This window comes from Myotis daubentonii, chromosome 16 (assembly GCF_963259705.1).
Source record: "Myotis daubentonii chromosome 16, mMyoDau2.1, whole genome shotgun sequence".
Classification (NCBI taxonomy): domain Eukaryota; kingdom Metazoa; phylum Chordata; class Mammalia; order Chiroptera; family Vespertilionidae; genus Myotis; species Myotis daubentonii.
The window spans coordinates 27,743,829-27,882,082 of record NC_081855.1 but is presented as its reverse complement, the minus strand read 5'-3'; the positions used below and the strand labels follow the sequence as shown (position 1 = coordinate 27,882,082).

At 47.1% G+C, this 138,254-nt stretch overlaps 1 pseudogene; it reads left to right on the top strand.

The window, feature by feature from the left end:
- Positions 1-17,594: 17,594 nt before the first annotated feature.
- On the top strand, positions 17,595-96,532 carry LOC132219294 (phosphatidylinositol 3-kinase regulatory subunit beta-like; annotated as a pseudogene).
- The last annotated feature ends 41,722 nt before the right edge of the window (positions 96,533-138,254 follow it).

Here is a 138,254-nt window from a genome sequence, read left to right as displayed (position 1 = left end):
TGAAATGCAGCATGACCAACCTTCAGCTCCTCATCTATCCTTCTCAACATCTTCCTCTTAAGTTTCTCACCTCGGTGAATGCACCACCATCCATCCAACTGCCCAGATCAGAAACCCAGATGTCATACTTGATTTCCTCCTCTGTCCATCCCCAAGCCTTGTTGATCCAAACTCTAAGTTTCTCAAACCTATTTAACTTTCTCCCACTATATCACTCTCTGTCATGTTCTCAAGACTCCTATCATCTGGAATCCTGCTACAGTCTCCATCTGTTCTCCACTCCCACCCCCTCATCCATTCCCCATGCTGCTGCCAAGTGAGAACGCCTCACTAGTCTTCTCTAGGACCTCATAGGGATCCCCTTGGCCTTCAGAACAATGTTCAAACCCCGCAGTGGTCTGTAGAACTGCTGTCAAGCACAGGGGTGGGGGCAGTAAGGATGATGCGTAGGGACCTAGGTTTGAATATCAACTTAGGTTTGAATATCAACTCTGCAATGTACCTGTTTCCTTATCTTTCCTATGGAGCGAATAGCAAGGGCACTGCAGATTTTTTTTTTTCCTGAAAACTGAATCAAATGACAGCAAACCTGCTCAACAAGGCCTGATGTGTAGTCACTTTGAATGGTAGTTCTTTTTTTTTCTTTTTCTTTTTTTTTAGTTTTATTGATTTTAGAGAGGGAGAAAGGAAAAGAGAGAGAGAGAAACATGGATGTGTTATTCCACTTATTTATGCTTTCATTGGTTGATTGTTGTATGTGCCTTGACCAGGGAATCAAACCCGAAACCTTGGTGCTCTAACCAACCAAGCTACCTGGCCAGGGCTGAATGGCAGTTGTTCTTAGATGGCAACATTCTAAGGTGTGTTTTCAGTGGGACTTTTAATGGTGTTACACAGGAAGTGCCATGGTGTCCGGATTTCTACCTACTGGGGGAACTGCATTTCATCATGGGCTCCAAGGTTGGAAGTGACTTTTCTGCCAAATGTAGTACATCATGCCCTCTCAATGCACAGCAGAGGCAAAATCATGGAACCGACCCATGGGACAACATGGTGGGCATCAGGAAGGACCCAGGTGACAACACTTAGATCAGCAACATCAAGTGCAGCAGGACCATCTAGCCACCCCAGGACTAAGGAGAGTAGCGGCAGCAAGGATTGCACATACTTAGTGTTTTGGAGAGTAGATATATCTAGAACAATCACTGTGAAAAAAATCAGTGAAGAATGACAGGCCAAAATCTCGGGATTTCCCATTATTGGTAGGCAAGGACCAAGACGAAACGTAAACGTCAGGTGAGACCGTGTGTCCCGAGAGCAGCCCTGCACACCTGTGGAGGAATCAGAGGACTCAACTGTTTTCCTCACCACGGGGGTCACAGCTTATTCTTATTCTTAAGACTTTTATCCCTTGTTTATCATCTGGTATCACAATCCACCGTATGGCTTACTGTCTATAATGATACCTAGTAAATGTGTATCTTTTTGATCACAGGAGTGTAAACTTCATCATGTTCAACAAATCCCCGTGTTTGCTTCATAAAGTCCAGAGCTTTAAAAACACCTCCTTTCTAGTTATTGTGGCTTGTGGATACCTAGATGGGAGCTCCTGTTAAGCAATCCCTTCTCTGGGATGCTCTTAGAGGAATCTCTGCTCTCCTGTTTTCTCTCTTGTACTTGCACATTTCATATGCTCTTTGAAGGAATCCAGTCACTTCTGGGCTGAGTTTGGGGAGAGAGAGACTTGTCTCCATAGGAGCTAAGAGGTAGAGGCCAATCTGAGAGCCACACAGCATGGTGACCAGGAGTCCCTACGCAGGCATCACTGGTGCGAGGAGGACAAGCAGAAGGCAGGGACAGCACTTACTGGTGACCCCTTCCTGCAGGGAATTCTCCCACAGAGGACGTGCTATTCCTTCCTGGTGCGTTATTCAGGGTTTTGCTTCATTTGTGGTTACCTGTGGGAGGCAGTGTCATGTGAAGGAAATGCACTGGGATCCGAAGCTGGGAGGTGCTGGCTGGGCTTTGGGGCTCCAGTCTTGGCTCTCGGGGATGACCTGGGCCATGTTACTACTCGGACCCCAACTTCCTCACTGATGCCTTGTTGAAAGGCTGCGGAGATGATGAAGGGAGCCAGCAGAGTAAGCCCTCAGCGCTGTCTTGGGTACAACAGGGGTGATTTCCTTCTTCTCCTACGCTCTTTCCTTCCATCCCAGACCAGGAGAGGGGGCTCTGAATGGTACTAGACAAGTCTGCTGGGCTTTCCCAAGGACTCAGTTCCTTCTTGCTTGAGCAGTATGTTTCCAGAGTCTTGAACTTTTTGAGATGGGGATTCTAGACGAGAACCCACAGTTCTGCCTCCACTCCCCATCCCCACCCCCACCACAGTGGACAGTAAGAAGCCCATCAGCATACAGAAGAATTTCTTGTACTTCAGTTCGGCAATGGTCCTGCTGAAATCTGCCCTTTTGGAGAGGGCTGGGGAGAAAGAGGTCCATTATGTAACATGGATTTGATGTTAGAATTTGCACATTGAGTTTCATTACCAGCCTCATAGAAAGCAGAAGAGCTTGGTGGAAAAGATTTAAAAATTTTTTTAACAAAGACAGACGAGTCAGGGGGTCTGACACATTCTCCATTCTGTGTTCTTAAGGACGAAGATAATGGAAGAGAAAGGTTCTATTTTTATGATTTGAAAGCACTTGCTTTTGGTCAGGAAAATAGCCAATCCGGATATTTAGTCCCTGTCAATATAGCTTGGGCCAGATCCTTCTCTTTTCTTTTCCTTTTTATTAATTGGGGGAGCTGAGAGGGTAGAGAGATGGGGAGGTCACATGAGACATACAATCTTGCCAACTCACAAAGGGATTAAGGAAACTGGGTCTCCTTCAGCAGAGGAAAAAGCAAACAGGCTTCAGCATCAAAGACCTCAATTCAATCTCACTTCCGCCCCTTACTATCTGTGTAATCCTGGGCAAGTCATTTAAGGGCTCTGCACCTCAGTTTTCTCATCTGTATAATGGGGGTAACAGTAACTACCTTGCATGTTAGGGTGATTAAAGGTGACACAGTTATGTAACAACACCGTGTCTGATACCTAGCAGTTACTAAAGATGAAGCAGATACATGAAGTCCACACCAAGAATGTGCAGAGCATCATGGTGCGGGTGGACCCATGAACCAGGGTCATGGTTTGATTCCCGGACAGGGCATATGTCCCAGTTTCAGGCTCGATCCCCAGTAGGGTGTGTGCAGGAGACAGCCAACTGATGTTTTTCTCACATCGATATTTCTATCTCTCTCTCTCCCTTTCTCTCTCTGAAATAATAAGAAGAACAATGTTGCTCTCCAGCAGTACACTGGGAATAGAACCCAGGGAGGGAGGACCCACAGGGCTGCACACTGTAGGGATCATTCTGAGATTTGTTCAGAGTAAAGATGGAGAGAACCAGGTAAGTAGAAAATACATCTTGTAGTTACTTCTATACATTTTCCAGTTTCATATCAAAACGCTTGGCGGTACCTTAAAGTATATGAATGCAATAAAATAGGAAATTCTATAAAAACTTAAAAGGTTGGGAGAGCATATATTGTAATTACTTTGGCTGACATGGTTATTCAGTTTAAACACTGATTTTGGAGCTTTCTGCTAGCAGGCCGAGAGGAAGAAAGGATGGATTCAATGATTCTCATCATCTGAGATAGCACACGATCCCACTGTTTAAGGGAGGAAACATTACCTTGGTATTTCATTTCCAAAGGAATTCATAAATCCCTAAGGCACTTATAACCATGCACCTCAGACATCACACACAGAGTTAAGTGAGGAACGTCTTAGGGTCTCACCGTGACCCTCCTGCAGTGTGTCCGTTTGACCCCTGCCGAGGGAAGCCAAGGGAGGGAACAAACCATGGCTTTGATATCTAATAGACTTGGGTTTGAATCCTGGTTCAATCACTTTGTAATCGTGTGACCTTGTGAATCCACTTACCCATCCCAACCCGCCCCCAGCCGAATTTTCCCCTTTTGCAATATGGAGCTCCTTACATCCCCCTCCCCCTCCCATGGTATCCTAGTGAGCACTGAGTGGGCAGACAGGTGTATGATACCCAGCTTGGAGTCTGGCACAGAGTAGGTGCTTCATAAACTAGATCAGTTTCTTTCCTCTGTAACCTGAGGTGTGTGTGTGTGTGTGTGTGTGTGTGTGTGTCTGTCTGTCTGTCTGGGGGTGTCTAAGCTCATGAGCTAACTCATTCCCAAGCCTTACTGTGTTATGATTCTTAATCCTCCACTTGGCACCACAGAGATGGTTCTAAAATACAGACCTCAATATGTCTCTCCCTGCTGCACCCTCTCCAGTGTGTCTCAGCTGTCTGCAAAACAGAGTGCAGATGCCTCTGCTGGGCGTTCAGAACTCTTCACCCTGGGGCCTCTGTGTCTTCAGATACCGCTCTCCAATCAGTCCTCTAAATCCCAGGCCTCTTAAACTATTGACCTGTCCCGGAGTTCTATGCCTTTGTACAAGCTTCTCCCTGCGCCTGAAGCATCCTTCCCGCCCCCTCCCCCTCCGCCCCCCTCCTGGCCAGCATGGCACACAAGCTCATCCATTCTCCAAGATCGTTCAAGTAGCGCCTTTTCGGTCAGGCCATCGATTGCTGCCCAGTTAGTGTCTCCGCCTCTGGATGCCCCTGCTGACTCCTTCACATTCTCTTGCAACATTCTCTTTCATTCTTTAGCCAGACAGTGGGCTCTTTGAGGTGGGGGATGGTGCCTTTCTTCTAGGCAGGCCAGCATCCCCGTTAGTGCCTAACTTGGGGCCAGTGTCTACTGCTAGTGGTACCTCCCTGTACCTGTACACAACCCGACTGCACCTCTGTGACGCTGACCACCGCACTGGCTCATGTGGTACCTTTCCCTGCTGGATGTGGAATCTTTGAAAGCAAGAACCTTTCCTCCTTCAGTTTGGCATCTTTCATGCCTGCCACCTGCCCATGGTGGGGCTGCCGTGCCTTTGGCTTATTCAAGGAGCGGTGATTTTCAGATTTTCATAAAGAAGGTTTTAATGGTAAAATTCAAATCTCACCACTGAAGCATGTTGAGTAAATAAATGCAAAGCACCTCGTTCCTGCCTGATGCCTCCGGTCCCACTCTCCGATGTAACTACAAACTGTTAACCAGTTAGTACATGTCCTTTTAGATGCATTTCAAGCACAAATACTCAAACACCCATAAAACATTCCCACAGTGGTTTTGTATTATTCCTTTAAAAATGCTATTGCTGCCTACAGTCTGTTAGGTGTTCCGTCATTCGGTAATATATCACGCAGCCTTTGCATGCCTGGCTTGTGCACCTGATATATCTCTAAATGAAGAAAGCCCCTTTCAACACCCATGATGGGGAGACCATTAAGACCAAAGCTTGATATTCTAAGAAAGCTTTTCTTCCACCCTACTTAGTCTATTAGCCCCAGTGAACTAGAAATTAAAGATTTATGTTCCTAATTATTATTATTTCTTAAATAAAAATTTAAGGGCAAAGCTTGGCTGGAAACAGACAGGGTAATTGTGTTTACCGATCATCACCCCACCCGAGCAGCAATGCATGGCGTAAAAACTCCAGTAATTAGAACAATAAGCCCAGGTTAATTAAAATAGTGGGCCACACCGGGCCAGGAATAAAGCCCACGCTGGAGAGTTTCCAGGCCCGCATTCGTGTTGCAGGCATTTCCTTCACCCTGGGAGCTGGTGCTGACAAGGTGCGAGCTGGGTGCTCGTCAGCGCTGGCCTGTGGTGGATCGCGCCCTGCGCATCGCTCTCCTCTGGCTCCGGGACCAGCGTCAGAGAGCTGGGTCCGCCGCTGGGAGAACAATGCTGCTGTTGTTTAGGCCTAATCTTGGGCCCCATTCTTGTGTTATTATCATCCATGCCACTTCCTTTAATGGTTACAGGCTGGCAGGCGGGCTAATTAAAGCAATTAATCAAGCCCTGAGAAGTTTGAATGCTGTCTGGAGTTTCTTCTGCCTTTGTCCTCCATCCAGGGCGGGGCCTGGTGCCCTTGGAACACTGCGGTCCCCACGCCCGGTTGGAGGGCTAGGGTTGCTTGACTCGTGCCTCCTGCCGCAATGAAGGAGTCCTCTAGGCTGAGGGGAGACCTTCAAGGGCACTCCTCTAAAATGCTCTTCTGGGCAGAACCTGCCCCAGGTTGGGTGAGCCGTCCTTCCGTCACTCTTCATTGAACACAATGCATTTGTCAATTTTCCAATATATCTCTCTGAGCTCCACGAGGGCAGGCCTGTGGGGTTTTTTTTGTTTGTTTTGTATTTGCAGAGCTTTCCAAGGCCTGCCTGCATATAGGGGGCACCCAGTCAAAATCCCTTCACCCCCTCAACGGTTCCTTTCCACCCAATGACTTTCGATTTAGGAGAATCAATGCAACTGATATTTATGGAGGCCCCCCCCCTACCCCCCTTTGGGCCAGGGACTGCTGTGGACACTGTGAGGAATCCGAGATAAAGACGACATGGCTCTTACTTGCGAAGGGTTGACAAGCTGGTGGGGGGATGAAACACATGCACAACAGCGGTCAAACATGAGTCCCACTGTGAAAGTCAAAGAAGGTACCACCAGCTCTGGAAGACAGAGAAGAACACTGCTGTCTAGGGAGATTATGAAGGGCTTCATGGAGGAGGTGGCATTTTGGCCAGGTGATTTTTATGAAAGTGATTTTGATGTATAAAGATGTATGAGAGAGAGAGAGAGAGAGAGAGAGAGAGAGAGAGAGAGAGAGAGAGAGAGAGAGAGAGAGAGAGAGAGAGGAGAGAGAGAGAGAGAGATTGATTGATTGATTGTAGGTGGGACAAGAAGAGACTGAGATGCTTCCAGGGTTAAAACCTCCAGCATTCGCAAAGGCACGAATTTGTCCGAGTCTCACATTCATCACAGAGAAGACTTTGTTGGGCTGCAGCTGGCAGCCCAGGAAGCGCTGGGGTCAGGATGGCCCTCTGCTGCATGATGGGGCAGGTGAGTTTGGAAACCAGCCTCTCCCTGCTGCCTTCTCTTTCCCTTTGAGGGCACGCCCCTCCCCTTTCCTCCCCATTTCCAGACATGTGCTCTGGACCTTCCTGCCCTTTCTTCCCTTCCTTAACAACGCCCAGCCTCAGGGAGAGAGCCACAGTCCCTGCCCCACGGGGGTGCGGGTTCTAGGCTGCCCATTACCACTGAGTCTGCTTTAGCCCGGGATGGGTTTCACCTGCTGCAGAGCTGCGAGGAGGACTTGGTACCAAAATAAGGTCCTACCGTGCACTAGGCTTTCTCCCACTCCAGAGAACTGAGGAGGAGGGGAGAGCTCCCCTCCCTGCTGCCCGCCTCACTTGGCCTACACATCACCATCGCAAATTCAAGCTGTTTTCTAGGGGAGCAGCTTCCTCCCTTCTGCCCATGGAGCACCTGGTTTTACTTCTCATTACTTTAATTAATGGAGTCAATAAATAGAGCAGGATGCCTTGCTAGGATAGAACTGCTTTCATTTTCTGTCTCGGCTCTAATGAGGGTCCCTTTGATCATCACTAGGAAGGTAAGGCCCCCGAGGCTCCTTGGGGGCCAGGTTAGAGGCACCAGAGTGGCTTCCTCTCCCTCGGGAGGGTAGTGAGATACTGGGCTGAGCAGGAAGGGGACATAATAAGGCCCTTTTTGTTTTGAAGTTTAAAAGAGAAAAAGATATTCACTTTAGAGGGTGGGGGTGGTGCTGATCGTCAGGGAAGGAAAGTGGATGGTGACCAGGAACACATCTGGGCAACCAGAAATTTGGAGAAAGACTGTGGGAAGGACTGAAAGGGCTGACTCTTAAGAACTACAATTCTGTGCATCTGGTCAGGTGGTTTGGATTTGCTCAGCACCCACAAAATGGCTTTTCCTCCTTCAAGGGCCCCCAGTGTCTCACTTGGGGGTGGGGGATGAACAGCTGCCCGGGATTATCTGCTTGGCTGCCAGGGACCAGCTGATCACGGTCACACCACGGGACATACAGATGTGGTCAGGGGCCAGTCCAGGGGTCCCCTGTGTTAATGTGGACTCTGACCGTCCCCTTTCTCTGTCTATGGAAATACTGAGATTTGGAAAAATTTCAAGGGGGAGGAGTTGAAAACAACCAACCAAACTAGGAACCCAAGCAAGATAATTCCTTTATGACCTGGAATGTCACCAACCCCGGGGCTTCCCCAGCAGTTCACAGAGCTGTAAAAAGCAGGCCTGAGGCCCAGCTGGTGTGGCTCAGTGGTTGAGTGTCGACCTATGAACCAGGAGGTCACAATTCAATTCCCAGTTAGAGCGCATGTCCAGGTTGCGGGCTTGATACCCAGTAGCGGGCATGCAGGAGGCAACTGATCAATGATTCTCTGTCGTCATTGATGTTTCTAACTCTTTCTCCCTCTTTCTTCCTCTCTGAAAGCAATTATTTTATATATATATGTATTCCCCAAAGGCAGGCCTGAGTGGGCACAGGGTGGCTTCTGAGAGTCATCACACACCTCCCAGCCCTGCGTCTGCGAAAGCCTTGTGATGGAACCAGAAGTGGAACATCTTCCAGATACTCCCTCCTTCAGCAGGTTCTCCATAAAATCCCCTCATAAATCGTGAGTCTGCTTTCTTCCAAAGGGGGAGCTCTGTGGCTGTGTTTTTGTAAATGTGAGTTGGTGGAGACATTCATTATTTCACTTGGTGGGTTTACAGCAGCAAGTCATTCAAGCTTTCAAAGGTCTCACTTTTATGGGGACAGCTCTTGGTGTGTCATGATCATTACAAGCCTCGAGATGCCCCGAGTAGTAAAGGCCTTTCCAGATCATGCAACCCCCCACTGTACCCTTACCTTACAGAGGAGGAGCTGAGACCCAGGGAAGGTAATGGACTTGCCCAAAGTCAGGGAGCCAGCAGGAGACAGCGTGGGCCCTGGGCCAGACCAGGATGGACCTGAGCTGGGCAGTCACCCTGTGTGAGAGTTTTGTAGTTGCAAACACATCACTGTATGAACTCATTCTGGGCTTAAAGTTGGCTAGGTTCCGGAAGTAATTCCCTTTTGCATGTGGAACCCATGTCATGATGTATCTGTCCTCTGACCTCCCAATACCCATTTTCTTCCTCCTTTCTCTTCTCGGCGATGTGTCCCGCACATGTGAAAACCTTCTGCTGCTGCCGCCCCACGGGCGTTCATGGCCCTCTGCTGGTGCCCACGGCACTCTTGGACTGTTTTGTTAGTGGATCTCATGAAGGTCCTGTCATCCGTGCTCTACCTGAACTCTTTAGAGGCAGGGTCAGAGCTTGTATTTCTGTGTCCCTGCACCTAGCATACAGTAGGCATAAAGGTGGTTGAATGAATACAGGTGCCGTGGTTTCTTGGGTCTAAGTGTGGTCCTTTACATTTAATATATTATTATTATTTTTTAATTAAATTGATTGGGGTGACATTGGTCAACATGAGCATACAGGTTTTAGATGTAGGTTTCTATGTAACAAGATCTGTGTATTGCATCATGTACTCACTACCCCAAGTCAAATCTTCTCCTGCCACCATATAGTAGTACCCCTTCTCCCCGCCCCCCCTTCCCTCTGGCAACCACCACATTGCTGTTTGTGTTCACGAGTTTCAGTTTTATATCCCACATATGAGTGAAATCATATGGTTCTTAGCTTTTAATGACTGACTTATTTCACTTATTGTTGGAACATACACACAATGGGATACTACTCAGCCATAAGAAAGGATGAAGCAGCGCCTTTTGCACCAACATGGATGGACCTTGAGAATGTTATGTTAAATAGATGCAGGATTAGGTTTGATCACACAGCTAAGAAAACTTCATCTTTTGAGTTCTCAGCGCATCAGCGATGAAGGGGGCCATTTTACAAATGTGGAACCTGAGGCCCAGAAAGGGAGTTGCCTAATGCAAGGATGCACAGCATTTCCGTGTCAGAACTAAAATGAAAACCAGGCCTCTGTGAAAAGACAAAGCCTGCTCACTGTTCCTGTGCCGTGGTTTAAAAGGTTTGTTAAGTTGCATTAAACACACACACACACACACACACACACACATCTTTCTCTAAAATTCCCTTGGGCATAAGAAAAGATTAAAGATTGTGTTTCTAGCATTTCTTCTTCTTATTGTGATTTTGTTTCTTTCTAACAAAAACCATTTTGCTCCTTGCTAGAGGTAAGAGCAGAAACGGCCATTTCTCAGTCTTCAGGGGAATCAATTCATAATTACTCTCCATCACATTTTTGGTGGGAATGAGTCCTTCTTTCTCGGGGAGAAGATATCTACTGAACTTTCATTACACATTTTCTTTTCACTGAGTTTACAGCCCTCTTGATGGGAAGCGTGGTGGCAGTTTAAGTAGAGCATTGAAAATGTGCTGTTCCCCTCCACGCCAGCAGCAGATGGTGGACACCAGGCTTCCCACCGTGTCTCACGGTGCTGGAAGCTAAGCAATAGGAGGAAGGGTGGTGGCCGTTTGGGGTCTGTCTGTCCAGGACCTCATGGCTTCCTTTCTGCTGTCTGGAGCCCAGGAAGGACCACCTTGGATCCATACTCTGCTTTCCACTCTAAGAGTGACGTAAGCCCAACCGGCATGGCTCAGTGGTTGAGCGTCGACTTATGAACCAGGAGGTCAGGGTTCAATTCCCCATCAGGACACATGCCTGGGTTGCATGCTCAATCCCCAATAGGGGGTGTGCAGGAGGCAGCTGATCAATGATTCTCTCTCATCATTGATGTTTTCTCTCTCTCTCTCTCTCTCTCTCTCTCTCTCTCTCTCTCTCTCCCCTCTCTTCCTCTTTGAAATCAATAAAAATATATTAAAAAAGAAGAGTGACATAACAGGAGAGGGCTAGACCCAGAATTAGCCAACAGCAAGGGCCCTCTCTGTGAATCTGCTCCCAAGGATTTGGGGGTGGAGGAGGTGAGTTGGTCTTTATTGCCATCGCTGCAACCCTGGCTTCTGAACTTCAGTTCTTAGGAGATCAGAGTTGGAGCCAGGCTGAAAGTGGGACAAAGTCAGCTCTGTGTGGGTGTGAGAAATGAGTCTGAACCACCTCACTCTGCCTCCTGCATGACAAGGGGAAAGCCAGTGGGAGGTATGATCCAAATGTTGCCAAAATCCAGCCAGAGTGAGAGCCCTGTCTGCCCAGCCAGCCCTGCTCTTGTGGTTTTCAAGAAGAGCCTGCCCACCCTGGCTGAGTAGCTCAGTTGGTTAGAGCACTGTCCTGATACACCAAGGTTGAGGGTTTGATCCCTAGTCAAGGCACACACAAGAATCAACCAATGAATGCATAAATAAGGTGAACAACAAATCAACGTTTCTCTCTCTCTCTCTCTCTCTCTCTCTCTCTCTCTCTCTCTCTCTCTCTCCCCCCCCCTCTCCCCTCCCCTTCCTCTCTCTCTAAAATCAGTAAAATCAGTCAATAATATTTTTAAAGAGTCTTCCCTTAAGCAACTAGAGGTGTTGACTTGTAATTCATGCTTTTCGTATCAAGCTTCTGTTAAACGCCTGCTGTATGCTCAATTAGTCCACTGGAGTAATATAAGAGAAGTCTTGACCCCTGCCTTCAATGAACTTACCGATTAGGAGGAAAATCCATTCATTCATTCATTCATTCATTCATTCATTCATTCATTCAATATTTTCTAAAGCCTACCTTGTGCTCTACACAATAACTATTAAGTACTGAAGGCAGAGGTAGTTGAAACACAATAGCTCTCATCAAGAATGCCACTGTCTGACGGACTGATGGAGGAGGTGGGTGCTTACAGAACGAGTGAGAGGGACTGGGAGAGCAGGAAGAACAGACTGTGTGGAAGCAAAAAGGAGGGGAGGGGGGCCCCTCACCTAGCCCAGGTGCAGGATAGAGGAGGTGATCATGAAAGAGAAACATGAAGGCTGAGCGAGAGTTAGTGAGGAAATAAGATGACGTGTGTACCCTGTACATTTAGGAGTCGAAGTCCTCCCCTATTAGAATTTAGGGGTTGGTTTAATCTTCATGAGAATAAAGGACTAACATATTTGATAGTAACGTAAATTACCATCTCTGCTGGTAATGTTCTAGGTCTTGCTTTGGGCCTTGGTAACGTGGAGGTGTTCCCTCTGTGAGAATTCAGTGAGTGGCACACTCATAAGAGTTCTTAGTCTTATATGGGTATTATCCTTCAATATGGGCTTGAAAGCCACGTGTAATCCAGGGCGAGACTGTAGGCCAGAGGCGGCCTGTATGGGCTGTGGGAAAGTAGAGTGCAGGAAAGGTCAGTGGTGAATTGGGTACTTCTGGGTCCCTCGAGGGAAAAGAGCACCAGAGCCTAAAAAACCTGCCTCACCTAAATCAAGCACTTCATCTTCCCTCCAAGGAGCCCATCCCATCAATGAGCCCCAGCTTCAGAAGGCAGAATGGGGCTGTGCACAGAGCAAAAGTTTTGCACCGGTTGAGTCTGTCCATCCATTTCCACATCAGGTGAATGGGTAACTATCTGGGGCCGTTGCTCTGACAGAGCTGCTGCTATGATTCTCTCCTAACCCCATCCATCGCAGGCCTGCTTGCCTCCGCAGGATGAAGAATGGGACAGGCCCAGACAAATTCCAGCAGTGGTTGTATTCTGACCCAGGGGGCTAGGAGGCGAGGGGTTGCCTGACCCACCTGGAGATGCTGGGCATTAAAATTAGAATATAAAACCCGAGTGCCTGGTGCATCCATAGGTAGCCTTCCATTGACATGTCACTGCTCTCTTTCAGCATTTCATGTTGCCCCTGACAACTGGCCACGCCACTCTAACCACCTTTATGTTCTTTCCCTCCCATTAAGATGGGAGCCCAAGCCCAGCCAGCATGGCTCAGTGGTGAGTGTTGACCTATGAACCAGGAAGTCATGGTTAGATTCCTGGTCAGGGTTGTGGGCTCCATCCCCAGTAGGGGGCATGCAGGAGGTAGCCGATCAGTGATTCTCTCTCATCATTGATGCTTTTATCTCTCCCTCTCCTTTCCTCTCTGAAATCAATAAAAATATATTTAAAAAAAAAAGACAGGAGCCCCGGGATCAGTGGTTCTAGCAGCCTTCTCACAGCACAAGGCCACTTCTCTCTGTTCTAAAGAAGAAAACCAAGGGACAGGCATGTGAAGCTGATGCTAATCATTCCCCTGGGCTCCCGACCTGCCTACTCTCCTCCTCACTCCAGTCACCATGCATGTCACAGAAAACTATCCTGGAAAGAGATGTGACATAACCTACTATTGTCCCCGACAGTCCGGTTTCCCAGCATGGCCCAGAACTACTGTGGAGAGAGAATAGGAGAGAGACTATGGGCTGCATGCATGGAGCACAGCACCTAACAGAAAGCAAGCACTCAGCTCTCATTGGACAAGAAGCTGCTCTTGAGTATACACTTCTTAACCCAAACAGCCCTGTTCCTTGAAGGAAAGGCAGTGCTCCCTGACCAGCTGCTAGAGTCAGACAGTGGCTGCGTCTTGCCAATTCTTCCTCCACAATCCCTCTCTCCGTGCTCCTTTCTTCCCCATCCCCAACACCACTCCGTCAGATCCCATTTCCTTTCGCCTGGCCTATCACAATAACTATCACTCATCTCCCAAGTGCTTGCCCACGCTGTGTTTTCTCATTGTCTGCATAATACACCTGGACCTCTTCATCAGCGGGCCGGGAATCTTTATACCAGTAATCGCATCAATCTCTTTCACAAACTCACCTCCCAGTGCTAGTCCACAGGGAGCTTTCTCTCCAACCAAAAAAGCCAGCTCATGGTCTCCCAAGGTCTGGCTCGCCATCCCTCTGCCACCCCTCTGACCACATTGTTCCTCATGCCAGGCACACCTCCCTCTCTCCTTTCCCCGTGCCTTTCATTTCTTTAGGCAAACACTTGTCTCACCTCCCTCATGAAGCCTCCTGATTCTTAAGGCAAGAATTTCTCCTATTGATTCTCAAAGTCTTACTGCATTTTCTCAGCCTTGAAGACTGGGGTGGCTTCTTATTCACGTGGTAGCCAGAATGCCCAGCACAGCTCCCTACACAGGGTATGATCAGGAGCTTTGAATAGTCCTATGTACACAGTGGTTATTTGGTATATATGCTTCAAGTCAGGGAAAACCCAAGAAAGGCATTCAGGTATCCTTTGTATAGTTAACCACAACACAAGTGGATTGTCTACCTACTGTGTGCACCTGCGATGCTGGGAATTCCAGAAATGAATGAGACCATTCTGTGCTGTCACGGAGCTGAGTGGATGGAAGACAGCAGGTCAATGGACACTCACCTGCAGTGTGACACATGCTCTGTGACACAGACAGGATTCTAAGCTCGTTCATGAGAAGAGCCATGCCCCCGACTCTAGACTGTGGCAAGGATGGGGGTGTCATGGGCAGAATTGTGTCTCCTGAGAAGATATGTTGAAATTCTAACCCCCGGCATCTGTTAATGTGACCATATTTGGACACAGTCTTTGCAGATGTAATGAAGCTCAGATGAAATCAGATGAAGTGAAATTAATTTTCAAAACACATTTTATCTAATCCAATACATAAAAATATCATTTCAACATGTAATCAGTATAAAAATAATGAGATACTTTACATTCTTTTGTGTGTGTGTGTGTGTGTGTGTGTGTGTATCAAGTCTGAGAAATCTGGTGTGTACTTCATCCGCATAGCACATCTCAGATTGAAATAGCCTCATCCAACTGCTGGATAACTCCATGTGGCCGTAATGGCTAATGTATTGGACTGTCCCTCTCTGAACCATTTTCTCTGGCCCTTGGTTCCTCTCCCAAGGTCTCAGATCCATACAGAAGCGATAGCAGTATCCCCAAGAGAGGCCTTCCCTCATTGAAGTTTTGTGGCCTTCTAGGTACCAATCTGTCTCATTACCTATACAGCATCTGTTCAATCTACAATAATCAATTTCTGCTCTCCCAAACGTCCAATGATCACCACCATAGCATTAGCTACTACCTCCTCCCTGTCACATAATGACCGTTTCTTTTTTGCAGGGAGGACATTTAAGATCTGGTCTCTTAGCAACTCTCACCTACTGACTCTTTCAGAAGAGAGTCAGCCTTGGGGATGGAACTTCACCTGGCTGGATGGTAGAAGGCCCGCCATCTTTTCGTCATCCTCCTCCCTTTGTATGTTTTTACAAAGTGAAATGTCTTGAGAATTAATTTGATGATATGGATCAGGAGAGAGAGAAAAATATCTATCCCCTTTACCAACTAGTTTCCCAAGGAAACAATCTGAAATATGGAGAAAGTTTCAGGCTTAGAGATGCTTATACTCTGAAATAACTGGGCACGATGTCCAATGCTAGCACAGTACTTCCAGTCTGCACCATGTCTAAAGAGTGAGCGATCATGCAGCTATTGAAAATAATATCAGAGTCCTGGCCAGGAGGCTCAGTTGGTTGGAGCGTCATCCTGTATATCAAATGGTTGTGGGTTCCATTCCTGTCAGGGCACATACCTAGGCTGTGGGTTCAATCCCTGATCAATGTTCTCTATCTCTTCGTTTCTTATTCTCAAAAGAGAGAGAGAGAGAGAGAGAGAGAGAGAGAGAGAGAGAGAGAGAGAGAGAGAGAGAGAATGAATAAAGTAATCCTTGGGTAAGGACTTTAGAAAAAGTTATTTTTAAAAAAGAAAATAATAAAATAATATCAGAGATTTAGCATAACGGGGCTTCTGGAGTTAAACTATGAAGGGGGAAAAGTTAGAATCAAATTTTCTATGCAGAATTATAAGTATGTAAAAATATCTCAACACAACAAAATGACAGAAAGAGAATCCACCAAGGAATTGTAAAGTAGTTATCTTTTGGTGGTAGGATGATGGGCAATTTTTTCCTTCCTTTTTTCTACTTATCTGTATCTTTTGAAATACAGTGAGTTCATATTTCTTTCATAATAAAATAGGTTTTATTACACCAAGTACACAAAGTTAAGGGGGAAAAAATAACTTTCAAAAGCAATTAAAAGTTTCTGCCGTGGCACAGTAGAAAATCATTTAGCTGTGCCTATGGGCTCTGGAGAGGGGAGTGAGGAGGGGGATTGTGGGTGTCGGGTGCCTCTCCTGCCAGAGAGATTTGCATTCTGCATGCTGATGCATCATTTCTGACACTTTGGGAAGTCTCTCCCTAGAGCCTTGGACTGGGGCTGCCCCTCAAACACAAAGCTGGTTTGTGAGCGAGCCCCTCTTTAGTGATGTTGACACAACAAACTCTTTCTTCAGCCTCGAGACACAAAATGGACACATTCAGCGCCCCCAGGAAGAGCCTGGACAAGGACGCTGCTCAGTGGCTTTAAGTCAAAAATGAAGTGTCTGAGAAGCACAACTCTTTTCCTAATCCCCTGGGCAGCAGAGTCCCTGTGCCTGGGCACTGAGTTTGAAACCCTGAGGCCGTTCTGAGTCCGCACATTCCAAAAGGGAGCCACATAAGCTTTGTTTATTCCAAAGTAAGCTTGGGGGAGGGAAGTTCACTGAGGCCTCTCAGGAGGAAGGTGTTTATGTACCCACTGCATGGATGATAACACTGAGGTGCAGAGAGGCTGGAGAAAGCCACAGAGTGAGCGGCACCTCCGGAATTCAAATTCAGGTCTACCTGGCTCCTAAGATCAGGCACTTCCCAACCTCCCTCTTCTCTTCTGCTCCGCTCTGCAGGGGCTATCGAGGAGGGGGGCACGCCCTGGAAGGTGGAAACTTGGCCCTTCAGTGGGCTCCTGGCTCTGACCAATCACATTTACCCATTCTTGGGTTCTCACAGTTTAAAGTAAAAATGACAGTTTAAAGTAAAGTAACAGACCTGTCCTCCAATGACCACAGCCCTATAGCCAGTCACAAACAGACCCCATTGGCAATCATCCCAGCTGTGTGTAATCCTAGAAGTTGAAAGGCAGTTTGACCAAAGAGGACATTCTTACACAAAGGGAGTATCTTGAGCCCTCAGAGCACCAGGGGAGACAGGGTGTATCATTTGTAGGGGGTATTTAGAATGCAGGCAACTGCCTCTTCTCCCCAGATGAGCAACCCAACCCCAGGCCGGGAGGGCTCGTGTGTCATCCTCTTCTGACAAGGACTGACAAAGGGTCCTCTGTATTCGGCAGGTGACGGGGGTCGTCTTCCCGCAGGCAAGCGCAAGACGAATGATGCTTTCAGCGGAAGATGGAGGAATAACTCAGGCAAGCCGCAAACATGCCGGCTGTCAGTGTGATTCACGGAGTAATTACGGAACAATACAGTGTAAACTATTAGGAGATAATAACAGTAAGTCAGGATTGACTCATTGCTTGGAAAACTTGGGGCTGACAAACCTGCCAATTATTTGCCAGTTCTCAAAGTCTGTAAAATGTGTAATGTGAGCCAAGCCTGGCAGCTGGATTTAAAGGACACAGATCTATTATCCCTTTTTACATTAAACTGTGAGAATCCAGCAATGGAAAAACATAAACGTAAGCAGTTAGGCTAATCCCAGTGCCAGCATCCAGGTAAAATAATTGCCAGGTGCCTAAAACCCCTACTTAGTTCCCTGAAAGCTGAAAATATAGCCAAGACATGAGGCCGAACATGCCTTATCCTAAGTACAAGAAAAACAAAAATAACAGTAATAACGAAGGCTACAATTACTGGAGCACCTACTATGTGCCAGGTAATTTTCACACATTCCATTCATGTGAATTCCCACAAATTAGCAGATGGGAAAGCTTAGTCTTATTTTTTGGGTTGAAGAATCTGGTTTAGCTAAAGTAAAGAATCTGGTTTAGCTAAAGTAAGTAGCGCAGACAATGTGACAGTAAGTGGGGAAGATGGGTTTCAAACCCAGATATGATGGGTTTCAAAGTCCAGGCGTTCAAGGTCCCAGGAGCTATCAGGGTGGGGTCAGTGAACCCCTCAGCCTGGTTGACAAGTGCCTCTACTCCTTAGGGGCTGCCAAGGGAATGTGGCATGCCCTGTGCTGCCACCAGGGTTAGTCAAGGGCATGGCAGAGCAGGTCCAAGCACAAGGAGGACCAGCCAAGGGGCTGTACCCACATTACATGAATGTGAGGGTGTCCAAAGTCAGAGTGTTTTTTTTTGTTTGTTTTGGGGTGTGCGTGTGTGTGTGTGTGTGTGTGTGTGTGTGTGTGTGTTTTATCCTTACCCGGGGATATTTTTCCTACCTCCACTTTTTGACCTTGTACAAACCCCAGGCTGGGATGGCTCCCCAGCTCCTGAAGGTAAGAGACACAACCCTCTGAGATCATTTTTGTTGCATCAAGAGGAGACAGGGCCAAATTTGGTAGCGGTGACACTAGAATGGCTACCTGATATTTTGCTGTAGGTCATCTGTTAGCAAAATCCGCTCCCTCCACATGCACACCCTGCATTTCATGGCTTTGATTCATTAACTCCAACTGCTGGAATTGCAGGTAACCCTCCGAGTTGCATCTTAAGCAGGCAAGGATGACTGCGTTAAAACTGGCCCCTCTAAAAAGGTTAATATTATAAATGCATCTTAAATGCCTAATGCATAACCAAATGCCACAAATACAGAAATGTCAGCAGCGTTAAAACTCGGAGAGCAAACTCCCCCTCCCCCCTCAAAACTGCTCACCTTTGTTCTCTGCTCTATTTATGAAGGTCTATGCTTCTAGGTCAGGCTGTACTGGGCTGTAGACACGCCTTCAGTTCCCCTTGCAACCAGTGGACCATGCCTGAGAGCTGGGGCGGGCCAGAAGAGAAAGGACCGAACTTCCCTTTCAGGGAATGGGGAGGATCATAGTCAGGGGTCGGTCTCCTTACTTGCCAGAGTATTGGGTTTCCTCAGATACAAAAGAGATGATGATAAATTTTCTTGCTCACATTACCTAGAAAGTTCAGAAAGTTCTTAATTAACTATGAATCCCACCATACATGTGGGACATGGCTATTTTTTCTAGGTCAGTGCTTGGTTCATAGTGGATGCTTAGTAAATGTTCACTGAATAAATGTTTCTTCTCTTTCTGTTCATCTTTCTACTTCCCAAGGTCTATAAGGCCTCAAGATTGGCTAATGTTAATTTAGACGAATGTTAAAATTTTAGGTATGACCTCCCCCCGGTGTACTTGTGTTTTCTGGAAGGTGATATGAGAGAGAAGCTTCCCTAAGATTTGAAGGAAAAAATGTCTAAGAATGGAATTTCAAGTATATTAATAGTCCAGAGAGGGAGGTATTCATGGTCCTCAAATTAGACTGCAGAGGAGGATTCTGCCTCATCAAACTAGTTCTGCATAGTGAGTGTGTGGGGGTGGGGGAGGTGGGCTGTGTGAGCAGGTACCTGTGTGTGAATGAATATGTGCAAGTGTGTATGCTTGGAGAAGCCAGGGCCAGGACCATGGAGTGTCATTTAAGGAGGCACTCATTCTCAGGTGCTGACCCTGCACTTGCACGACCTCAGAAGTGGGTGCCTCCTTAAACACATATTGTGTCTTGTGCCTCACCCTAGTCCAAGCCTTGTAAAATTCCTATCTGTGTAAGAAGAGCCAATGTCCTTGTCCTAAAGAGTCTTCCAAACCAAGGCTAGATGTCCTCAAATTTTGGGTTTTGGGGGACTCTGTAAGGTCATCCAATGCAGTGGCAATCAAATGTTAAAGTACACCAGAATTGCCTGGGAAGAGCTGGTTAGACTTGGAGATTCCCAGGCTCCACCCCCAAAATTAATGTTTAATATGCACACACATTCCCCATTTTAGGTAACTCAGATGTGAGTGGTCCAGGAGCACCCACTGAGAAACTTATTATTTGGGGGAACATGCAATTCATCAGCCAAACCAGGTCACTTTGAGAATGAAAGGAATTTGTAATAGTTTAAAACCGACGGTGGCGGACTCTGCCTGATTTTGTAGATAAAGTTTTATTGGAACACAGCCATGCCGGTTTGTCTGTGTTTCATCTAATGGCTGCTTTTAAATGACAAAGGCAGCTTTGAGGAGTTACAACAGAGACCGCATCACCTGCAAAGCCTAACATATTTACTATCTGATTCTTTAAAGAAACAGTTTCTAATGTCATAGTAATTGTTCAGCAAAACTGTACATGCCATAGGCTTGCACTGTGGGCATGCTCCCTTGCTCTTCTCTCATTTCTATGAGAGAATATGTCCTATCTAGCCTGCTGGTCCATGGGGAATGAAAGACATGTGGGTCAGGCCCAGACCCAACTCACTGTGTGAAGCCATGCCCACAGAGCCCACCAACCTCAGCCAGTCCACAGACCCAAGAGCAAGCATCACCGATGGCTGTTTGAAGGTCAAACAGCATTATGAGGATAACTGCCTGATACAGACACTATTAATAATTACTCCAGGTTTGCAGGAGTCATCTGCACATGGTGACCTTAACTATAGTTTAATAATTCCCCTTTCACTTAGAAGGAAGCTGAGGCCCTCAGGGGTTAGGGTTTGTCCAAGTAAGTTTTGGGCTGTGCCCAGATATTGGATTGCTTTGCCTTTTTCAATAGCAGGTGTGGATACACAGCCCTGAACCCTTATAGAGCGGTCCTTGGGCTCAGGGGGAGGCGGCTTAAGCTGGGGCCTTGCCCTGGCTTCTGGTGCCTCTTTGCTGCGGTGCTGAGTAGAGGCCTGCCTTAGGCTGCCATTTCTTGAAATGAATACCCATGTCTACTCCCGAACAAATAAATAGCAAGAAAAATGCAACCAGAGAGAAGTAGCAGCAAGAATAATTACATAGTAGGCACATATTTTGATTCAAACTTAATGTTGCTTAGCAGAAGAAAATGTGTTGTGAGTAAACGGAGATCAATTCATGCCACCGCCAAGTGGCAGGCGGCATTAGCAGAAGAGGGCCTTAAATCCAACAACTCCCTCCAACGTGCAGCAGGACGGGCCCTCCCCAGGGTTCCCTGTGAGGAAGTTAGCAGAATAGAGGGGCTGCCTGTGAACTCCTTACTCTGGGGCTAGGGCTTGAAACTGCAGAGTGGCTTTTTGTGGAGAAGTGTGTGCATGGGCTTGTTTGCACAGGCACATGCATGTGTGTGTATGTGTCTGTGTGTGCCTATGCATGTGTGTATGTGTTTATGGGCACCTTTGAACAAGTCTATGTATGAGCTTGTGTTTTGTAAGTGTGTGGTTCTTATGTGTTCACATGTACATACGTGTGTGTATGTGTGTTCCCTGTTGTCTGACCTTGTTGGGGTCCCTCTGCTTGCCGGCTGCCCTATACCTGTAGCTTGGCGCTCCTACTCTCCATGGACTGGTTAAATCTACCTCAGGACTTAAGTGATCACTAACCCTCAACTCAGCCTTTCCACCAGAAGTGCCACGTTTCTGGTTTGGGGGCTCGTCGGACACAGAGGTGATTGTCCGTGATGCAGCCCCGTCCCATCAGTTCTGCTTATCTGAGGTTGCAGAGCTTCTGGGCAGAGCTCAGATCCTCTCCACGCTCCCCCTCCTGAACCTGCTCACTAATCCCAGACTGAGTCTGCCCGGATGGCTTATACCCATGATGCTCTTCCACCATCCCCGTCTCGGGGACCAGGACAGAGCTGGGTGGGCTGGGCAGGACAGGGTCCTGGAGGTTGGTTGGGCCCAAGATGCTACTCAGAGAGACAAAAGTTCATCTATCCAAGGGGCCAAAATGTAGGCAAATAAGTGAGCCAAGGTCAGATTCAGAAGTAGCTTTAAGCAGCAGGACTGAGGGGTAACAGGGGGGTTGAGACTAGCCCTGGACCCATCTGTGAGCAATTCAAATTCAAGCAGCAAAGAGAGTAAGCAGGTGAGACAAAAGGCTGTGAATACCTGAGGGGTCAGAGTCTAGGATGGTTCCTGTGCAATGACCGAGGCCAGGTGGGCTACGAACACATCCAGCGCTGGACCATGCAGACCGTGAAGGGCCCTTCAACCAAGCAGCTTTCCCTGGATAGCCCACGGGTTCTTCAGCTGCTTATCGAATCCCTGTCCTCCTCCCCAAAACTCTCCAATGTCTCCTGTGTTTCTTAACAGATTCCACTGACTACTCCAAGAATTTGTTCAACTTGCCTGGACATTGAATTTCCTCCACACATTAGCTCCAGACATTACCAAGCCACTCCCTGACACTTGTCATCGACTGCCTCACCACATTACTGATTTCTGCATGTGTCCAAATCCTCTCTCTCAAGCCAGACTGAGAGCTTCCCTGGCAGAAGACGGTGCCTGCTGTTTCCCTCTCTCTCTGTGCTGTACACTTGTATGTACTCAAGCCGTCTCTTCTGTCTGGTGGATCGACGAGGCTGTCACTCTCATAACGCCTTTTGTACAGGACAGGCATTTGTCCTCAGCTGTGTTTCCTTCCTCTGCATCCTCTAGTGTCCAAATTCAGTGCCCACCTCTTTCCACGGCCCATGAGCTCAGCACTGCTTCGTTCTCAAGCCAACTGAGGCCCCTCCCCTCATCAGCACCAGCTCCACTATCCCCAGATGTGCACATCCAGATGTGACCAGATCTGTCCTCTGTGTAAAAGTCATGGATGGATCCCTATGGAGTCCTCTGAAGAGCCACTGTGCCTTGGTGCACACTTTCCTCTCTATATCTGGACTGCCCTTTACCCTTCTCTGTTTTGCAAATATTCATTACTCAAGGCTTGGATTAGCCATCACCTCCTCTGTGAAGCCTCCCCTGATTCCTCCGGGCTGACTTTCATGTTCCAGCCTCCGTCTGCCCATGGGGACTTGTTCATACCTCATGATGGCACTTAGCACTTTATGATATCAAAATCAGGTTAGATGTCCAACTTCCCCACCAGACAATTAGTTCTCCAAGGGCAGGGACCATGTTGCAATAATCTTTGTAGCTTCCCATCACTCATTTCCCAGTGCCACATCCATAGTGGGTTCTCAGCAAAGCTTTTAAATGACTCCCTTGACCAGTTGCTAGAGAAGAAGGAAGGCCCCTGAGGCAGGTAAAGCAGGACGAGAGAGAAGCAGGTGCCGGCTATCAGGTGATGATGAGAGGCAGGAATGTGCAGCATTGGACAATGAGGACTATTTCTGTAGTAGCATCAGGCACACGCTGGCCATCGGCTGAGTCACTATTACCTGGCAGGCAGGTAGCACCAGGAAGGTCTGGACCAGATAACAGGCTCCTGGGAGCAGCTGTAGTTGGGAGAGAGCCTGATCAGAACTGAATCAGAATCCTGATCTGGCCACTTACCACCACATGATCCTGAGCCAAGATTTTGATCTTCCTGGGCCTCAGTTTCTTTGTCTATAAGTTGGGGATAGAAATCCCTGTTTCATAGGGTTGGGCTGAAGGTTAAATAAGGTAATATGTTTACACAGTGATCACAGGGCTTCCTTGACTATCGACCACTCTGTGGTCTTGCTTCCCACCTAACCCTATTCACACATGCTACTTAAAAGAATGTATTTATTTATGTCTGTTTGGTGAGTAGACTGGAAATTCTTTGAGAACAGAGACCAAGTCTCAGCTCTGTATTCTTGGTACCTGCACATATGGGTGCCAACATGCACTTGAATAAATGAGTGAAATGAAATGAATGAATAAGTATGAATTCTTAGTTGGGTGAGTCATGCCTCTATATATGCAGCAAAACATTATTTCATTAGGGCTGAGGACAGCAGCTTGAATTAGAAAACCACAAGATTTAAATATATATATATATATATATATATATATATATATGGATTTCAGAGAGGAAGGAAGAGGGAGAGAGAGAGAGAAACATCAATAATGAGAGAGAATTATTGATCGGCTGCCTTCTGCACACTCCAGACTGGGGATCGAGCCTGCAACCCGGGTTTTTACCCTGATCGGGAATTGAACCCTGACCTCCTGGTTCATAGGTTGATGTTCAACCACTGAGCCACGCCAGCTGGGCCACAAGAAGACTTTTAAAACCTAACAAAAAAGTTTAAAAAAGAACTTTCCAATTAATAAACCACCAGAACTTCTGCCTACGTGTTCCCGACAGAGGTTTTGCCAGGGAGACTGAATAGATGAGGCTCATTTGTAATTAGTGAGTGTCCATTTGTATTCCAGAGCAGTAAGGTTCTCAAGTTCCGAAAAAGAATCTGTTCCCTGGAGAAGGCGAAACATTATCCTTGCAATCTTGGAGATTGGCAATTTTTTTCTTGGTAACCTTTTTTTTTTTTCTTACTGTGCATTCCTTCAACAAATATTTATTAAGCTCTTATTCTGTGCCGGGTCCTATTTTAGGCACTGAGAATACAGCAGTCAGTGAGGTAAGGGGCCCTGTTCGCATATATATTATGATCTAGTGAGGGGAGATGGTCAATAACTAAGTGAATAAAAGAAATAGGAATGGTAAATATGGAACAGAGATTTAAAGCAGGGTTATGTGCTCAGAGGCAATTGGGTGATGACTTTTGATTGGACAGCTATAGGCACCTTTTAAGAAAAAATTTTTTTTATTGATTTCAGAGAGAGGAAGGGAGAGGAAGAGAGAGAGAGAAACATCCATGATGAGAGAGTATCACTGACTGGCTGCCTCCTGCATGCCCCCTAATGGGGATTGAGCCCACAACCCAGGCATATGCCCTTGACTGGAATCAAACCTGGGACCCTTTAGTCCACAGGCTGACGCTCTATCCACTGAACCAAACCAGCTGGGGCTAGGCACCTTTTTTTTTAAAAGGAAGTTTTGCTGAGAAGAAGAACAGAGAGGTAGAGCAGTGGCTAAAGGATGAAATGGGAGCTGGTGTGCTGCGGGTAAAAGATTTGGGAACTATTTTACATATTAAGGGAAATGATGTTAGTGGAAGGGAAAAGTGGGGGGGGGGGTGCAAAGGAGGTGGATTAAAGAGAGATGAATGGGACCCAGAGCCCAAGAGGAGGAGTGGCCTTTGAAAGTGGGGTAGCTCATCAGGGACACTTCATCTATAGAAACACGAGGAAAGACAAAGAAGAGGGGTTCTGAGCAGCATCCTTTTCAGAATGGAAATTAGTTGCATCTAAAATTGCATTCAAGCATGAGATAAGGACAGGGACCTTACCTTGGCTATTGTGCATGAATGTGTGTGTGAGTATTTGGGGGGGGGGTGGTGTAGGAGTTTTGAGTAGAGAGTAGAAGGTGTGAAACAACTGTTTGAAAAGCAGGCACATGAACTTGGAGAGTGTGGTAGGATTGCTAGGCAATGCCGAGTGACAGTTTGAGATTTCTGGCCATGGGTTTAAAGTTGGACCAGTCATCCTATGAATGTGTGTTTTTCATTCGTAACGCTGAGCAGGTGAAGGGTCATATCCAGTCACCCTCAGGGCTTGCCCTGGGAGGTAAAAAGAGACTGAGGAGGCAAAGGAATGAAAGGTGTTTGGTAGATTATAATGACAAAGAATGTGATGGAAGAAAGGTCAGGAGGGTCCTGAGCACCTGAGGGGATGACTGGGGCATGGAGAGAAGGGGAAGGGGTCATTTGTTTAGCAGCCTCAATGAGGTCACAGAATTTCTAGGGTCAGAGCACAGCTGTGGGTGAGCCAATAGGATAATAAGTCATCGGAGGGGATACTTACAGTCAAGATTCTCAAAGTGAGGCAGCCATGGGTGATAATGAGGTCAAGATCATGACTATGGAGCTGGGTAGCTAAATCAGTGTGGGTGAAAAATGGATTATTGCAAATGAGGTCAAGAAACAGAAAGGACAAGGTGCTGGATGAGCTGCCCATGGGGGTTCTGCAGTCACTGTGAGTGATGACAGAAATGATAGGACACAGAGAGGCAGGTGAACGGGGGCTGAGTGTGGCAGGGGCAACAAGGAGGGCTAGCAGGTGCTAAAGACTGCACTGACCTCCAAGGAAGTGTGTGTGTGTGTGTGTGTGTGTGTGTGTGTGTGTGTGTGTGTGAGTTGAACATCTATATGGTTAGAAGGCAGTACTTGAGAGCAAGAAGAAGAGCTACCCCACTTTCAGCCCTTACGTGCAGGTAGAGGTACAAGTGAAAGTGTGGAAATGGGCTACAGTTAGGGTGAGAAGGTGAAGAGCATGTTCAGAGAAGGGCTGCAGTTGTCTGGGTGTCTTCTGCCCATAGATTGTGAGCTCTGGAGGGCACCACACAAGGGTGGGGAGGGCTGGGAAACAGGGTGAGATTAGAAGATATACAGCGCAGTGTGGGGAGAAGGTTCTGTGAGGAGGACACCGACTTTAAAAATCAGAAGAGAAGGCAATGTGAGCCTTCATTTATGTGAGCCTTCATTCTCCTATGACAATAGGTACAGATGGACGAAAGCTGCTGCCTTTAGCAGACCGTGGACTCCCCAGTCCTCACCACTCCCAGTGTGGTCCGTGGACCAGCAGCATGAGCATTACCTGGAGCTTGTTAGAAGTGCCCACCCTGAGGCTCCACACGAGACCCACCCAATCAGAATCTTCAACAGGATCCCAGATGCTTCATTTGCATATCACAGACTGAGAAGCACCAATCTGGTCCCACCCCCAGTTCTGGCCCAGCCTGTTTCTCTTGTTTACCTCAGTAGCCTGGCCTGAGGACACATGACATGCCTGCTCTAGATCTAGGTCATTCTAACACAAGGTACCACCTAAACCAGCTCCCTGACCACCACTGTGAAACCTCAGGAGAGGAGAGTCCAGCTTGAACCCACCTCTTCCCAGGAGACCATTAGGCCAATTCTACCAGGCTCACTTTGTAAAGTTGTCCCATTTAAAAATATTAATAATCAATTTTGTAAAACACTGGTGGGTCAAACCAAACCTTGGATTAAGGCACATCAACGTGTGCTACCTGATGGAGAGGAATTGGGGCAGGATGGGGGTGGGGGAGCACTGGACTGGAGTCAGGTATTCAGGGTCAGAGAATGGGCTCTTCCCCGGTCACTATGGGTTGCCACTCTGTCCCCGCCGGGCTGTGCTCTCTCACCTCTACAAAAAGTTGTCCTTTCCGCTCCCCTCATCCAGAACGCCCTCCAGCTGCCCCCGCCCCACCTCCCCATCCATCCTCCCGCTGCGAAAGTGGTTTAGGTGATGGAGCGCCGGGAAGTCTCCGTTTTCTTTGTGAAATGCCATGAAATATTGACATATTTAATTCTATCACTCAGGCCTGAAACCATTTTTCTCGCAGGAAATATGGCCGTATTATATGTACGCAGGCCTCTGCAACTCGGGAAAAGAATAATCACACATAAAATATTTGGAGGAAAACACAGTCCTGGTTTCCCATTAGCATTTATTTCCACTTGTTCATTCTCTGTGTCACCTACAGCACTCACTAGCAGGCGAGTGGTAGCAGGCACCCTAAGTTTAACAACAGTTTATTTTACTTTATTTATGTATTTTAATCCTCACCTGAGGATATGTTTATAGTGATTTTTAGAGAGAGAGGAAGAGATAGATAGACAGAAAGAAAGAAAGAAAGAAAGAAAGAAAGAAAGAAAGAAAGACAGACAGACAGACAGACAGAAAGAAAGAAAGAAAGAAAGAAAGAAAGAAAGAAAGAAAGAAAGAAAGAAAGAAAGAAAGATGGATGGAGAAAGAAACATCGATTGGTTACCTCCTATATGTGCCTCAACCGGAGAGTAAACCCGCAACCCAGGTATGTGCCTTGACCAGGAATGGAATCCACAGCCTTTTAGTGCATGGGACAATGCTCCAACCAATTAAGCCACCCGGCCAGGGCTAGCAGTTTATAAAAAAAACTCTTGCCCTGGCCAGTGTGGCTCAGTTGGTTGGCCAACATCCCGTGCACTGAGAGGTTGCTGGTTCCATTCCTGGCCAGGGCACATGCTCAGATATTGGGCTTCATCCCCAGTGGGGGAGGGGGTGTGTGTTCAGGAGGCAACTGATCAATGTTTCTCTCTCCCTTCCTTTTCTCTAAAATAACCCAAAAAAGCAACAATAAAAAAACCTTAAAAATAAAAACCACTCAATACAGAGAACATTCTATCCATTAAGGCAATGTGTTCTTGGAACGGAAATGTCTGTTGCTGTACTTTAGTGGGGAAAGCTGTCCACCGAGCAGGATGTAGTGTTCCAAGTGAGAGTGGGCTGCGAGTTTGCTCAATCCCATTCATTCTTCAAAGCCTAGGGGAAGACCCCCTTCTACTGTGTCTCCTTGAGTGCTGCCTGCCCCTCTTCATCACCCTCATCGCTGGGGTGCTGCGTCCAAAACCTACAGCCAACTCCCAGTGCCGAATGGGTCTGTCCTGCTGCCTAGTCATAAGCTCATGCGGCTGGGACTGTGACTTGAGCCTCTGCTGAGCCAGCAAAGAGCAGCCTCAAGAAAGAGTGAATCACTAACTTTTCTCTGCGTCTCAGGACCTTGGCAACCCCTCACCACCCATGAGTCACAGAAACGAAGAATCTGACACTATTATAGCTCCTCTCTGTAAAAAACTGCCCATCCATACAAGATTATGTTATGCCCAGATTTCAAGATCCCCCAAAGATCCACCAGGGAGCGCCTAGTCCGATGCAAAAGCATAGAGTCTTTATTCAAGCTGAGCTTGGTCCCTCTGCCTCCTTTACCCATGCAGCGATAGGATGCAAGAGAGCCCGGAGTCCCAAGAGAACAAAGAATTTATAGGGCTTGGGGGGGGTGTGAGGGCTCACTCAGACCACTGATTTGGCCGATTCTGGTTGGTTGAGTGAGGGCCAGGGGCTAGTGATGCAAGGGCAGGGTGCAGCTAGGGTCTGGTTACACAAAGACAGGGGGGTGGCTAGCATACTTTTGGCCTTGGGCTAGTTTCCCTCGCTTTCCCATTGGCTGAGATAAGGGCAGGCTGAGTAACTGATACATTCTGTGGCTTTTTCTTGGAGGAGGGGTTAGGGACACAGCTATCAGTCCCGTTCTGTCCTTTCAATTTCACCATAACATGGGGCGGGGGGTTGTTCTTCAAACTCCCCGATTCTCCCTTGCTCCTACTAGAAGGACTCTACTTCCCTTGTAGTGTTGAAAACAGCATAGACGTTGGTGCCAGAAAGCTGTGGGTTCAAATTTTGATCCCGTGACTTATTTACTATATGATCTGACAAGGTACTTGAGTCTTTAAGCCTCAGTATCTATATCAGGAAAATGAAACAAAGGCCCCATCACAGGGCCAGCCTGGGGGGAGTCCATGAATGATAGTCCCCCTCCCCTCCCCTCCCCTCTCTGCCTGCGTGCCCCTCCCACCTCCAAGGACCCATTGGCTATTGGCAACTGTTGGGTATTTGGACATCATGACTGGCCCCACTCCACAGGGAAAGGCCAGGAGGCTGAAGCTGGCCTTGCACACTCCCTCCCAAGTGCCTATCTCTTCTTAGGCTGCCATACTCAGCAATTTGGAAAAACCAAGGCCCAGGTCCAGCAGGTTTTGCACAGGTCTAATGATTTTCCATCCTCTCCTCATCAGCGTGTCCCTGTTTACACGGCCCCCAGCTGAGGTACAAAGCTCGCTTTTCTCCCCAGGGGATGCTTCCCCAAGCAACCTCCACCTCTCAGCCTCGCTCTGACATGTGTTGAAGGCTCATGCTTCCCCGCCTCCAAGCTCTCCCCTTGATTACAAAGTGTTTGATTGTGCAGCCTGTCGAAATGCATTCATAATGCAACTTTATTTCCCGGAGAAAATCTCCATGGGAAACCAACGTCTCAGGAGGGCTGGCATCCGGCATTTATGATGATCTTTGGACATTTTAGAATTTTTCCAAAAGGATCTTTACCCTTGCACGCAGCAGGGGGAAGGGGACTCTGGGGTGGCTTGGGTGCCGAGGGTGACTGAGGAAGTGGAGCGCCTGGGATTTGGACCCGCTCTTCATCAGCTGAGTGACCCTGTGACCAGAAGCAAGTTTGCAGATAATTGGGTCCTTAAAACAGTCTTCCTTCTGCCGTGTCTTTCTGGTGCCTCCTCCTTGGTCTCCTTAGGTCCTCCCTGTAGGCTTTGTCCTGGGCCCTCACCTCTTTTCTTTCCTTCCTGCATTAGCTCCTTCTCTTCCATGGCTCCCACTGCCTTTCCTCCAAGGGCAGCTCCTCAGTCTCTATCTGTAGCTGAAACGTCCAGCTTTATCCACCCAAACCTCCAACTTCACTTCCTTGCGGGCATCTTGCAAGTATGCACGCCCAGAACTGAGCACACAATCTTCCCTGCAGCCCACTCTTTTTCCTGGGTTACCCAGCCCCTAGAGTACTAGCCCCCACCTTGTTCTCAGGAACAATAGGCCAGACGTCTTGGAAATGTCAATCAGCCCCCTCCATCACTGTCTAACCCACACACACTGGACCAGAGGGTGAGATGCCTTGGTGTCTGCCCCCTGTGCTCCCGGCCATTGCCTGGCCCCAGGGAGGCCCTTCTTACCCCTGGCCTGGACCCTTCCAGAACCCCCCTCTCTAATCTCTTCCACCCACTGCAGCCAGCTTCCCCCATCGCCCACTCACACTAATGTGAGAACTTGGATGAGTAACAGGACTCTCCCTGCTTCCATAAAATGGGAAGATTTAGAGAAGATGATCTCATAAGACCCTTCTGACCCTGTCAGTGTTTGATTCAATTATTGCTTGTCTAACTCCACTGCTCAAAACCCTGCCATAGAGCCTCGCCTCTGGATTCTTTCCTCTTCTCCAAATCATCCTCCCAGCCACTTCCAGAGGGAACTTTCCAAGATGGGGGGAGACCTCCGGCGTCCTCCCTGACTGGTCGCTACCCATCTCCTTCGCTGGCCTTAGCCCCTCTCCGCGCGCTCTCAGTTCAGGTACATGGAATGTTCGGCAGTTCCTCTCACTACCAGGGGCTTTTCAGGGTTCCATGCTGTGTATTTTCTATCCTAGCTGTGGGAATTTCTTTTCTCCCTTCCTTTCCTACTCTTTCCCCCATTACCCTTTATCTTCTCATTCCTGGAGTCTGTCTGGTGAACTTATCCTTATTCTTCAAGGACCAGATCAAACCTCACTCTTCCTCCAAAGTTGAACTCCTGGCATTTACACATCTGCCCGCAACCCTTACACATCAGCCTCCCCACTGGATTCTGAGCAACTTAAAATTCCTGATATTGCATTCCCAGAGTTCAGCATGATGTTGACACAAAAGACAGGTTGAATAATTATATTGTGATTGAATGGCTCCCAAAATACATGAAATAACATCCATTATCCCTTTTCGGGCATTTAAGACTCTTTTCTTTCTAGACCTATCCACAGTTAGCCATTTCCTTTAAAGCATTTAAGCCAAATGCTTTAAAGGGTACCATTTACCCTTCCATAATCATGCCCTGAACATGCTCATCACCCTCCACCCCCTCTCATGTCTACTAATATGCCTTATCTCTCCTTTAAAGCTCAGCCAAATGCCACTTCTTGCTTTTCCTTATTCCCAAGCCAGGAGTGACCTTTTCTTCTAGGAGTCCATAAGTCGTTGAACCACTTTTTTATGATTCTTAGCAATTTGGGCCTTATCATAGAGTGATGTGGTCAATTTAATTTCCCTGTTAATTACTTGCTCTTCTGGACATTCTGACCAAGTCCAGGGTCTCCATCAAGGTTATACTCATCATGTGTATGATGGGAGAGTTCCAGACTATACCAGTGATAGCTCATGAGCATCTTTAAATCCATTCGTCTCCATCTCTCTATCTCATTTCTCTAGTGAAGACCACTCTATCTCTCACCTGAATCACAGTAAGAGCCTCCAACAAGTCTTCTTGGTATCATTGCAGCCAGTGTAAACTTTTATCTGTGCAAACCTGACCAAGTCACCCCCTGCTAAAAATCCTCAGTGACTTCCCATTGCTCTTGGGATAAAGCATCACACTCTCTACACTGTGAACCAAGGCACCATATCCCCAGCTTTCTCAGACCGCCTACCAGACCCCACAATCAGAGCTGAACTCTTCATTCCTCATGTGCACAGGGTTTGCAGTGAGCTTCACCACAATTTAATGAGGTGGGAAGGACAGGGTGGCTATTCTTATTTTTCAGATTAAGATGCTGAGGCCCAAGTTCCCATGGAAATAGTAGAGCTGGGTCTAAAAACCTAGGTCTCCTGTTGCCCGTTGCAACAGCTCACCAGGCTTACATTTGCACAGGCAAGTATTCAACAGTTCTTTCCTTTTAGTGTAGGAGCTGGGGACCACTAATTAGGCATCAAAGTCTATGTTCTTCTATTCCTCCTGGGCACCCAGCTAGACCACATCTCCAAGCCTTTTTCTAGTTGAGTAATCACCCATTTCTTCCCAGTGAAATGGAATGGCAATGATGCACAGCTCTGGCCCATGTTAACATCCCCTCCCACATACTGGGAGCCTAATGCTTGATCTCCCCCTGCTTATGAATGTCAACTTCCAGGGTGACTTTGGAACTCATGAGAATCTGGGGTCCTGAATGTGTGTGTGCAGCAGTGTCATCCACAGGTTGAATAACTACTCAGAACTCCATGTAATGAACTTATGTTGTATTAAACCACTACAATTCTGGAGTCCATTTGTTTTGGCTGTCTAACCTGCCTTCCTTAACATGGTTAGTTTTTTCATAGCATGATCTGAGGACTGCTTGCAGCAGAATCCTTGCTTTCTAAAATTGCAGGTTTCTATGGCTCACCCCGTCCCTATTGAAATGGGTTCCTGGGCTGCAGAGCCTGGCAATCTGTGTGTTAGAGATGGTCCCAGCTGGTTCTTACACACACTAAAGTTTGACAACCGTAGTCCAGATCTGAATTGGCAAGCTGTGGTCCAGGGCTGAATGTGACCACCACCTGTTCTTATACAGCCCATGTGCTGAGACTGGGTTTTATATGTCTAAATGGTTAAATGAATCAAAAGGAGAATAATAGAATGATATGTTGTGACATGTGAAAAGCTGTATTGGAGCACAGCTTTGGTCATTTGTTTACAGACTTCCTTTGGCTGTTCTTGTGCTCCTGTGGCAGATGATAGTTGCAACAGGGACCATGTGGCTGGCAGAGTCTAAAATATTTACTATCTGGTCCTTTACAGGAAAAGCTTGCTGATGCATGTTCCAGTTCCTAAAACTCCCCTTTCCAAGGGGCCTCCTGATGAATGGTCATGTGTAGCGATGGCATCATGACCTATGGACTTAGAGTCCTTGTGACATAGACAAATGGGAATGAATGTTATCACTCACTCATTCATTTCTTCATTCTTTTAGTAAACATTTATTGGATGCTGGGCCTTGAGTTGCAAAAGAGAGCATGATAGGTGAATAATACATAAGCTTGACAATTATGCGTTTCTCATTATGAAACTCATTATTAAATAAAAGGCTAAACACTAACTAATCTCTAATTACTGTATAACAGTGTTACATATTATTGCAGAGGGATTTTTGCAAAAGGCATTAACAGAAAAGGTTCGCACTAGGAGATAACTGGACATATTAAAGGTCCTTAATTTTACAGGAACAGAAAATAACAAAGACTAAACTGGAAGCAATTGCAGGCACAGGGTCAGGGAACTCTATTTTTTGCAACTTAGAACATCACCAGCCAGCAGGAGAGGCAGAAATGTCTCAGTGGACAACACCCAAGGTCACCAGAGGAAGAGTAGAGAGTTGGGCACTCCAGGAGGCCACATGGGGGAGAGAGTTGTGATTGGATATATTTGAAGAGCATGGCTCTGACCTGAAAGCTTGATGGCAAAGGGGAACAGGTAGGCCAGCCAGAGAAGACCAAATAGAATTCATTTGATGCTAAGGACAGAGAAAGGGGCAAAGCTAATTCCAATATAATCTGAACAGAAATTAAGGTCTGACGGTCTAGCCTGGGGTTGGAGTACAGGCAAGTTGGAAGGGGTTTCTAAGTAGCATGGATTCTTGGTATCAGGTAGGGTCCAGATTTTAGGTCAAGGAAGTACATCCTTGACCTAAATGAAGTGATTTCCTGAAGCAGAATCCCATTTTAGGAGAAAAAGTCAGATGAAAACAAAGCAATACGGAGAGCCCTGGGGAGAACCAAGATGGCGGCATAGGTAAACGCCGGAGTTTGCTGCTTTGAACAACTACTTCAAAAGTGAAACCAAAAAACGGAAGGGACATCACCCAGAACCACAGGAACGCTGGCTGAGTGGAAGTCCTACAACTAGGAGGAAAGAGAAACGCATACGGACACTCAGAGGAGGCGCAGTGCTGAAGTCAAATTCTGAGGTGCGGAGTGCGCGGAGCGGGCTGGCGGCGGAGGGCGCGGTTGTTGTTTTCAATCGGGAGGGAGTCGCAGACTCTGAGCTCCAGATCCGGGCGAGTCTTTAGGGACCCAGACTCAAACGGGAGAAGCGGGACTGTCTGGCTTCGGTCAGAGCGAGTGCAGCTTTCTCTCCGAGCTTTGCGGCGGGTGCTGGGACTCAGAGAGTCAGAGCCCCTTGGGACAGGACTGAGAGCCGCCATAACTGCTCTCTCTGGCCCACCCTGTTGATCCTGTGCGACCCGCCCCGCCCAAGCCCTGCACAGAGGCATTTGCCGGATAGCCTCAGGCAAAGGCTAGATTAGCACCTCCCTAGAGGACAGAAGTTCTCTCACTGCTGACACAGCTGATTCTCATAGCCACTTGGCCTGGAGGTCAAACCCTCCCTGGAATTAGCTACAACAATCAAGATTTATCTATAAGACTGCGAACAAAGACCACTAGGGGGTGCACCAAGGAAGCATAACAAAATGCGGAGACAAAGAAACAGGACAAAATTGTCAATGGAAGAAATAGAGTTCAGAACCACACTTTTAAGGTCTCTCAAGAACTGTTTAGAAGCTGCCGATAAACTTAATGAGATCTACACGAAAACTAATAAGACCCTCGATCTTATATTGGGGAACCAACTAGAAATTAAGCACACACAGACTGAAATAACGAATATTATACAGATGCCCGACAGCAGACCAGAGGAGCGCAAGAATCAAGTCAATGATTTGAAATGCGAGGAAGCAAAAAACATCCAACGGGAAAAGCAAAATGAAAAAAGAATCCAAAAATGCGAGGATAGTGTAAGGAGCCTCTGGGACAACTTCAAGCGTACCAACATCAGAATTATAGGGGTGCCAGAAGATGAGAGAGAGCAAGATATTGAAAACCTATTTGAAGAAATAATGACAGAAAACTTCCCCCACCTGGTGAAAGAAATGGACTTACAGGTCCAAGAAGCGCGGAGAACCCCAAACAAAAGGAATCCAAAGAGGACCACACCAAGACACATCATAATTAAAATGCCAAGAGCAAAAGATAAAGAGAGAATCTTAAAAACAGCAAGAGAAATAAACTCAGTTACCTACAAGGGAATACCCATACGACTGTCAGCTGATTTCTCAACACAAACTTTGCATGCCAGAAGGGAGTGGCAAGAAATATTCAAAGTGATGAATACCAAGAACCTACAACCAAGATTACTTTATCCAGCAAAGCTATCATTCAGAATTGAAGGTCAGATAAAGAGCTTCACAGATAAGGAAAAGCTAAAGGAGTTCATCACCACCAAACCAGGATTATATGAAATGCTGAAAGGTATCCTTTAAGAAGAGGAAGAGGAAGAAAAAGGTAAAGATACAAATTATGAACAACAAATATGCATCTATCAACAAGTGAATCTAAGAATCAAGTGAATAAATAATCTGATGAACAGAATAAACTGTTGATTATAATAGAATCAGGGACATAGAAAGGGAATGGACTGACTATTCTTGGGGGGGAAAGGGGTGTGGGAGATGTGGGAAGAGACTGGACAAAAATCGTGCACCTATGGATGAGGACAGTGGGTGGGGAGTGAGGGCGGAGGGTGGGGCGGGAACTGGGAGGAAGGGAGTTATGGGGGGGAAAAAAAAAGGAACAAATGTAATAATCTGAACAATAAAGATTTAATTAAAAAAAAAAAAGAAAACAAAGCAATAGTACCATGCCACCACCACTTATCTGGTCTAGAGTTCAGGGCCAAGCCCTAGTTTTGGTGGAGGCAGCCAAAAGTCAAGGGTAGAACCAGGGCAGAAGTCCAGACAAGCACTGAAGGACAAGTAGGGAGGATTAGGGCTCAAGAGGTACCCAGTACTTGATTCTCACCCATGAAGCAAAACTGCTCCCTTGAAGCTTGAGGTATAGCCAGGCATCTGAGAAAGTTCTGGCCCAAAAGATGTAAGAGAAATCATTGGAAGCACTGGTAGGAAAGCTCCTTGAAGGCAGCTGAGTTAAAGGGACTCTCTTTTTGCCCTGCCTTCCCTTCCTGCTGCCTCCCTGGACACAGATGTAATGGTGATGCTACAGCAGCCATCCTGGGCCATGAGGTGACTTGGATAATTGTTCAGCTAGGATAGTGTTGCTGAACAATAGGAGTCTGGGTCTCCAATGACCCTGGAGCAGCTACGCCAGGCTTTGGATTGTCTATCTCCAGATTTCTTTTATATTAGATGAAAATAACTTTCTATTTTGTTTAGGCCTGTTATTTGGGGCTTTCCATTATGTAATGCCAAACTTATTCCTAACTGATATTTCCATCCATCCAGTAGCAGGTCCCAATATGTGGTGTATGTGTCATTGACAGAAAAGACACTTTTATTAGATAATATTAACTCAAACAAGCAGGGTTCTATGATTATATGTTTACTTATTTACTTATTTTTAATCCTCACCTGAAGATATGTTCTGACCGGGAATCAAACCCACAACCTTTTGGTGTATGGAACAACATTCCAACCAACTGAGCCACCCGGCCAGGGCAATCTGTTTATTTTAATACATACTAGAGAAAACAGAGCCAGCACTTCAAATTTGTGATTTCATGGATATGACTCAGGTTGGTACTTACATTTAAAAAGTAAGTCAATTTAAATGATATGGCTGAATAAACAATAGCACAACCAGCCTGAAGCAATGGCAACAATCATGAAGATAGCAAGCGGGCCACAGGAAACGATGCTGACACTGGACTTGTCTTGTTTGGGCAATCCAGTGCTTCCCTTGCTCACAGCAGATGCTCAATAAATGTCTGTGGAATGAATGACGATGTGTACAACTGTCTCCCAGAAAGCGATGTACACAACTGTCTCCCAGAAAGGTCTCCAGCTTTTCCCAGCATGCCCTTTGCCTCCCCTATAGCCCACTATGCTGTCCCTGTCCACGGGAAGAAAGACCCTAAGCCCCATCCTGGTATGTTGTTTCCAATCTTCCGATCGGCAATTTCTCGTTTCGGAGCGCAAGGAGGCAACCTGCTCGGAGGGTTTTTATTTTTCAGGTTTTATTAAACAGGGCTCTTCGCCTCAGCCAATTTACAACTCTGTGCTGATCTCCTTCTCACACCGGCTCATTGGTTGGGCCCCGATTCATGTGGCTGAAATAAAAAGAAACTGCCTCCCCTACAGAAGATCTATGGCAGCTTGTTTCTCTTGAGCATAAGTGTATTTCTCACCTGTGGTCAGAGGAGCCCGAAGCAGAACTTGTCTCCTGGGGATGGGATTCCCTCACTTTCAAGCAGCTCAGCTCACCCCAGAACCTTTCAGCATAAACGCCCCATAGTCACCACGCTGCCCCGAGTCCTGGGTGTGCAGATCTCTCAGATGAGGCTCTGCTTGCCCAAAGACACCGGGACACCTTGTCCTCAGCTCTGAAGGCCTAGGAGGGAGGACCATGGTCTCCTGCTCATGGCCACTGCCCAAAGGCTGGGAGAAACATGTAGATAAGGAGGCCCACGCTTATGGGGACACATGGAACACTCCAGCTTACGGGGATACATGGAACACTCCAGCTTATGGGGACACATGGAACACTCAAGGAGGGGTGGTGACATGTTGGGTTCACATTGAGAGGAACCACACCATGATGGACACTGGGATGGGGAGGAAATGGGAAGCCCCCATGGGAATGGTGGGGTGGTGGAGAGAGAGGAATAGTGTAAAGGACAACGCAAATGCGAAGGCCTTGGGTGGGAGGGCTGAGGCCACTGGGAACCAGCTGGGGCAGGGTGAGGGATGAGGCTTGCACCAAGTGTCCCGAGGGTGAGAGGTGGGACTGTGGTTGGCGGTGTGATACGCAAATTGCTTTCTGCGTCTGCAACCTGAGGTTAGCTCTGTTGGCATACAGAGATGGGAGACACCAACAACTCCCTTCTAGAAATCTGGTTTCTGAAGTTGTGATCTGTCAGTATGGCCTCTGTTGGTGGTAATGCCCCGCTTTAGTAATACCAGCATCATATCTGAAGTAGGGCCAGGATGATGCCCCCATTTTACAGGTGAAGTAACTGCGGCTCAGAGCCTCACCCCAGGGCTTACTGATGAGGAACAGCAGCATCTAGTCCAGATGCCAGTCCCCAGGCCCAAGTCCAGGGCCCGGTCCCTCACCCCAGTGCCTCTGCAATCTGTGACTCACAAAGTAAGGCATTTGGAACAGATTCTGGAACATAAAAGGTGCTCGAAGGTGTCTGCTGATGAACTAATTGAGCTGTGACCTTGAGAAGGTCATTTTACTCCTCTTCTAACTCCTGCCCCTTTGGCTTTCCTCTGTGTGGCCGGCATCTCCAGAGGGTCCATGTCTACTTGAGTCTTGTCTTCTCCTTGACCTTCACTTTGCTTTGTGATCCCTCCAATTACTCTTCGTTCTCCCTTCACCTTCCAGACCAATTTCCTTAAGAGCAGATTTGGGTATTGGCTGCAGGTCTGCTATGTGTTCTACTCCACATGGTAGAACTAATTGGACATGGAAGCCGGGCATCCTTTCTGCCTGTATCTACCGGCTGAGAGCCAGGCTCTGTGGAGGAAGCAAGAGGAAGTAGGCACAGCTACCTGGGGGCACACGTGTAGTAATTCTCGACTTTGCATGGGCTTTGGCTCCCTTGGAGAATCTGATGAATGATCTAGCTTCACTTCCTTCAAAAGACACAAGTTCTCTTCCCACCAAAACTTGGCATGAAATTATAGGGATTCTGAAACTCACCGAGGTCTCTCTGTAAATGCTCTCGCAGGTGAGGAACCCGTGGTTAAGAAGTAGTGGTGACGGGGGCTACACATGAGCAAACAGGTTGTGGCACTATAACGCAATCAGGTGTGGAGAAGCAAGGCAGGAGCTGGAAGGGGGATGGCTGCTGCCCATCTGAAGCCAGGGAGGGCGGGGCCGTGGGGCAAGTGTGGCAGTGCTGGGCAATACAGCCTGGAGGGGAAGGCAGGAGTCCAACCTGGGCCAAGCAGGGACCCTGCCGGGGAGACAGCACTTGACCTCAGGAGTGTCCGTCCTTTCCCCCTGAAATGGCAATAATAACACTTTCCTCATCGGGCCTTGGAAGGCTGCAAAGACAATGGGTGGGGAGCCTTACTCCTGGGCGGTCTCCCTGGTCCCTCCTCTAGGGCAGGGACCTCACTTGTTACCACTACATCCCTGGTATCCAACACAGTGTCTGCATGTGAATAACAGTCACCGGAGTTGGCACTGTTTGAGCATCCTGGAATAAATAAAGTCAGGGAGCAAAGGAGGGAGGCAGAGAGGGAGGAAGTGGCTTGATGCTATCCCAAGGGGGTGACATATCAGCTTTGGAATTGCCCACCTTTTAGTCTTCCTAAAACTATCTGTGTGTAAATTGAAGTCTGATAGGAAAAAATCCTCTTCTCCTAATGACTTTGATAATAATTTCAGAGACTCTTTGCTTCCATTTCCTCTTGATTTAAAAGGGGCATTTGTCTAGTAGATTGGCCCCTAAAGCATTTTTCCCCATAAAGGAAGAAATGTTCAGAAAATCAGTTCTTAAATGCCCAGATAATGATGGGGGTTGGGGGGGGGGTGGTGGAGGGAGAGAAATAGGATTACTGGCAAACCTTTACATTTCAAAAGACTTTGTCATTTCCCAAGCAGAGACCCTTCACACATCCCCACATGACACTCTGAGGCAGGGGAGGAGCTGGAGAGCGCTGCCTCCAGGCTCCTGAATTGAATTATTGGCTCATTTCATGGTTTAGGAAAGCACAGCCTCGAAAGATTAAATGACCTGCCCAAGGTTACACCGCAAGTTCACTGTGGAGTAGAAAGCAGTGACCTTTCCGTTGCGGCTGCAAATGACTGTTAGGAAAAAGCGGTGGTTTTATAAGACCAGGTGGCTTATCATGTAAAAATCTCCCTTTCCAAGCTTTGCTGCGAGGATGGATGGCAGCAGCGGGACATGCCTGGGTTAAAACCCGAGCCCTGCATTCTAACCACTAATGCCTCTGTCCCCCAACCCACCCCTGCGCCCAGCCTGGCCGCCTGGGCTCCACTTGTAGGTCAGTCAGGCCCTGCACCTGGGGCTCAGTGCTGGGAAAAGAGGAAAACCCAGAGAAAAGTTGCCAAGGCAACAGGGGAGCAGTGCGGCTGCTCTGGAAGGCAATCTATGAGTCAGAGGGTTTGCCTGTTTGCTTCCTATCTGGGCCCTCCAGGCTTCTGGGTGTGCATGGGGGATGTAAATGCCATCCCCTCCCTGCGCTCACTCTTTCCTGGGGCGGCCCCCTGGGCTCTGAGCACCACTCGCTGTCATCCTCCCTTAGAGTGGCCAGAGACAGCCTAGGGCGCTGCTGGGGTTTTCATCTTCTTTCTTCTCTGGGTCATAAAAACATCACATTGCAGAGCCAGAAGGAGTCACAGGGATCTTTTTGGCCCAATACTCTGCTTTGACACATAGGGAAACTGAGGCCCAGGAAGGACAATTATTTATAAAAAAAAAAAAATACCACTCTGAATATGGTGTCCTAGTGTGTGTGGGCTACCACAACAAAATACCATAGTCTGAGTGGCTTAAACAACAGATATTTCTCAACGTTTTGGAGTCTGGGAAGTCCAAGATCCAGGTCCTGGCAGATTCAGTTCCTTGTGGGGGATGGGAGGAGGGGGGCTCTTCTCTGTGTGCAGGCGCCTGCCTTCTCTCTGCCCTCACAGGGCCCTTTCTCAGTGTCGGCAGGCAGAGAAGGTGTGAGCTCTCTGGGGTCTCTTCTTATAACTACACTAATCCCATCATGGGGCCCACCCTCATGATCTCATCTAACCCTATTTATCCCCCAAAGTCCCCATCTCCAAATGCCAACCCTCTGGGGCTTAGGGCTTCAATATATGAATTCTGGGGACACATACAACTGGTCCATAAAAGTGAGGAAGGACCAGAACTGGAACTCACAGTCCATACTGCTTCTGTGATGCAAGCCAGAGGGCTATGTAGAGGCCAGTTACCACAACTGGGTGACCTAGGCTAAGTCATTTCTCTCTGGGCCTCAGTTTCCCATTCTGATAAATGAGGGGTTGGTCTTAATGATCTGTGATCCTCTGCTTTATTTATTGAAATGACATAACCTTTTTGATGACTCAGAAATGGGTTGAAAAGAGATTCCCAAAACATACCCTATGTTCCCACTGACTTTTCTTGGCATCTACACAGAAGTCATGGCAGTTTTAAGGAGCAAATCAATGACTTAGCCATGAGAACTCCTTCACTATAATGTCCAAATCCTGCCCTCCTAACAAGTGTTCCTGCCTCCAGCCTAACTCCCGGTCAAACTTCTGGTTTTATCTTCCTAAAACCCACGCCTGACCAGGCCGCTCTCCTCCCCTCCTGGAATGGATATGAGGCCCGGCCTCAATGCAGCACCACACCGGCTCACCACTGTTCTGCTTCCATGTGACCAGGATGTTTCTGGACACATGGATGTCTCCGACTTCACACACACGGATTGCCCCACCCCTCCTTTGCACGCCTGTCCTAATTCCCACTCATTCTCCAAGATCCAGCATTTCCTGACACTCAGAAGTCCCTTGTGCTCTCTAGGTCCCCGTTGGAGCTCTTTCACACTGCATAATTATTGTTTGTTACCCGCCTCTTTCACTAGGACACAGGCTCCTCTGTGGGAAGCAGGTCTTGTTTTCTGTTGGTTCCCTCATGTCCCCTGTAGAGCCGGATGCAGAGCAGGTACTTAGCTGGTGCTTGTTGAGTGAATGAATAAATCTGACTTTACAAGGTTTGGTCCATTATGGAGTTCTGGCGAGCTGTCTAAACAACTTCCCAAGCTCAAGTCGTGAGTGTCTGTCACCCACTGTGTTTACCAGCCTGTCGATTCCTGTTACCAAGAGGCCATCTATGAGCTGTTTGCTGGCCTGAGAAGACCCTCCAATGAGTTTTTATTCTGGGGAAGTCATTTCTCCTTCCTGGCATTAGCTATAATGAGAGGTTTGGGCATGATAATCTCTGAAGAGCCTTTTATCTTTAATTGCCCATACTTCCAAGATATCCAATCAGTAGTCAACACATAGCAAATATAGCAGCTGAGGTTAAAATGGGAAGAAAAAAAATCCTACTGATTTATAGTTTAATTACAGCTGAACTTTGGGAACAAAGGCAGTGACATGGTAGGACTTGCCCAGAAGGGCCCAAACAACTGTCCAGCTGAGCAGGAAAGGGCAGGCAGATATGACAGGTCAAGTTCAGGTTGATAAGCTAAGGCAGTTTGGAGCAGACACATGGGACCTAGAGATCAAGGTAAATGACTAGGTTAGCAAGGCTTACCTAAGAGCAGAGGCTGTCTGCTTCCTGCTACTGACCCTCCTATGATGGTATGGGGAGTATTAATCAGTTAAGAGGTTAGCCCTGCTCTTGACTGATATCTGGACAACTTCGTCATTATTTCCCCTTGGAGGTAATTTTGTGAGTGTGAACTCCTTGACTTTATGTGAATTAAATTCCAAGTTTTAAGCTAATTTTCTGACTTTGTAACTCTGAAGAAAGACCAAACTCTTCAGTACGCCACCGAAGGCTCTTCACTCTCCCTTTTTCTTCTGCTGCATCTCCTTGCCCTCCCACCCCCTTCCTTACACTCTCCAGAAACTCTGAGCTCCTCTCTGTTCCTTGCAGGTACCAATCTTACTGAAGAAAAATACAAAACGCTTGCCGTGGTATCTGCACATGTCTGTCCCACCTCTCATATTCCCCTGGCCAACTCTTACTCATGGTTTAAAATTCAGCTCAGGTGTCACCTCCTCCAGGAAGCTCTCTTAGATACCACCTTCCTCAAAGCTAGATTATCTTCCTATTATATGCTCCCTTAGCTCCCAGTATTCACTCCTATAACAGCCACTAAACTGTTTGTTTCATTGCTTTCCCATTAGGAACATGAGTTCCTCAAGGGCAGGGACTCTTATCTGTTTATCTTCAAGGCCAACCACAGTGCAATAATCAATGAATATTTTTGGAGTGAATGAATGGATGACAAATACAAAATGGAATATACCTCTCAAGGTCCAACTATAGTGTTTCTATCAGCACAGGACAAGAATGGAATTGGGATTTAAGTCCTTGAGAACCTTGTACACTCTATTAATAAATAATGAGAAATATTTACCATTCGGATACTCTTGGTGGGAAATGCTGTGGGTGGCATATATGTTCATTTTCAGTGTTTTATGGACCAAACATTGCCAGTGCTCACGCAGTTTAGCAATCATTGTGCCTGTCCTGTGCACCAGGTGCTGTGGGGAATGCTAGGACTCAGCTGGACAAAGGGTCTCCACCAGGACCTTCTGAATTAGCATCTGTGCGTGGTAATGGGAAGTGTCTGTGCTCTCCTTCATGCTGGCATTTCCTCTGGGAACTGCATTCTTTGAGAGTTCAGTTGAGCAGGGAGGAGGCCAGAGGGTCAAAGGTGGTGTGTGGGGCAGGGCAGCTAAGATGTACAGAGGGTGAAAGTGTGTGATGTACAGAGGATTCTGGTGTGAGGATGACAGTCACTCCAGTGACAGGGCTCTTCCCCTCTGGCATTTCACCTCTCCCTTGAGGTGCTCCCACTTTGATCTTTCCCTGCCTCTATCTGTAAGGGAATCTTACTGAAGCAAAATACAAAACGCTCCAGGGCTGAGCTGAGACATGCTGTCCAGAGGGAGTTAGGGTGGGAGGGGCTGTGTAACTGCAGTCCTGAGCTTGCCTCCTGCTGGTACCTGGCCTGGTTCATGACTGCACTGTCACGGGGACAGGCTCCTCCTTGTCTCTGACTCAACCAGGAGCAAACTCAGCCTTCCTTTGGTTTTTCTCAGCATCATAAACATGGGTTCAATTTTCAGAAAGATCTTTGTTAAAACGAAGGGACATTGACAAAGGAGACTTCCACCATCGCTAACAACCACCACAAAACAAAATGATGATATGACTGAGATAGAAGGGCAAAGAACTCCTGTCCATTATATCCAGGTCTCTGGAACTGCTTCATTCACCTCTAAAGAAATATGCCAAGCACCGCCTAAGTCCCAGCCTTGGGTATTCTCATCTCTAGCCTCATCCTTTCAAGGTGAGACCTATTGTCTGTTGACCCACCCAAGTTCACCACTGCTTGGACAAAGTGGCTGATTATATTTTCCAAGATGGCTTCACAGATTTATCCCATCCCACACGTCACTCCTCCATCATGGAGTGAGAGCTATGTGCATCCTCTTGAACCTGATGGACCTTTGGAACAGCCTTGACTGGTAGGACATGGTGGTAGGGCACTGCATGACTTCTGAGCCTGGGTCATAACAAGTGATATGACTTCTGCCTGGTGTCATTATCACATTGGAGGCCCTGAGCAGACATGTCAGAAGCCTGGTTACCCTAAGCCTGCCAGGCTCCAGAGGCCACATAGAGAGGCCACAAAGAGACAGAAAGAAATTCCCACAGAGCCCCAGAGGCCAGCTGTTTGAGTCTTCCCAGCATCAACCACTAGTGAATGAGCCTTTAGACGACTCTAGTCCTGAAGGCTTCCAACTGATGGCCCAGACATCAAGGATCAGACAAGCCTTCCCTGCTGCGCCCTATTTGAGTCCCCTCTCCCCCAAATCCATAAGCATAATAGGTGGTTGTTTGATGCTCACTAGGTTTGGGGTCAATTTGTAACACAGCATTAGGGAATCAGAGGAAATAAAGAGAGCACTTTCCACAGCCTCAGAATTGAGTAGCATGTTTCACCTCCATCGCTATCTACTTTCCAACTTACTGTTGGCCCTTTGCACCTTTCACCCCTTAGTTCTTCCCCCATTCAAGGCTCCATCTTGGCCCTTTATTTGAATGTTGCTTCTTTGGCCACCTCCTTTACTTTCCCTCGCTGGTGATGGAGCTTCTGTTGGCTTTATTCCTCTGCCCTCTCTCCTCCATCTTAGCTCAGGATCCTCCACCATGGCACAGATTTTCCACAGGAGTTCCTGGGGGAGGGGCCAGGATGCCAGGCACTGGACAGTCTTGGAAGGCAATGTTCTCTGTGGCTGTCTTAGTCAGCTCTGGCTGCTATAACAAAATACTGTAGACTGGGTGGCTGGAACAACTTTTAACTCTCACAGTTCTAGAGGATAAGTCCAAGATCCATGTGCTGGCAGATCTGATTCCTGGCGAGAGTGCTCTTCCTAGCTGGCAGCCTCCTTGCTGTGTCCTCATATGGCAGAGATGGTGAGCTCTAGTCTCTTCCTTTTCATATAAGGACACTAATCACATCATGGGGCCCCATACTCATGACCCCCTCTAAACCTAATACCTCCCAAGCCCCTACCATCAAATACCATCATGTTAGGACTTGAACATATGAAAGGGAGTACAAACATTTAATTCATAGCACTGGTGAACCTCCCCTTCTCAGGTGACTTTCACCTAGACTTACACTGTCCAGACACTACCCCACACTCTTCTTGTTCTTTGGAGAAAAGGAGACTGGAGGTGCAGAGGACCAAGGCCCTCTGCTTCCCATTGAAGACCACCCTCTCTGTGGGGGAGTCAAATGCAAAAAGACCCCATGGAACCAAAATAATCAAAGAGCAGTAAGTGTCCCAACCACAAGTCCTAAATAGCTGAGGTCTCCAGGAGCATTGGTGAGAGCCAGCCACAGAACCCCCTTTCCCAGGAGCGTGGGCCTGACACGTGAGGGCTAGGAAGAGTGCAAAGCACAGGATGTCTCTAGTACCTGACCCCAGTCTGAGAATGAGCTAGGTGCTTTAGGAAGACAATGGATGAGCCTGAGTCACCTGACCGGAAAGAATCCAGAGGCAGTCCTTGCTCTTCCCCTGATCGCTCTACCTCCTTGAGGTGCCCTTTCTTTGTGAATGGGAGTAACTGCAGCCTGCCCTGTCTTCCCAGGGCTGATGTGAACATCAAAGGACAAAATGCATAAGAAGACACTTTCACTGACTACCTAGTGTGTGCTGTGCTGTGTGCTGGGCACCCACTTTGCTATGTCACTTATTCCTCATAACCATCCTACAGCGTAGGAATCACCACCCTACGGTCCAGCTGAGGAAACAAGGCAGAGGGGCCACACAATATACCCGAGATCACACGGTTAAAAGGCAGATCTAGGCCCTGACCTGGTAGGACAGTTGGTTAGAGTCTTGTCCTGACATGCCAAGGTTGTGGGTTCAATCCAGGTCAGGGCACATACAGGAATTGACAAATGAATGCATAGATGGGTGGAACAACAAATCGATGTCTCTCTCTCCCTCCCCCCTTTTTTTCTCTCTCTCTAACAAAAGGCAGATCTGACATTCCAGCTCAGATTTGCCTCTGCTGATATCAACGTTATTTCCATTGGAACACGATTACTGCCATTGTTGTTGTTATTATTGATTTTATGCCTCTTCTATAATCCATCTTGCAAGTATATTCTTAGTAGAAGGCACATGGGGTGCCGGGGCATCATGAAAGGGTACCTGGCTGTCCCCAAGTTCCCTCCCTTTTTTAAAATCCTCACCCAAGGATATGTTTTCATTTATTTTTTTAGAGAGAGAGAAAGAGAGAGAGACAGAGAGAAATGTCAATGTGAAATAAACATTGATCAATTGCTTCCCAGACTTGCCCTGACTGGGGATCAAACTTGCAGCCTAGGTGTGTGCCCTGACCGGGAATTGAACTTGCTCCTCTTTGGTGTATGGTATGACGATCCAACCAACTGAGCCACCTGGCCACGGTAAATTCCCTAACTTTTGACCCCATGGATCACATTCCAATGGAATTAATCAGGTTTCTGCAGTGCTGTCTCTTAAGGAGGGCTTGATTTCTAATACCAAGATCCTAGGGCAGTGGTCCGCAAACTGTGGCTCTCGAGCCACATGCGGCTCTTTGGTCCCTTGAGTGTGGCTCTTCCACAAAATACCACGTGCGGGTGTGCACTTACAGTGCGACTGAAACTTTGTGGTCCATGCGCAGAAGTTGGTATTTTGTGGAAGAGCCACACTCAAGGGCTAAAAAGCCGCATGTGGCTCGCGAGCCGCAGTTTGTCAACCTCTGTCCTAGGAGAACGTGGGACCAGAAGTGATGCTCCAAAGATGTTGATGGGAAGAGGTCTACATATGCCAGCCCCTGCAGGGGGCCTCAGTGAGGTGAGACATCCTCCTCCTAGACATCCACTCTGGGGACGGCTGATGGGAGGCTCAGTTCCCGAAACCTACAGGAGGCAAAAAAGGGACCCCACAATGCAGGCAAATGCAACCTTGATACGCTTCCTGGACTGGCCTGAGCTTCCACCCACAATGTTCCATAATTAACCTTTTCTGCCAAAGAACAAAACCCCCAAATGGGCAGTCTGGTAGCACAGGCAAAATAAGCAGCTAGGCGTGCATGCCATGCTCCGAGTTCCCACAAGTCAGCTTAGAGTGTGTGGATTCTGACTAAAGAGAGTCAACACAAGGGAAAATGGAAATGGAAATGCAAGGCTTATTAGGGCAGCTCTCCTGTTGGGGAGGGGGGTGGGGGTGGGGAGAGGGAGCTCTGGTTCCTTAGCTATCAAAACCAAGGCAGGGCAATGCCATTCAGAGACCCTGGTTCATTTCTGCAAGCAGGTTGGCAGGAGGGGTGGGAGGGGTTCCACACTTCCCAGCTGGAGAACCTCAGAAAGTATAAAGGAGATCCTTTGGGTAGTGTTGGGAAATCCATCTCCAGGAACTAGCTGGTTCCCCGAGTCCCCACCGGGCTCCTCTCTTTAGCACAGAATGGTAGATAGGAGAGCCTCCCAGCTTTGCTATTTAGGAGTCTGCCACTTGGGCAAATTTCTCTCTCTCTCTCTCTCTCTTAGAAGTAAGCATTGCTAAATGCAAGAGGATCACAGGGAGGGGCTACACCATACAGCAAACAACTAAGAATATACAACAAAAAGTTGTAGTTGGCCTTTTTGAAACCCATGCCAATCTTATTAAAACCCGCCCTTCCTCCTGCAGACGTGGTTTCCACATCTTTTTGAAACATGTATATTTTATTGATTTTTTACAGAGAGGAAGGGACAGGGATAGAGTTAGAAACATGCCCTTGACAGGAATCAAACCTGGGACCCTTCAGTGTGCAGGCCCTATGCTCTATCCATTGAGCCAAACCGGTTAGGGCGGTTTCCACATCTTGACACCATTTGCTCATCCCTGTGACCTTAGCTGTGCTATTTGTGTTCTCTGCACTTCGCTTTCTCCATCTGTGAAATGGGCATCATCACAGGTTCATGGGGCCAAAGGAGAGACTCAAAATAGTGTGTGAAAAGCACCTGCAAGCTATAAATACGCTTAGGATTTGTTTTTGATGGGAGAGGGTGAACATAAACAGTAGAGAAAAACAAATTTCAAAGCAGTGTGTTTCCTCTTTGGGGGAATGAGGTCTACTGGGGCTTTAATCCTCAGAGATTGTGCTGCAGGGTTCTGGGAAGATTGGTTTCAGAGCCTCTGAAATGAATCGGAAATTGAAAACAAAGCTAAAGCTTGTGTGTTTATTTGAGTGGGGCGTGGGAGCCCATAGGGGAGGAGGGTTGATCTGGGAAGAGATCTCTGCGTTCTCCCAGGGGGAGGTCAGTGGGAGAGGTGGAGAGGGTGGTCATTCTGCTGGGAGGGTGGAGGCCCCAGACAATAACCTGAGTCCCAGGAGAAATGGGACCGGAAAGAACACTCATGGGAGGAAGTCTCCCCTCGCCCACAGTTGACCCTCTCCAGCTCTCTTAAAGCTGGAGCCAAACCAGATGGGACAGTGCAGGGGCCGAGCCAGCTCCAATGCTTCCTGCCTGCAGGATCTTTTTTTTTTTTGGAAACTGCAGCGGGGCTGAGTTCGTGGTGGGGTCAGGTACCGGGGAGGCCATAGTCACATCAGGGTTGAGGAGGGTGGGTACCTACTGTCAGGACAGAAGTACCCTGGGGCTTCTAGCCCTATTTCCCACGCAGGAGAGAGCCCCTTCTTCTCCACAGTGTATTCAGGTGAGGGCCTGGGGCTGGCTGATCAGGGACGCTATTAGAGCGCTGGTGCCAACCGACCCCAATGGGTGGGGAAGAAGGCGGCTGAGGGTCAGTGAGAGGGAGTGGCTCTGAACCGTCAGAAGAGAGCTAAGGACCACTGGCTCTGAGCAGACCTGGTCCCTGCCCCAAAGGAAACCTGGGGAGAGGTCAGCTTGCCCCTAGACCCTGTGGCACGCATTTGAAATGGGGTCCATGGGCATGTGGTAGCACTGGATGCTAGGAAATACTTCAGATGCTAGGGAAGGAGGAGGATGGATGGTGACAGGATAGTAGTAGATTCAAAACATGTGAGTATACAATTATATGGGCCTGTGGAGGAGCCTCAACCAGGATTCCAGGGAATGGGTTTGAGTCCCAGTGTTGAGCCCCCGAGTCAATCTTTTGCTGATAGAGGAGTCTCCCCATGGTTAAGCACCTTCTATATGTTTGACAGGGGTCTAACCACAGCCTTGAGAGGTCTGAGACATTCCCTCTGTTTTACAGATGAGGAAAAGTCTCTGCTGGGCCCGAGAATCTGTATTCGAAGAAATCTATAGTTTTAAATGCTCCTTAGGCAATTCTGCGCCAAATGAAATCATTAATTATTCATTCAATCATTTATTCAACAGATATTATTGAGTGTTCCAGGCACTGTTGAGATTACAGACACAAAACAGCGAACAAAACAGCCCCCACGGAGTGTTTATATTTTACTGAAGGAAGACACACAATGAAGAAATAAGTAAATACATAGTCAGATGATGGTGAGTGCTGTATTGAAAACTAAGGCAGGTTAAGGGCGCAGAGAGCACCGTGGTAAAGATGTCTGTTCTTTTATCAAGGTTGGGCAGGCAAGGCCCCACTGATAAGGCGACATTTGAGCAGAGGCTGATGAACACAAGGGAGTGAACCATGTGGTTCTCAGAGGAAACAATATATGAAAAGGCCCCAAGGCAGGAATGTGCTAGCGTGTTCAAAAAGGAGCAAGTTGGCCTGTGTGACTGGCGTGGGAGAGTGAGAGGAAGTGGCAGGAGATGACGTCAAGGAGGAAACAGGGCAGACCCTGTGGGGCCTTGCTGGCCTTTGTTAAGATTTGATCTCTCACAGTGAATGAGATGAGAAGCCACTAAAAGGTTGGGAGCAGCTAAGCGCCATGATATGGCTCATGTTTTGAAAGGATCGCTCTGGCCGCTGTATTGGGAGTGGACTCTAGGGAGTGCCAGGAAAGAAGCAGGGAGACCAGCTGGAAGGTGCTGAAATAATCCAAATAACCGTGGCTTGAACCCTGGTGAGAAGCAACCACATTCTGGAAATATATTTGATGGTAGAGCTATTTGCAAATGGAGTAAATGTGAAGATCTGAAAAAGGAGAGAAATATAAGATGAATCCAAAGTTTGGATCTGAGAAACTGAAAGTGTTAAGTAGCAATTTGATGAGATGGAGGAGAATGAAGGACTATGTTTTGTCGATTTTAGAGAGAGAGGAAGGGAGAGGGATAGGAAGACAGAAGCATTGATGAGAGAGAAACATCGATTGGCTGTCTCCTGCACACCCCCTACTGGGGATCAAGCCTGCAACATGGGCATGTACCCTGACCAGGAATCGAACTGATGACCTCCTGGTTCATAGGTCAATGCTCAACCACTGAGCAACACTGGCCGTGCTTTCTGTGAGGTTTTTAGAAGTGCCTTCTGCAGGGTGAGTATCTCCATGCAGGGTCCCACCGAAATTTGTCCTCCCCTCTCTGAACGCTCTTATCGCATAGATTCAATTACTTGATTACTCATCTTTTTCTTTCACTAGACAGCTTAAGGGATAGGCCCGTGGTTGGCAAACCACGGCTCACGAGCCACATGCGGCTCTTTGGCCCCTTGAGTGTGGCTCTTCCACAAAATACCACGTGCGGGCGCGCACGTACAGGGCGATTGAAACTTCGTGGCCCATGCGCAGAAGTCGATATTTTGTGGAAGAGCCACACTCAAGGGGCCAAAGAGCCGCATGTGGCTCGCGAGCCGCGGTTTGCCGACCATAGGCTAGGCCATGTCGGAATTGCCTTTGTGCCCCGGATGTACAAATAAGAACAGGAAAACCAGGCATACGAACTCGTCTTCACGGAAATATTCCTTAAGCATATTCACTTCTTTTTCATTTGAAAACAGTATGTGCCGCCCCTACCCCCTGAGAGTACAGGGTGCTTCCCAGGTTGCTGATGCGAGGAAATGGACGCAGAGGGAACTGTCACGGAGTGACTGGCAATTGCAGACCTTGTGCCAGAAACACATCCCAATATCAATAGTAAATTGACCTTTTGACTCATGCTTTGCCCTTTCGTGAGACTGACGCAGTGGGTCAATTCTCCCATGTCTCAGTGTCTAGACATCTGGAGAAAGTCGGTTTAGCCAGCACCGGGGCCCCACGCCAGGCCTCTGTTCTCGGCCTGACAAACCCACGTTTCTGACAACGACTCAGAAGAATACAATGAGGTTTTGCTCATCAAATTTGCAGATGATAAGACAGCGGCAGGGATGGCAATTATGTCAGATGACAGGAACAGGATCCAAAATGATTGCAATAAGCTGGAACAAAGGGTCAACTCATTGAGCAGAGACTAATATTGGGTCCCGAAACTGCGCAGGGATGAGAAGGGAGTGGCGTGACTTAGCGGAAGTGTGTGGGGGGCAGGCTTGTTAGGGAGCGAGTTCAATATGCGCCAGAGAGCAGTGTGGCTGTTGGGAACGGAAGCCGAGTGCGCATTATTAAGGTGGAAGTTCTAGAAGGAAGGAGGTGATGGTGCCGCTGGACTTGTCTTTGTCTGACAGAACCTGGCCTGTGAGGCTCACACCTGGTCACTGCCTTTTGAGTGAGGCACTGACAACATGGCCCTGTGTCCCAAGAAAAGTGACCAATGCTAAGAACACTGACATCCAAGACTCTGAGGGGCTGTCACCCTGTGGAGTGGGCGCTGAAGGAGAAACATGACCACCCTTAGCAAATATCCAATGTGATCACACTGAAGAATGATTCTGTAGGGCTAATGGACAGGATCGATGTTAATTGGTAAAAGTGTCAGGCAGACATATTTCGCCTTTACATAGAAATACTGTTCTAATAAGTCAGCACTCTTCAGCAGGAGAACGAGCTGCCCCGTGATGCCGGGACTCTCCTTACTTGAACTATTCATCAGGGGTGTTTGTTACGGGAGGAATTACGACCCTGGAGGAAGGTCTCCACTTCCAGGTGCCACCCACCCTGGAGAGGCTAAAATTCCAATTTAGACTCGAATCACCTAAGTTTCCCCAGACTGTCCCGGCCCAAGGGGTGGGGAGGACAGTTGACAAGAGGGCATGTTAGAGGTGCACACCAGGCTGCATCTGTCCTCCAAGGTCAGGCCACTGACCTTGACCGAAGGACTTGCCTCTCAGTTCTCTCTGTGCTCAGGGCAAGTTCCTTTCTGAAAGGCACCTTGCTCTCTGGTGCCCACAGACTCAGTCCTGAGGAATGTCCCACCAGATCTGAACACCCAAGTCCTGACTTGGCTGAGTTAATTCAATGTCTGACCAAATATAGCAGGCTAATTTTTAAGTTGATAATTTTGTATGGCCCTCAAATGATGTTATAAATATCCAAATGGGCCTGGGCAGAAAAAAGGTTCCCCACCCCTGCCCCATAGCATAATGGTTAGGAGCACATGCTCTGAAGTCAGACAGATAGGGTTTCAAAGTCCGAATCCCACATGAGCCTTTATTAGCTGTGGGAGTTGGGCAAGGCGTGAGTCTCTCTGAAGCTCAGTTTCCTTGTCTGTAAAATGGGGTGATAGCATTACCTATTTCATAGGTTGTCATAAGGATCAAGTACAACGTGCAAGTGGAGAACTTGGTAAAACAGTAGGTAACACGTGGTAAGCACTGAACGTATATTAACCACCTTACTCTACAATGAGGACAAGACTGAATAGCCGGTCTTCTGGGGAGTTTTCCAGGTCTCTGCCTCCATCCTCACCCAGCTCCTGTGGCCTTTTCTCTGGGTTACACCAGGGACTGTTCTTTCCAGCATGCTGGCTTCCTCTTAGGCGAGGGCGACCACTTTAAGCAGTAACCGTTGTCCCTGCATCCCCTCAACCCTTGTGGCCTGTCACTCATTTTCCGACCACTTTAAGCAGTAACCGTTGTCCCTGCATCCCCTCAACCCTTGTGGCCTGTCACTCATTTTCCTCCCACACGGAACTGTTCCAATGGTTACTTTCAGATTTCTCTTATTTCCGGGGGAAAGCTGTTCTCTCGTATGCCTTGCATTTTAACGACTTTTATTGCTATTGCTCATTTTGATCTGTTTAATAACACGTTTTATACAAATCCCTTGTAATAAAAGGATTTCATTACTAATGGAGACAGCTGCGAAATGCAGCTAGTTGATTACTTTCATTTTCCCATGAGGCCAGCTCAAGTCAAAAGTTTGGCAACTCTGCAAAGTCTTGGTGAGGAGTGTGGCCTGGGGAAGCTGAGGAGAAGGGGGCTTCTGGGGACAGATCCACAGGCTGTGTAAGAATGGACTTTGTGTTTGCAAAGACTGGGTGGGTGGAAAGAGCAGAAGAATCCATCGCATGGCTGGTTGATGACTATGAGGATGAACCCAAAGTCTTAAGGAAGACAAGATACTGCACCGTGAACAAGGGGTCCTATGATGGTGATGGGCCAGGGCTTATGGATCCTACCTGCCACAACCGCCTCACGGAGATGCTCACAGTCTCCTCTCTACCTTGGCAGGTGTCTGTTACTGTATTTACCACGCTATAACTCATTATCTAACAGACCCAGGCAGGGTGTCTTATTCGCCTTTGTATTCCCAGTATCTAGACAGACTTGGCACGAGAAAGGTGTTTGTTAAACAAAAATACATTCTTTTATCCTTTCATCCCCCCCACCCCCCGGCCAGGCGCTCTCTCCCATAGCTTCGGCTTCTTCGACAGTCAAATCTAAGCTGATGACAGAAACTTCCATCTCCACCCCTGACATCTAACAATCCACCTGTACCTCCAGTACCTGCCTATCCTCTCTATGTGGCTGCCTCATAGTCTCCTACACCTTAATCTGTTTAAAGCTGTAAGTGTCCTCTTCCCCTACATTCCCACCCTCTTACCACACTGGTGCTTTTCAGGTGTCACTTATTCCAGCGGATGTCACCACTGTGCCACTATTCTCTCAGTTGAGGACCCAGGAGTTGTATCTTGATATATCTGCACCGAATGCTGTGATCTCATCAATCACCACGTTTTGTTGATTTTATCTGCTAAGTACAGTTGGAATCCGTCCACTTCTCTCCATCGGCTCTGCCACCATCTTCATCCAAGCTGCACTCTAACCTGTACCCACCGCCACACCATTCTCCAACCAGGAGCCAGAACACTCCCTGATTAGGCCACTCCTGCTCTATGCCCTTGACCTTAAGAACAATCCTGACAACATCCTTAAGGTCATGGGTCCCTGGAAAGCACGAGCCTGTTCCAATCTCTGAGGTCTCATTTCATGCAATTTTTTGTGTAGCTCTCTGATGTTCTGTCACAGTCCTGATTTTAGCTCCTCCAACACAGGCTACTTCTATGGGGGCCATTGCCTCTGCTTGTCCATGAAGACTTCTGAGAGGTTAACATGTGACAGGCACTGTGCATTGACATGAAGTCTTTTTTTAAAAATTTCACAATAGAGCAATGAAACAGGTCTTATTCTAATCCCTATTTATACATGAAGAAACGGAGGTTCAGAAGACACTGGACTGAAGGATCCAGCTCTGACTCCAAGTCCTCCTGGAACACAGTAGATGGATGACAGGACAGTATCTCAGTTCCTTTCCCTCCCAGCCACCCCAGTCAGCAGAGGCACCTTCCTCCCAAACCTGGGTCCTGGCCGCAGGGACAGACACTGGGGAGGGAAAGGATATGAGCCTTTATAACTTTTATCACTGTACAACCTCTTCCTCATTGTTCTGCATCAGACAGACCCTCTCCTCCTCGCCAGGTGTAGCAGGCTAAACGGTGCCTCCCCATACAGGTATCAGCACCTGTAAAAGTTCCCCTATATTCAAAGCCTTTGTAGGTATGATTAATGTAAGAATCTTGAAAGGAAGATATTAACTTGGACTATCCAGCTGAACTCCTCTAAATGCAATCTTGAGTATCTTTGTAGGAGGGAGGTTTGACTACAGACAGAAGAGAAGGCAATGTAGTCACTGAGGCAGCCAATGAAGTCATGTGACCAGAAGCTGAAGAGGCAGGGAACAGATTCTCCCCTAGAGCCTCAGGAGGGAGTGTGGTCCTGCCAACACCTTGACTTAGGCCTTGTAATAGTACCTTTGGACTTCTGGCCTCCACAGCTGTAAAGGAAGAGATATCTATTGTTTGAAGCCACTGGCTAACTATAAGGATGGCCCCCAAGCTGCAGGCAGCACCTGATGTGACTTTGCAGAAAAATTGAGTGATGCCCACACCAGAGAGAAGCAGAGAAGGAAGGTGGACAGAGAGAGACCTCCTGGTGTGGAGGTGCCTAGTTCCAGCCATCCCTGAAGCTAATTACTTACTGTTCCTCCCTGCTCCACATACACATATTCTTTTGGTGGTCTTTTCACCTTTCACTGTGGCAATCACTCATTCACCAGGGATGGCTCAGACTACATCTCCAGAGATTTTCAGCCCAGAGCTGCCTCCTATAGCAATTGGCTGGTTAATCACATGGCAAGAGGAGGATGAGTGCACTGCACTCCGGGGTCCCTTAGTCAGTACAAGCTAGGCTGTGCTGTGGTGATAAGTAAACCCTCAAGTTTCTGTGACTTAACTTGGCGAATGCTCATTTCTTGCCCATACAAAGCCCAGGGTAGGGTGGCTGTTCTCCATGTGGTAACTCAGCAATGCAGGCTGTTTCCATCTTATAATTCTTCCATTTCAACTCACGGTCTCCGTGAGCACCTCAGCAGGGAAATAGAGGCCACGAAGACTCCACTCCCACTCTTAACTGCCCTCACACAGATGGGACAACACATCTCTTCTGTTTATAGCTCATTGACCAGAACCAGTCACCCAAGTCCCAATTTCATTGCCAAGGAGGCTGGGGAGTCTTGCTATAAACACTGGATGAGGAGAAAGTGGACGTGGTGAGATTTCCTAATCTCTACTACAGAGAGGTCACCCTACCTCTGCTTGTGGATTCGAGGCTCAAAGGGAAATCTCGTCGTAGGTGAAAAATTGCTTGGCAGGCTGTCAGCAAATATGTCAGCAGAGGAAAGATAAAATGAAGAGACTATGAGGCTAGTTCTTATCAATGATGCTGGGTGGGAAATTAATGCTAGCTCTCCCAGGACTAAGACACCTAGCCCATTAGTTAAATCTGTCTGCAGAAGGAGGAGGTGTGGGAAGAACATAGCACAACAGCTCCTGACAAGATGATGCTTGTCTGTCTTCATGCATGCCAATCAGTAAGCCTGGCTTACATTCCTGAAACTCCTAAGAGACTCCACAAATACTGATGAACAAGAATAATGCAAAAAGTTTGGGTAAATGACAGTTGAATACAATAAAATTGTGGGGAGGTGATGATGATGAGTTTACCATGATGAACTTCATGAAGCAAGTATAGAGACCAATTCTGTGCTGGGCTCTGTGTGGGGGCTCAAAAATCCCAGCACACTGACCCAACCCAAGACTGGCCCATGTCACTTCTTTGCCCTGGAATGCTGGTCCTGCTCTTGTCTTTTCTTCCTCTAGTTAATGCTGCCTCTTCTTTAAGAGATAACTCAGCTGTCCTCTTTACAGTCATGTAATTTGTAATTATGTATTATGTACACCCCCCCCCCCCACTTAGTGGCTTAATAAGCCAAATGTTTATTATCAGGGCTTCTGTGGAATTTAAGAACAGCCTAGTTGGGTGCCTCTGCCTCAAGGTTTTGGCAAGGCTGCAAAGTGTCTGCCAGAGCTGTGATCCCATCTGAAAGCTCAGGTGGGGGGACACCTGTTAGCAGGATTCATTCTCTCATGGACAACGAACTCCTCACTCACTGTTGGCTGGGGGTCTCCCTTGGTTCTTTGCCATGAGGACCTCTCCACAGGGTAGCTTACAACATGACAGCTGGCTTTCCTCAGCATGACTGAGAGAGCCTGAGAGAACATGCAGCATGAAAGCCACAGTCTCTTTGTAAGCTCAGAAGTGATGTCATATTTTATTAATTAGAATCAAGCCACCAAGAGCCAGCCCACCACACTGAAGGAGAGAGGATTACACAAAGGTATGAATTCAGGAGGTGCAGATAATTGGGGGCCAACTCAGAGGCTGCCTGCCACATGTTTCTTCCTCCAGCAAGTAGCAGTTGGCTAGATAGAGAAGGACAAAGGACATGGTCTAGGCTTAGCTACATCTTCAGCACATCTTCCCTAATTCTCTCCCCACAACATCCCACACTCTGGTCTGCTGCTTAGAATCTGAGAGTTGGAAAGGAATTTAGGAATCATGTCTAATAACCTCATTTTATAGATGAGGAAAAGACATCAAAGAGGTGTGTGGCCTTCCCAAAAGGATGGAAATATTTGTAGAATGGGGTCTCAGGTCACTTGCTTTTCCCAAATTGTCTTCCTCCACCCACTCTCTCTCTCTCCTACTCTCCTTCTAATCTTCTACAACTTTATTGTTCTAGTCATTCCAGAGAAATCATTTTCTCAAAGGTCACCTAGAAACTGCTTGGTATTTGACCCTGACCTACTTTTTGAGTTGTCATCTCCTTGGCTTCTGTGAGACCAACAGATCTGGTCTTGCCGTCTCTCTCAGTGGCCAGTTCTTAGTCCACTCAGCACCAAGAAAAATTACAATATCCCAGAGACTTGGTCCTTAGCCTCTGCCTTTTTCCTGCCATCGAGGTCCCTTGATGGGGTTACCTGGTCTCAGGGCTTTGAGGATTACCTCCTCTTCCTTTGACCTTGAGTTACATTCCAGTTTTCCATACTGAGCTGCCTGGTGGGCATTCTCACTGACATGTCATTCATACCTAAACTCAGCCATGATTATAAGAATAACCTCAACTATTACTTATGATATATGAGCCAGTTCCTATGCTAAGTGCCCTATTTATATTATATTTTCTTATTTAATCCTTTTAAGAACACTGTACTGTAAGTAATACAGCTCACCTTTTGTAAATGAGAAAACTAGGCTCAGAGAGGTAAAGTGGCTTGTCTGGTATTTCATAACTTGGAACAGATTCACGTCCTTTTGATCCTAAAATCTGGGCGTTTTACTACACTCATGTTCTTGTTCCTGAAACAGCTCCCTCTGGACTCTCCTACTTTTGTTCTGCCCTTCTCCAATTTATTCAGCATATCATCTTGGAGTTTCAAACACGCCATGCCATGGAACACCTCGATGCCTTTGTTGGTGCTGCTCTCTCCCCCTAATCATCAGTATGGTCAAAGCAGCCCCTCCTGGTCACCACACTGCGGAGGTCATCGCTTCCTCCTTTGTGTCACATGGCTGGGCCACAAAGTGAGCTTAAAATTGCCCTAATTGGCTAGGTCTTTGCCATGGGAACCAAGGCACTCCAATGCCAAAAGGGTGCCTGAGGACGCCTCTGCTATAGCAGCTATCACCTGAACTGAACGACTTGTTTACTGTGAGTACCCCGTCTGCACAGTACACTTTACAGCAGCAGGGACTGTGAGTGTTATCTTTGCAGCTCCTGTCCTGGCAGCAGACCTGATGGCTAATGAGTCATCTCTGATGCATCTCATTCCTTTAATCCCTTTAGCTAATCAGTCCACAGATTTTCTGTTAGGTCTCTCAGATCTCTTCCTCATTTCTCATTTTCCCAGCCATCATCCCAACTCTGTGTCTCCTGCCCTCTCCTGTGGCCCCACTGCAATCACCTCAAAATTCGCGTCCTGGCTCCCTCCTTGCTGCCCCGTCCAGTTCATCGTGATGATTTCTACTTTATTAACACCACTTTGTACACATCGCTTGTCTGCTCAATGGTTCCCTGATGCCTACATAATAAAGCCCAAGCTTCTTAGCGGGGCTTTCAATAACCTTCCCAATATGCCCTACTGCACCCTCCAATCTCACAGTCACTGCGGCACTATATAAATTACCTGCTCCAGCTAAAGTGTGCTATTCACTGCGCCTTTAATGCTCCATTGAGCCCCACTGAGTCCCACTTCCACGCCATTGCTCGCACTGCTCCTCTGGCTCGACATGCCCTCCCTGCTTCCCTCCACATACCTGAACCCTACCCCGTCTTCACATCTCCACTGGTCTCCTCTGATCACTGACCCACAGCAACTGTTCTCATCTGGTGTGGAGGGAAAGGCTTGGGCTTTACGGAGAGATATGAGTTGGAATTTCAACGACTGATCAGCTGTGTGGCCTTGGTAAGTTATACAACCTCACATGCTCGGTAAAATGGGACATAATAATACATGTCCTGGGATTGGAGAGAGGATGACATTTGGGCATGTTGTGCCCCAAAGAGGTTCCAATTAGTGACCTCAGCTGTGCCAGTCTAGGGTTCACACAGAGCCAGGCACACCTGGAGGAACCGTGGAGGAGACCTGCCATGCCACCATTTGTGCCAAGAGGAAGAACACACCCAGGGTGTCTAAGACTCCAGGTGACCCAACGTGACTGAAACAATACCTCGGTGACAGAGACCCAGCACAGCAGTGAGACATCTGGGCCTAGGGCCAAGCGTCTGCCCTGGAACTCCAACTCCTCCCCTGCTCAGCCCAGGGATCTCGGGTAGGTTCCTTCAACTCTCTATGCCTCTCTTACCTCATTTCCAATATGGGGACTGAATATGGAACCCGCTTCCTAGGATTAATGTGACAATAAGTGAAATACCCTTACGGATTAAAGCAGGACTCTGGTAGACCAGAGCCTCTAATAAACGCTAACAATTACGTGTTATTTTTTTTTTTTTGAGTCTGTGGACTTGTCTTCATCCCAGAGCACAGAGAATGTGAGTAAAAAGGGAAAGGGATGTTTCACTAATCAACCCTGGAAGAGCCCGGTGGGAGCAGAGGGAGGCCTGCTCTGTAACATCTGTTACAGACGGTAGCACAGGTGAGAATTATGCACAGAAAACAGCTCAAAACTGGGTCACCCATCAGGAGGGGCAGAGCACTGGCTCTCAGCCCTGAAGGCAAGTTGGTGTTGAGGGTGTTCAACAAATGCTGGGGCCTGGGCCCCACCACAAAGTTTCTGATTCCATTTGTTGGGCTGGGCTCATATATGGGTGTGTGTGTTTTAAGTCTTTCATATGATTCTTTGTGCAGCCAGGAACTAGGCTAAAGAAAGACATAGGTCAAGGTCAGAACAATGACCTTGGAAGGAAGAAAGGGGGTGAGGGAATAGAGCAGAACCGAGGGAGAAATGACCCTGGAGGCGGGGTGAGGCAAGGCAGATATCTAGGGAGGAAAAATTGATGGAGAATAAATGCCTCTTTAAATGTTGTGTCCTAGGTACCCCATTCGCTTCACCTTAAAACAGTCCTATCTGCAGACTATACTGGGGCTCACAGCAATGTCTTCAGTGTTTCCCTCCTTACTTGTATAGGTGGGCATGTCTTTTTAGAAGCAGATATATGAAAAGGAAAAGACTAAATTCCTATTCTCAGCATGCTCCCATCTATTCATCAGTTCACTTGGTTATTTATTTACTTAAATTTTTAATAAAAATATATTGAGGATCTAATATGCATAGACACCTGGCTCGCTCTCCAATCTGCTGTCCTTCACCCTCACAGGTATAATGTACATATGTTGAGGGTTCCATCTCTGGTCTTAATTATGATGAGATTGTTTCAAGCTCTGGAACCAGGGTCTGAAGTTAGATGGGCTGGTGAGTGTTGATGTGGGTGAAGGTAATGGTACTCGAGCTTTCCCCATGAGAGGTCCAATACTTTGGAGGAGAATGCACTGGCTATGGTACTTAGTAGCTGTGGAATCTTGACCAATGTACTAACATCTATAGACTGGGAATGCTGGGTGGCGGTGATGATTAAATAAGCAAGCAAGCATGGAAGGCCTGATTCACGGTAAGTGCATAACGAAGGCCAGAGAAGTTGTGAAGGGAATCAGTGCAACTTTTGAATCACTTACAGGCTTTCGTTTTTCACTTTGCAATCAACTGGAGGAGAACAGCAGATTCCCCCACTTAAGCAGATCCCTTAACTATAATTTGAGATAAAAAGAAATGTAAGCATCATCTAGTCCAATTCCCTCATCTTACAATGAAAGATAGAGGCCCAGAGAGGGGCAGTGCCTTGGCCCAGGCTGCACAGTAAGGCACTGACTCATGGGGTTGGAAGAAACGCGGGATATTTACTCCCAGTTCTCATCTCATTCATCACCCAGGCGTAGATGCACCCCTGACTTCTGCTGAACAGAAAATTATTTTAACACTTATGGCTCTGAAGCTTGCATTGATAGAACAGAAACAAGAGTCAACATTTCATATTTCTTGAGCATCTAGTATGTACGAGGCACATATATTCACATAGTCACATTCAGTGTTTACAATAGCCATGGAGTAGGTGTTACACTTATTTTCTCTATTTTACAGATGTGGGAAGTTGGGTCTCAAAAAAATTAAGTGACTTTCCCAGGGGTTCATAGCTGGAAAGTGTGGTGCTGGGCTTTAGTCCAGGTTTTGTGACTTCATAGCTCATACTTTCTGTGCTTTACCTCATTGCCTTGCTGCCCCCCCCCAAATACTTTATAGATATTTATGTGTCCAGGGCTGGCCTTGGATCACACACCTGGGGCTAAGGCGGAAGATGACAGCATTTCTCATCACAGGGACACAATTAGACTACCTCTCTAACAATCTCACGCTGCTGAAAATGTATCAGGGGAAACTTCAGTGATGGGGCAGACATTGGAAAGTCACCTACCGTACTTCTCTGCTCCTTTAATGCCTGAAATTCCACCATTAGTGGCTTATTCTTTTGGCTGATTTGTGGCTCTCGTCCTGGTTAGCTGAGCGTGAGAGGATGAAGGCACAGCAAGTTCTGATAGCTCAGCATGAGTGAGTTTATTCTTCCCTCTCTCACCTCTTAATCTCTGACTCATCTTTGAAGGCCCAGCACAAATTTCATGGAACACAGGAACTTATAAAATATTCAGAGTCATGACCCTGTGCTGTGGACTAAGGAAGCACAGGTCCTGCCTAGACCACTCACTGCTTGGGGATGTCAGCTGAGAAAATGCACAATTAACAATGCAAAGTGGAAAGGAGGAAAGTGCAAGCTAACATGGGGTGGGTCAGAGGGGACTCCAACCTGGAGAGGGCAGAGTCAGGGACTATTTCTATTGCCAAATTTCCATGGAAGGTAGTCCCTATACCCACAGTGCTCACCTAGCACTTTGCACCATTCCTGTCAAAGCATGAATCTTGGCCACTTGTGAAGATTTATTCACTTGTCTATCTTGGAATGTGAGCTTCTTAGGCTGGGCCCTGTGTCACTTGACTCTGTATTCCCTGTGGTGAGCATGGGGCCTGGCACATAGTAGGTGCTCAGTAAGTGTTAGTGGAGGTAAAATGGGTGAAAATATGAGGAGAGCTAAAGGTAAGAGATAACAGGGGTGGCAGGAGAGCAAGGAAACTGGAGGAGAGACACACACATGTGAGGTCAGGGAGGTGGGACTACGGCTCACCTAAAGCACATGGGACCTACTTTCTATTTGACAAGAGCTAGACCTGGGGGTCTCAGTCAGGGAAGAGGCCAAGGGACAACCCTTGGAGCCCTGAAGGAGCCGATCATCCTCCCATCACCCGCTTTGCACTTTGCTCCCCCCGGCTTCCCGGCGTCCGTGCGCCCTGCCCCACCCCCAGATCCCCGGTGCCCATGCGCGTGCAAGCTCCTGCCCCAACCCATCTCCCTGGCACCTGTGCATGCGCAAGTGGCCGCAGGGCCGGAACTTTCCCAGCGTCGCCATGGGGACACAGGGGAAGTACCTGCCCACCCCCACTCCTCATTGGTTGGTGGGCATGGCTTGAGCATAGCAGAGGGACAGTTAATTTGCATGTTTCTCTTTTATTATATAGGATTATATAGGATTGTTTATTTCCCCCTCCCACAGTAGAATATAAGCTCCCTGAGGAAACAAGGGGAATTGCATGTGAGCTTTTAAGTGCTTCTACCCAGAAGAGACACATGTCACTTCTGCTCTTATTTAATTGACCAAAGGAAGTCACATGGTCATGCCTAACTTCGTGGAGTCAGGGAGTATACTTTCCCCTTGTGTTTGGAAGAAGAGGAGAATGAGAACTATTGGTGCACATTACCTCACCTCCTGTAGTCCACCTTCCTAATTCCTTTCTTCCCTTCTTCCCTCCCTGACCTTTTTTCTGAACTCCATTCTTTGATCCCTTGGTCAATGTTCCCTCCTTCCATTCCTTCCTCTCCATGCCCTTCTCTCTAACTCTATTGTCTCCCTTCCTGTCCTTCTGCCCCCATCAGTCCCTCCCTGACCTTTTTTCTGAACTCCATTCTTTGACCCCTTGGTCAATGTTCCCTCCTTCCATTCCTTCCTCTCCATGCCCTTCTCTCTAACTCTATTGTCTCCCTTCCTGTCCTTCTGCCCCCACCAGTCCCTCCCTGATGGTTGGTCACACCTCTACCACTTGGCTGCTTTGGAGAGACGTGATTGAGCACAACCTCCAACTCTAACTTCACACGTTTCCCTTGCCCCTAATTGAGCTTAATGATTTATGTCTTGTAATGCACACAAATGGGCAAGAATTCCTGGATCTCATTAATAATTTTAAGCATGCCAGAAGAAAGATTTTAAATCCTAAGCAAAAATTAAATGACCATAAAAATCTTTGTTCGCTTCCCAGGAGACAACCCCATTTCAACTTGACAGCTTAATTAAAAGCCCAGTAAATTGGACGCAACACTTTTAATAAACAGGACTTGGCAGACCTGGCAAAGAGATAGAAGGGAGGTGAGAGTGGGAAAAAATGAAGCCCACGATGTAACAAGAGGAAATTGAGTTATGGGAGCTCCCTCTTCTGTCAAGTGACCTTTCTGGGAGTTTCAGATACAACATGACTGACCCAGAAGGTTCTGAGAGAACTGACTCTCTTTTCTGACTCTAATTTTCTCCTGGCCCATATTAGTCCACAGAGCAAGTGAGCTGTTGTCTAGGAATGCTCTTGGAAGATCTTTGCACCCTTTCAGTTTTGGGTCTAGGTTTGACTCCTTCTAGACCAATCTTCTTGCGAGTCCCAAGTCTGCTGGGAGAACTGCTAGTAAGCTTGGGCCAGGGGACTAAATCTGAGAGTCCACATCGCATGGTGGGCTCCATGAATACACTCATTTTTAGCCCCATCTTTTCTTCCATTTTATGGTCTGGCCTTACCCTTAGATCTCCTTTTTGGCCGCCTGTCCTAAGATTTAGATTCTCCTCTGGCTCTGCTGCCTCTACCAAAGCAGCTCAGAAGTCTAGTCTGGGACCTGCTGCAGAGACAAGCATCAATGACCATGCAGGGCTCACCCCGAGTTCCTGGATGGACTCAGACAGAGCCCATGAGAAGTTCTCTGGTGACCAGGCTCAGAATCCTTGGTGTCTCATCATATTTCTAAGCTCACTATATAGACCAGTGATGGCGAACCTATGACACTGACATGCTAACTCATTTTTTTGTTGTTGATTTTTCTTTGTTAAATGGCATCTAAATAAATAAATATCAAAAATATAAGTCTTTGTTTTACTATGGTTGCAAATATCAAAAAATTTCTATATGTGACACGGCACTAGCATTAAGTTAGGGTTTTTCAAAATGCTGACACGCCGAGCTCAAAAGGCTCGCCATCACTGATATAGACTATAAAGATTTGGAATAGAAAATAAGTAGGCACATAGTTTCCCACCTCCACTCCCGAGGACCCTTTCAGAAGGTATCACTTTTCCATTTACGTATACGAAGGTCACATCTCTCGCCCAGTTGTCTAGTTGGGTTGATCTTACCTTTGCATCAACAGTAATGCATTTATGTTTAGCTGCCACACACTGTTTCAGTTAAAATAAGGTTGCCTATCTCTCATGCCCAGAAAAAAATGTTTTAAACAAAGGTGGTAACTGATCTCTCAGGTGGGGGTGGGATTTGCTGACCTATGAACAAGGAGTGTAGAAAAAAGAAAACAACCTTCATCATCATGTGTGGACCCTTTACTTTTTCTTTTTAAAAATATATATTTTTATTGATTTTAGAAAGTGAGGAAGGGAGTGGGAGGGAAAGAAACATCGATGTCAGAGAAACATGGATCGGTTGCCTCCTGCATGCCCCCCTACTGGGGATCGAGCTGGAAACCCAGGCATGTGCCCCAACCAGGAATCAAACCAGTGACCTTTTGGTGCATGGGGTAACACTCAACCAACGGAACCACTGGCCAGTGCTGGGCCCTTTTCACTTCCGTTAAAGAATCCTGGCCTGGTCAGTTATTAACCATATTTTCCTACTTTCTGTATTCTTTCTGGCATTTGTGACCTCACTGACTGGGACGAGACTGCCCCACTGAAGGCTAGTAAATTCTTAGAGATGGCAAAGGCTTGGGAGCACACCTTTCATATGTAACTAACCAATCCCAAGCCCAAACTCTGAGCCACTTCCTCTATCTGGCTCTTACTTTTCAGGAAGCAATATTCCTCTGCTCTAAATCATGCTAGGGATAGGTACAGACAAGAGATCACCCCTATAGCCCAGGGGCTTGACTGTAGTATTCAAACTTACTAGCCAGTCCTAACCTGTTGCCCCTTCCTTGCCTTTCCCGCGGAAAATATAATCCAGGCAGTGGGCCATGCATTCTCCTCACCTCCTTCTGCCTCCTCTTAAACCTGGTACTTCCCCCAGTACTGCCCCTTCTTCTTAGGAAGTGTAAGTAATAAAAATCATCTTTCAATGGTATTAGACTCTCTGTGTCATCACTCAGTCACCCCATGGATTAAAATCATGTGGATGCCATTGATACAATTATGGAAAGCCTGATGGATGACTGGGAATTTTCCAGGTGGACAGGCACTCCAGAAGTAGAATGAACTTGTGCATTGGCCCACGGACTTGGTGAGATGGGACCATTAGGGCGCTGTGTCTGATGTATATTTTTAGCCCTTTAAAGGCCATCTGTTAACATTCCTTTTGCAATGTGGGTGGGGCATAAATTATAAATAATAGTGTCTGGGCCAAGTCTTATCTGTACAAGGTTGAATTTTCCTCAAGGTCGAGTTCTGACTGTTCTTTCTTTTGTTAACCACAGAAAATAGCCCAGTGCGGACTTCAAATCCTGATTCTATCTCTTATTGGCTGTGTGTCCCTCTTTCACGTCTTAACCTTTCTGTGCTTAAGTTTCCTCATTTATAAGTTGGAATAATACCAGCAGCCTCCTCAGAGAACTGTGTACAAATTACATGGGTAAATATCTGCAAAACACTTAGACAGCGGCTGACACATGGTAAGGGCTATGTAAGCATTTGCTAATTATTTTCTGACTCCTGTTGTGGGAAGGGTATTGGGCTAAGGCTTTGGAACCTATAAAGATGTGGAATGTATGCGCCTACTCTTAAATAATTTACACGTATAATGAGAGCCTAGAGCATTCTGGAAGATCAAAGGGCTGCTTCGGAAATTGCATTTGCATGAGATGCTGAAAAGTTGAAGGTGGTAATAGACTACTATTTTGGCCCATAAACACTTTCAAATAGAAAATGGAGAAGAGAGAGGGAAATGTCATCCAATCAGCACTGGGTTTTGAGCCTGACAGACCTGGGGTTCAAGGTCTGGGAAAACTGGCTTCCCAGCTCTGCCATTTCCAGCCATGTGAACCAGTTAGTTAATTTCTCTGAGTCTTAGTTTTCTCACTTGAATGATGCACTGTAGCAGATGGGAACAGACAAATAACAACAATAGCTGACACTTACCGAGCACTTGCTATATATGCCAGGCACTGTACTAAGATTCATGAGGAAGTTGGCCTAGAGGAAGGTCAGGAACTCAGTGCCCAAAGGTCACTCAGTAAAAAGTGGCTGAGCTGGGATTTGAACCCAGACAGCTTGATTCCAGAATCTGATCTAATAATAACTGTTATTTTTATGCTAAAACTCTCAGAGCTGTGCTGGAGCCAGCAGGCACTCAAATAATGACAACCCCTTGTTATTATTAATTGGATAGCAACCTTGATCGGTCTGGCTAATAGCCACTGATCATTTAAGACTCTCTCCAAGTGTTATATTTTCTTCTCATCCTTAGAAATAGCCTGGTGATACTCCCATGATGCATCGCGCTGAGCAAGCATAGGACCAATTCTCCTGAAATTCTCAACCTTATATTTTCTTTAAGTGATGAAGAAAAAAGCAAAAGTCTTTTTTTTATCAGGTCCCAGGCCCATTAATCAAAAATTACTAGTGAAGTAGTCCGATTAGAGAAATAGTCCGATTAGAAAAATAGTCTGATTAGAAAAACTGCAGGCTTTTGCAGGTTTTGGAACATTAGGTCAGATAAATAATTTACTCTAAATGGATTTAATGCAGAAGCATCAGGACCTGCATGCCAAGCAAGTGCAAGGAATTCTGGGAGCCAACTTGGGATTGGCTTGGCCTGGTAGCAAAATGGGAGGCCTGGTGGACCTACAGTCTACAGCCAGGTCAACTTAGGGATTGGATCAAATGCCAGGCCAGGACAAGGAGAGTGCTGGCTGGAAACGCAACTCCTCAGAAAGTTTCTAATTGCATCTGATGTCAGCATAATGATGTCACTTCCAAATCCTTCCTGTTCAAGGTGAAAAGCAAACTCAGATCTCAACACAGTTCAAGATCTGTGACTCCCACCCCTTACAAAAACAGTAACATGTGTGGTGGCAGCCCCAGGGAATGGCTTCCCAGTAACTTCCTTTCTTGCTCAGATTTGGGGCAGAGTTTAACATGCAGAAGGCACTGGCTCGGCCCCTGCACATAAATCAATTTGACTGAATTATGTTAAAAAAAAAAAGGCGAAAATAGCTTAATTCAATAACCAACCTTTGTCTCATTTGTAGCTTTCCTTTTCTGTTTTGACTAATTTTCATTCCCCAGTAAATGTCATAGCAATGTGGTAGACTGGCGGGAACACCAGGAAACAGGAGGACCTGGGCCCATCTTTGGGCTGTGGCTGTAGGTGATGGGTGGCAAGGAGAGTAGGACCCTTCAGTGCAGTGTGAAGAGAAGAAGCCAGATCAGGGTTTGAATATGGCCACGGTACTTTTAAGCTATGAGAGTCTCAGTTTGATCATATTTAAAATGTGGGATAGCCTGCTGGCGTGGCTCAGTGCTTGAGCATTGACCTATGAACCAGGAGATCATGGTTGGGTTCCTGGTTAGAGCACATGCCTGGATTGTGGGCTCGATCCCCAGTATGGGGCATGCAGGAGGCAGCCAATCAATGATTCTCTCTCATCACTGATGTTTCTATCTTTCCCTCTCTCTTCTTCTCTGAAATCAATAAAAAGTATTTTAAAAAATAAATAAAATGTAGTTTAAATATGAAGTTAGAAGAACAAGCCATATGTAAAATAATGGTAGAGTAGAACACTCAATTACAAAAATTATTTAGTACTTATTAGATACTTGATAGCACACTTACAATAATGAACCCCCTTTTTCCCTCTGTCTTCACCAGAGTCAACAATGCCTTTATCCTCCATGCCCTAAATGAAAACTGGAATAACAGGCAAATGGATGAATGGTTAGATGGATGGCTGAATGGATGGATGGATGGTAGGGCTTAGAGAAGTCCAGAAACTACAGAGCACCAATTCAATCTTTGTAGAACAATCAAGAAAGCCTTCCTGGTGTCCCAGTGGGAAGGCAGTAAGGTGGGAAAGCCGCATGAGTGGGGGAGTCGGGAACAAACAGAATGCAACATGAGAGAGGACAGGGAAATGCCCAAGAATGCCCAGAGAGCCAGGGAAGATAGTGTGTATGGAATGTTCTGGTCCTGAATTTCCAGAAGCCATCAACTCTAATATTCAGGGCATGGGCTCCTGAAGCAAGGTAAGAGGTGTGTGCAGTTGGGGCATCAGCACGGAAACTAAAGTGACCCTCTCTGTGGAACCCTATTCTCCCCCAATTTGGGAGGGACTAGGGGTAGAACTTAACGCCTTGTCTGAACAAACTCCAAGGCTAACCCTAACACTAATCTTAAAACTGATGTCAGGAGTTTGGTCAGAATTGGGGAGAGTTGTAGAGATGCTCAAAGTCAGTATCAACCTTCTCTCAGCCACAGTCACTGCACCCTCATTCTCCTATTTCCCCCAACCTCTCCGCCAATTACCACACCCAGATCACAAGGGATGTGGCTAGGAGATAGATTCAAGTTTGCATCAGGTGGCGGTATTTGTTGAAGCTCTGATACAAGATGAATCTTGGGGAGGAGGTGGCAGAGGGGGCTGGACTATTGGGCTTATTCCTGAGGGCTGGGATACGGGCCACAGAATCTCAGCTGAAGAGCCTTAGCGATGTATTTGAGTCAGGTTTCATGAAAAACTGACCCTCCAGGGCCTGGCCCAGTGTGGGTGACCTGGTCATTCTTGTTCTATTCTAGCACTGCTTGCCTCCATTCAGCTCAGCCCAGTTTCCACTAGTCCAAGTCTACTTAGTGCATTCAGCTCAGCCCAGCCTGCACCATCCAAAGCAGCTCAGAGAAGTTCTTTCTAGCACCACTCAGTGGGGCCCCATCTCTTCAGTGTAGCTACAATGACCGACATTTAATCGTTCCCAACCAGTGTAGCTACAGTGACCGACACTTAATCGTTCCCAACCACTGATGATGGACAGATACATTGGCAAATGGCCTGCCTCAGGGTCAGCTTCAGAGAAGATGATGAGGCTGCTGTCACAAGGCAGACCTGAGGAGCTGTATCCACCTGAGACGGTCAGTAATGAGGGATCTAGCACTGGAATGCCAGAACCCGGCTGTTCTGGGCAAACACGATGAGGGGCCACAGCACCCAGATGCCACGGGGCTCTGGACCATGCACCCAAAAACAATGAACACATAGTCTGTGCTTAATTGAATACTTTCTCATACTAGACCCTGGTCTAGGTAAGAGACACTAATGGTTTAGAAACATATATAAGAAAAATATTAATTGAGAGAACCCTATCCTTTAGCTTATTTTCCTAAGTTGAGAAAAATTATCAACAACCCAGGTTAGCTCAGTAACACATTTTTTTTTTCCTGTTGGTTGGGATTTGAGAACTATTGTTTTCAAGGGATGTTCTCACCTGGGACTCAAAACCCCTGAGTAAATACCAGCCCCTCTGTGCCTCTGACTCGCCTCCAGCCTCATCACGTCCCCATCAGATCAGGCTGTGGTCCCAGCGTTTGTCCCCATCAAGGGGCTTTTATGTCTGTTCTTCCCTCCATTGCTTACTCCCTTGTGCCAATCTTGGACCCTTGTAGTGCTGAGACCCTTTCTCTGGATATCCCTCCCTTGCTCCATGCCTGTCTTACTGTGTCATCTTTGTGGAACGGGTATAGATATCCATATAGTACTTTTTCCTGGGCAGCTCTTCTAGGGCTGCAGAGGGTTTTGTAAACTCTGCAAGGGCAGCAGTTTCCTTTGCATCGGCAAGGGATGTCTAGGATTGAAGTGCATGCCAGCAGATACTAACAGGAACTGTGTCTGGCACAGAGATGTTCATAAAATATTTGTTGGATGAATGAATGTGTGAGTAAATAAATGAAAGAGCAGGAGAGCAGAATAAATGAATGAAGGACAAGTCAACAAATGCATAAGAAAATGAAAGCATGAATAACATTAGAATAGGTGAAAGAATGTGTGAAAAAATGAGTGAAATGAATGAATGCATGAATGAATGGTCACAGTCAGGTTGACATTGCCGACCACAATGCATACAGGCTGCTTCCCGGGTGGCCAACCCAGCCTGGGCTCTCATGTGTGGTCCCAACAGCAATCCTCCTCAGAATTGTCATTAGAATAGCAATTTTCCACCCGATTGTTTCCAGTTTAGATTGTATGATTGTTGTCATTTGTCCTCAAATGATCAGAAAAACTTTGAGGTGGTTAAAAAAGAGCTTCTCTAATGGTGGGTCACCAAATGAACATCAGTGCAGCTGGGCCATTCCAGCGCTGGTCTGTCATTACGTCAATCTCATGTCCATTAAAATGGTAACTGGGTGAGAGTTTTCAAAGAGCCCCCTCAATGGCCAAGTGAGGCTTCCCACTGGGCTGATTTTGGAGGGAAGGAGAGGAAGGTACTCTGGGTTCTTCTAGGCCTGGAGGTAACCCATGCATCTACCTGCTTCAGTGGGCTTCAGAGCCAGAGGACAGGTTGGTTTTATTCTGAGTCAGTGGCTTATGAGCCAGGAGGCAGAAGGAAGAAAAAATTAAATTTAAAAAAGGAGGAGGAAGGGATGGAGGGGAAAGGGGGAGAGGATAAGCAGGAAGAGGAAGAGGAGGAGGAGGAGGAGGAGGAGGAGGAGGAGGAGGAGGAGGAGGAGGAGGAGGAGGAAGAGGAGGAAGAAGAGGAGGAGGAAGAAGAGGAAGAAAGAGGGGGGAGGAGGAGGAGGAGGAGGAGGAGGAGGAGGAAGAGGAGGAAGAGGAGGAAGAGGAGGAGGAGGAGGAGGAGGAAGAGGAGGAGGAGGAGGAGGAGGAGGAGGAGATGAGCCTTGGCATTTGCTGCCCCAGGTTTGAGAACCGGCTTTACCATAGACCCATTATGAGGCTTTAAGAAAGTCTCTTGACTGCTATGAGCCCCAGTTTCCTCATCTATGAAATGGGATAATGACACCCACCTTAACTACAGCATCGCTTGAATGAGATACAAGTAAAGAGGCTTCACCAATCTAGAGTGTGGTACAGAAAGGAGGTCACAATCATGAGGGACTGTCCAAGGAGGGCTGGGTAGGGCTTGAACAAGCCTGTGAGTGCCATTGTTTGATCTGAATTTCAAGGAAATACAAATGAAACTCTACGCTGCATTCAGGCACTGGCTCCTCCTGCTTGTTTATGATTCCTTCAGCCAAGCCTTGTTGGGCCACTTTTCAGCTCTCCCTGGTCCTATTGCTCCCTCCCAGGCTGAAAAGAAGGGAGGTGAGAAATTCACCACTGGCAGCACAGACCCCCACAACCTCTGTGGGGCAGGGAATGCTGTGCATAATCCAGGTACCATGGGTGATGATCCTGAGCTGCCTTCCGTGGCTCGTGGTGGCTGCGGAGAGGAAGGAGAGGGGAGCACTCACTTAATGAGTGCCTCCTACGGGCTAGACATTTCTCTAGCAAAACAGTCAGTCATTGAGGTTGGCATTAATTTTTCTTCACAGAGAGGCAGGCCCACAGAGGTCAGATCATTTTCCAAGGTCAGAGTCGGAATGAAAATCCTTGTATCAATAAGGCCAAAGTTATGAAATATCCATTCACTGGAGCAATGGTTCTGTTTTTCCTGTGGTCTCTGGGCTGCTTATAGGCCATGGGTCTGGGGTTGGGGTGGGCTAGTGTGGGCTTAGAGGAATGCTGCCTGGATCATCTTTGCGGCTTCTGGGAGTGTGAGAAGAATAATGCAAAGAGGGAGAGAAGGCAGTGCCCTGTGATAGGTCCAAGCCCAGAGAGCAAAAAAGAACCATGAATTTGGATGCAGAAAATGGGCTCAGTGTGACTAGCAGTAGGTCAAGGCGTGGGGCTGTGCTAGGGACAGGGGGGCAACAAGGCAGCTGAGGGCTACTGGGGGTGAGGAGAGTGTGTAAAGAGTCCCTCCAACTTGCTGCCTTCAGCATGGTATCAGATAAGGTGCTATGGACAAGTCCCTCTCTATTCTTACTTGTTCCCCATGACATGCTTCTGTCCCCATGCCTTAAAGGCACTTGGCTTCTGAGACTGGGGTTGGTGGCCAGGGTTTTCTGGAGATAAAACACAGGAGGCAGGCACCTGGGAAATGCCATGCTGTCCCCGGGGGTGCTGTGTTTCCAAGGTTCTCAAAATGAAGTGGAGGGGGACACAGCCCCAAAGCAAGAGCTCTCACGCAGGGTTAAGGTCCCAAATGTCCGCACCCATGGCTGAATGCCCCAACAGGGAAGAGGATTAGCAAATTTACTCAGTAAGGGCCCATTGACACTTCCATTATAAAGACTAATCATTTGTTTTTATTGAGATCTGTTCCCTTGATTAAGCCCATTAGCACCAATGAGTAACCATGGATCAATCAACAAGCCTTCTTAAAAGCCCTCAACTAGGTCCTGAATGCAGCATGGATCCAGTCAATTTTACCTCTGAAGCATCTCTCCAAGCTGCCCACTTATCTCCCCCTCCATAGCTGCCATTCTGGTCCGAGCCCCCCCCTTTCTCACCAGGACTACCCTGATAGCCTTTGGTCTGGACTCAGTGTATCACTTCCTGGCCAGCTAAAGCACTGCCTGGCCCCATTTCCCTTCCCCAACTTCATCTTATGCTACACTCATTCCTTTGGGCTGGTTTTTTTCATACATATTCACCCCCTTCTGCTGTGGATTTTTACCTGCTATTCCTTCTGCCCTCAGTGTTGACCCACCCCTTTCCAGCCTTCACCTCATTTAGACCCCACTTGTTCTTCAGCTCTCAGCCCAAATATCATTCCTCAGCACAGTCTTCCATTTCCCTCCACCCCCAAACTGGGTCAGGCCCCACCTGCTGTACATTAGCACCCTGACCCATTCCTTCCCGACACTGGTCCAGTTTGTTTGGATTATTTGATTCAGTCCATCTCTTCCTGGCAGGTCAGCTCTACTGAGGCAGACACCATTGTCTTAGTCACACTTGGCTTAGGGGTGATGAGTCAGGGAAGCAGCCTTTAAGGAGGCCCTCACTCTCAGGCTGACCTTGAGCTTGCGGGAGCCTGAGTGTGAGTGCCTCCTAAATCTTGCTCCTGGGATAAGTCACTCACCCATCCCAGTCCCAGCCCTGCTTGGTTCTGCACCCGTCTGGGACTCTACAGGTGAAAGGTGCATTCCACAGGTACTTCTAGAATGAATGCATTGGAGGCAGAAAGGTGCAAGAAAGGGAGCTAGCTGAGGGTGGTTGGGGGTGTGGGAGGGGGGACTGTAGCTAGAGCAAAGAGAAGGGAATTGAGGAGGTTAAACCATCAGCTGTAGGAGGCCTCATATTATATCCTGGAGGGAAATCTGAGACAGGGATCAAGAAAGAGAGACAAAGAAAGAGGGACAGACACAGCGAGACACTTAAGAATAATAGAGCAAAGGGAGGGAAGCCGGTGAAAGACAAAAGGGATGCTGATCACATTTGTCCCCATAACACTGAGGTTGAACATCTTTTGGGAAGTTGATGGAAAGCCTAGGATGTTTGAGAAGCCGGTGCTCCTTCCTGCTCCAGCTGGAACCTGTGGGCCCTGTGGGCCGAGCTGCATCAGAAAAGGAAGATTATTTCCATGTGGCACAAGCCCAGGTCTAGCTAATGCACAGAGTAGGGAGCAGCAGTCCATGCCGCTCTATCAGGCAGAATCTCAGGGGCTCCCTGTGCACCTGTGGATGGGACACCTTTGGCCTTGCACTTGCGGTCAGCACAGGAGGGTCTGCTGGGCCCGGCCCCTGGGTCCCACCCATGTCTGCATTTGGAGATATCATTGTTCTGGAGGTAACTCACACACCCATTTTATGAGGCCAAATCAAGGCAGGACTTGGAGGTCTTCAGAGAAGCATGATTGATTCATTTCCTCACTGAACAAATCGACCAAGCCGGGATCATTCGTCAGAGCAGTGGACATGCTCACTTATTCTTTTTCCCATTTGCACTCTGGGGTCTTTGCCAGGGAGCAACTGGCTCTTGGCATGGCCTGTCTCCACCTTCTCCCATGGGCCTCCGCCTTTGCTGTTTGATTATTCTGTTTTCATTTTGAGGGCCTCCTGACTCCTGGAGGACAGCCTCCCTCAGGGCGATGGGGTTGAAAACTAAGCCAGACTTTGCTGCCCGGACCGAGCTGCTAATTACTGCAGGTGCCCGTCTGTGTGCCCCGTCGAGTGCCTTACCCACACAGGCAGCTCCTTACCCACACAGGCAGCTGAGGATGGCGGCCTGTGCAGTTGCAGGAAGATGGCAATGGTTTTTTAATAGCTGGGGGTCCCCCTCATTCATCTATGCGTGCTGAGTTTATTTTGCCATTTGTCAAATTCTGACTCCAGGGAACCTGTGTTCGGCATGGTCTGGGCTTCAAGATTGATGACCTGGGTGAATGGCGGGTCCCCTTTCTCCTCAAAATAGTTGGCACCGCCAATAGGAAGCCCCACAGCCTGCTCATCTCTGAAAGGCCCATTTCTCCATCTCTGCAGAGGCCAGAGATAAAATATTTACTTGGGATATAACCAATGTGCTGCAGCTGTCTCCCCGCCTGTGCTAGACTGAGCAAGCAAGCTCCTGAGCAAGCAGACAGCTTAGCTTTGCCAAGGGGAAGGAAGGAAGGAAGGAAGGAAGGAAGGAAGGAAGGAAGGAAGGGAGGGAGGGAGGGAGGGAGGGAGGGAGGGAGGGAGGGAGGGAGGGAGGGAGGGAGGGAAAAAGGTTCTAGGTCTCTGGAGCATGGATGTTCCCTGGGTAAATACCAGCTCTCTACTGGGGCATGCAGTTCCCCTGGCTGCCACAGATGGGCCTAAAATACACTCAGGCTCCAGGAGGGGCTGAGGAAACAGGGTATTTCCAGGTGTATAGCATGATTGTCTAGGCAAGAAGGACCATTTCATAGAATCATTCATTCTCAGGGGTTGTGAAATCTTAAAGTGCACCCAGTCCAGACCTCTAATCCTTGCATCCCTGCCAGAACATTTGCCCCTGTATTTGAACACTTCCAGTGATGGGGAAATTGTGACTTCTCAAAGCAGATGATTCCCTATTTGGAATCATCTGTCCATTGAAAGCATTGGTTATGTTGAATTGACATCTATTTCTCTGTACCTTCGACCCACTGGGTCAAGATCAGTCTTAGAAACACACTGAACAGCTGGGCCGGCATGGCTCAGTGGTTGAGTGTCAACCTATATATAAATCACGATTCGATTCCTGGTCAGGGCACATGCCCAGGTTGCAGGCTTGATCCCCAGTGTGGGACGTGCAGGAGGCAGCCGATCAAAGGTACTCTCTCTCATCATTGATGCTTCTCTCTCTCTCCCCGCTTCTGAAATCAATAAAAATATCTTTACAAAAAGAAACACACAGAACACATTCATTCCCTCTTCTCCTTAATGGCCTCCCACAGAGGAAGCAACCTGACCTCTTTGAGACTTTTTCCTCCGGGCTGTGTCCTCTGAGGGCTCTTTTGTGCCAGACACTGAGCTGCAGTGATAAATAGGCCAGCTGAGATCAGCAGTATATGCCTCATAAGACACGCTTTCAAATCCCGTTCACCACGCTGTTGTTGAGGAGGTGGTCCGCCATGGCTGTGCCAACACTTCCAACCCTCTGCTCACTGCTGTCCTAACTTACATCCAAGAGGGAAGGGTTGATAGCTCGGGGTTCAGGACAATCATTAGGCCATGTTTGACTCATGGGTAGGGTCCTGTGTGTGAAGAGTTCACAGCATGTGTGGTCTCCCCTTTGCCATTTGTCCACTAGGCAGTACGGAAGCCAGACAGGGCTGACTTCCTCCAGACAGGCTCCAGCCTGCTGGTATACCTCTTCTGTGCTTACAGCCAGGTCAAGCCTACTTTGCTGACTCAGCCCCTGTATTTGAATGCTTCCAGTGATGAGGAAATTAGAATCAGAAATCATTGGGGCGTGGCTGTGAGTGAATGCATGTGTGCATGTGTGTGTGTGCAAGTTTGTGTGGTGTGTGTTCAGACATGTCCTATGTCAGACTAATTGAGGACTTTCCCAGCTCTGAAAAGAAGTCCCTACATCAAAATAAAAAGCTCCTGTTCAGCAAAAGAAACCATCAACAAAATGAAAAGGGAGCCCACTGAATGGGAGAACATATTTGGCAATGATACATCTGATAAGAGGTTAATATACAAAATATATAAGGAACTTATTCAACTTAACAAAAGGAAGACAGCCTGATTAAAAAATGGGCAAAGAACCTGAGTAGACTCTTCTCCAAAGTGGACATACAGTTGGACAAGACACATATGAAAAAATGCTAAAAGTTACTGATCAACAGAGAGATGCAAATTAAAACAACAATGAGGTATCCCTTCACACCTGTCAGAATGGCTACCATCAACAAATCAACAAATGACAAGTGCTGGTGAGTATGTGGAGAAAAGAGGACCCTAGTACACCTCTGGTAGGAATGCAGATTGGTGCAGCCACTATGGAAAACAGTATGAAGTTTCCTCAAAAAATTAAACATGAAACTGCCATTTGACCCAGTGATCCCCTTCTAGGAATATATCCTAAGAAACCCGAAAGACCAATCAGAAAGAACATATGCACCCCTATGTTCATAGCAGCGCAATTAATAATAGCTAAGATCTGGAAACAGCCCAAGTGCCCATCAGTAGATGAGTGGATAAAAAGCTGTGGTATATTTACAACATGGAATACTATGCAGCTGTAAAAAAGAAGGATCTCTTACCCTTTGAGACAGCATGGAGGGACCTGGAGAGTATTATGCTAAATGAAATAAACCAGTCATATAAAGACAAGTATCACAGGATCTCACTCATATGTGGAATCTAATAAACAAAATAAACATGAACAAAACAGATCCAGAGACATACAAGAATGGAACAGACTGTCGAATCTCAAAGGGGAGGTGGGGGTGGGTGGGTGGAAAAAGATTAACCAGGGAACTTATAAGCATAACCCATGGACACAGACAATAGTATGGTGAAGGGCTGGGGCGGGGGCGGGGAATGTAGTGAGAGGGTAATGGTGGAAACAGGCGGGGCATCTATAATGCTTTTAACAATAAAGATAAATTTTAAAAAAATAATTTCCCTTGCTTATCTTGCTGTTTTTCTTTGGGCATAATTCCCTAGTTTGAAACCTGGCAGTGCAGAGGGGATACCAGGAGGGCAGAATTCGGTAATTCCTGAGCCTCTGGCTTCCACCACCTGGATAGCACCAAATGTTCCACTTCCCTATGCCTGCTGAAGTGTGATATTCAGAAGTAAACTGAAGAACTACCTTAGAAAATAAAGGTGTAAAAAAGGCAGGGACATTGGAAACAGAAGGGGCCCGTGCCTTGCCTGTGAGAGATTTGGGGAGCATTGCTTGCACCCATTGGTCTCTCTCCTCCTTGCTCAGGAGAGAGTGGCGAAGAGGAGTGGTGGCGATGTTCGGGTTTCCTCCCTATCTTGACTACTGATCCAAGAGCAATGATGGGAAGCAGCTCAGAGAGACTGAACTGGGCATGCTCAAAGAAATCACATCAAGAGGTTCCCCTGCTGAGGCTGAGGCCCTTGTTCATCGGAGGGATGAGTGATTCGCTCAGCACCAGCTGTGGCAGCACAAAGGTGGCCGCTCTGTCACCCAGTTGCTCCATGGATGACTGTGAAAATAACGACAGTGGTTTCTCATGCCAGAAAAGGTGGAAGTGAGCAGTGGGTAAGAAGAAAGAAGCAGACAAAGGCTGCTGGAGAGAGAACAGCTTTCGGATCTCTATGTATTTGGAAGAAAATGCAGCAATATCTATCAAAGTTAAAACCAGGCCTACTCTTTGATGCAGAAATTCCAGTTTTAGGTTTTCCTGCAGATACACTTGTACATGTGGGCAAAGAGGTGGATATGTGGATACACTTGCCACATTCTTGGCAATTGCCAAGACAGGTAGGAACTTATACTTCCATCAGTAGTGAACTGGTTACATAAAGTATGACCCATCTATACAATGGACCACCACCCAGCCTTGAAGAAGAATGAGGCTGATCTAGTTGTGCTGAGATGGAATGATCCTTGAGCCACTTCAGAAAGAAACCCTGCAGACCAGTGCACTTCCATTTGTGCAAAATCTAAAGGTTTCTGCACAGACAGATGTGCTTGTGCATGTGAAGGCCATTTCCGGAAGGATCCACATAAAACTGGTGACACCATTTAACTTTGGTTGGGCGTGGCCATGAGAGAATAAGGAATGGGGTTGGGGGGGAGGGGAGAGGGAGGCTCGTTTTTCTTTCTACACAGTTTTGCATTATTTAAATGCACTTCATACGCTTACACTCTGTTCCCAACAAATATGGTTCCTCATAAAAAGGAAGCACGTCTTCTGCACATCTGCCAAATGCTGCACTTCTCTTGACCCAGATATTTACCGAACACCCATTGTTTGCAGGATACAGCGCCTGCCTGATTGGGGGAGGAAACAGAAGATACAGCTCATGCTTTCAGGGAACCCGCTGTCCAGATGGGGAGAAAGATGTATTCTACAAATTGGAGGGGAAATTTAATCTTGATGAGGGTGCTGGAGACTTTTATAGAGCTGGTTTGTAAAGTATTAGCAGTAGAATTGTGAGACCTGAAGATGAATGAATGGAGTGCAGAATTCCAGGGGGAGAGAACAACATGAACCAAAGATATGGAATGGGCAACAGAAACCATGTCGTGTCACCTTCCCACGTGTTTGGTGTGCTATCAGAAATCCTTCCTTGTGGAATAAGGTATCATTTGCTTTTAGGAGTCTTTGTGAGAATGCAGACTCTTGATTCTCAGTAAGATATGAGGGGATGGATTCAGTGAGGGTGCTAGTAAACCAGTTCCCCCCGCCCCCCACACACAAAGGATTGGATTTTAACATTTGTCAATTTCCATGGTGTAAGTACTCCCACCATGGCTGACTTAAAGCTGTCCATACAGCAAGGAAGTTAGGAGGCGACACGCCTAATGGACTCTCTTAAGCCTGAAAGAGCCCGCTCTGGCACTCCATGAGAAAAAGTAGAATCCCAGACTATCAGAGCTAAAAGGAATTTAAAGAGGTTCAAAATAAACCCTAGCTACACACGAAGAAATTAAGGTGCTTGTACAATGCAGAAGAGGCAGAGTATGGATATTATCTTCTAGTTCTCAGAGTAGTGAAATTCCTGGTTCTCCTTGGAAATCACTCATACAATAGACAGGATGGACCGTGAGACCATGTGGTTTTGAAGGCACGAGAGGCTACCAAGAAAAGCAGGGAGGTTTCTCTGATGGAGCACAGATAGGTAGAGTTCCAGAAGGGGTCTTGGTCAAGAGGACAGTTCTATGCACTGGGGGGGGGGGGGGGGGGGGTAAGAAAGGAATAGACAGAGTCCGAAGATATTTCAGGAGGGCTTAGAAGACCAAATTCCCAACTGCACGGTCTTGTCTGGGATTGACTTTTCTTCCTGGAGCAGGAGCAAAATGAGCTGATCTGATATGTGAAAAAGAAGAACCGGGCTGGTCCCATCAGGTCCTGGATGACTTGTGTGCACTCGGGCAAGTCACTTCCTCTCTACAGAGGTCAAAGCCTTTCTCCTCAAAGTGGGGCGGGGACCCTCCGGTGTGGCAGCTCCCTGCCTGTGAGTCAGTGAAGAGGCCCCGGCAGCCGTCAATGTCAGAAGTGAGGGGAGAATCCGTGCAGCAGGTGGGTTTATTTTCGATGCCCAATCTGAGGCGGACAAAGAGAAATCGGAGCAGCAGGAGGCAAAAGCGAGGCTTGTTTTGTGAGTGGACGATGGGGCTGGGGAATGGAGGATGGGTTGGGGCAAACAGGACAGAGACACCCTTTCATCATGTCAGACATTAAAAAATCTCACCACCGTGCTGAAGACAGCTTCTCAGTGGGGAGGCCTTTGCCTTCTGGGAAGGTCCAAGTTCCTTTGCATGGGTCGAGGGACTCCATTATCTGCCCTTGTCTATCTTTCCTCTCCTGAGTTCCCCAACCCAGCTCTGCAACACCAAGTGAGGCTATGGGAGTACCTACTGCTTGTTAACACTGCAGGTTCGGGGCCTCAGCCTTGGCTCAGACCTCTCCCTGAATGTTCTTCCCCATCATATCAGCCCTGCCTCCAGACAGATAACCACTTCCTCACACATGCCAGAGCTGCTCCCCCACACATGCCATTGCAATGGCAATAGGGCGATTTCATCACAAGTTTCTGTTTTTACTTCCCCCGTTTCCCTGTGAGCCTTGTGAAGGCAGGAAACTCTGTCTTGGTTCCCGAGGTGGAACTGGTCACTGACTCCCAGGCACTGGGAACGCCAGGTGGAGAGGAGAAAGCTGCTCCTGTCGTCCCAGAGCTCCACCTTGGGAGAGAGAGGGTGGAGTGCCAGCCTCACTGCTACAAACTTTTGCTGAAGGCCAACTGGGAGCGCTGATCCACCAAGTCCCTTAAGTGGTTTTTAGCTGAGCCCCTGAGGGGAATTGCGCAAAACTCCCAGGGGGGCAGGAGGTTGTAATGCTGTTGTAGAAGGAGGTAAATGAAAGCCTTCTTCAAGGCTGAGCTCCAATAAAGTCATTCCATTTCTCTGGGGAGGAGGATCCTTCCTCAGCCCTCACACAAATCCTCCCCACTGCTAAGGGTGGATGTGGGTGCTGTGACGTGCCACCCAGGCCCCCTTCAGCACTGAAGGACTGACTCCCGACCTCCCTTCCCTTCCATCGGTGCAGATCTCCAGAGCATGCCCTGTTCATCTCCACCCCAGAGGACCTCAATCGACGAGGATGATACCCGCTGCTGCTGAGGGCTGTGGATACTGGCAGACTGGTCCCCGTTGGGAGACCTGATGACAGGGGTAGGAGCTGAGACTACAGGCAGGAGGGTGATGTCCATGGGGCAACCGGGAGAGCCACAGGATCAACAGATGTCAGCAGGGTGGTGCTCAGCCCTGGCTACTGAGCAGCAGGCTGCCACGACCAAGTGGGATGAGTCAGCAGCAGTGGGGAGGTGCCAGTGGGAGGAGTCACCTCTGATCTCACACTGGCGGGGGCTCTCACCAGCCTGGGGCAGTCCCAGCTCCTAAGCATGGCTACACACTAAGATCACTTCAAAAATACTGATTCCAGTGCTCAGCCTTAAGAGATTGTGATTTCATTGCTCTGCAGTGAGGCTGGCCCTTCGTGTTTCAAATGCTCACCGGAGTTAGATGGAAAGACCGTAGATAAGCTCTGAAATCAGACAGAATTAGGGTTGAGTCCTGGTCCATTAGTGGCTAGGCAGTTTTAGGGTGTAATTAGTTTTTCTGAGCTTACATTTGTCATCTGTAAAATCATGCAAATCGCATATAGTTCATGGAAATACCAAAAGGGCAACATGTTACTCATCATGGATTAATAGCCTTCAATCCATGGAGCTATTACTATTTGTATTCATACTTGGCCTTTTGCCCCTCCTTCCCCAGGGTATAGCAACCTATGGTAGACTTGCCTTCCTTAGCCCCTGCTCCATTGTGGGGGAGACGTATCTCCTACCTAGATTGTGGCTGTAGCAGCTGAATGGAAAACCAATGACTCCCCGGGGGTTGACCAGATGACCAAATGCTGGCATCCATGATTACACTCCTGTTCACACCTAGAATAACACATCCCACAGTCAGCCCTTCAAGATGACACTGGCAGCTATGCAGCTGCTACTCGGGAAACTAAGCAGGGTAGGTTTTGCTCACACAAGGGCAGCCATAAGGCCCAGGGTACTTAAATGACTTCCCCAGAATTGCACCAGTTATAATGTGGCTTTGGACAAGTCCTTCCTCTCTGTGCCTCAGTTGCTTGCTCTGTAAGATATGGGTGGCTCATCTGGATAAATGACTATTCTGCTCAGTTTGGTGCTGCTGGTTCGGCAATACCCTTCCCTCCGGATATGCCTTGGGAAACTGACCCCGTCTCCACCTTTTCCCACAGAGGCCAGGGCTCTGAGAGATGCCACTTTGGAGCAAGGGACCCAAGAGTCTGCCGTGGCTGCTTCCCACACACCTGCCCCCTGATGTTGTGAGTGACCCATTCCTCCTCCTGCCAGATGGAACTTTAAATAACCTCCAGCCCACTGTGTGGCTGCCAGAAGTTGTAATTAAATAATGTCCAGCCGTCAGAAAAGCTGTTACAAATGGTCCTTTTGTCTGCACCGCTGTCTGGAAAGCCAGGACGCAGAGAAGCGAGGGGGTCATAAATATGAAGGGCAGAAGTTCAGTGGGAATCCTGGGAGCAATCGCTTTCGGGGACCCTGAAAACCATGGAAGTTGTTTTCTTTTTTAAATGTGTCACGATCCCAGGGGAGAGCACCTAGCCCTGGCTCTGTGGCTGGGCCGCACACGGGATAACCTGAAAAGGACTAGGGACCCTGGGGTCCTTACCTGGAGCTGGCTGTCCCAGGCTGCATCCCCTTTGAAAGTGCACACAGGAAACTACAAGGGGCAGGTGAGTGCTGACAGCCCGAGACAGTGCCCAGATGAGTGCTCCTCATTCCCTCCCTCCTTTCCTTCCTCCTCATCCTTTTTCTCTCTTTTTTCAACAAACACCCTTGAATCTCTATTATGTTGGAGAGTCCTCTCTGCAGGAGGAACAAGGGGAAGAAATGCACACTCACTGAGCATGTATTTAGTGTTAGATGTTTTATGTACATGACTCCATCTAATTAGTACAACACACCTGGGAGATGGTTATTATAAAACTCAATATTGTAGGTAAGGAAACTGAGGCTCTTAGACATTAAGCAATTAGGAGGTTGGGGATTAGCGCTCTAGCCTGTAAACCCATCAGCTCGGAGGCTGGGTGTCTTTGCACATCGCCTTGCTGGGTGAAGCATGGGACCTGGCACATAGAAGGCTTCAGAAATACGGTGGAAGGAAGGGAGGAGGGGGAGAACGAAGAGGGAACTGACTCAGTCTGTCAGACATCAAAGCCAGTGATCTTTCTATCAGTGCACGTTGGGTCTGGAGAGTACAGACAGGCAGTTGTATATCAGATAAATGTATACTATAATCAGGGGAAAGAGCTGTTAAGATATGTGCAAAAAGAGCATGTTTAGGAAGCAGAAAGTTGGTTTCAAGAGTCATGGAGGAGGGGGAGCCAAAGTGTATGGGTGGTCAGAGTAGAGAAGTTCATTTCCATTTGCAAGAGCAAGGGGGCTTCATGGAGAATTGGAGACGGAAGGATGAGTAGGATTTGGACCCTGATGGAGGACAGGGAAGGCTGATCAGACAGAAGGGGTGGTGGAGAATCGTAAGTATCCTACAATTGTAAATAACCTACAGGCAGGTTAGGCCAGTGCTCAGGGCATGTGGGAGCTGCCTGGACTAGAACGTGAGCCTATATAGTGTGCTGGTGAGGTTCCTGGGGACTAATCAGGCAACACAGTCCCCTCCCAGGGTGGGTGAGAGCTGTTCAGGGTGAAGGCAATCACGAGTGAGCCTGAATATGTGTGTGTGTGTGTGTATGTATGTGTGTGTACGTGTGTATGAGTGTGTATGTGAGTGTGTTTGGGTATGAGTGTGTATGTGTGTGAGAGAGTGTGTGTATATGAGTGTGTGTGAGTGTGTCTGTTTATGAGTGTGTATGAGTGTATGGGTGTGAGTGTGTATGTGAGAGTGTGTGCCTGTGTGTGTATGTGCGTGTGAGTGTGCATGTGTGTGTGAGTGCTGAGGTGGGTGGCTAGTACTTTCTTCTGAGGTTTGCCATGAGGCCCAAGTGGAAATGTGTTTGTTTCCTGGGTCTGCCGGGTGCAGAGCAGCCTGCACTTCCACCCGGGCCTTCACAGAGATCTGCTGGCAGGTTCTGCAGCAGCGAGAAAGGTGGGCATATTCTGGTGGGTAGAGGACTTAGACCCTGGCCGCCCTATAGGGTCAGAGGTGGCACCAATATTGGTGATTTGGGGAACTGGAGGGAGTTAATCAAAGGTAAGGGCTCTAACTGCCTTTCTGCTCTTCACCTGTCCCCAGCCCCTCCACCTGCCACCCAGCAGCGCCGAGCAGCTGCCCGTGCACGGGGCAGTGAGGCTTGCGGAAGCTGTCGCTGAGCTGTCCCTCAATTCTGCCCGACACCCTCTGAGAGCAGCAAGAACACATGTCACAGGAACAAACAGCCCAGTGGTTTGGGGATCATGAAGAATTACAGCCAGGGCACTTCGCTTTGCGGACAGGCTGCTGGCAGCATCCCCAAAGACCAAGTGGAAACTCACAGGGCTGTTTCAAGAGACAGGGAAGCTCAGAATGAGAAGGCCTGAGGTGGAAATATCAGGGCTACCTTGATAAGAGCTGTTTCCTTCCAGCACAGCACAAGAGCCCAGCCAAAAGCTACCATCACACGGTAACCCTTTGACCGCCGCAGAAACCTGACTTGTTCCATTGGTGGGGAGCCCTTGGAGCCAAATGTAGAGCAGGTAGAGCACACAATTCGACAGGATGGGATTCCAGGGACAGGATGGACTCTAGGTGTGGGGTAGGATTCTGAATTGAGTACTTCTGCCATCAGGATCCCAGAAGGAATCCTGCTCCCTGCCTAGGGCATGTCTCTGGGCCTTGGTTTTCTATTCACAGTCATTCAGCAAGCACCTAGAGAGCACCTAGTGTATGCCAAGTGTTCTGTTAGGTGCTGAGGGCCAGGCAGCCGAGAACAATACATGGTCTCTGCCCCCATGAAGCTGCCCGTCTAGAGAAGTAAAGAAGTCATTGGACACATGAGGACACTGGCGCACACTGCAGTGAATGACCGCAGGGGAAGGACAGGGCTGCGGGATCAGGGAAGGCCTCTGAGGAAGAGACTGGGAACCGATTCCTGAAGGGTCAGTTCGAGTTACCTGAGTCAGACTTGGAGGAAGAGTTTGTGCAAAGGCCCTGGGGAGGGGAACAGAATGGTATGTTTTAGGCGCTGAAGGTAACCGGTGCGGCCTGAATGCAGTGAGCAGGAAGCAGAGTGGATGACAGGAAGCGAGTTTGACATGCTTGGACTAGAGAGTTGGGTAGAGTGTCAATATAGTTGGGGTAGGTTCCGGGTATGGCCTCAGTTTTCAGAGTTGGAACTTGGTTTACGCTGAGGCTTCTATTCTGGGTGAAGGCCAAAGCCCAGTTTGTGGATCAGAGCAGCCCAGGGTCTCTGTGGGTATAGTTAGGTTGAGTTAGTGTTCAGTCTCTGACCATGGAGTCCCTAAATTTCTCTAAAAGCACAAGCCTATAGAAGGAAATCAGTGGCTTTAGCTGATGGGAGAAGGGAGCCCAGTGCCAGGGAGGCGAATCCACTTTCTACAGACAATAGCTTTGACCTATGAATGGCCCCTGCAGCTCTGCACCTTGAGGATGAAGGTGTGCAGGACACCCAGCTCTCCACGGATGAACAGCCCTCCTGCTTCCTCCCACTTGCCATTGTTTTCTATCCAGACCACGTTTCTGCCTCTGAATGTGATCTTTGAAACTTATGAGCAATGATGACAACTGATTCTGAAAACCTTTATATGTCCTCGAATTGCCATGGCTAATGGGACATTGTTCCCATCTCTGAACAATAACTCAGGAGGCCCGGCTGTCTCTTTGCTCTTTGCTCTCCCTCATGTTATCTCCCTGATGAAATCTGCAATAAAATAATTAAAATGATTATAGCAGGTGAAAGATGCTAATGGGATTGTTGGACGCTGCGAGCTCCCCAGCCTCTCTCAGCTCTGCATGTCAGGGTGAGTTGACTGGTCTCTTGTGACCCTCTTATGAATGGGCACCAGTACGGCCTGCACATCTCTGTGTAATATATATGATTTGAGAAGCATTTATATTTGTTTGAGCACCTGTTGAGACAGGCCAGTAAACCAGGACAAGTGGAACAGGGAAACTGAGACAGAGAGCTGAACAAACTGGCTGAGTGATTTACAGCAGATACAGAAGCTCACCTCCCTAGAGATAACATCTAGGCCTCAGTTGTATTTCAGCTCCAGACCCAGAAAAGCAGAAAAACCAGGTGGGTGATGCCAGGCCAGCTGCAATGACTAAGGACCCCCTGCCCTGGCACTGACCTACCAGTAGTGACCACAGCCCTGGGAAACTGATGCATATTCTGCTGAAACCTCCCCTATATTCCCTCCTTCAAGAGAGAGATAAAACCTTTCAAAACAAAGGACCCACACTTGCTCTCCTTCTGGGGAGCACATCTGTGCCACTCCCTCCCCCCACCCCCAAGTTATGCATCTTCTAAACTCTAAGGGACCTCAGGAGACTTACAACCAGGGGAGCAATGAGCAGCGGCAACTCATCCCAGGCTGACCCCCTGACCCTGTCCCCAAGGCCCACATTTTCTCTGGCTTCCAAGTGAGCTAAAGCAGCCCAGCCTAGGCTCTCCTGTTGCTTCGTCTATGCTAGCCCTTCCCTGTTTCACTGTCTCCAGCTTTAATAAACATATCTTCATAGTCACCTGGACCTGTGTTGTGAAATATTTCCTGCACCAAGTCATGGGGTGGGAGGCAATTTGAAAACAGCAGCTAAAACTGGAAAGGTTCTTTGCAGTCCACTAGTGGGTGAGTACAAGGGGTCTGTGGCAAATTTTGAAGGAATGGAGGGGTCCAAACCCTATAAACACTCAAAATGGCCAGTACAGGCATCCCCAACACAGGGTCTCCATACTGCTGGTGTGGGATCACAATTAAGCAGAATATGAATCAGAGGCTCAAAAAGAAAGAGGTCCCTAAAAAAATGGATAGGGGAAGAGAGCCAGGAAATCTCAGAAGATGAGCTACTATATTTTAAATAACACCCCAAAACAACCAAAGAAGAAGCTCTGTGAAGCTGGAAAAACTACCCTGAACCAGGCTTCCTTCGCAAAGTTCAGGAAAATTATATGCACATAAAAATAAACGTCATAAAAACATTGAGAAAAAACCCACAGAAATTATTATAAGAACAAAGAGAATAAGGTACAGAATAAATTCTTTATAGACAGTGAAAGTATGCCAGAAAGATATACCCTCAAGACTGTGACCTAGTGAACTAAAATGATGTAACCAAAATGAGCTAAAAGACATTAAATGATATCATCATCATAAATGATAATACTAATAAAACTTCAGAAATTATATGACAACTCACAGGAAGAAATTAGAAGGGAAAAAAGTTACTTCAAAAAATAAAGATTAAAACTGCAAGAAACACTAAATATAACAAATAATACCTTAATAACAGAAGGTAAAAAGGAGAACATTTTTAAGAATAAAAAAGTAGTGAAGAGAGAGAGAGAGAGACAGAGAGAGAAAAGGAATCTGAGAGTAAGTTAAAATATTGAGTAGAAGCATGGAATATCTTATATGTAGCAATATGGGTCCCTGAGAAAGAAAACCAAAGTAAGGCTACAGAGCTGATGCTAGAAATTATAATTTAAGGAAACATTCCTGAAATAATAATAAAAGATCTGAACCTACATATTGAAAGAACACAAGTATACAGAGTGTACCTAAAAAATTGAGCCTGAACAGCAACACATAGTCTGGTAAAATTACTGTACTTTAAGAAGAAAAAAAGATTTTTTTTTTAAAGCAGAAGAAAATTATTTAGGTGTCTAGCCAAAAAGAGGAAATAGCTTACAAGGGAAAGAAAAATTAGGTTACCATCAGACTTTCTGACAATAATACTTTAAGCTAGAAGAAAATGAAATGACATTTTAAAATACTTAAGTAAAGAAAATATAATTCGAGAGTTTTATATTCAGGAAAAGGGACTTTCATGTACAAAGAGCACAGGTAACTATTATCAACATGCACAAACTCAAGGAATATTATTCGTATGAGTTCTTCTTGAGGGATTTGGTAGATAAGCTTGAGATAAGCAAAATCACTAAAGAGACATGGATATTGAGGCCTGACAGTGAGCATTCAATACTAGCTACTTATAAAATTAAGACTGAATAGGGTTAAAAGGGAGAGCACATAGTAAGCAGTCACTACATGATTGAAAATATAGTTCATAGGGCAACTATAAAAATTTAGGGGACAATGAGGAGAATATATGCAGATATATTTTTCTAATTATTTTCAGTAAGGAAAAGAGTATTTGCATCATTTTTCTGAGACTGTGGAGTGAGTAATGTGAGACAAAGCAAATGACTGGTCCTGGGACTTTCTAATCTTATTATCTCCTGCATTCTCAGTTTGGAAGGAAGAAGACACTGATATAACAGGAGATTAGGTAATAGTTCTGAATTTGAGTGGAAAGTATCAGTATCTGTACACCTGAAACTAATATATGTTAACTGTAATTGAAAAATAAAAATGACTTAAAACTGAAAAATAACCTTGTAATAACTATGCATGGTATTAGATGGGTACTAGACTCATGGTGATCACTTAGTACTGTATATACATATCTAATCACTATGTTGTACACCTAAAACTCATATAAAACTATGTGTCAAAAAAGAGAACATATCAGTATCTGTACAGTACATGTATTTTCTAGCTCTGTCCACTGAAAAGGCCTGGACAATGACCACACCAGGAGCAATAAGCATCCCTGGTCCACAGGTTGTGGTCTTGAAATACCATTTCCCACCAGAAGGAATCAGGGCTTCCTGAGAAATGTCAGATTTCAGATCTGAGGCTGGAAGAGTACAAGGTAAGTCTGGAATATTTTGTCATACTAAATAGCAAAGAGGTTATCAGAGAACACTAGAATCATGTCAAAGGGTGCAGGAGCCAACTTAAGGAGCTCCCACTGGCCAAAGATGAGGCCATTTGAACTTTAATAAGAATAATAATTAAAATGGGTTAAAACCCACTATGTATGTTTAAATACTGTGTTCATAATCATATTTATATATTTATAAATCTATATTTATCTTATTATATATTATATTTATTATAATAAGTATACACTTTTTATTTTTATAAATCTATATTTAAAAATAAAATATTTATTTATAAAAGTAAATATAGATTTATAAATATATAAATGGTGTTCCCCCAAAAATGTTTACATACACTTTTTTCTGATAGCTCAATTGATGTTTCTTTCTTTTCAGATTTAACCCATTGGAATTAATAATGATTCCAATAGGAAGAAAGCAAGGGGAAGGCCAGACATTATAAGCATGGTCACCTGGGCAGCTTCACCAGGAAGCTGCAACTTTGCACTCCCCAGGAAACCAGAGGTCCATTCCTTGCAGATCACTGGGGAAAGGGATCAAACAAAGGGGAGATGGACGCATGCACAGTGAAGTTGGGGTGACGTAGGTAAGGTGCTTGCAATCAGTCTAGCCCAGTGATGGCGAACCTTTTAAGCTCGGCGTGTCAGTATTTTGAAAAACCCTAACTTAACTCTGGTGCCGTGTCACATATAGACATTTTTTGATATTTGCAACCATAGTAAAACAAAGACTTATATTTTTGATATTTATTTTAGATATTTAAATGCCATTTAACAAAGAAAAATCAACCAAAAAAATGAGTTTGCGTGTCACGTCTGACACGTGTGTCATAGGTTTGCCATCACTGGTCTAGCCTGAGGAACCATGATCACTGGCTAAAAGAGCAAACCACTGCAAGTGCATGGAATCCTGGAGGTTTAATTGGTTAAACTCCTAATTGTAACCCAGAAACAAAGAGTTCTTGCTCTCTTGCTTGGTCTGCTCTTGCTTGCTTGCGCTCCTGTTTCTCACTGGCTCTGTGACCCGCACTCACCCGTGTTTCCTCCATAGCCATGTGGCTCTGGAGACGCTGCATGGCTCCACAGGCAATACACTGCAGCTGGGAACACAAGCTAAGCTGGCTAGTTGCTGGGCTGGACTGTGTTTTAATATGGAGCAAAGACTGCTGAAAACAAGATGGGACTTTTTCATGGCGAGACGGAGGGATTTGGGACCTTGGAAGGGAACCTCCTTAATGTTACCTCATCAATAAACCTTTCCATGCTACCTCGTCCTCTTGTGCGGACCTCGGGAAATTCTTGTTCCTGGGGCACCCCAAGAGCTCCATGTCCACCAGTAACACGTGGGGACACAGAAGGCACCCCACTGATAACACATTTGCAGGAAATACAGGAGACAGCAGAATTTGTTGAACAGTTTCACAAGTAAGCAATCAGCAAAACCCAGACAGTAGGAAATTTAAGTGAAATGATGCAGATTCTTCAACAGATACACTGTAAGAGAACGAAAGGGATGGAGAACAACCTGAAGTGCCTTAAAATGCATGGCAACTATTTTATTTTATTTTATTTTATTTATTTTATTGTATTGTATTTTATTGTATTTGATTTGATTTTTAAATTTTTTTATTGATTTCAGAGAGGAAGGGAGAGAGAGAGATAGAAACATCAATGATGAGAGAGAATCATCAATCGGCTGCCTCCTGCAATGCCCCCTACTGGGGGTGGAGCCCGAAACCCAGGCATGTGCCCTTGACTGAAATCAAACCGGGACCCTTCAGTCCACAAGCCAACGCTCCATCCACTGAGCCAAACCACCTAGGGTAAAATGCATGGCAACTTTTTTAGATGGGCAAGACTACAGTCACTAGGAATGCACTCTTGAGGGATAAAACTGTACAGAAAACACAAAGAATTGTTCACTGTTGTGGATGAAAAAGGGGCTACATACTAAACCTGACAAGTTCAGGAGAGGGCTGCATGGTGGGCCTTACAAACTCAGAGACCTAAAGTAACCACATAGGATGGTCTGAATGTAAATATTCCTAACGAAAACCAACTCGTGGTGGTTAGTCATATCCTAGGTCCATAGCTTCCCTGGAAAAGGTCAATCTTTACCTTAAGTGAGAGTATTTATTTTCTTTTTGCATCTAAAATAACCTACCTGTGGAATGTTAGAGTAACCCCTTTTTCCAAACCTCTTTTCAAACAACCTTTCACTAGAGCAAGAAACCACAAAACCCCTCATTATTATCTTGTTGCCCAAATACTACTTCTATGTGCTGCAAATGTTAACTATTCTATACCTACTAATGTAAAAGAAGTATGCATCTTTCTGCTTTACTTTTTATCCAATCTCAGAGATTTTCCACTTTGCTTTCTCCTGTTCTCTTAAACTATAACAAATGGATTTCATGTAATCCCTCTTATGTCTCCTTCTTTGATTGTAACATATAAAATAAGCCGTAAAACTGCCATTCTCTGGAGTACTTCTTATTCCCTTGAGAATTTGATTCCCAGCAATTGTTATCAGTTTGGCTCAAATAAACTATTACTATATGACCTTTTCTTAGGCTGGATGTTCTTTTGTCAACACTACAAAAGTAAGAATATAATTACTTTGGGGAGAGGGAGGTTGTGACTAGAAAGGGGAATAGGAAAGGACTTTTGGGGTAATTGGCAAAATTCTATTTCTTGACCTGGGTGGTATTATGAGGGTATTTATCTTATAACAATGTCTTCAAGCTAAACATTTATTTTGGTTTAGCGTATTTGTTGTATTTTAAAATAAAAAGCTTTTTTAATGCACATATTTAGGTAGACCAAAGACAACATATTGACAAGGATACTTTGTTCATTAAGACATACAGGTTCAGCCCTAGCTGGTTTGGCTCAGTGGATAGAGCGTCAGCCTACAGACTGAATGGTCCCAGGTTCAATTCTAGTCAAGGGCACATGCCTGGGTTGCAGGCTCGATCTCCAGTAGGGGGTGTTCAGGAGGCAGCCAATCAATGATTTCTCTCTCATCATCGATGTTTCTATCTCTCTCTCCCTCTACCTTCCTCTCTGAAATCAATAAAAATATTTTTTAAAAAGACACAGAGGTTCAAATTCTGCCAACTGGGTGTTGGCTATGACATGGACTCCCAACTGCATGTTCTCTCTGGCTTACAGCACTTAAAAGATTATCCAATGAACAAGGAGAGGTCATGAGAGTAAGCTACAGGCTTTTATTAGGAGCCAAGAGTGAGCTGAGTAATAAAATATAACTTGGTCCAGAATAGAGGGCTCCCTGCATTTGACATTTCTACTTTATTTTAGCCAGAAGCCTTCTGGGCTCAAATAAAGTTCCAGAAAATGCATATTTATAATGGTGGCTCAATATTGCTAGGCAAATTCTAACTTAACAACATCTAATTTGTGAAATTTCATGGTAATTATGATATTTCTAGATTTTTCCCTTTAAATAAGACTTTGGCACCAACATTCCTCTAAACAGTAGCTTGCAGGATGAGGTAAGCACTTGTTTACAGAACTATAATTGCTTCACAGGGTGGAGGGGGCTATGGACTGTCCCATGATTGTCCAGCGCCTGAGCAAACAAGGCATAGTGACACACAGGAGATCCATGGTTTGGACAAAACAATGCAAAGAACTGGGGACTGCCATTCATTTCCTACTCCCCAGGCCAAACCCTCAACTTTGCTTCTTCATGAGCAGAGCTTCACACAATAGGGCAGAACTAATGCTAAGAACATGAGTGATTTCTGAATCATTTTGTTGAGCACACTGGGCTACCCATTTACCTAAGTAATTATTCAGATTAGTCATAAAGGCTGATTTTGCTCTTTGGGGGCTCGTTAGTGAGGGGAAGAAGAACATGGGCTCTCCTAATGTGCCTTATTGGCATGTGGCTTTCCAGCTGAAGACATTCAAGGCCCAAGACACAGGAAAGAGCTGTTTACCTTCCCCTTAACTGCCTTAAAAACTTTAGCTGGAGGTCCTCAAAAAAGACAACTACGCTGCTTGAGGCCACAGGGCAGGCTAGGGCACAGGGCGAGTACAGGTCACTGAGCAAGAGAGCGTGACAGTGAGCAAAAGCTCAAGAGAGAGGGAACACTTCGGGGATGTTAGCCATTCAAGATTTCATGCGCTTGCAGTGGCTCCAGCCTTCTAGCCAATGACCTTTTCCCCAGCCGCTAGACTGACAGGCAAGCACCTTTCCTACATCACCCCGACTTCACTGTACATGTGCCCATCTCCCCCTTTGTTCAACCCCTTCCCCCAGTGATGCGCAGGCAATGGACCAGTGGTTCCCTCGGGAACGTGAGGCTGTAGCTTCTGGTGAAGCTGAGCAGATGACCATGCTTATCATGTCTGGCCTTCCATTTGCTCTCTTCTATACAAGAGTAATGCTGACTAGCTAATTACGACAATAACAGCTTCTTTTCTTTAGCGAGATGCTTTTAAGGTTCTTCCATGAGGTAGCACGTATCAGTAGTTCACTCATTTTTGTTACTGGATAGTATGCCATTGTGTGTACATATTTTGTTTATTTAATGGACAAGAATATATAATGAGGCATAAACAGTCTCTTCAACAAATGGTGTTCGGAAACCTAGACAATCACTTGTTAACGAATGAAATTAGACCACTATTTTACACCCCACAAAAAGTTAACTCAAAAATAGTTTCAAGACTTGAAACAGCTGAAACCATTAAACCCCTAGAAGGAAAGATAGGCAGCATGTTCCTTGACACAGGTCTTGGCGATGATATTTTAAATCTGACACAAAAAGTAGAAGCAACAAAGAACATAAACAAGTGGGTCTACATCAAAATAAAAAAGCATCTGCATAGCAAAGGAAACCAACAAAATAAAAAGGCAACCTAAGGAATGAGAGAATATATTTGCAACCATCTATCTGATAAGGGGTTGTATAAATATAAATATCAGAGGGAACACTTTGTAAAATATATGATTGTCTAACTACTATTCTGTACACCAGAAACTAAAGCAAAATAATGGCGAATGTAAAATGTAATTGGAATTTTTTAAAATTAAAAAACCAAAATATATAAGGAGTCATACAACTAAATAGCAAAAACACAAACAATCCAATTATAAAAAATGGGAAGAAGTTCTGAATAGATGTTTTTCTAAAGAAGACAAATGACCAACAGGTACACGGAAACATGCTCAACATCATTACTTATCAGGAAAATGCAAACCAAAACCATAATCAGATATCAACTCACACCTGTTAGAATAGCTATTATAAAAAAGGTAAGAAATAACAAGTGTTGGCAAGAATGTGGAGAAAAGGGAACCCTCATGTACTGTTGATGGGAATGTAAACTGGTGCAGCCACACATGTCAAGATACCTCCAAAAATTAAAACTAGAACTAGCATATGATTCAGCCATTTCACTTCTGAGTATCTTCTTTAAATATAAAAAGACCAAAACAACCAGAGACCAGAACACCAGGTCCCATGCCCAGGCTGGCCCCGGCCCCCAGGGAGGGTTAGGGGTGCCCCTAGGCAACGCATAGGGTGCGAGTTTGATGGCGGAAAGTCAAAGCAATAGGAGGGAAGGTCTTAGGGGTCTGCGGGGTTGGGGTGGTCGGCCTGGGGTAGGTTTGGATTGTGCTGGGGAAGGAAGAGGAAGATCCGGTTGGAAAACGGCCCAGCACAGTACCTTTCTCATGGCGAACCAGGACGGCGCCAGCCGTGGACTGAATGGGCGGTTGTTTCATGAGTGCGCTTGGGACCGACATGTTCACGGCGGCGGCAGGACTCCCGAAACCTCACTGAGTCCAATAGTTCCAACGTCAAAGGACAGAAAAACTAGAGGCCCTGGACGGGCAACGGGACTGAAGGAAACATCACTTAAGAAGGCACTAGAGAAACCGGAAGTGTGCGACCAGAGGATTGTGGGATTGTGGAGGACGCCCGGGCATCTAGAGGATTGTGGGATTGTGGAGGACACCCAGGCGCCTATGGCTAGAATGTGAGCCTGTTACCGTGTATGTACCAGGTACATAGTCAGCCCTATCGTTCTCAGTCTCGCAGTATTTGGACGTGACTTCTGGCGGGAAATTATTTGTTACCTTGGTTTGAAGCGGAGGACAAGAGCCGCGAATACGACCAGCTCTACGAGGAGTACACACGCACCTCCCAGGATCTGCAGATGAAGCGCACCAGCACCGCAATCGAAGCCTTCAATGAAACCATCAAGATCTTCCAAGAGCAGGGCCAGACTCAAGAGAAGTGCAGCAAGGAGTTTCTGGAGCGTTTTGGGCGTGAGGACAATATGAAAAAGAGATGCAGAGGGTCCTGCTGAGCTTAGAACGGCGCAAGTCTCACATCCCCGAGATCCATGAGAGCCGAATGAAACTGGAACAGGAGCTGCGGACACAGGGCTTAGATAAGCACATGAATAGCCTGAAGCCAGACCTCATGCAGCTGCGCAAGATCCGAGACCAGTACCTGGTATGGCTCCCCCAGAAAGGCGCCCGGCAGAAGAAAATCATCCAGTGGTTGGGAATCAAAAATGAGCCTGACGACCAGTACGCACTGGTGGAGGATGAGGATGACCTCCCCCACCATGAGGAACGAACCTGGTGTGTGCGCAAGATCAACCGCACGCAGGCTGAGGAAATGCTGAACAGCAAGTGGGATGGTACAGTTCTCATCCGTGAGAGCAGCCAGCCGGGCTGCTATGCCTGCTCTGTGGTGGTGGACGGCGATGCCAAGCACTGTGTCATCTACCGCACGGCCATTGGCTTGGGTTCTGCGGAGCCCTACAACCTGTACGGGTCTCTGGAGGAGCTGGTGCTGCATGACCAGCACAACTCCCTCCTGCAACACAACAATGCACTTACCGTCACGCTGGCACATCCCGTGCCAGTCCTGGGCCCTCCCCCCTGACACCCCCCCCCACACACACACACAGAGCCTGCTGACTCATACAGAGCAGGACTCCATCTTTTTGTGTCTCCCTTCTTTGTGAATCTTTCTCTGTCTCAATCTCTCTTGCTTTCTCTGAGTCTCTCTCTTCCTGTCACTCTTTCTATCCGCATCTCTGTCCTCTCTGTCTCTCTTAGTCTCTGTACCTCTAAATCTCTGTGAGAGGAGCATACCTCCTCCACCCCACGCCCCCTTTCCCATGGGCACTGCCCTCCCCTGGCTCTGGCTGCCCCCTCCAGTTCCTACAGTTCCCTCAAGCTCCCCCTGCCTGTATCTACCATGTTTACAAAGGCCCCTGGGGTGCTCAGCCCCAGCCTGGTGCCCTGATTTTTAAGCCATAGACCTGGGGTCCGGGCAGGAAGAAGGCGCGAAGGAACTTCCCTTGGCCACTTCCAAGAACCTCAGCTGTGACATTTGGGGGCAGACGGTCCCACCCCACAGACCCAACTTCCCCTCCAAACCCTGAAGTGAAACCCGCACCGGTTACCCCCACATGGACCTGCTGCCCAGAAGCCCTTCTCCCCCAAAAGCAAAATTATTAAAAATAACCTCAAGAGCTGGGCCCTCTCTGACCCCAGGCTTCCCAGGAACCGAGGCTGCTGCAGGTACTGCTGGGCCAGCCGAGATGCACTGCTGCCCATAGCACCTCCGCTTGATGCAGTTTCAAGGCTACTCCTTTATCATGTTGGGTTCTGGTTCTGTTTCCTGACTGTAAACCCATTTTCTCCTCTTTGAGACAAGAACCCTGGTTTTCTATGCTGCCATGGACCCCCCTCCTGCCTGCCCAGCTAGGCAGGCAGGTGGGTTTTGTATGGTATGTTGATACTGATGTGGATATTAAACATTGGACTCAAAAAAAAAAAAAGAAAGAAAATGAAAGAAAAAGGAAAATGGGATAGTAATGAATAAGAAACTTTGGAGATAGTGAAGGGCAGTTTGTCCAGACTGTTGAGAGCTAAGAATTAGAGTTTAATTGGGACAGAAATCCTGCTAATAACACCTGATGCCTGAAATCTGAGCACTCTACTTTTAGGTTTTCCAATTCAAGTGTGTGGAGGCTGCCTATTAAAACATTCCTGGTTGGAAAGTGTTTGTATAGAAGCTCATAAGTATTAAGTATTTGCTGTGTTGGCCATGCTTAGCTCTCTGTAAGGAATATGGAATAATGTTAAATGCCTCATGTTCTCAAGAAGCCTGACTTTTAAAATAAAAAATAAAGAATAAATATAAATGTTAAAAATAAAAAAAGAAGAAGCTTGAGTTTTAGGGGCAATCAGGCAGGCAGGAGAGTGGTTAGGAGCCAGTGGTCCCAGATTGCGAGAGGGATGTCTGACTACCCACAATCAGACATCCCCCAGAAGGTCCCAGATTGCGAGAGGGTGCAGGCCGGGCAGATGGACTCCCCGCTCCATGCACGTATTTTGTGCACCAGGCCTCTAGTTTATCTATAAGAAAACAAAAACATTAACTCCAATAAATATATGCATCCCCATGTTCAATGTAACGCTATTTACAATAACCATGACATGGACAAAAACTAAGTGTCCATTGATGGGTGAATGGATAAAGAAATTGTGATACACATGAACACAAATATTATTCAGCCATAAAAGAAAGATGAAATCTTGCCATTTGCAACAACATGGATATACCTCAAGGGAACTAGAGAAAGACAAATACCATATGATCTCTCCTATATGTGGAATCTAAAACAAAACACAAAAACAAAAACAAAACCCAAACAGGTAACTAGATACAGAGAACAGATTAGTGGTTTCCAGAGGTGGGGGGTGGGAGGTTGTGGGGTGGGGGTGGGAGAAATGGGTGAAGAGAATAAAAAAATTTAAAAAGGAAAATAATTTATAAGGCTCTTAAATTTACAATGATGGCGACTCACTAGAAAAGAAATAAAAAAACAATGGGCAATTGGATTGTTTCCACATTTTGACTATTATGAGTAATGCTGCTATAAACATCTGCACACAAGTCTGTGTGTGAACATATGCATTCATTCTCTTGGGCAGATACGTAGGAATTGCTGGGTCACATGGGAATTCTATGTTTAACCTGTGGAAGAATTGCCAAACTGTTTTTCTAATGTGGCAATACCATTTCACATTCCCAGCAGCAATGAATGAGGGTTGCAGTTTCTTTAACACCAACTATTGCCAGTCTTTTTGATAAAAACCATTTTAGTAGGTATATAGTGGTATCTCATTGTGGTTTCCATTTGCATTTCCCTAAGGCTAATGGCATGGAGTATCTTTTCATGAGCTTATTCATCATTCATGTAGTTTCTTCAGGGAAATCTCTATTTAAATCTCTTGCCCATTTAAAATCAATGGGTTGTTTATCTTCTTATAATTGAGTTATGAGTTATTTACATGTTCTTGATACAAGTCCTTTAAATTATTTGCAAATATTTATATTACTTGCAATATTTATATCATTTACAAATAGTCTCCCCTACTTGCAGCTTACCTTTTCATTTTCTTCATGGTGTCTGTTGAAAAACAGTTTTTATTTAGACAAGATCTAATGTATCAATTTTTTTTTTCATTTATGGACTATATTTTTGGAGTCATATCTACAAAGTTTTCCCTAATGCAAAGTTGGAAAGATTTTCTCCTGTAAAAATGCTTTATAGATTTTGCTTTCACATTTAGGTCTATGACCTACTTTGAGTTAATTTTTGTGGATAATATAAGGTAAGGGTATGTGTGTGTGTGTGTGTGTGTGTGTGTGTGTGTGTGTGTGTGTACTGCTATCTTAGGGGTCCTAGCATCATTGGTTGAACAGATCATCCTTTCCCACTGAGTTGACTTGGCACCTTTGTCAAAAATTAATTGAACATGAATGAAAGGATTTATTTCTGGACCCTCAGTTCTGTTCCATTGATCTGTATGTCTATTCTTATGCCAGTACTACACTTTCTTGAATTCTGTAGCTTTATAGTAGGTTTTGAAATTGGGTCTTTTATGTCTTTCAAACTGCTCTTTTACAAAACAGTTTTGGTGATTTTAGATCCTTGCATTTCCATATAGATTTATAATCAGCTTGTCAGTTTCCTACAAATGCCTGTTGGGATTTTCAGTGGGCTTGAGTTGACTCTATAGATCCATTTGGAAAGAAAATTGAGTCCTCCAACCCGTGAACATGAACTATTTCTCCATTTATTTGGATACTCTTTCATTTCTCTCGGCAATGTTTTATAGTTTTCAGCAATCGGGTTTGCACTCTTTTTGTTAAATTTATTCTTAAATATTTATTCTTTTTGATACCATTGTAAATGGAATTATTTCCCCTAATTTCACTTTCGGATTGTTTATTGCTAGCATGTGAATATACAATTGATTTTGAAATACTGATCCTGTACCTTGCACCTTTGCAATCTGTCCGTTAGTTGTAGTAGTTTTATTTTTTTATAGGTTGCAGAGACTTTTCCACATAAAGGATCATGTTGTAAGAGAATGAAAACAGTTCTACTTCTTCCTTTCCTATCCATGTGCCATTGATTTATTTTTCTTTTACCTGATTGCACTGATTAGAACTCCCCATATAATGTTGAATAGGAGTAGTAAGAGTTGTCATCCTTGCCTGACTGGTGTTGCTCAGTGGTTTAGCGTTGACCTATGAACCAAGAGGTCACTGGTTTAATTCCCAGTCAGGGCACATGCCTCGGTCGCGGGCTCGATCCCCAGTAGGGACCGTGCAGGAGGCAGCCGATCAATGATTCTCTCTCATCATCAGTGATTCTCAACCTTCCTAATGCCACAACCCTTTAATACAGTTCCTCATGTTGTGGTGACCCCAATCATAAAATTATTTTCGTTGCTACTTCATAACTGTAATTTTGCTACTGTTATGAATCATAATGTAAATATCTGATATGCAGGATGTATTTTCATTGTTACAAATTGAACATAATTAAAGCATAGTGATTAATCACAAAAACAATATGTAATTATATATGTGTTTTCCGATGGTCTTAGGCGACCCCTGTGAAAGGGTCATTCGACCCCCAAAGGGGTCGCGACCCACAGGTTGAGAACCGCTGCTCATCATTGCTGTTTCTATCTCTTTCTGTCCCTCTCTTTATGCCTCTGAAATCAATAAAATATATATTAAAAAGAGTTGACATTATTGCCTTTTTCCTCATCTTCAGGAGGAAACAATCAGTCTTTCATCATTAAGTGTTATATAAACTGTAGGGTTTTCATAGATACCTTTTATCCAACTGAGGGAGTTTCCTACAATTTTTAGTGTGTTGGAAAAATTTTATCGTGAACGGATGTTGCATTTTATGCAGCGGTGTTGTTTTCTGCACCTATTTTGATTATGTGGCTTTTGCTCTTTATTCTATTAATATGGTATATTACACAAATTGATTGTCAGGTGTTAAACATATCTTGCATCCTGAGACAAATCCCACTTGGTTAGGGTGTATAATCCTTGTTATATATTGATTCATATAGTTTGCTAATATGTAAGAAATTTAGCATCTATGTCTCTGAGAGATACTGATCCAAAGGTCTCCTTTCTTGTGATGTCTTTGTCTTTGGTTTCATACTGATGTTATCTATTGAGTTGGGAAGTTTTCCCTCCTCCTCTATTTCTTACATGAGTTTTTAGAGGATTGGTATTATTTATTCTTATAAAAAATGGTAGAACTCATCTGAGCTTTGTGTGTGTGTGTGGGGGGGGGAGTGAAGGAGTGAGATTTCTAATTAATTCAATTCCTTTACTTGTTAGAGGCCTATTCAGATTTTTCCACCCTGTCTTGAGTCAGTTCTGGTCATCTGTGCTCATTTGTCTGAACATAATCTGCAGAATCTATCCCTCTGTGCTGTGTAGCTGTTTACATCTCTGCTCTGTTTCTTAAAGTTTTCTTATTTTTATGTTTTGGTTCAGCTTCTGAAGGCCTCCCCTGATTTCTACCAAGTGGACAGCCAATGACGTGGAAGAGCTGATGCTCAAACACCTCTAGCCAACAGGACCTCCACCCTCTGTGGGTGGACCTGTGTGTGGGCTGGGTGAGCATTCAAAGTTCAGACAGTCTTCCCATCTGCCATGACTTTTACTTTCTACCGGGTGCCCTGAGGTCTCTGCATGTGTGGAGAGCTTACCACTCCCGCTCCCTGGAGTCACTCATTTCCAGGATCTCTCTGTTAAATTTCTGGCTGGTTCTCTGGTTTTGGCTCACCTCACCAGGATCTCAACCTGAGGCCAGGAGAGCAGGACTGGCACAGGCTTTTCCCTCCTCTCTTAATAAAGCCAGTAAAGTCAGCCCTGCAGGCAGTGAAGCTGACGGTTTTGTGGCAAGCAAGGAGGCCCTAGACTCAAGTTGTTCTTACCTGAAGCTCCAAAGTTTCTCACAAATAAGCAATTCTCATTTTGTTGTTTGCCTTTGGCCAATTTCCAGAGCCTTGAAATGACTGTTTTTTGACAATTTTGTCTGGTTTTATATATGTTTTTTGTAGGGAAGATTTGTCACCTTCTACATTCCTTTCGTCTTATTAAAATGCTGGGGCGTGTGACCTGTCTTCTTGTTTTTATGGTGCTGTTGGTCATTTGGGATCCAAAGAGTATAAGCTGCATTTGTAAAAGTCAGGACTAGACATGGTGCCTGGGAAGAGGATCTGGGCACTGGAGAGACTGAGAGTGGTTGGAGACCAGAGGGGATGGAGATAGTGAGCAGGTCTGAGACAGGGACTAGAGGTGGAGGCGAGAACTAAATGTACAGTCTATGGGGAAATGTGAAATTTAAAAAATTAAAAGCCCATCTTCCCATCCCTCAATGTCACCAACCTAGCAGCCACTGTCTCTATGAGTGTTTTCTCCCAGGCACCTGGTTTGAACGTCCAGTCCTCTGGGGAGGGGATGCGAGTGCACTGGCCATGCCACAAGGAAGGTAGGCTGGTAGGAGATCACGTACTCCTGGGAAGTGGAAATGGCCTGAACTTCATTCAGCATTAGCTAGGGGGTCTAGAGTCACGACCTCTAGCTCAGCTCTACGTTTCACATAAAAATTTGGCCCTGATACCTTAAAGCAGGGGTTGGTAAATTATAACATCCAGTCTGAATTCAGTTTGTCATCCATTTTTGTAAATAAAGTTTTATTGGTAATCAGCCACACCCATTTGTTTCCAGAATATCTATAGCTGCTTTTGTGCTACATGGACCATAATGGGTAGTTGTAACAGAGAATGCATGGCCTATAGGCCTAACATATTTAGTAGCTTGCCTTTACAGAAAAAGTTAGCCAATCCCTGTGATTTTAAAAGAATTCTCGCCTAAAGATATTTTTTCCACTGACTTTTAGAGAGAGTGAAAGGGGATGGGGAGAGAAAGAGAAACATTGATGTGAGAGAGACACATGGACTGGTTGCCTCCCACACCCAGGGATTGAACCTGTAACTGAGGTACATGGCCTTGGCTGGGTATCGAACCTGAGACCCTTCAGTTCAGGGTGGACACTAATCACTGAGCCAAACCTGCCAGGACCCCTGTTTAAATTAAAACTACAGCAGCTAAAGCCCTTGCTATGTGGATAGAGTATCACATATAAAATCAGAAGATAGGGGGCCAAGCCTGGGGCATGGTCAGTGGATAGAGCATCATAGGAGACAGGGCGTCAAGCCTGGGCACTGCTACATATTAGCAGTGACACCCACAGCAAGCCATTGGCACAAGTCCACTGTGAAATGGGAGTCAGGTGGCCAATTTTGTCATTTGGGATTGTTGTTCAAAAAGACCTACTGAATAAGAAAGCATGTTGTGAACCATGTAGCTCTGTGCATACTGCTGTTCATTTTGACATTTACAGAACACCCGAGTAGACCTTCTAATGGGATCCATTTTTCTTACAGACCGAATATTACCTATGTACCTTTCATGGGAAGTATGTGATCTAGCATTTCCTTAGGTACTTTCCCTTGGTTTGAAGGAGGAGCAGGAGACTGTTTCTATCACAGAGCAGAGAAAGATGGGATGAGAGAACGCTATGAAAACAACCCACCCTGTGAGACAGGCATGCTGGTCCACAGCAGAGGAGTGGTTTGAAGGCCACTGTGTCCCTGCTGGAGAGGATATCACATGAGGCTCAATATTATGAATTATTCTGTTCCCATGAAGAGTCTGAGCATGGTAACGCTTACTACAACAGTAAGGATAACTCAATGGTTGACATGACACTGAAATTTGGGTGTGAGTTTATTAATAATTGTAACACTGAGGCTTTAGCTGGTTTGGCTCAGTGGATAGAGCATTGGCCTGAAGACTGAAGGACTCCAGGTTTGATTCCAGTCAAGGGCACATGCTCGGGTTGTGGGCTCAATCCCCAGTTTGAGGCAGCCAATCAATGATTCTCTCTCATCATTGATATTTCTATCTCTCTCTCCCACTCCCTTCCTCTCTGAAATCAATAGAAATATATATATATTTAAAAATAATTGTAACACTGAGTCTGGAATTCCCAGCAAGGAAACATGAATCTTAGGGCTGTCGACCAAATTAGAAAGTCTCCAGCTGGCTGAGGTCAGAACTCAGTGTGGACTCCTGACCCCCATGCGGAGGTCATCTGTCATGTCCTGGGAGGCCTTCTCAGTGGGGGACATGATGGTCTTCAAGCCCAGGGACAAAGGCCTCATTGTCTCCCCCACCTCAGTGTCTGTGGCTGGACAACCTGCAGAACAAGCTGTGATTGCTGCTCACTCTCTGCCTGCCCCTGTGACTTCAGGTCCTGGCATGTGAATGCACAGGCCCGGGGGGTGTTGATTACATGTAATTGCCTGCAATCACACGCCAGGAAAGGACTTCTGAGAGCCCGATGGGGCCAGAGAAGCTAAGGCTAAGTGCATCTGAAGAAAAGCAGAGTCAGAGTCTGTCCCTGGTGGCAGATGGATTCCCCGATGGCAGATGTGTCCCAGATGTCAAGGGGCTCTGTCAAGAAGGCTGCGTTGCTTGTTTTAACTATTTGTCTGAGTACTACCAGAAATGAAGTCGGAAGATTGGAACTCGGTGGCTAGAGACATGAGTGAGTGGTCAGTTCTTATGATGAGAGGGATTAGGGAGAGGGAAGGATAGAGAGATGAGTGAGGGTCACTAAGGGAGAGGAAGTTAACAGAAGCCGTTGTGAGTGGGTGAGGCAGGATTGCTCAGAGCCAGGCCTGTGATCACAGGTGTGAGTAGCTAGCTCCCTTTCCATCCTATATAATAAAGAGGCAATATGCAAATTGACTATCACACCATCACAAGATGGAGACGCCCAGAGCAGGGGTGGGGTCGACTGCTCCTCGTGTCTGCCACTGGAGTCCCCTCAGCCCCGCCGGGGGCCTCACGTCCTCCTGCACCCCGCACTGACCTAGGTCAGGCAAGCCGCAGATGGCGCTGGCTGCTGCCAGGGCTGGCCTAAGGCTCAGGTAACCAGGGCCAGCCGAGGCTTGTGCTGCCGGCAGTGGCAGCAGCAGAGGTGTGTTGGGGGTGTCACCTTCCCCTGATCGCCGAGTCGCCTCCCGCCCCTGAGTGCTCCCGGACTGTGAGAGGGGGCAGGCCAGGCTTGGAGACCCCCCCCCCACACACACACACAAGTGCATGAATTTTCATGCACTGGGCCTCTAATTGAAAAATAACAGACACCAATTATGCTTGCATCAAGAGAGGAGTAAAAAGAGGTTGGGCAGTTATGGAAGCGTTACTTAAGGTATCTTGTAGAACTGAAGGACTGAGATGCCTGCTGAGGAGGAAGTAGAACCGGGAGTTGGATTCCCATGGAGAAAGCAGGTGTTTTCGTAAATGTCATCATAAGTGTCCTTGTGCAGAGAACCAGAGGACGATTAGACTCACAGAGGAGAAGGCAATGTGAGGACAGAGCCAAGTGCTGGAGGGATGTGGCTGTGAGTCAAGCAATGCGGGCAGCTGCCAGAAGCTGGAAGAGGCAAGGAATGGACTCTCCTTTGGAGTCTCTGGCGGAAGTGTATTCTGCTAACACCCTGGAACAGATTTTGGACTTCTGTGAGCTCATTATAACACGGAGTTATCACCCAGAGCCTGGAACACCCAGCCTCTGTGGCTACAGCAAGGAAACATGAATCCTTAGGCAGTGAGCAGATTAGAGAGAAAGTCTCCAGCTGGCTGAGATTAGAACGGTCAGTGTGGATAACTGTGAGATAATAAATGTCTGTTATTTTAAGCCACCAAGCTTGTGGTAATTTGTTACAGCAGCTATAGGACATAATACAGGCAGGCACTATGTCTTTTCATCCCAGAACTTGTACAGACACACAATATTAGTAGACTAGATATGCAATACAGAGTTGTTGGAAGAATGAGCCCTCTGGAAGGCGATCTTTGAACCCAGTCAAAAGAGCATATATGAGGAGACCCCCACGGCACTCTATGTTTTTCCTTCCTAGTACTTTTCATAATTATAATCAGAGTAATTCGTGTGCACATTCATTGACTATGCATCTCCCCTCTAAGTCTGTGATGGTGGGGACTTTGGATGTATTAATCTCGGAAGTAGCCTTGGAACCTATTCAGCATCGATTACACAGTAGGTGCTCAGCACACATTTGTTAGATGAATGAATATGTGATGAATGAATGCATCTCCTCCAGTGAGCAGATTTTAATCAGCTGTGAAATAAAAACCTGGACTGCTGCTCAAGCTGTATGTAAACTAAAAGCACACAAACAAAAAACCACCGACCGCCGACCTGTTTGTTCAGATTGTGTACCATCTACCTGCTTGCAGGTGCTGTGGACCGATGGAAGGAACTTCACCTTGGACGCCATACAGATCTCCACACCGGCTCTGGCCCTGTCCCTCCCTGGTTGTGGTAAAGCTTGGGCTTGTTCTTGGCTTCTTTGAGGCTCAGTTTCCTCATCTACAAACTGAATACATTAATACTGCTCAAGGGGCTCTTCCAATCATTTTGCCTGGCAGCTTGGTCCAGAGGGTCATACATCCTCAGGTTGCCCCACTTCCCCTAGAAATTGACCTGCTCAAAAGTTGAGACACAGAGAACTGGATTGTCACAGCTTCTGTCCTGCCTCTGAGTCGCAGCTGAGAGGTATTTCTCAGGGGGTGGATGGCACTGTTTCCCAAGTGTTCCTGGGACAGCTGTGCCAGGGATGGTGGAGCTGGCCTTTACAGGCTGCTGCCTGTGAGAACTGGTGTCTTCTTAGGAGAGGTGGTGGTGTTGGGGGGGGGTGGTGGTGATAGTGGGGGTGATGGTGGGGGTGGCGGTGGTGGTGGTGGTGATGGTGGGGGTGGGAGTGGTGGTGATGGTGGTGATGGTGGGGGTGGGGGTGATGGTGGTGGTGATGGTGGTGATAGTGGTGGTGGTGGTGGTGGTGGTGGTGGTGGTAATGGTGGTGATGGTGGTGATGGTGGTGATGGTGGTGGTGTGTGTGTGCACACATGTGTACACAGTGACTTTTACACAGCAAAAAAGAACCAGGAAGCCCACCTGTGTGGTACACCCATAAAGGCTCAGGCATGCTGGGCAAGAACACAATGGAGACATTTTTGCCAAAACCATCAAACTCTTTTATTAATCAAGGCCTCCCACATGAGACAGCTCTACGTGCCAGTGTGTACCACAAGAAAGGCAAGGTCTCATGAAATGACAGGGCCTTCATATCTTCGTGCACAAGTACCATGACTCCTTTCCAGTGGCTCTTGTTAGCACCCCTTTCAAACAGCCTCATGCATGGAAGGTCGCTAACATGCATGTGTAGCCTCACCTTCCCTGCTGAGTATGGCTCAGTCTTCTCTCCCTCCTCCAATTCTCAGGGCGTGTGGATGTGAGTTTGGGGAGAGGGGTCGTAGATCACACTCAGGCGTACAGGAAAGCCTGCAGCTTTGTCTGTGGTGGGGCGCAGGGGCACGGGGGTTTCCAGCCTTGGAAGGGGACAACCCTCTTCTTCCTTCTTGCAAAGTCGTTTCTAGTGGATAAGAAAGGCTGATTTTATATTCCGAGTCTGTGGATTTATTTTTCCACAATAGTTCACATTTTGGAAAATATTCCTGTCCCACAGATTTCTCTGAGGGAGGTGATGGAATCTAGGGAAACTCCCCCTTAAGAACAGGGGAGGACTTATTGAAAGGAGGTGGGGGGCTAAGGTGGAATAGGAGGTGCTCTCAGAAGAAAAGAGAGCAGAGCATGAACCCATGAGGGCACTCCCAACTCCTTATGAAGGTTTTCAAATTTTTTATTTTTCCCTTGGCCTGTGTTGACAATTATAGGATACATACAGGTTTTTTTTTTGAAATCTTTATTGAGGTAAAGTTGAGTTATGACCATCTCTACATATGTAAAGTGTGACATATAATGCATATGGACATATGTATACACCTGGGAGACCATCATCACAGTCAAGATAATACCCATCATCCCCATGCTCCCTTGTAATTCACAATATCTCACATTTTGGAAAATATTCCTGTCCCACAGATTTCCTCCTACACGCACACCTAAACAACCAGGGATCTGCTTCCCAGCACTACAACTTAGTTTGCATTTTCTAGAAGTGTATATAAATAGAATCATACAGCATATGATTTTTGTGGTCTGACTCCTTTCACTCAGTATAATAATTTTGAGGTTCATTTATATCATTGCATGTATCCATAGCTCATTCCTCCCGCCCCTCTCCCCCATATGGATATACCACAGTTTGTTTATCCATTTGCCTGTTGATGGACATTTGGGTTGTTTCCAATGGCTGCTTATTACAAATAAATCTGCGATAAGCCTTTTTGTATAAGCCGTTGTGTGACTGTATATTTTAGTATTACACCCCCTTGTGAAATTCCTTTTGCCGTCCCCAACCTCTGCAAAGCCCGACACGGCCGGCCAGTCTCACATGGTGGTGTGGGAAAACAAGGACAGGAAGGCGCGGTGTGGCTCTCCCCTTCACTGTCCACTGAGCTGGTTCCGTGTGGCGCCGGGCAGCAGAGCGCAAGTGGCACCACAGGACTGAAGGTGGCTCAGAGAAGTGGCTACACCAAGGGCTTGGCTCAGGAACAGCTCTGAGGTGGGGCCCCTATGCCCCAGGAAGACTTGTTGGTGGGGACACACTGGCGTGTGAGATGCATGTAAAAGAGGTGACACCCATGGCAAGTTCCCAGTGTATCTACATTCCTTCTGCTGTGTTTGCTTTCCTGATCACTGTGCTTGCAGGGTCTAGGTGATTTTCCTGACAGTTGGGGATTATCGATAAATAACCTTTGGGTAAGGGAGGCATTACTGTGTTATTCTTTAAAAACCTCAGGCCACCTATTGACATTCTGATATATATCAGCCTTGTGTCTGGGAGGTCTCAGGGTGTCCTTCTGACTCCTAAGCCCACCTTGTGGGGAGGACTTTTATTGTCTTATAGAATGAGCACTGGGCCTCCTTTCATTTTTTTTTCTTTTCCTTTCTACCTTTATTGAGATATTATTGACATATAGTGTAAGTTTAAGGCGTATCCAGTGATGGTTTGATGCACATATATACTTCGAAGTGATTACCCCACTAGGGTTAGTTAACACCTCCATCCTCTCACATAATTACCATTTGTGTGTGAGTGTGTGTGGCATCCCTTTCAAATAGCGTCTTTGGTGGTTGCTAACTTGTGTCTATGGCAGTGATGGCGAACCTATGACACGTGTGTCAGAGGTGACACACAAACTCATTTTTTTGGTTGATTTTTCTTTGTGAAATGGCATGTAAATATATAAAATAAGTATCAAAAATGTCTTTGTTTTACTATGGTTGCAAATATCAAAAAATTTCTATATGTGACACGGCACCAGAGTTAAGTTAGGGTTTTTCAAAATGCTGACACGCCGAGCTCAAAAGGTTCGCCATCACTGGTCTATGGGTTTCCCTCATCATCAATTTCCTATTCCCTCCAGAAGGCAAAGGAACAGTGAAACTCAAGCTGGTGGGGTTCCCTTACATCCCACAAGCACCCAGATAACTTGGGAACATCCGGAGGACTGACTAAACATGCTCACTTTCACCTAGTTGCTCAGGGCTATCCTCAGGAAGCCAGCTAGCCTTTGGTACAATCCTTTCTCGCAGACTGTCAGAACTGGAGGGGCCGTGGTAGGCCCTGGTATCCGACTGTGCCGTTTCTAAGAGGAGCCGGAGCCGGCTGCAGCCCAGAGAGGTGAGGCGCCCTGCCCAGAGCCCCAGAGCTTATGCGTGGCCATGGTGGGGCTGGGCCAGGAACCCAGCCTCCAGGCTCCCACCCACCGCTCTCACCCACTGCTCTCGACTCCCCCCCAGCCTTCAACTCTCATTTAGTTTTCCTGCGCTTAATATGTTTTCCTTGAATTGATTTTTCTCCTCTGCCTCATCCATTACCTTCAAGGTTATTTCTGGTGCTCCTCTCTGCCTCTTTCATTTCGCAGGCTGATTTCCCAGGCTTCGCTGAGGTTGGCGGCACTTCCCACCCCGGGGTCTCCGGCTTTCATTAATGTTCTGCTTCCTCCCACCCCCACTTTATTGTCTTCCCGGGGCCCATATAACTGATCATCCCCCAAGACTCCTTCACCCCACCTTCCCTCCCCTCTTCCTGCCCTCCAGATGCTGCTATTTCCCATCAGGCATTCTCCCTACCCCTTTCAGTCTATTCCCAGCTTGCAAAATCTACTCGTAATGACAACCCTCGGAGCTCATCCTTCAGTGGTAATTCAAGGCTGCGCCAGCCACTGGGTGGTGACTACCGATACATCTTTCTGATGGCATTCACTTCTTTCCTCCGCTGGGTCTTCATTGTGTGGACATGTGTCTAGCCGGGATGATTCCTTCTCTCTTAACTATGGGGTAGGTGGGGTCTGCATGGTACTTGCCAGTAATGGTTGCTGGAGCATGGATGGTTTGGGATTATGCGTGGAGATGGGAAGAGAGCTGCACTGAGCATCACTCCAAAACCAGAGGTCTAGTTCCGAACCCGGAGTAATTTGCCCAAAGCCGCACATCTCTTGGGCAGCAGAGTTGGATCTCAGACTCAAGTCTGATTGGTGTCAAAGACCTTGCCCGCAACCACTAGGCACTGCCCTTCCATGACCAATTATAATGGAGGAAAGAGTCCCAAAAATGCTGATAGGGAACATGTGCTATGGGGGAGGGGGCAAGAGCTTCCTGACCCTGATGAGGCGATGGCTGAAGTCTTCCCAGCTGAGGCAGCTTCAGGGCTGGGTCTACAAGGATAAGGGGGGATCTACAGTAAGGAATGGAGTCAAAGGAGACTCTGGATGGAGGGAACAGCCTGGCCCATACAAAGAGGCCCCCAATTCTGATGAGGCTGGGGAGCAAGAAGTGGGTGGTGTGGTCGGAGGGAGGGGGAGTACAGCAGAGAGGGGCGGGGGGGGGGAGAGGGTCTGAGAGGCTGCACTTGTGAGGTGCAGCGCAGAGGCGAGGCAGCCTTATGCTACTTGCTTTATTTTGTCAGCTTAAGGAAATCATTCCAGGATCCACAGAGAAAGGTATTTTTTTTTTTTTCATTTTGCTTTCTGGAGCTTTCTCACATGTTTAACCTGGGAGCCAGGAGAATTAGATTTTATCGACGAAAGACTAAATTAGGTTTTATTTTAAAGACTAAATTAGGCTTTATTTTAAAGGCTAAATTAGGTTTTATTTCAAAGGCTAAAACCATAATGGGCTCTGGGATTGAACCCACCCCCAAGTCCCTCCCCCAGTTTGAATCCTATCCGTATCACTTCCTGGCTAGAGGATTTGGGGGCATGTTAGTTAACCCTTCTGAGCCTCAGTCTCCTCCTCTACAAAATGGGTTTGTTGGGAGGCTCCAACAGATTGACATAGAACATTCAGAACAGTGCCTGGCACTAAACTATCACTCAGAAAGCATCATCGTTATCAGTCATGGGTAAGAATGGTCGGCCACGTGACTTTCCCTGAGCCTCTAAATCTTTATCCAGTAATGAAGGGACTGCAAAATTAGTTCTGCGATCTCTTCTGGCCTAAGTAATGTAATCCCAAATGGCTCCTATGGTGAAAAAGTTTAAGAGCATAATTTTGGAGCTTCCCTTTCCTGCTAAAATGAAGAACTAGAATAGCTCAGGGCGCTCAGGAGTTCTGTCCACCAAGCCTTCTCGGAGCTGGAACTCCCTGCGGCTGCTGCCTCCTCAGTGGAGAGAGACAGCACCTCCTCTGGTTGGACAAATGAAACAATCTGCCAATTCCAGTGACCTCATTACCTTAACTTTTTTGTTGGTTTGGGTCTTTTTGACCAAGGTCCATTACCTAAGTGTTTTGATCAAGACTCAGTTCTGTCTCTGCTAAGTCTCTTGCTTGCATGGCTGCCGCAGGGTCGGCCAAGAGCATATTCACCGCCTGCGCCCTGGCCACGTCCCCACGAGGCTGCGCTCCCACTGGGTGTCTGGCACGCGGCCCCCGGGTGCTGTGTCCGAGGCACATCCTGCCGCTCAGAGGCCGCCTCCCAGGAGACGCACACGGGATCAGTGTCACCTAATTCATCCAGTGACTATTTAGCTCATTAAACAGCAATAGATTCACACAGAAAAATGAAACGCAGTACACCATTAGCGCTAAATATGCTCCCTTCCTTTGTCTTCGCCTTATTTTCTGGAGGGAAATGTGAGGAGCTCTGCATACTGAGTGGCTCATTGCTGGAGCAGAGGCGAGACGCGGGAAGCATCCAGGCAGAGAGATAAAAGGAGATTGGCTCCGAGCAACATCCCCATCGCAGGAAGCGAGTGGTGGCGAATCCATATTTCTACATAATAAGCTTTTCTGTGGGGGCCGGAGAGTCCCTCCATCAGCGCAGAGGAGAGTGTCAGGCAGGGCTGGCCGTGCCTGTGGGGGTGAGGTCACCGGCCCTGCTGGTCTCAGGGGCAGCAGCTGGCTGGCCAGCTTGGCCCCTGCAGGTGACTTCCCTTTGTCCCTCCAGCCTGGGCTGAGACAGCAGTTCCTTCTGGGAACTGGGAAATGATTTCTTAAAAATCCCAGGCTTTTTACTGTATTCCAGAGTCTTATTCAGATTTCTGTGGTTGAGAGCCCAGCTAATAACTTACACTCTAATAGGCTTTTTTTTTCTTGCTCAAACATACACATTCCTCACTTAGCTCTGTCCACAATGTCAAGATTTATTTTGGAGGAACCACATCCCCCTAGCACTAGCCGTGGGTATTGACTCCAATCTCAACTCTAGGGTGAGCATGGATTGGCTTGGGCCAATGAGTATGTTCCGACACCAGGCATGCGACACAGTTTGAATAATGATGCACAACGCACCAATGAGGTGATCTGCTCTTCTCCCATCCACCTTCTCGGGATGGTGTACCCTGAGGCCATGAGGTTGGGATCAGTGCAGACCTTCTGGCTTCCTTGACGTGGGGCATGCTGAGCGTGACGCTGGCACGAAAAGGAGGCCATGTTGGAGAGAACCAGGGCTGGCTCCCTGATGATAAATCTCTAGAGAAGCGGTTCTCAACCTGTGGGTCGCGACCCCTTTGGCGGTCGAACGACCCTTTCACAGGGGTCGCCTAAGACCATCCTGCATATCAGATATTTACATTATGATTCATAACAGTAGCAACATTACAGTTATGAAGTAGCAATGAAAATAATTTTATGGTTGGGTCACAACATGAGGAACTGTATTTAAAGGGCCAGAAGGCTGAGAACCACTGCTCTAGAGAAAACCACAAATGAAGGCAGAACCACTTCTGAATTCAACAGTTGTGTTAGCCAAGTACTCTGTTTCACTTTGGGCCAGTTTCCCCCTTAATTGCAAAGGGAAGTTGTGGAATAATAGTTCCATCAACCACAGAAATGGGGAAAACCAATGGCCAAGGATACTTGATTTGGTCTCATCAACCCACCATATTCCTTTCTGTTTCAGCACTGCAGATTCTGTAAAAGTTAATGTTTATGAAAAAGACGTGCCAGAGCTAACTCACATGCTAAGATATATTTACCCTCCCGCCCCCAATGACCCAATGAGGTGTGTATTGTCATTAACTCCACTGTAGAGATGAGGAAACAGGTACACAGATATTAAGTAGTTTGCCCAAGGTCACAGCACCAGTAAATGGCAGAGCCGTGGTCTAATCTGACATCAGACTCCTCATAGCCCCTACAGTTCTGGTGTTTCATAACTCTACAGTTTCCAGAAACAGCCAATGACTCTTCCCACTGGGGACTATCTACCATCTAGCCAATTTCCTTGCCCAGAGATTTCTCAGCTTTTCTCAGTTCCATCTCCTTTGCCCAACTTCTCTGTTGCATCCTCAAATCCTCCTGCCTCCTCCTCCAAGTCTGACACGCCGGCTGCTGGAACATCTCTCTCCATGGCGCTTTATCAGAATGCAACCAGCCCACCCCCACCCGCCCTTCAGTCCTTGCTTTTCCAGAACAGTCCCAGAGGCAAGTCTGACAGCCCTCGGCAGCCCTTGGTTAGAGTCCTTGGGAATGAACACTAACATTCCCCCAGGTTTAGATCCATAAATTGAAATCTTGTTCAGTTTGTGACATGCTGGTCTTGCCCAGGTCCTGAGGGAAGGGGGGAGTTGTGGGATGTTTCCTCATTGCCTCTCTATGTGTCAATTCCAATCTCCAGGCACAATCTTAACTCTATAAAGAGCCACTCCCCCAGTTCCCCAGAGGCCCTCCAGATTCTCACATTCTGCCTTCCCACACTTCAATATTCCCCAGGGTGCTGCTACATGGTTCTGTCCAAACTCTCCTGGCTCTGACCCACCCCTTATGTAATGCGGAGAAAAGGATTTGAGATGGATTCTGCCTGGCATGATCAGGGCACTAAGGGAGTCATGAAGAAGGGCACACATTGGCAAGCATTGGGGGCACTGCCCAAAGCATCATATCTCAGAGTAAACTGATAGCCAGGCTGTCCAAAGGGCTCACCATCCCCTAGAACCTACTGACAACACATGAGAAGGGTGTGTGTCTCTGTGTGTGTGTGTGTGTGTGTGTGTGTGTGTGTGTGTGTGTGTATCATGTACCCCAGCCATCCTGTCTCTTATCTATCCCATCCGTATTCAGACATTGGCTTATCTCTTTGAATAAACACATACATATGATTATACATGAGAGGGTCACTTCTATAAATCGCATAAGGAAACCTTCAGACTCTTAACTGTACCAGTTATACCCTAGTTCCATTTACTCACCAATTGAATAATGTATTGACCCACCCATCACACATTCATCTAACAAAACCTTACTGAACACCTACGGTGCTACTGTGTCAGGTAAGCATGTCAAACTCCAGGCTAGGGGGCCTCAAGGCATTGGTGTAAGGCATTGAGAATATAAAGATGAAAACCACATATTTTTTTGCCCTTATAGTTCAAACTTTAGTGGAAGAGAGATAGAGTATTTCAGTCCATTTATGCCAGCATTTTGACAGATAACAGATAACCATAGGGTATTATCAGAGCACAGGTGAAGGGCCAGGCTTTGAGAATCAGAAAAGACTTCCTAGCAATGGTGACAGTTAGGATTAACAGCTGAGAATAACTGTGGGAATATTAATAATTACTTCCCAGTATCTTCCTCCTGGTAATAGCACCCATCAGGCACAAGGGCAAAAGGGTCATTTCCAGTCTCTCTTATTTCTTGGTGTAGCCGTGAGACTAAATTCCAGTCAGTCAATAGGATAAGAGTGGAAGGAATGTGTACGTTTGGTTACAACTTCAAAGCAAGGTACCTTGCCCTTTGTTTCCTCTCTCCCACTCTCCTTGGGTTGGAATGTGGAGACGATAGAAGTGACCTAGCTCTGACCATATGGATAAGGCCCTAATGCAGCGGTTCTCAATCTGTGGGTCGCAACCCCTTTAGGGGTTGAACGACCCTTTCACAGGCATTGCCTAAGACCATCGGAAAACACAATATTGAATATATAATTACATATTGTTTTTGTGATTAATCACTATGCTTTAATTATGTTCAATTTGTAACAATGAAAATACATCCTGCATATCAGATATTTACATTATGATTCATAACAGTAGCAAAATTACAGTTATGACGTAGCAACGAAAATAATTTTACGGTTGGGGGTCACCACAACATGAGGAACTGTATTACAAGGTCGCGGCATTACGAAGGTTGAGAACCACTGCCCTAGTGGATGACACAGCTATGAGATAGAAGAAAATGGGGTCTCTGGATGACTCTATGAAGCACAGTCACCCACCAATCCTGGTCCTTCAGCCACTGCACACAGGTGCCCCCTTATACTAGTAATAGCAGCTTAACCTGGACCTTTACAAAATAACCAGCCACCCACAGGCTCAGCTCTACATAAGAAATTCAGCCTGATTAGATATGACTTATAAATAGTTGGTGGCCCACTTCTACTTCTGCAACTTTCTAAATAAACTTTTGCTTGTATTTGAGTCTTGGCTCTGAATTCTTTCTTAGCCAGAACTCAAGTACTGAGGTCTAACATCTGTTGCCATTCATCACTAACACTTTGAATTTGAAACAGGGCCTTCGATTCTCATAGTTCTTGATCCTGCTTGCACAATGACTTCCGGGATCTTCAGTGAAGTATGCCCCATTTCTGGCCAGATTCTATGAAGCCCCCAAGAGCCCCAGACCCCCTTGGGGTGGTGGGACAGTGATCTGGGTAATATAGTATTTGAACCCACATGGAGGGCTACTTGCTAGTGATATTTGGGGAAGATAATCAGATAAGGAAATTTCAATGAAAAGATCCTCATCCTTGATTTCACACTCCTCAAGGATTCTACCTTTTCTTCCTTTCTCAACCCCTCTCCCTTTAATGTTTTTATGACATTAGCAGGTATCTGGACATTAACTCTCCTACTGGACTCATTAACTGAAACTTCACACTGAACCCTCAGATACCCCCCTACCTTCCAAGCATTTGGACAAAGCGTCTCTAGGCCCCCTGAATCACCGGATCCTCTGAGTCATGACTTTCCACAAGTCCTAAGACTTTTTTTTCTGCTGAGGAAGAAACTTCTGCCTTTAAATGTTTTGTTTGCCCTCAAGTCCATTTGAATACAAAGATACAGTGGAATCCCATTAAAATAATGTCTGGGGCAGGAGATACCCAGATAAAAGGCAGGAAATGGCCCTATTCTTTATGCCAAGCTCGGCTTGGAGCTGACAGTTCCTGGGTAACTTTGGGAAGCAGGCTGTTAAGAAAAAGAGTGGCCCATATTTCATGCGGCCTCCAGCCTCACCTGGCTGTTTTTATTAGGGGCTTGTTAGAGGGAGAACACACCAGGAAGGTTTATAGTGCTTTCCCCCACATGCTGAATTTTCATAATTGTTCAACAGGAAAATCGTTTCTTGGGCTGAAAAATATAAATTCTCAAGTCATTTCTGGAAAGGTAGTAGGTGAGGGATCTTGGAGGGTGAGCTTTGATGCTAAGTAAGCTTATAAGTTCCAGAGTTGGAAAGGTCTGACCTCTCCCTGGAGATAGGAATGATCTGGGACCCAGAGAGGAAAAGCGATAAAGGCCCAACCTTATAGGAAGTGGTGGCCGAGGCAGGACCAGAAGCTGGACTCCTGACTCTGGTCCCCATGCTGTCCCCCCTCGGTCATGCCTGACTTGGGTGGGGAAGTGTAGGAAGGTTCTACACCAGAGTATTCTTGTTGCTGTTGGAGTCAAATCTTAAAGACGATAAGGACCAGACAAAGAAAGTATCTTCAGGCTGAAGCCAGGGAGGATGTAATGAGACATATGAAAGAATTTCTTGAGAATGAGGGCATCGACATGCAGGGTTTAACGTAATGTTTAAAAACGAGGGTGAATTTGGAAAGGATTATCAAAGTGATAAAACATATGGAGAATAGGTGACATGAGGGACATCTTTCTGAAAGTTTTAAAGGTCAGAAAACCAAGAACTATCTTGGGTTAAGTCAAATACCCCAAAAGGTGGGAAGTTTGGACCAGAGAGCTGGTCTATGATTCTAGACTTACTAGATGAGTCTTGAGTCTTCCTAAATTCTCAGGATTGATGACTCGAAGGTATGACTTTTTAAAATATATATACACAGAGGCTGTGTCCTGGAGAACTAGAGATGCTAATTAGTATCTATTAGTAACTCAGAGGAAGCTCTGGGCAGGGGTGACCCAGAGACTGATGCTTATGAATTGCCTGAGTAGCTCTGAGCCAGACCCCAGCCAGAGACGGGACTGCAGTGCAGCGAGCAGGCCCCAGCCCCAGCGGGCCCAGACTGCGGTACACAAGGCACAGCCTGTGGGCCTAGGCCAGGTGGGTTGGGGTTCAGGGCAGGAAGCCAAGCCAAGCAGAAGGGCAGAGAGCATTAGGAGCTGGGGCAGCAGGCAGGGCTGCCACCCCGACCTGGGCAGCTGGGTCTAAGGCCCTGCAGATCCCCCAGCACAGCCCGGTCTGCACAGAGACCATCATAATGTTTTTCCCGAGCCCCACCCTCTGAGTTTCCAATCAGGAAGAGGACATTGGGGTACAGGCAAGACTACAGCAGGAACTATGAGTCATCTGAGGGGGCTCTCTGTAGGCAGCAATGGGACACAGTGAGCTGTTTGGAGACAGGTGGTGGTGGTGGTGATGGTGGTGGTGGCTAGAGTCACAGCTCTGGACTCCAGATTCTCACTGGTCAGCTGTGGCCTTGAACTGGGCACATGATCTCGCTGAACAATACCCTTTCAGGGTTAGGGGAAGCATCTGACCTGAGACCATGAACAAAAGTGCGCAAGGAAGCCCTTGCTGCCTTTTAAGTAAGAAAATATGGTCACCTCTCTGTTGTCTACTTAACTCTGAGGGTGGAGAAGGAGAATTGGATGTTTTAACATTTTTAATGCAACAGCTAAGGCACTGTGTATCTGCAGGGTGTCAGGCACTGTGCCAAGCGTTACAGAAAAACAAGGATGCCTCAAAGGTTGCACTTTGAAGGGCAGGGCTGGGCTCTAACGTCTAGTCAGGGAGATACATGCACAACCAGTTATAATGCAAGAGGCAAGGTGGAATGGAATGAGAGCTGAGGGAGCACAGGCCCGGAGCGGCTGCAGGGACTCAGAGGGAGGAATGATTCAGTTTGACCAGGGAGCTTCAGGAAGGGGCTCACAGCGCAGCTGGTATGTGAGCGAGATCATGGAGGAGAGCTGTAATTGAGAATCCAGCAGAATCTAGCCAAGAGACCATCAACCATGGGTTCCGGTCTTTAACCAACTTATAAGGCGCTAACTAATGCTTCCAAACCAAGATTGTACATCTGAAGCACCCACAGATCATAGAAATCGTTTGCAAAAAACCAGATCTCTTTCAGACCCCCTGTTTCAGAAGCCCCGGGAGCAGAGCCTGAGTGTTTGCATAATTACCAAAGTCCCCACCCCCAGGTGATTCTGATGAGCATCTCTGGTTAAGAGCCAATGCCCCAAACCAGTCCCAGGTTTTAGTGTGCTTAAATATTTCCTGGAAATCTTGTTAAAATACAGATTCCTCGGCCCTTCCCTCTAACATCCTGATTCAGGGGGTCTGGAGTGAGGCCTGGGATTCTGCATTTCCACTCTGGGGGTGCTGCAGGTGTGTGGACCACGCTGAGTAACATGGCTCTACACCATCCCTGACCCTTTGGTTCTTACTGGGATGGGCGGACCCAGAGTTAAGAGGTCCCCTTAATCAGGAAATGCTTTTGAAAGCAAATGCATGCTTCTCCATCCTGGACCTTTAAGAAGCCGCACACACCCGATCACCTTGAAACTACCTGCCTATGCAGGTGAAATAAGGACACCCTTGAGGGGTTCAAGGCGCCCACTTGTGGCCCCTGTACTTGCTTCCCCTGCCTCTAGTTCCCCTCTGGCTCCTGTTTCTCATGTTCTTGTGTTCCTGTTTTACACATGATCTGTAGAACTCTCCTGGATCTTGTCCATTCCTCCTCTGCTCAGGGATTTCAAGACTATGTTCTGGATCTTTCCATGGCCTGTCCACCAGAAGCTCAGCAAAGAGATGGTTTGGTTGCACCAGACAGGCTTGGAGAACATCTGAGGGCAGAGGGTGTCCTGCATTCCTTTTTTTGACACTCACCCTGAAAAGATTGGCACAATGACTTCCAGTCATATTTCTCCTTTCCATGTGCTTGAAAAATATTTTTGAAAAGTATTGTTCATGGGAACAATCTTTGAAATATATTGTTCATGGGAGCAATTTGTGATCATTAGTGTGAGAGACCTGTTCAAAGCCCTTTGTGTGTGAGGAGAATTACCTGGAGGGGTTGTTGCACTAACTCACCGACTCGGGGACTTAGTCATGTGGACAAGTTAGCTGTTGACAGGTGTCACTTGCCTTTTAGAAATTTGGCAAAATAGGCCTCGCTTTGTGGGTTCTGTTGACACAGTGGGTCTTGGCTGGTTCCCTCCTTCCAGCCCTCGGGAAAAGACTTAATCTCGCCAGAGCTGCCTTTCAGAAGCAACTTACACGTGCATTTCAATGAATTCTACAGGCTATTTTTTCTTTTTAAAATTTTCTCTCCCTTTTTAAAAAAAAAAAAAAATCAAGTCTTTTGTGTTGGGAACAGGACTAGATGAGAAGCTGGAAATGGAGAGATCAATGAGATTGGATCATCTGCATTTAAGTTGCTTAATGAGGGGGGGTGACATTTACACACATGTTCTATCTATAGTACCATGTGCTGTTAGAGAGGTACCATGTACAGTGGACAAAAGGAAAAGCGAGAGCTCATCTGTGGTTTAAGAAAACAAGGAGGCTTCTGAAAACAAAGAAATTCTGGCCCTGGCTATGTGGCTCAGTTGGTTAGAGCATCGGTTAGAGCATTGTCTCATATACCAAAGGGTGGCAGGTTTGATTCCCAGTCAAACCAAAGGGAGGCGGGTTCAATTCCCAGTCAGGGCACATACCCAGGTTGCAGGTTCGATCCCGGGCAGGGAAGGTATGGGAGACAACCAATCTCTCTCTCTCTCCCCCTTTCCTCTCTCTAAAGTCAATTAAAAAGAAAAAATAGGAACTACCACTTCTTGAGAAAAAAGAAAATATCTGCCTTTTCTCATAGGAATGGTCAGACTTTGAGAGGATAACAACATCTGAATACAACACAAGAAACATATGGTAATTAAGAGAAAGAAGAGAATGTAAATGTATCACATCTCTTAGATAACCACAATAAAGGTTTGGATAATACTAATTATAGCAACAACAAATGTCTTTTGAATACTTGATGCCAATCACTGTGTTAAATAATTTATATGCGTTATCTAGTTTAATGAAATCCTCCCAACTAGCCTACTAAGTAAGTAATCTATTTCCCCACGTCTCAGATAAGTGAACTGAGGCTTAGAGAGATTGGGTAACTTGCTCAAGGTCTTATGGTGCTGGAATTTGAACCCAGACATGTAAATCAGTGACAATTAACGGCTATTACTTTTTGAACACCTGCCGTGCACCCTGCACTTTGCATAAGTCATCCTTTTCACCTTTAAAACAACCCTGGAAAGCAAGTATTGCAGCGCTGTTTTGCATGGGAAGAGGTGTGTGCGTTTTGCTCATTTAGACAGTCATTAAGTGGAAGGACTGGAATCAGAGACCAGGTCAGTCTGAGCTCCAAAGCTCATCTGCTTTTGACTTTGCCAGGTTCTTGCTCCTTCAATAAATCCTCGAATGTCTTAACCCAAAGGGGTGGCAGTAAACATGGGTGTTCCAAGACAGGCTGCCTGGGTAAGCCACTTTTGTAATGAAATGATTGCTCCACATTTGCTTAGGGCTGGAGATGCACGTTGACTGCCTGGAGGAAAGAAATAGGGAATTTGGGGGCTTTAGTGGGGCTGGTAAGGAGGTGAGACGTTGAGGCTAGCTGGTAAATGATAAGAGATGGGTTTGGGAAAGTGGTGGGGTGAGCTGTAGGCAGCCTGGGGCTCTGGAGTCCAGCCATCCCAGGCTCTAATTCTGGGTGACCCTGACCTATTTACTACCCCATTCTGAGCCTCAGTTTTCTCAACTGTAGAATGGAAATATCGATACCTCCTCTGTAGGGATGTGGTGAAGAATAAATGAGTGCAGAGTCCGGCCCTGGGCATGCAATAATCAGTAAGTACCTGCTGCCCTGTTTACTTTCGCTCCTGCTGGCTCTGATCGGGCTAGATAGAAAAAAGAGGCTAATTTTTTTGGGTAGGCAGGATCTGATGCCAGCAGGGTGGCCTCAGGGCACAAACTGGCATGGGAGATTCTGGCATAATATCCATCTGTTTGCTTCTTTCTGCAGGCCAGTATGCTAGTTTCAGGAGCCTTCATCCAAGCACTAATTCCACCTAATTGGTTTGAAAAGCACCGGATGGATAAACATCCGTCAGCCTACCACTGTAATAACACCAGTGACATTTATGCCTAAGATGAAGGAGGCAGGACGAATGGCAATCAGACCTCAGGTCCCTGGCCAGGAATGACAGCCCAGACAAGGCAACCCCTAAGCCAGGAAGTGTCAGCCCCTGGGGGCAGGCCTGCGGGTGCAGCAGGCAAGGATGAGCAGACACCTGGGCCTTCTGGACAGGTAATGCAATGCTTGCAGGCACACTGAAGAAGTGGACTAGATTTGCCCCTGCCACGGAGAAGTGATAAGAACACGGGACGAAGTGATAAGAACACAGGACGCCATGCTAGGCAAGTTACTTAACCTCTCTCAACCTCTGGTTTCTGCCTGTGAGATAAGCACCATGATGTTTTGGGCATGAAACGAAAGGAATCAATGAAGAACCTAGCACAGTTCATCAACTTTCTGGAGCTCCAGAAATGTTACATTTTTCCCCCCTCCATTTATGTTTTTCCTTTCTCCTGGAATCACCATTTTCTTTGTCCAAAGAGCCCAAGACCTATCTGTGTATGGCCTATTCACAAGCCCAGGAGTACACCCCATCCATCCATGCATTCATTCATACCATTTGCTCGTTCATGCATGAATTATGTTCTGGTCACCGAAAAAGTGCCAGGTCCTGGTGGAGGAGCCGCATACAAAAATAATGAGACCTCTCCCCTGCCCTTGAGTTGGTCAGAGGTGAATGGAGGACTTGCGTTGTATCAGACAGGATCCCAACAGGAAGCAGATGGCACCTTCGGATGAAAATAACTCAAGGGATGTGTGTTTACAAAGGGACTCGTTATAAAGCCATGGGTGGAACCCCAGCAGCACAGCTGCCACCACCTCCAGGGCCAGTGGTAAAAGAAGGGAATGGGTCCTGGAACCCAGAAGGTGAGAGTTATCACAGCAGGTCACCTTGGGAGGAGCAGTGGCCTTCTTTCTGTCAAGGGACACAGGCAGCCAAGGCGATATCCCAGGGAGAGAGTCCAACCCATGGGCTTGTCTTCTCCTCCCCATTAGCTGATATGATCAGAAGTTCAAGGGCAACTAGCTCGTCCATTGGGTCCACAGTGGCCAGCTAGCCAGGGTGGAGAGTCAGGCTGAGAAGGGTGGAGAGTGGCTCTGGAGGGGCAAGCACATGATGCCCAGCATATCCAGTGCAACTGATTCCCAGGGGCTGTGACCTAGAATGGTGAGGGTGAGAACAGGGAGCCTTAGAAGGAAGTGAGTCATTCCCCCATTCCTTCCATTTCATTCTATTGCCCTTCATTCCCTAATTCACAGGGGAGAGGAGTGGTTGGGCAGCTGACTTCCCTGCCTCATATCTGTGTCCTGTGGCTGCAGTGATCTCTTTAACACACACATCTGGCTGCCTTTCCCGCCCCCCTCTCCCTCCACCTCATTCTTCCTCCTCCACCAACACTAAAACTCCCTTTGGGTCTTTGAACCATTTCTCACCATTGCTCAGACCCCAACCTGAAACATTTTTCCTCCTCCTTCCTTTTTGCCTAACTCTTAGCTGACCTTAAGAAAACATGACCTAGCTGGTTTGGCTCAGTGGATAGAGCATTGGCCTGTGGACTAAAGGGTCCCAGGTTCAATTCCCCTCGAGGGCACATGCCCGGGTTGTGGGCTTGATCCCCAGTAGGGGGCATTCAGCAGACAGCTAATCGAGGATTCTCATCATTGATGTTTCTATCTCTCCCTCTCCCTTCCTCTCTGAAATCAACAAAAATATATATTTAAAAAAAGAAATCTTGACCTACTTAAACATTCAGAAAGGTTTAAAGAATAAAAATCAGATGCCCCTCCTAAAAAAAATCAGACACCCACGTAGCTACCACCTGTATTTATTAAATGTTGAAATTTTGCCACTTTTGCTTCAGATCTTTTTTTAAAGAAATGAAACATCCCAGATACCACGGAAGCATCTATTATACTTTTCTTCCTGGAACACTATTTTGAGGTTACAGTATCCTACCCATCAATGTTCTTAATTGTTTGCTAGATAGCTCTGCTTTTAAAAGGTATATAATTATAGACATCCTTCTGTTACTTGCTTTTTCCGCTCAACATGATGTGGGCGTTTTGTTGTTTTGGTTTGTTGATTTGGACATAGTCTTAAGAGACTTTATTGGCAGATAGATTCCCTCTAATGACGAGGGTCAAGTAATGATGTCTGGTTCACATGGGACTTAAAAAGAGTGGCTTTCACTGAGATTTCACCAGCAATTACAGGATCTTTCGATCTCCTTGCAGCTCCTCACCTTCCCCCTGTGTGACTGCCCACCACCTGGTAATCACGTGGTGGGGTGGGTGGGGGCGGGGAGGACCACCTGAGAAAGAAGGGGCAAAGGGGCTGCTGTAGCCTTCACCCCCTCACCTGGCAGGGCTCCTGCTCTCCCAGGGGGCCACCTGACCATCTCCACCAGCTGCCCATAAATACTAGACATTCTCTTGCAGTTTTGGTCCCTTTTTCATATTTAGCATCATGATTTTTATCAAATTTTCCCGACTTGTATAGATACCACCTCACCTCTCAATGAGTGAAGAGGTAGAAAGCTGGGAAGCTATAATTTGGTAACTCTGCTCACAGAATAAAGAAAAACGTGAATCCATCACCAAATTATCACCTAGTCCTGGAGCTTACTTAAGTACCTTTAAGTATATGTCCCAGAGCACTCTGCTGGTTCCACAGAAGCCATTCTCACACGCACCTAACTGCGGGTTTATTTTATATCCTGTCAGGAGGGCCTCTCTTACCATCAGTCCCAGGGACCTTAGGAATACGTCAGTACCACCAGCACACTTATCATCAACTCTATGAATTGAGCTGTGGTGACAGCTGTAAATCTACTTCATTGATTCTAGTCGCTAAATCACATTCCACTGTATGAATATATCAGAACATATTTATCCATTTTCTATTGATGGACATCTAAACTTTTAAATCTTTTGATTTAATCAGCAAATGCTACATAAAAAATTCTTTGAGCTCATTTTAAAAGAATATTCGGCAGGATCTATGTACTAAGTAGAACTGCTGGATCACATGGTATGTATGTATGTGTGTGTGTAAATTTGTATCTGGATGGAGCTTGTAGAGGAGCAGGATGTGTGGAGGCCTGAAGGAGAAGGGGGATTCATGAACATGGAACCGAGAAAAGTCCTTGTGGTGCTGGAGTGTAGCAACAGGAAAGCAAGAAAGAAAGGGATGCAATTGGAGAGGGAAGCCAGGCACAGGTCATGGGTCTAAGAGCAGGCGAGGAGCTGGGCTTTTGCCAAGGGCAATGGGAAAAGGTGACCACTGACCACCTCTTTCCTTCCCATGAATGTCTCCTGGTCATGTCATATGGAGGGTTTAGGCATCGACTCAATCTGCCTCTCCATCCCACACCCAGCCGTCCTCCGGAAGGACTGTAGGAACTCAGCTCCGAAGACTGCCCTCAGCCCCACTTCAGCTCCCCATTCCCGAGGACACGCGTGGACCTGGCCATCACCAGGAAAGGCTCTGCCCATAGAGACTTACGTCCACACCTCCCTCTCTGCCATTGCGGCTTTCCCCGACTCCTTCTTCCTGATCCCTCACTCCGTTCTCTTCCAAGGTTGCTCTTTGACCTTCTCAAGACCCAAGTCTTTGCCTTCTCAGCCATTCTTTGTCCTGTGGTTTTCAACTCCTTTTCCCTGGCCTCAATGACTCCATTCCATCAGCCATCAACCTTGTCTCATCCATGCCCTTCAAACTCCAACTGTGAATGCTATGCATCTCCCTTTAGGCCTGTGCTGAGGCGAGCGCTGCAGGCAGTCTCTTTGTGGATTCATGACTTCCAATGCTGATGATGCCTTGGGTGCTGCCTGTTCCGGCTGCCCTGGCCACCCCTCTCTCCCACGCTTGCTCATTCTTCCGAGTAGCTATTCCACATCTTCAGTCCTCTCCGGCAGACTTCCCCTTCCTGTCCTCCCACTGGAGTCTCAACAGAGGACCTGCTTCCTGCTTCACAGTGAAAATAAAAGCCATCGGACAAGAACTCCCTCCTCCACCTGCCACAGTACCTACCCACTGACCAGTATTGGTGCTCTTTCCCACCTTCCCTGCAGCAGCTGATCCTGGACCTGGCCCCCAAATCCCCAAGTTTCCTCCCCTCATGAGGAGGCTGCTCCGTGGATTACCCATTCTGAAGAAGAAAGAAGCTCATGTCCCCTGTGCCGAAAGAGTACTGAGCCCATAAAGGGGGTCTGAAAAATATTTGTTGGATAATTTCTGTCTTCTCTGCCTTCAGCCTTTGTTTCTCTCTACTGATTCATGGCACCAGTACTTAATACCTGTTCAGGGCTTGTCACCACTTAAAACTGAAACCGAACCACAGCGAACAGCTCTTGTCCTGGCGAACCTGTCCTTCTGGCTGCAGCTCTGTGTCACCTCCCCTCCCCAGCACACACTTGATTGACCTCCCAAGCCCCTGTCAGGGCTCTGCCTTCTCCCATTCACTCCTTAGTCCCCCACCACTTGGCTTCACCCACTCACAGAAATTCTTCTCCCTCTGATGAGTTCATGTTTGCCACGCACAACGCACACTTTTCCTCTTGGCCATGGTCAACCCTGCTGCCCTCTCGTTCCTTTGAAACACTCTCTTCTCCTGACTTCTGTGACCACACTCTCTTAACCCTTCACCGCTCTGGTCTCCCCTCTGGCTGTTCCCTCCTCTGACCCACCATGCGCTGCAGCCAGTCAGCTCTCTCTAATGCAAGTCGAAGCATGACACTCCCCTCGAGCCTCTCCATCCTTCTGCTGTCCTCTGGAGGACATCCAAATTCCTCCCTGCGGTTGTCAGACTCCCGGCCAGGCCTTGCCACGCTGGTCCTGAGCCTCCTCGCCCTCAGCGTCTGTGCCATCGACTAGATGCCTCTTGCCCTTGGCCTACACTCTCTGTGCCTTCTGCTTATTTATAAGACCCTCTATCACTCTCTCCCAGCCACTTCCTCGGTTTGGGGACCACAATCCTACCTCCACCCTAAGCACTTCAGACCTCTGCTGTCCAGGCCTAATGTTAAGTTTGGATCAATTTTGCCTTCCCAATCTTTGGCCAACTCTGTGTAATATCACTTATTCTTCAGATCTACTTTATGGTTTGCAAAGTACATTCACGTTCATTTTCCCATCTGATTCTCTCAACGACCCTGTGAGACGGGCATAGCCACTGTGACCTCCATTCCACAGAGAAGGAGAATGAAGGTCAGGGAGTTTCAGTGACCTGCCCAAGGTCATACAACGATAGAGACTGGATCTAGGACTTGAACCCAGATCTTGTGACTCCTCACCCTGTCTGTTACCACATTCTCTCACTGCGCCCAGGCCCAACCTCGCTGAGTGGGACCCTGCTCCCAAGACCAGCCAAGGGCGCTGACCTCGAGATGCCAGACCCATGTGCCCTTGGAGGGCTGCCTGCCAGCCATCTCCTTGCACCCCCACATTGAGGACGGGCCCGGAGCTGAGCACAGAGCGTGAACAGATGGTGGGAATGCGCCACAACAAACCTCCTGTTCCTGAGGATGAAATGTTTTCCTTTCCCTGACTCCACTTCCCCAGTGACCAGTGGCCCTTCTGCCGACAAGAATGAAAATAAGAGACTAGGAAGGATGGCAGTGAGTGGGGCGGGAGTCCGTGGTGGGACGGCGAAGAGGCAGAGCGGGGACGTCTTCAGGCTGAAGGAAGACCTGTCAGAGAAGAGCTACCGCTGAGCGGGGCCTCCGTGTCCCCGAGCCACACACATCCTCGCAGCCTCCCGCCGCCTCGAGCCCAAGTGGCTTCCTTTGTGCCTGATTAATAAAACCGGCATCACAGGGCCCGGCACGTGTGAGCCCAGTGTGGGCTCCATCCAGCCCACCATCTGCTTTGAGCCACTTTTTAGCAGCCCCTTTGATTGCGGTTTTGCCTGAGTCTTGTCAGTATGGGTCCCCTGACACAGCCACACATCTGGGCTGCTTCCAAAGGAGCTGGAGGGCCATCCGCCTGAAGATGGTCTGTGAGAGCGCAAGGTCAGACAAGGCCACTGAATATCGCTAGGTCTGCAAAGAAGGGAGTGGGCAGAACCACTGTGGGGTTCTATGCCAGCAGGGGCTGTGGCTTCTGTCCAGAGTGAGCTCTGCTGCTGGGGGAGCTCCCCCAAGTCGCTAAACCTCTCTGGGTCTTGCTGCCTCGTCCACATGAAGACTGGGATTACAGACTTTACTGTCCCGAAGTCAGGAAGCCCATAGGATATCCTTTTGTTTTCCTCTCTAGGGCCAGAACTCTTGGTGCTATGGTCTGGTGGCTATTTGTGGCCCATCTTATGATTTATAAACCGGAGGCTGGAATGAACTAGGCAGGCGTGTTAGGCTGAAGAATGGCCCCTGAGATGTCCCCAGAACCTATAAGTATGACTTTCTATGACAAAAGGAGCTTTGCAAGTGTAATAAAGTTACGAATTTTGAGGTGAGAGTGTATCCTAGATTATCCAGGTGGGCCCAATGTAATCCCAGGGATTCTTGGACGTGGGAGGCAGGAGGTCAGAGAGGAAGAATCAATAGGATGACAAAAGCCAGAGAATGCAGTGATGTGACTTGAACATGGAGGCAGGGGCAAGCCAGAGAGTACAGGCAGATGCCGGGGCTGAAAAGGCAAGGAACCAGATCCTCTTCTCAGAGCTTCTAGAAAGAACCTGCCCTGCCAACATGTAGACTCGAGCCCGGTGAATCTCACTTAGAGTTCCAACCTCTAGAACAGCGGTTCTCAACTTTGGCTGCACATTAGAATCACCTGGGAATCTTTTTAAAATCCTGATTTCTGGGCTTCATCCTCCAGAAATTCTGTTTCTTTGTTATGGGGCGGGGCCACCACATTAGTAACAAAGAAACAGAATTTCCGGAGGATGAGTCCCAGAAATCAGGATTTTAAAAAGATTCCCAGGTGATTCTAATGTGCAACCAAGGTTGAGAACCACTGCTCTAGAACCATAAGAGCATGAATCTGTGTTGGTTGAAGCCACGAAGTTTGTGGTAATTTGTTAACGGCAACACTAGGGGACCGATATGGCAGGACTAACCTTACCCATCAGCATGGAGAAAGCCCAGTAGAGACATTTTTTTTGGACCATGCAATTTCCCCCCATAAAAATGCATTCCCCTCAATGGTAGCACCAGCCAGCAGAAACAGGATGCAAGCAAGCCATGGAGGTAACTAAAACTTTCCTAGTAGCCTCTCTAGAAAGACGAAAAGCAGGGGAAATTCATTTGAACAATATAACATAGTAAATCCAATGCACCCAGATATTATCATTAATAGAAAACATTTTCCGGAGACTGTTTGTTGTTGCTGTACTAGGTCTTTGAAATCGAGTGTGTATTTTATATGCACAGCACATCTCAGCGTGGACCGGCCACCCGGGGCTCTGGTTTGATTGTGGGTCCAATCAGCACAGTACTGAAAGGGTAAGACTGTCAACTGTTAAGAGCTGATGAGTTCATCGGGCTCTTTCTAACTGACCAGGAGGTTCTAACTGACCCCGAGGGGCAAGGGCCTGGGGAAGGTAATGGCTATGAAAGGGCTGGGTGAAATGTACAAGAGACACCATTGTGAATGGTCACCCAGGGGCAAGCCAGTCACTGGTGAGCCTCAGGGTTGGAATTCAAGGGTGCTAGCCCCCTGGCCAGGGGTGGGAGGGGAGAGTGAGGCCGAGCAGGACAGCTAAGCTCCTGCTGCGTACACTGTTCTGTAACCTGGTTTAGCTACTCAGGAATGTATACTAACTGTTAATACGCTCCATACACTTCAGTATTCTTCAAGTACCTAAACTGACATGATGTTAAAATTGTGTGTATCTTTTCTTATTAGTATTAGCATCAGGGCCACCTCTATCAAACTTGGTAAAAGGTGTTTTTCAAAATTCAGAAATGCATTGATTGTTATGCATTGTATTTGCAAGCCCGAAAATGTGTTATTTCAAAATTCAGAAATGCATTGATTGTTATGCATTGTATTTGCAAGCCCGAAAATGTGTTTATTTCAGTACTTAATGTTCGTTTGCTACCTTTCGTGAACGTACAGATACATTTTATTTTTAATCGTGGTAAAATACGCATACCAAAACTTACGGTCTTCCCCATTTTTGCGTGTAGAATAAAAGATTCTTCCATAACCCCACCGCATCCCAGAAACTCACACCCAAGCTCACAGAGCCTCTGGCTGAGGCCAGCCCCGCCCACCGTGAGTTCTGGTGCCTCATCCCTCCTCAGAATGAATGTCCCAGGCCCTCCAGCCTCGATTTCTCAGTCCAGGCGTCTGCTCAGTCCCTCGATGGGGTGACCTTGACACAGGTAGACCTGGCATTTGACATGTTGTTGTTTTTTCCTTGGATCTGACACTGAGTCCCCCTGAGGTCCTTCACTTCCGGTTGGTTTGGGGACATCTCTATCAGGTCTGACCCAGATGCCGGGTCACAGCCTTATCCCGTGCCCGATTGGACAATGCCCTTGGCCACTGTGTCCACTGTCTCCCAGCCTCTCCAGCGAAAAGAGCACATGCTGTTCTCACGGTGCAGAGCTAGGCCCCTATTGAAGCCACCCTGGCTGGCCCCATCGGACTCGTGGGCATGTGCAGTCGTGTGGGGCAGCCCCTCTACCTCTGACTCGATTACCCAGATGCCACCATTACTAAAGCCTCCTCTGAGCCAGTCCCCGTGATCTTATTGCTCTGAACAACCCTGCAGGCTGGGTTTTGCCTCCCCGTGATACACATGTGGAAACAGAGGCCCAAGGAAGTAAAAGGACAACGACACTGAGCTGGCGAGCAGAGCAGCCGGCGGTAAGCCAGTGCTGCCAACCGGAATGGAACCATCCCTGCTCTCCGCTTCAGCCCTCCCCCTCCTCACCTCCCAGGACATCTATCGAAGCCTGGCCCCCAGCCTGAGGTTTTCACCCCAGGTTCTGCCTGAGGCAGTTCACTGGCCCCGGACACTGGGGCGGCCCTGGGTTCTCACCACTGCGTCTCCAGCTGTGGGATCCTCAGCTAAAGTGGGCAAAGCCTCAGGTCTGACTCCAGCTGAAACTGGGTGTGTGCTCCACCTGCAGACAAAACCGGGCTCCCAGGTCAGGGGCAGGGCCCAGCCTTCCTGGGTGTTCACTGACTCACCACGCATTCACTGAGAAACCTCAGGGCCGTACCATGATCACGAATGGGAATTTGGGCCCCTGAACACCCAGTCCTTGGAAGGTATGTGTGAGTCCTGAGTGCTCAGGTAACCGGGGGGTCCTGGCTTCACCCCCAAATCAGAAAGAGAACCCACTCTACCTCCACTGTCTTTACCCATTCCAGGTTTGACTATTTCTGCCATTCAAATCTCTATTTTATGTAGTTGCAATCATAATGAGTATATAACTTCCTGGTTCCTTTTGTGATTTAAAACAGCTCTTTGGACCTGGTCAGTGAGGCTCGGTGGATAGAGTGTTGGTCTGCGGACTGAAGGGTCCCAGGTTCGATTCCGGTCAAGGGCGCATGCCCGAGTTGCAGGCTTGATCCCCAGTAGCGGGCGTGCAGGAGGCAGCCAATCAATAATTCTCTCTCATCATTGATATTTCTATCTCTCTCTCCCTTCCTCTCTGAAATCAATAAATATGTATATAAACCAAAAACAAAAACAAAACTTAAAAAAAAAAAATGAAACAGCTCTTTAGCCAAATCCAGCCCACTACCTGTTTGTGTAATTAAATTTTTATTGGAACACAGTCACACCCATTTGTTTATATACTACCTGTGGCTGCTTTCGCAGACAAGAGTTGGGTAGTTGCAACCAAGACTCTCTGGCCTGCGAAGCCAAAAATATTTACTATCTGGCTCTGTACAGAAAAACATTGGCAATCCTTGATTCGGAGAATTATGAAAAGGTTCCCATATTATCAGACAGTCTTGCTGGTTATAATAATTAATGGCCACACAACGCTCCACTGCGTGGCCCGTGATTTATCACTCGGCACTTCCCCCAGTGGTCAGATACATTTGCTAGCCTGGATAATTTGCAATAAAGAGCTTTGTGCTTCTGCTGAACGATTTCCGTAGGAACAATTCCCACGTGGCTTCTTAGGTCACACCATCTGACATGACCGCCAGAAGTGGTCGAAATTCTGTCTCTGTCCTGTTTGTCTGCTTTGACCCTGTCCTAGAGATTGACTTTCCTGACCCTTGACCCACTCACCGGGGCCCCAGCTGGATTCAGAATCTCGCTGCTGGATTTCTGTTCAGCTGAGCCCTCCTGCTCAGTTCACCAGAGGCTGCTCTTCAGCACTTGCCCCGACCAGACATGCATCCCCCTCCCTCCTCTTCCTCCACTTCTGTGGCCCGAGCCCTCCTCTGCCAACCCCTTTGGATACAATACTTCTCCTTCGTCTTATGTCCCCGCTCACCTCTCATTTGCATTCCCACACCCCCAAAGGCATCCAGCATCCAGAATAGATCTCCTTGTGAACCTCAGAGAGGGGCTTGGGCTGGAATGCCCACCCCGATCCCGGGGAAGGCGGAGATCCATCACGGGACTCCTCCCCTTGGTCCAGCACGAGGCTGGGCACCCGGGCCCAAGGGCTGCTTGTCAAGAGGATTTACGCGTCTCTGCCCACAGCCTCCCTGTTGTCTCAGCCTGCAATTCATCTCCACGTTTTCTGGGTCCTCGGCTCCTCGGGAACTTTCCACATATTGCCCTCTGATTTACTGCACGCATAGACTATTTCTGTGGGAGAGCGGCTAATAAGAAAGGAAAAACGCTAAAAATGGATTTCTGCCCAACACTGCTTGCCAATGAGTTTCTTTAATTGCAGCGTTAGGGACATATGCAATTACTTTCATCGAGCTGGTCTGACATAGCAATTTGGACCCTCGGGGAGGCCAGATCGTTCTGGAAGGTCAGGTCCCAGTGGTTTGGAGCGTCTGGTCAGTGATGCCATCCCCCCAGGGCCTGATGGGCAAGTTCCTCTCTTGGCAGCCCAGCCTGAACCTGGAGACTGGAGGGCCCTCCGCCCCCAACGCGTCACTCCCCTGAGAGCGCCATTGACCACGACCACCTGTTCAGCTTACAAGAAAAGGGGAATGGGAACAGAAAAGCCCCTTCAGGGAGTTTATGCCTTGGAAAGGTCCGCCTTAATGAGGAGCTTAAAGCTCATCCCCTTTATTTTCCCCTATTGGCCCTAATTTTGCCTTCCGGAAAGTGCTGAACAAGACCTGTCTTTTTCATAGCCGCATTTGCATTTTGAAGGATTAAGATCCTGTGTCCCTGTAATATTTTCCTTTCAGCCTAAGTTTTTCTAGTCCTTTAATCACTTTTGGTCCCTAGGTCCCTTGCCAAAATAAAGCTTTGCTAGAAGTTGCAATACTTAATGGAACAATAATACAGCCAGTGTATTAAGTGTGCCCTACACAGTGGGTTTAAAGTGCATTATGTCCAGTAAACATTTAATCTTGGTGGCTGTCCCACCAGGCAAGTGCCGCTGTTGTCCCATTTTACAGATGACAGACTGAGCTTGGGTAGGAACAGTTCAAGTAATGTGAGTTGAGTGCCGGCGCAGCGGCTTGCTAGCTTGGGCTGTTCATGGAGTCATTTAGCCTCATTTTCTCCATCTATCGGATGGGATGGCGAGTCCTATGTCCTAGAGATGCCGTGAGGGTTCTAAGAGAAAGTGTCCCTATGGCGTGGATGAGGTCAGTCCTTTCTCCGGAAGGACTGCCCTTCCGTGTGACATTCTCCTTCCCACGGAGATACTCAGAAAAGCAGACTCTCAATCTCCTTTCTCCTTCCTCTTGCTCAAGGTCATACTCCCCTTGTTAGGCGAACACAACTTTCCTCTCTTTGTCCCATTAAAAAATGTGGCCCTAATTGGAGTCCAGTGCAAGCCTGAGGAAGGATTCTGGGGATGTGGCCTTGGACTTTGCTTTGAACAGTGGTCGGCAAACTCATTAGTCAACAGAGCCAAATATCAACAGTACAACGATTGAAATTTCTTTTGAGAGCCAAATTTTTTAAACTTAAACTATATATGTAGGTACATTGTTATTAACTTACTTAGGGTGCTCCTAAGGCTTAGGAAGAGCCACACTCAAGGGGCCAAAGAGCCGCACGTGGCTCGCGAGCCGCAGTTTGCCGACTACGGGCTTTGAACATTGGCACTGGAGAGGCAGTGGGGTAGGGGGGCCATCCCTGGGGGTCACACTGTGATCCACTTCACACCTGACAGTGAACGATTCCCCTCCCCACGCCCCCAGCCTCAACCTTTGCCGCAATTGTCCGTTCCTTCAGGAGAGGGTGGCGGGTTAGTGGAATGTGGAATGTGGCAACGCAGCCCGGATAACGGCTTGATGCACTTCTCTCCCCCGGTATGTGGCCGGGACAGATGTGGGCCTGGGTCCCACCAGCATACCAGCCACACGCAGCTGAATTCTCCCCAGCACCTTTATGCCGGAGCTACAGTCAGGCCCGTTTTCTAAATGAGCAGCTACCGAAACACAAAATGAGCTGCTAATTTAGTAGCGACTGATTTCTTTAAATAAACACTTCAGAGGCATGAACACACAGTAGAGCACTGGGGACACATACAGTCACTGGACCAAGCGAGCACAGGTGGGTCTGGCCTCCCTGGCCCCCTGGGCGGATGCTGGGCCTGGCACACCCATGGCTGGACCTCAGCTCCACTTTGATTTGCACTGGGCTGTACATTCTCAAAGGGCAGCTCTACCTTCTCTGGTCTTCTTGCCCCTCTTGTCATATATCCGCAGGTATGGGCCCCTGATAAATTTTATTTTAAACATTTCATTTTGAGGTAATTATAGATGCATATGCCGTTGTTGGAAAAAAACTGAGAGACTCAGTATTTCCTTCCCTCAGTTTTCCCCAATGCACTTCCCCCAACCCCCCACCTTATATAACTTGAGTGAAATGTCAAAACCAGGAATTGACTTGATCACGGACACTTTTTGACCCTCGGCAGCGGCTGTAACATTTTTTTTCTCTATCTCCTTCTCCTCCCCTCCATTCTCTCTTGCTCCCTCTGGTCTCTCTGGTTTCCTCACCAACTCTTTCTTCCATGTTCCCTTTCTTCTGTGGTCCTTTCCTCAAGTTTTACCAGAACCAGTGCTCTGGTCCAGCTCTCATCCTAGCTCTGTTCCTGGAGGGCCAGGATGGCTGTGCCCAACACTGCTGCAAGCTTGCCAGCCTTCCTCCAAGATAAACGCCCCCCCGGCCCCCCAGGCGAGTCTTACCTACAGAAATACTTCCAGCCCACTAACCCTCAAGGATGACCAGGAGAGCTAGGAGCCGGGTTTACCCATCTGATTGGCACCAGCAGCACTGACCCAACGATCCCCCACACACCGCCCTTCCATCACCCACTGTAGAAGTCACTGTAGCCAAGGCTACTGGATTTCGCTTTCTCTTGGAATGACATTCCCTCTCACAGCTTTTGTAGTTTAGGAAACTGAGGCCCTGAAGGGAAAGGTTTGCCTAGGTCTCATGGTCAGGAAGTAGAGAGCTGGGGCCAGGAACGAGCTTTCCGGTTCCTTATCCAGCGCTCCTCTCACTCACAGATGCCAGCCTTTCCCCAGCCAGCACCCAAGAGAGGAGCCCAGCAGAGGCTTGGAGACCTGAGAAATGCCAGCAGCAGCTCGTTCGCCATCGTGCTCCCGTACCCAGCATTTTCTCCGCCCACTGTGGGGTTTTAATATATATACACGCTGAGTGAACAGATGACCTCTTCCCCCAACCTTCCCTGAAATGCCATCTGGCTCTGGGCAAAGCTTCCTGGCTGTTGGCGATTCCCACCCCCAAGGGCCCCTCGATGAGCCCTTGGAGAAAGGCTTCAAAGAGCTACTTCCAACGAGGGCCCCCTTTATCTTACTGCATGTAAGGGTCACCTTGGAACATACAAAGTAGTTGGCAATTTTCTTGAAGCAACTTGTTTTTCTCATTTTTTTTTTTTACAAGAATGGGAGGCCAGGGGAAGGCCCCTGAGGGGACATTTGAAGGCCCTCTAAGGATAAGCCTTGCAAATGAATCAGCAAAAATAGACTTTTCATGCAGTGCTCTGAAATAGCAGCAGGATCACTCAGAGGTCTGGTTCTTACCTAAATACTCTCTGCTTCCCTTCTTCTGAGGAGCCTGTCCCGCCTCCGGCTGGGGGAGTGAAGAAAAGGGGGCAGGAAGGCACCATTCTGCAGGGCCCATAACACATTTCGCAAATCACATTCTACACGGCTCCAGAACAGCCCTGGAAGGAAGGGTCTTCAACTCCCTTTTGCAGGTAAAGCCAGCGAGGCGCAGAGAGGTTAAGTGACTTGCCCAAGGTCACACAGAAAAACAAAACAGCATAAGGCCAAGTATAAGCACCCCATTTTCCCACAGGAGCCCGCCACAAGCTCTCAACAGAGGGAATGCAATTAGCAATCATAATGGAATAAGGGAGTGATCACAGTGGGTTGGCTACAGCCAAGGAAAGTTCCTTAGAGTTCTCATTGACAGAAATAGTTTTGACTTATATATTTTAACAAAGAAAGAAAGAGAGAAAGAAAGAAAGAAAGAAAGAAAGAAAGAAAGAAAGAGAGGAAGGAAGAAAGAAAGAGGTTTTCCTGGAAAGAGCCTGAGATTGTGTGCAAATAAAAGGAAGAAAGAGCTATAGGAAGCATGGCAGCTCCAGAAACCTTGGCCACCATAACTAGGAATGCACTCTGTTGGCACCTTTTTCTCATCCTTTTCTGGGTTTCCTTCATGTGACAGCAACATGGCAGGCAACACAGGGATGCTGTGCCAACGTGACATGATCCGGCCAACATGGCAGCAGCTACCAATCTGCAATCGCAACCTTTGCGTCCCAATCAAGAATCCAGAAAGTGCCGAACCGGTTTGGCTCAGTGGATAGAGTGTCGGCCTGCGGACTGAAGCATCCCGGGTTCGATTCTGGTCCAGGGCATGTACCTTAGTTGCGGGCACATCCCCAGTAGGGGGTGTGTAGGAGGCAGCTGATCAATGTTTCTCTCTCATCGATGTTTCTAACTCTCTGTCCCTCTCCCTTCCTCTCTGTAAAGGAATCAATAAAATATATTAAAAAAAAAAAAAAAGAATCCAGAAAGTTTAAAAAATCTGAGGGCAGGGTTTTGGTTGGACGGCTACTGATTGTCACAGTGGTCCTCAGACCAGCTTCTCCTCATCTCTGGAGCCCGGAACTTGGCCTAGGAGCTCCCTAGAATCCACTCCAGGTCTGCCATTGATTCCTCTTGCAGGAAACAGTAGTTCCACAGACCTTGGAAAGGTGTTCAGACCAAAGAACTCCATGGACAAATACATTTGGGAAACCTTAGATGAGCCAGTTGGGCAGGTTTCCTGCAGGACTTCTCAGAGCCTTTTAACAGGCTGATGTTGGCTGAGAATCCCAGGAGTAGGGGGATATATATGCTACATTTCTGAAATTCATCTGATGCTAAAACACCTTATTTCCTGAGTATCTAAAGGACTGGTATTCCTTAGAACATAATTTGAGGGAAAACTTTACCCCATAATGGTAGGGGCTATTTTTTCTTCCTTTCCCCCCCCCTCTCTGTGTCTAGAACCATCTATTGACCATAGAAGATACTCAAAGGAATAGAAGCTCAGCGTTGGAAGAGGCCTCAAAATTCAACTGGCCCAATGTTCATGTGACACATGAATGTGTTTGATGCCCCCCCCACCCCAACTCTCTCTCTTCTTGCCATATCCGCCCTAATTTAGTTATTGCAGGGTCATGGTTGTGACCCAGAGTGTCCTGGGGGAGACCGGGACTCTGACACCTCTACAAGGTGTCAGGCCTGGAATGGACCCTAGGGAGCTTCTAAGCCAAGCCCCAGGCCTCACAGAGAAGGAGGGGCCATTCTACAGCCCATGATAATGACCAGGAGGGGGCCACACAAAACCCTGACCTTGATTTTTGGAACTGTCTCTAGATTCTTCATTGGGACTCCAACGATGCGATTTGGTAGCTTCCCTGTTGGCTGTGTCAGGTCACACTGGCAAGGCATCCATGCACTGCCTGCTATGGCTTCTGCAAGGCCACCTGATCTGCATGGATGCTGGTGGCACCTGCATCCCCAGTGGGATCCCCTTGGCCTGGCAGTCCCAGTGGAGTGTCTGTCACTGGCTACATGCTTTGCTCAGCCCCGGGGGATTCTGAGCTCTCTGAATGGCCGTGTGATGTCAGCTACATAAAAATGACTTTCAACACTTAGAAAGCATCCCAGCCACTCACAAAGGCGCCCACTGTGTCTCATTGTGCTCAGATCTTGTCAGCTCCGCACTGTTCCCAATTGCTAGCGCCTTTGC